The sequence below is a fragment of the Raphanus sativus genome, chromosome 6, assembly GCF_000801105.2.
Source record: "Raphanus sativus cultivar WK10039 chromosome 6, ASM80110v3, whole genome shotgun sequence".
NCBI classification, from domain to species: Eukaryota; Viridiplantae; Streptophyta; class Magnoliopsida; order Brassicales; family Brassicaceae; genus Raphanus; species Raphanus sativus.
Window position 1 is genome coordinate 6,686,048 of NC_079516.1, and position 141,509 is coordinate 6,827,556.

Below are 141,509 nucleotides of genomic sequence, written 5' to 3' on the forward strand. Positions count from 1 at the left end.
CTTTTTTGAGGTTGTTTTGTTAATGATTTTCTGTGGAGATGAAAACCTTTATAACAACTGTACGAGATTGTAAAGAGATCATCGATTCCGTAAATCGAAAGCAAACATATGAATGTACATATGAAGATAACCTTTATAACAACATTCATGATTTAGGTATTATTCATGCAAAAGAAAAACCACGATAGATGTTTTTTTTTTGTTTGCTTAAATTTGACCACGATAGATGTTGGAGCCCAAAATTCCCTACATTAAGAAACTTTCAAGTGTTGGTTTAAAACTTGTTTACAAAATGACTACGTCTGAAACGTAAGCAGGGCCGGATCTTAGTCATATCTAATTGGGGGTGTTCAAATCCGGATTTTAGTTTGGTTTTGATTCAGTTTTTTAGTATTTTGGTTTATAAAAAAGTAGATACCATTTTTTAAAAACTTTAAGTAGATACTATATTAAAACTATATTTATTTTCGTTTGATTCGATTTATGTAACATTAGTTTTTTATTTATTTGGTTTTATACCAAAAAACCATAAATATATTTATTTTTTGTAATATTTTGTGATTTTGCTTTATATGATTAGATATCAACTTTAATAAAATATGAAAATATTTCAGTTTTTAAATAAACAATTTTTTTCTTTTTTCTCTTACTATTTAAATTTGTAAATATATTAAATTAATTATACTAATAAATTTTATAAAATAAAAATAATAAATAAGTATTCCATAATATTATTGAATAACTAGATACTAACACACATATTTTAAAACAAAAATTAATATTTTGCTTAATCTGATAAAAGTGAAAAAAGTTTTACTTAAAACAACATATTAAATTACTAAAATCGACATTTTAAGTATGAAAATAAAGGTATGTATATATTATTAATTATATTATATACTTTACATATAATTATACTACTATATTTTAGTTAATCAGTTTATTCGATTTAACCGATTTATATACCAAACTATATCTATATACCTGTGGTTTCTTAAAAATAATATACATTTGGTATATCCGCTATTACAAATTCTAAATCTCTTTTTCTATTTCAGTTTGGGTAGATTTAGTTGGTTCGGTATTAACTGGTTTGATTTTACCGGATTAAACATCTGGCCATGTTGTAAAACTGTATTTTTTTTATAAAAAAATTCAAACTATGTAACCCTCATTTGTAAAGTTATTTTTCAAAGGATTTGAAGCTACAATCTCTTAGATCTACTAGATAATGTAATAGTTTTACCTATTAATCCTATTGTCGTTAGCTTTCTTTGAAACCTTTTATCTAGAAATTATATAGAAGAAAAAATTTGGTTACGCTGTAAAAATAAAGGTTATGCATATAACTAAAGGATAATACTAAAACAAAATTAATAGTTCTTAAATTACTAATTGTGATAATGTAGAAGCTCTTTTATTTTGAACTGCAATGTAGAAGCTCTAATCATCTCCAAAAGCATTTTTTATTTTGGAGTTTTCTAAACTCTATATTTAAAGTTTTATAGTGTTCTTCTCCAAAGATAAAACTTCAAAATAGCATTAAAATTATTTTTATTTTATTTTACACTATGGTCTTTATATTTTTCATAACTAATATAAATTCATATTTTTTTATAAATAAGTAACACATGTATAAAAATATTACAGATATATTAATTAATAAAAACTTACATCAAAATATAAAACTAGAAAAATATATAATTAAATATTAAACTACAAGCAAAATACCACATTATTCCACAAAATTATTTTCTTAATGCTTTTATATGTGATCAACTAGTGCATTTCGAAGTAAGAAATGACTCTCTTTATTTTTAAATTGTAGATTACGAGTTATAAATTGTTGATTATTAGTATTGTTGTAATATTTAATTTCTATAATAATTATGTTTTTATGTACCTTTTTAAAAGGTTTTTATTGAGTTTGTTTTGTTTCTTGTTGTCTAATTTTACTTTTAAAATAATATAAATCTTGTTTTAATTTTTTATTTAAATTTATGTGTACAACTTAAATATATAGAAATTAATCTGAGATATATGAGATATAAAACTTTTTAAAGATTAAAATGAGAAATAATTAAATATTTAAAAGAATCATAAATATAATGTGTAATTGTATGACCAAAATGCAAATAAAAAGATAAAATTTTAAATTTGAAGTTTTGAAAAAAAATAAGAGCAAAAGACTCTATATTTAAAATTATAGAATGTCTTTTGGAGATACTCTATTTTTTTTTTGTCAAGGTCTTTTGGAGATACTCTAATAATAAGAAAATCTCGTGGTACTATTATATATTGGATTGTATAAGAAGCCAAAATAATAGTCACATTATGCTCTAAGCATGTCGATGTGAGGAATCTGTTCAATCATTATTTCATTACAGAACGAAAGTGTTAACTGTGAATAAAATTACAATAGTTTAATCCGAACATATATAGGAGGAATTGAAGAGTTGCTATCTTTACGCAACTGGCCAATGAAAACACACACAAATGGTTGTTCTGTCTGTCGGATAAAGAAGGAACCTTCTCTTAAGACCTCTTTTGTGTTCCTTTCTCTTGAAGAAACACAGTACTCAAATAATAAAATCCAAACCCTTTAGTCTTGTATTGATATCCGTTCGTCAAAATACAAAAATTCTTAAGTTATCCTATGTGTACATGTAAATTATCAGAATCATTTACTTGATTAGATATGTTCCTTAATTTCCCGTTTGTAACTGATGTACTGTTCAACAGCTGGGGAATATGTAAACTTGTCATGATGCGATTATCCTGATACAAACCAAAGACAGGGAAAACTGAGTTGTTACGGGTTTCGACGTAGTCAAGACAAGAGATTGCAATCGTATTAATTGTACTATTGTATTAACATATTTAATCGAGATCAGCTGTCTATTTTTAGAAGTTAAGATCAATGATCAATTTGATAAAAGATGAAGATCAAGAATTTATCATTCAACTTTATTTCATTAATTCCATTCTATATTTACCACGTGACCGATATTTTTTTTCATCTCACCTCAAATCTCTAGATTGAAGCACATGAAACATGATATTTTTAAAAGTTGAGTTCATAACTATGGAGACTACAAAAAGACTATGGACACTAAACAGTTCATATATCAAGTTACAAAAAATACAAATTCATGTACCAAGCCATAAACAGATACCGACATTTTATATAACAACATTTATAGAAATGTTTCGGAAACAGTACAGATTACAGAAGAATAAATTGGCAAATAATTTTGTTTTCTCTTTTCCTTGTAAAGAAAATGAGAGTACAAATCGAATTTTACGATCCAGGTGAAAAAGTAACAAAATAGTCCCTAATTTACCGCTGCCACTTTCCCCCAAACTTATTTATTTCCACTCTGAAGTTAACGACACTGTCCTCTTTTGTTCCAGTAACTTAACGGAAACCGTTAAAAACACAAGAAATAGATCGTCCACCATCCTTAACGGCGCGAACCTCACAACACTCCTGCGAGTACCGTTAGATCCCATTATTCGCCGCTCATCTCCTTACACGTGTCCGTCATGCGTTGCCAGGTTGGAAAGAAATCAAGGAATATATCCTATTTAGCGTGAACACCAGGGAGCGCGTGTCTTTCCTCAACTGGAAAATCCATAACAACTAGAGGGTAGAATAGTCATTTCAACACACCCGAATATCACACTGTCTTTCTCTCTCGTTTCGCTTTCCTTCTCTCAGTTCATAAACTCTCTTCTTCGCTTCACTGCGAGACTCAGAAGAAAATTAAAAAAAATCAAATCTTTCTCCTCTACAGCTCTTAAGGTGACTCTCTCTGCGAAACCCTTTTATTGTGTAACGTTACGAGGAAGAAGACGAAGTTTTTGGAAATGGAGAAAAAGCCAGGATTCTTCTCTGCTCTCAGAGGTCTCTCGCCGTCGCGTTCCAGGACAAGGTCTCGCTCCGTGAGCCCCGCTCGGTCCAGCTCACCCACGACAGCACTCTCCCGGGAGAAGAAGAACTTCACTAACGGCGGCGCCGCCGCCAGTTACTATGTAACCCAACCGGAGCTTTTAATAGAGAGATCCGGAAGCTTGAGACCCGTTATGGAAGGACCCGATCTAGACGAAGAAGGAGGAGGAGGAGGAGGAGATTCGAAAAGGCTCGGGTCGGGTCTAGGTAACTGGGTCAAAGGACAGCTCTCTCGCGCTCCCTCTGTTGCTGCCACGGCGGCTTACCGGAGAAACGATCTGAGGCTTCTTTTAGGAGTCATGGGAGCTCCTCTCGCTCCCATTCACGTCTCCTCCTCTGATCCTTTGCCTCACCTTTGCATCAAAAACACTCCAATCGTTAGTCTTTCTATAAAGATCTAAACCTTTTTCGATTTTTTTGTTCTTTAAAGTGACGTCGTTTCACCGTTCTTCTAAAGTGACGTCGTTTTACTGTTCTTTGCAGGAGACATCATCTGCGCAGTACATACTTCAACAGTACACCGCAGCTTCCGGCGGACAGAAGCTTCAAAGCTCAATCAAAAACGCTTACGCCATGGGGAAGCTCAAGATGATTACTTCCGAGCTTCAGACCGCGACGAGAACCGTAAGGAACCGGAACCCGTCAAAGGCCGAGACCGGAGGTTTCGTTCTCTGGCAGATGAATCCGGACATGTGGTACGTCGAGCTCGCTGTTGGCGGTAATAAAGTTCGCGCTGGGTGTAACGGAAAGCTCGTGTGGAGACACACTCCTTGGCTTGGTTCTCATACAGCTAAAGGACCCGTCAGGCCTCTCCGCCGTGGACTTCAGGTAATAAAGATCTTTTGATTTAGTTCTAGTTCGAGAGAGAGAGATTCTTAGTGTTTTTTTTCTTGTGGATGATCTTCAGGGTCTTGATCCGAGAACTACTGCTGCGATGTTCGCGGATGCGAAGTGTATCGGAGAGAAGAATGTCAACGGTGAAGATTGCTTCATTCTCAAGCTTTGCACTGACCCTGAAACCCTAAAGGCGAGGAGTGAAGGACCAGCTGAGATCATAAGACACGTCCTCTCGGGGTACTTTAGTCAGAAGACAGGGCTCTTGGTTCACATCGAGGATTCGCATCTGACGAGGATCCAATCCAACGGTGGAGATACTGTTTTCTGGGAGACCACGTACAACTCGTCCTTAGACGATTATCGCCAGGTGGAAGGGGTCATGATCGCTCACTCGGGGCATTCGGTTGTGACCCTTTTCAGATTTGGTGAAGTGGCGATGAGTCACACGAGGACGAAGATGGAAGAGAGCTGGACGATTGAGGAAGTTGCGTTTAACGTTCCTGGTTTGTCTCTCGATTGCTTCATACCGCCGGCGGATCTCAAGATCGGTTCTGTGGCAGACTCATGCGAATACGGACAAGAGGAAAGAGGGAAGAGCAATTTGTCTGCAGCTCACAGGGCTAAAGTTGCAGCCTTGGAGAACTGATGTCTTAACGGTTATGACTAAAACAGCCCTTGAAGGTTTCATTAGGCAATGGAAAAAAAGAAAGTGTTCATATCTCGAGCTAACCCTTTTTAGCAGTTTATTCGGATTAGGAATCAGGTTTGTTAGCATAACCGAAGATTCACCGGTTCAAATCGAATCCAAGTAGATTTTTTTTTTACTCTGATCTCACTAGATGGGATGGAGTTTTGGTTGGTTTACTTAAATGTTTTTTTCAGTTTGGTTTATTTAATTTCTCACCTTCAATGTTTTTGTGCAAGGTGAAGGCAAGAGAAGGAGAATTGCCTGCTGCTTTTACTTTTCTATCATTAAGTATTTGTGTTAAATCAACGATATTAACTACAAATCTAGATATTGTTCATCTTTCTTTTGGGATATGTATGGAGATATGTTTGGTGTTTTTGGTTCATCTAAAGCCTCTGCTTTTTCTACAATGATCTCATCCAATTATCCTCTTCGGCCACTTGTAGAAGAAAGTAAAGAACATAATGTGAACAAAACAAAAAAGATGCCAAAGAGAATATAACCAAATAAAATTTCACATTGATCGAAATAATATGGGAGTTTGATTATGAGTTTAATCAATAAGATGCTTTTAAGTCTGTTCTTTTTATCTATGGGAGTTTGATTATGAGTTTCTATAAAGGAGTGTAGGTATTTAGTTTAAGTTCTTGATGTTAGTATGCAGCCCGGTTGTTTGGGTTCTAGTCTCCCTTTATGGGTATTAGCTCCCGGGGATGTTCCGAATGTTCCGCCGGCTCTGTATTTCACCTTGTATCCTTCAACGTTTTTAATGAAACCAGATGGAAAAAAAAAAATATGGAAAAAGTTGGTGATTTTGGATTGGGGTTAAATTCGTAGTAGTGATAATATGTGAACATAGACTTTGTACCTACTTGTTTGGCAACTAATGAAAGGGAAAGATGACCCCTTGAGAGTCGAGTCCACACACATACACACGACCATATTTATGATAGATCTACACTCTCAACTCTCAAGATCTCATTTTCATGGTTTTTAACAATTTACAAATAAATGTTTGTGCCATTGGTTTTGCATTTTTTAAATATATTTCTGGATACGAAGTTGAATACTGTGTTAGTATGTTTGATGAAAGATCATCTATCTTATTAAAACAGAATCATTATGTTGGACCTAACATTTATTTTGTAAGTTTTTAAATTAAATACACCTTCATACTTTATAGTTAAACCTACATTAAATCACTAATGTTCCTTTCTTTATACTACTATCCATGTTTCAAAACAATATACTTATTTCTTTATACTACTATCAATGTTTCCAAACAATATATTTTTATACTACTATCAATGTTTCCAAACAATACAATAATTAATCTTAGTTATTTTATATATATCATTTTCTCTTTAAAATTTTGTAGAAACGTTATAATTTCATAAATTGTAAAATAATGAACTTTAAAATTTGGATTATAAGATTACAAATTATGAAACTATTACAATTTAAATCCAATTAGATTACATATCGGTCATCCATCAGTTCAATCGGTTAGTCTCGGGTTTTAGTGATTTTTTTAATATGTATATTTTAAAAACCTAAATTGAATTGTCAGATCTCCGGATTAATCGGTATAATCACAATCGGGTTGAATTTAAAAACACTGATTTAAATGCAAAAATATTTTAAATACACACTCTTTAAAAATTACCAAAATATTTGTTAAATTATTAGTGAAATTTTTCATCGTAAAATATTCCGCGCTTCCAAAGCGCGGGTCAAAATCTAGTTTACTTCTTAAACATTAAATGCATTTCAGAATATATATATTTTGGTGTATCTAATTAAATTGGTGTGGGGATATGATTTTATAAATGAAGGTGAGGGGTCCATTTTGACCCTCTTTTTTATGCTTGCTTGGGGTCGATATTTCTGCTTTTGGTTAAATTAATGACTTTTCTTTGTTTTTTCAGATCACAACTGTCTACGTTTTCCTACTTTTTTCCTTTTAATATATCCTTTTTAATATGGTGATTTATGTATCATGTATGTATTTTATATTAAGAAGGATTGTTGAGTTGAATATATTATTCATGATTTTTGTCCTTTTGTAGTGGGGCACCTCATGTTGCAAAATTCGCAGTCCCTTCACTTATAAGATATGCATTTTTTCTTCTCTTTTGATGTAAAAAGTCAGAAATAAAGTTTTATTTTTTTAAAGTGAGGAAAAAGTCTAATATTTTTAGCTTCAATGTGGAATTTCTTTTTTGTTCATTTTAACATTTTATCAGTTTGTAGAAGTCGTGTTAGCATTATTTATTGGAGATTATTTTGAGGACATATTTTTAATACTTATTTATGGATTTTCTAGGAAACTTTAGTCAAATGATTGGGTGTTTGACATAATGTACCATAAACTATAAAATGAATATATTAAGTTATCCAAATAATTAACAATTGAACCATAAATACAAAATTAAAATGAATTATTTGTAAAATTAAAATATAACATTTGTCTAATATCTAATATTGAAATTTCGATTTCCATTCTTTTAATAACTCTTATGTCTATATGTATCAATTGTATTTTACTGTAATACATAAAATTAGTTATACATTAGTTAGATATACAGTAATATGAGTAACACAATGATTTGTGTAATCAAGATTTGATTTTTTTTTTTGCAACTGATTGATTGTTGTTTACTCCGCATATTAAAAGAGTGAGTACAAATCCCTGTTTCTGAACTCAAAATCTTGAATTGGATAGTTTAAAAACAACTACAGTTAAAATACGCAATTATATAATTTATTGACATTCAAAAAGAACAATGATAGCATTTCACTGATCTGGAAAGGAAAGCTTTAAAATATACATTGGATCATATTACTCACTTTTTTATAATCTTCTCTGCTAAAGAAAAATACAATTTTTATCTACCATAAAAAAATATACTAAATTTATTTCATCAACTACATCAATTTTATGATTTACGTTAATCTATTAAACACATAATATTTTTAAAAATCATAATAATTATAAAGTATTAATGAATTTTAATTGTAAATTCAAATTTTATTCTTAGTTATAACAAAATCTGTTAAAAAAATATGAAAAAATTATTAAAAATTTCAAATGCATTCTATAAATTAATGCATTGATTAATTTGTAATTAGTAATATACTGCTAATATAAATTAATATTAAATAAATTTATACATTTATAAAATAAAAAGATACCTACACGAATGTGGGGATCAAAATATGTTTTAAAACGAGCACTTACAAATAGCATCAACCGAATCACAAATAAAGTAATGCATAAATGAATCATAAAGTTTGTTCCATTTTCACTTCGAATACTTGAATAGTGTTAAAAGTTGCCACTCTCGCATTTTGAATTCGAAGCTCTTAAATATAAACGTACTTTGCATTAAACACTAAAAGACCAATAATATATGATTCAAAAGTTTAAAAGACCCAAACTTGGAGATCGTTATATCATATGATTAGACAATATACTACATATTCCAATTCTTACTACAGTTTACAATGAATAAGGTCATAACATAAAGTAGGTTGATCATAACCAACAATATTCGTTACAACGTTCTTAAATCTTGCAAGTTAGTCAAGTAAGCACGGTAATAATTATAAAAAGTTGTCTGCAAACCTAGCGACATAAGTACGAAGGTCAAAGTGACAATTCGTCGATTAAGAAACAATGAATTGTATACATGTATTATGTAAATTGATTTGATTTCAATATGTTCCAGAAGGCTTGAAGAGAATAATCAAACAAACGTTTTGTCAAAAAAATAAAAAACAAACAAACGACCTACATTCTAACGATGAAGGGGGAGGGGGGGAAGAGAAAGAAACAGTAATATAAAGATATGCGCAAACTGTATAGTAATATACAAAAATTGAAATATAGTATACTACCATTGCTAGAGTCAAGTTCAAAATTGGCTAGAGCCTAGAAGATAGTTATCTTGCTTTGTGGAATTGCCTTCATGTGTAATTTTTCTAAATTTGGATTATCGTTTAGAAAATTTATTAAATATATCTTATTAGCACTAATAATATATAGAATCTTTGAACTAATTTAATCTCAATATCTTTTGATATGTTTTCACTTTAAATATAAATATGTTGTTTAAATTAAATATTCTAACAAATATGTTAAAAATATTTTAACAAGATCTTAATATTTTCACTAATTTCAAAATTAGTTTTGAAATATTATTATATATTAATATATTCAGTTATCGTTTATAAAATGAAAATAAAAATTATATCATATTTTTATCTATTATATAATCATAATCAATCATATTAAAAGAAAATGATTGTATTGCCCTAAATATGATAAAACTGTATTAAGTTGATAAATTTATACTTTTTTCAAAAAAATATTTATGTTCAAAAATAAAAATATAATACATTGTTAAGACGTGTTAATATTAACAAACTATAAAAACATGTATAAAATTAAAATATATTTCATTAAAGCTAATAATATAAAATCTTTGTAACTCATTTAATCATCATATCTTTTAATTTTAAATATAAATATATATTTAGATATAGTATTATAAAAAATCTAATAAATCTGTTGAAATTTTTTTTAACAAAATCTTAATTTTCAAAAAGTTGATGTAAATATTTTCACTAATTTCGTAATTAGCAATGAACTATTACTATGCATTAATATATATTGAGTTGTCATTTATAAAAAGAAAAATTAAAAGTATATCCTATTTTATTACTTTATAATCATAATCATTGTTAAAATACAATTATTATATTGAAATAAATATGATCAAAGTATATTAAATTGATGTATTTTCAAATTTTATTTTCATAAATATAAACTATTTATGTTAAAAATTTAATATGTTGACATAATGACTTGAAATTAACAAACTATAGAATACATGCCTAAAAATTAACATATCTTAGATTTTTGTATATACAATAATATATTATCTAAAATAAATAAACATAAAAATATTGATAAAAGGAAATCCAGCTTTGAAGAGCGAGTCAGAATTTAGTACAAATTAAATAAATTTTTTTTTTAAAATATGTTTTTTCATGAATATACAAATTTGTTTAATAACTATATACAAATACAATAAGATAATATATAATAAAAATGACAAATATATGTGAGTTTTAAATAGTTGATTAATCATAACATGTAAATTATAAAATTATTATATTTGAAATAATTATATAAATATTTAAATATATGATTAACATTAAAGTATATACACCATTATTGCTCTAAAACAAATACTTTGTATATAAAATTGAAAACAAATATTCGTGCGGTTGCGTAGATTATATTAAGATTGATTCTAGTCTTGGATCTTATAAAAATATTATAGACAAACCCAACACATTTTCGTTAAAAAGGAGTAAAATACGATACATTACTAGCTCTACACAGAATTATAATAATAATAAAATTAAACATGTAAAAACATGCATGTGAATGAACGTGGTAAGGTTTTTAGAGCATATGATTTGAGACATGGATGTGTGAGAAGCTTTGCTGCACTGTCACTTGCTAAGTCCCTCTGTGTTTTTGACTGGTTTTTACTCCCAGCTCTTATTTGTCTTTTACCCCATTACACACCAACTCTTTGGATTCTATATGTCCGTTTAAGTTTTAACTTTTAACCAACAAATTAATTTAAAATAGTATTTTTATTCGTAGATGTGTTCAAATAATATGTCTGAGTAATTTGTCGACTATCATTCTCTGAGTAATTTATCTACTATCATTTTTTTGTTCAAATCATTTTCATGTTCTAAAATTAGGAATATCACTTGTTGAAGAAGCTGTGATTCTGATATGACTTTAGGAATATATCTTACTTTTCACTTTTATATGAATCTGCGGTTACATATAATCTTTATCATTATATTAGTTAAGTGTTCACTATAAAACCTTATTAAAAATACTTAAAAGATAAATTATTGAAATGATTGAAAACAAAGACTATTGTTGGACAAAAAAAATGTTTTAAGAACAGATACTTCTTCTTATCAAAGATATTGTAGAAAATGAACTTTTGTTTTAATGAAAATTGTAGATTTTCATCTTTAAGAATAAAAGAAAAACTAAAACTTTAACCCTAAACTTAATCTTAAACGAATTTTAATTAAAGCTTACCATGTTTCCATAATAGCTGTTTTTAATTAGTTGGTCTTTTCACAGTTTGCTATATCAATTTCGCAATACATAACTGACTTGTAAACTTATTATGACCATATCTCATGAGTTGTCCAATGTTATTTAGAACTTATAAGTATGCATGATCAATTGATCATATCCTTCTGCTTTATTTTCGTATCTCAAAGAAGAAAATGAAATGTTTGAGATGAAGTTAATTAAGACTTGAGATAAAAACACTACCCTAAACTTGTGAAGCACTTTAAGACTAAAAATGTAATTGTGCTAGCTTTTAACCACAGACTAAAATTAACAATTGTCGGCAAAGATTGGTAAGTGATTGTACATAGAAAATCATTTTAGACGAAATGGGTAGGTTTCAGTCATCCATTTATGTGAATACTGCCATTCTGAGTGTTGACAGTTATGTTCTAGAATTTATTTCCCTGAAGACTTGTATTACCCCCTCTCTGAGGACAACTCAATTCGTTCAATACTTATATAATGGTTATTTATATCATATCATGTAGCAATATTATCCTACACAAGATCAATCATAAATATGCTGGGATTGTTAAAGGCTATATCCGATTATTTATTCTCTTATTAGTACGATATTATCCATTTTAGATTTTAGTGGCAAACCCGTATTTATTTTTGGTTTCCTTCTTAAAAGGCTTCGTACTAATAGAATTATATTTGTTTTTATATATTATACACTCATTGTACAATTATCCAATGTAAGACTTAGTTTATATTTCACATTTTTTCCTTCAAATTAAGGATCACATTCATCTTGTGTCACACAACTGACTTTCATGATCTTCTGACTTAATCTATATCACACATACACTTATGATTCATAACTCATAGGATATACTATTTATCTCTCGAAAGTATTTAGTTCTTCTTTCAGATTTTTGTCAACCAATCTAATACCAATTGTTAAATTGTTAAAGTTCATGTCTAACTCTTTATTCTTTGGTTGTCCACTTTAAGTCTTAATGGCAAGTTTGCATAAATTTACTTTTGATTTCTTTACTAAAATATCTTGTACTAATAGTTTGATTTGGTATCATACAGCACAGAACGACAAAAGTTGGAGCATTTAACGTAAAGGTATTCAAGAATATCAAAGTACAACTAGTGTTATAACTCATAAAAATAAATAGATGTCGATTAGTAACCACCTTTGATTGTAAATAAGTTTCGAATTTAATCCGATTACATAATGGGCTGATGATAGTTGCAAGAAGTATATATTTCAAAATACGTTCACGTGTAGTTGTAGATGTAGTGATGGTTCTATCAAGGAAAGTGTGAATGGTGAAACTAGTTTAGACAGATACTTAAACAATAATCAAGACTTCGAGTGTATAGGAAATTTTGATATTCAAAATAAAACTAAATTGTGCATAAAGTAGCACATTCAAAGTGATAATCACAACGAATATATTAATTAATTAAGTATTGCTATTGAACCATCGTACGTTATACAAAACTTGTCATAATCAAATTAACGTGCGTACACACCATTCCTCGGGATTATTTTTGCTATAGTTACATAGTATAGTCTCATTATGATTTTTACATCACTCAGTCATAGTTACACTTTTTGTTTCAGTTAGGAAAATGATGGTCAGGATCAGGTTTGTCCACACCGTCGACGTTCCTAAGCCAAAACGTCATGTCAAAAGAAGCAGCACCGTCAGGGACACCATCCATCACTGACTCTTCTCGTCCCGGAGGAAAGAATATTCCGGTACGTGGGTGTGGGACCCATTCCTCTGCGCCACCACAATTGATCTCTACTCTGTGATCGGAAATATTTGAGATGACCATCGGCCTTTGTTTTGCAGCTTTGCTGCTTATCCTTGCACGTCCTTGAACATGCTTCCAACTCCTAAATCATCATTATCATAAAAATATATTTACTTTTTTCTTCTCTTTATCCACTAAGGACCTTCAAGTTTTCTATATTCAATTCACACATTTACTTCTAGATTATCTTTTAACACCACCTTAGCTAGTTATATAAAGACAGTTAAGAAATAATGTTTGGTCCAAGATTCCTCGTAAGATTTTTTTTAATAAGGTTGATGTTTAATTTTCTTATTTTACTTTACCAGAAAACAAAACAATGTACCAATTTTTTTTAATGTTTCTACTTTATATTACATGTTTTGTTGTTGACAATATCATTTTATGAGTAAAAACAAAATAAGAATTATAAGAAAACTTGTGTTTAAAAAAAAAAAGAATGATAAGAAAACTTGTGGCGTTTACCTTAATAGCAGCATCGGTACTTTGGCGATCTCACTTCTTCCCATCAGTACTATGTATGTAAGTACGCCCACGAACTCAGACCAAAGACACAAATTGGTCTTTTTATAACTTTGTTATGTTTTATTAAATAGTGTATTAAATAGTGTATTTACCTTAGATATAAGTTGATATTTATATATTTCTATCAATCTATATAACTTGAGGTTGTGCTCTTAAATTTCTTTGGCGTCGTCTCTATATATACCCACACGCGAGAAACTGTACTTAGTGGGGGGAGAATCTGGAGAGTGGGGAGGGAAAAGGAGAGAACAATATGTGTTTTTAAATAATTTCTAGGTTTATTACTTGTTAGTTTTACTTAACAGAATTTAACATGTGATAATATATGTTTTCTTTAATAATTTCTCAGTTGGTTAGTTGTTACTTAACTTACTTTATAAGATTTTAACGTGAGGATAATATATGGTTTCTTTAATACCTTCTCAGTTTGTTACTACTTACTAGTTAGTTTAAAAGAATTTGACGTGCGGATAGACTCCCATTGACCGAGTGGTACAATCAATTAGGAGATTCGGGTTTCAGATTCCAATATTTCCAGAATATGCAAAAGGTATTCATCAGTTGAACAACAAGGTTGTATATGTATGTAAATTTCTATATGTTAACCGTTTGAACCGTGCATCACGTAATCCACGTTCGATATGTTTAAAATATGGTCGTATTGTTTCTATATGTTAACCGTTAGTTTGATATGTTCGTCTTAGACTATTTTTTAGGGTTGATGAAACATAAACATAAAGAAAAAAAACTAGAGAATTTGACCTTATGCATTTCCATTTATTAGTCTCGTCTTTTGCCTTGATTCCGGGTTTGGTTTCTTTAACCAAAACCTCCAGCTTTAGTCTCTGCCTCTCTGGTGTTAGGTATGACAGCCATTTAAGTATTTCGACTATGCATCCTTCAATCATTTAATAAAAACTTACAGGACAAAAAAAGACGTCAAAGTATTCAAAATATTGTTTATTAACATAAATTAATGTCGATTAGTGAGAACCATTGGTTGTAAGAAGTTTTGAATCAAAGTGTTGGTAGTTTAGTGGTAGTATAAAGGAGTTGATTCTTTTGTTCCCGGGGTACAAACCAACTTTGGGACGAGGAGTTATTTTTTAAATCAAAATATCTAAAGGCTGACTATGAGCATGTGGGAGATAACGGGCCTAAAGTTTAGTACTTCGCACCTTCGATCTAAGTGATTCATAGATGAAAACTCTTGATAGATTTTAAACTGGTGGCAGTGAAAAAGACAACTTAAGCCTATATTTTGTATTTAAATTTGAGCTCAATCCATTGGTTAGAAATCTTCCATTTATTGTTAAACTTCTGAAGCACCCGTACAGTTTTGCATTTTCGATTATCTTTCTCATCTCGACAAAATCATATAACTAAAATTGGCAACAAACCAATTACACTATGTCTGCACGATCTCTTTATTAGTTACTCGGATTGTTTACTCCAATGGTTCAAAACCAAAGTATCATCGACCCATCTGCGCTCGAAGCTCCAACTAGTATGAGAAGTTTATCTATAAAGTGAGCACACCCAATCAAATGAATTCACACTGGTGTGTAAATTTTTATAAGAAAAGCATAACGACAGAATTAATGTTTTTGCTTGTTTTAAATCCAGGAACTAAGAAGCACTATTATTAAGACACCCTGTTATAATTTGTGTAAATAATCTCTCAACCTCAGGTAAGAACATACGACAAAAAAAATATGAGAGAAAGTTCTGCATAGTGGATGCATAAACTAGCACATACAAAATGATAATCACAACGAAGATATTAATTAATTAAGCAAGCATTGCTATTGAACCGTCATACATTATTATCATAATAAAACGTGGATACACACCATTCCTCGGGATTATTTTGTTATAATTTCATAGTATAGTCTCACTATGGTTATTAAGTCACTCAGTCATAGTTATACTTTTTTGTTTCATTTAGGAAAACGATGGTCAGGATCAGGTTTGTCCACACCGTCGACGTTCCTAAGCCAAAACGTCATGTCAAAGGAAGCAGCACCGTCAGGGACACCATCCATCACCCACTCTTGTCCCGGCGGAAAGAATATTCCGGTACGTGGGTGTGGGACCCATTCCTCTTCCCCGCCAGAGTTGACGTCTAATTTATGATAGGAGATATCTTCAGAGTAGTCGATGACCATCGGCTTTTGTTTTGCAGCTTTGCTGCTTATCCCTGCACATCCTTGAACTTGCTTCCAACTCCTAAATCATCATTATCATAAAACTATATTTACTTTTTTTTGCTTAGTTCACAAAATACCTCCAAGGTTTTTATATTCGACTTGCACATTTACTTTTAGAGTTTCTGTTAACACCACCCTAGCTAGATATATTAAGACTGTTAAGAAGGAATGCTTGTTAAAAGTTTCTTGTACGGATTTCTTTTAATATGTTTTTGACGAGTGTTTAAATTTTATTATATTATTTTAACAGAGATTTTAAAAATATATATCAAAATTTTTTAGTCTATTAATACCACGAAGATTTGTGTGTTTTTCACTTTCTATTCATGTTTTGTGGTTAATTATATCATTTGATTAGTGAAAATAAAAGAAGAATGATGAGGAAGTTGTGGAGTGGACACCTTAACAGCAGCATTGGTGTTTTGGCGATTCCAGTTCTTCTCATCATGTACTGTGTGTATATGTAAGTAAACCCACGAACTTAGAAAATGACAAAAATAGTCTTTATAATGTTATATGGAATTAGTGTATTTACTTATATATATAATTTGGTATTAGTATGAGTATATATCTCTATCAATCTATATAACCTGAGCTTGTGTTTTGAATTCTCTTTGGCCTCTTCTATATATACACACGAGAAAGGTAGAGAATCTGGTAGTTTCAAAAAAAAAGGTCGAGAATATGGAGAGTGGGGGGAAAAGAGAGGATAAAATAATTTAACGTGAGGATAATATATATTTTCTTTAGTTTCCAGTTTGTTACTCGTTTTTCTTTTCTTTTTGAAACAATTTAATGTGAGGATATAATATGTGTTTTCTACAATACTTTTTCAGTTAGTTAGTTGATACTCTGACATAATTTAACGTGCGGAAAGACTACCATCGACTGAGTCGTACAATGAATTAGGAAATTCGAGTTTCAGATTCGAATATGAAAGGTTTTAATTAATTGCAGAGCTGTCAAAAAAAATTAATTGCAGATAATGGGTGTATATGTATGTAAATTTTAGTATGTTGCCGTTTGAATCATGTATCACGTTCAATATGTTCTAAATATGATCGTTTTGCCAATAGAAAATACGTCATAGTCTCATATACAACTTTAGGGTTAATGAAATATATAAGGATGAAGAAAAAAGATAGAGAATTTGACGTAAAAAGTTTTCAGGAATATCAAAGTACAGAAGGGTTATGGTTTCTTAGGATAAAACTAGTGTCAATTAATGAGAGCCATTAATTGTAAGAAGTTTCGAATTTAATCCGATTATGACATCGGACGGTGCTAATTGCCAGAAGGATATATTTCAACATCAGTCCACGCGTATACAGAGTTTAGATGTAATTATTTTATAAGAGAAACTTAATAATATAAATTTTTTTTTTGATCAAAAAACTTAATAATATAATTAAAAACTAGCTTTTCAGCTTTTTGGTGTCAAACAAATAAAAATAAAATAAAAAACTAGCTGAGAGATAAAACAGTCCAAACTTAAAGTGTTAGGAAAAAACAGGATGATATAGATTTTTTGGTGTAAAAATATGATATGATAGATAATCAACTAATCAAGCATAGTTTTTTTCTTTAAATAATTAGTTCAAAGTTTCAAGAAATAATTAGCTCAAACTCCATAAAATATTTCTAACTAATTTAATTTTATGATAACCCGCGATTGGTGATCAAGTTGCACACTTGAAGTGTCGCATGCCTGGATTGTTATGCTACTTTCTAAATAAAAGGCGTTATGAATGCTCATTGGTAGGCAATATTTTACAGTTTAATTTGTATACGCTTGTCTTTTCTGTAGTGTAACGCATTTTCATAAGTTGTTTTGTTTTTTCTCTCCTTACTTTACTTCCAAAAGTTTCACCATGGAAAAAAAAGTTTCACCATGGAAACTTCTTCGATGAAACTAACTATTAAGTCTTTAACATATTTATGAAAAATGTTCATTCACAACCTTTTCAATAGAAAACTTAGGATATATTCCGTGATGTACATTGTGTAGCTACATATGAAAAAAATGCTAAATCTAATGGAAGATATTTGTTTAAAAAGATAAGACTATTTTACGACAGACAAGTCCATTTCAATATATGGTTCCTTTTGCCTATTTTAATAAAAGCTGTGAAGAAAACTAAACATTAATCTTAATTTATTCGACGTAACTGGTTGTTTTTTGGTGAAAAATGTTAAGACGTAGTCGCCAAAAAAAAATTGGTAAGATGTAATTTGGTTGTTATAATTTTGTAATTTTTTTTCAAAAAAAAAAACTTTGTAATTTTCCTCATTCTTTTCAAAACATGCGTTGAGAAATGTATTTGATAAATATAGACCATGTAAGGACCATCAAAATCATTTATTATTCATCTTATATCTTATACAGTGAGCTAATTCTGATTTTGGGTCTGTATGGATGTCTTAGGAATTTTATCATCAATTGAAATAAACTTATATCTGATACGTTTAGATTCAATATTTCATTTTTACAATGACTCCAATTGTTCGAAACCAAAGTATTATTGACCCAGATACAGTCCAGGCTCGAAGCATCTTGAGAGGTCTTTGAGTCTATTCATAAAGTAAGCACACACCCACCTACAAAAGACCAAGGAAATAGTTAAATTCACATTGAATTTTGCTTCGCCTAGTCTTGTAAGAAAAATCTAAAAGATACAATGTTTTTTTTTTGGTAAAAAAGACACAATGTTTAAGAGAATAATATAAACTATAGAAAGAAGCACTATTAAGATGCTTGTTCTAACGAACCTCTCAACCTCAGGTGGGGCCGTGGGGGAATCTTGAAAACTTTTCTTTTCCTTTCCCATTTTTTTCATTTGGATGTGACAAACATTGTCCTTTAGTTTAGAACCACTGAAGTGCAAATCTAGCTTTAATTTTAAAAGAGAATATACAATTATGTCTGAACCAAAAGAAATTGAACAGAAAAATATAATTATGTTTTACGAAACATAAAATTGAACAAAATAAATGAATGAATAAAAGAGAATTTAATAAGATTTAACCATTATTATTAAAGCATGATTAATTACTATATAAATTGGTACGAGTTTGTTTTACTTTATATTGACTGAACATATATTATAACTCCAAACTAGCTCTAAATTATGATACCCAGGTTTTGGTTTTGATTATAGTATACATTTTAATCATACGGTAATCTTAGACAAATTAATTCAGAAACCTTCATGTTACCACACCTTTTTCGTGTATGTACTAAAAACCAAAACCTGAACAAGACGTAAATAAACTGCATCCATACAAAACTATACAAAGTCCATGTCTCTTTTTAAGACATGCGAATGAATCACAATGTTTTCATTGATCCGTCTTGTGCAGGTGGAGTTCATGGGAGAAGGCTAGCAGAAGACTCATCTCCATGTTCTTCATCATCCACCTGCGACTCAGATGGAACTTCTAAAACTGGTCTTGTTTCCTCTGGGATGAATCTCGCCCATCGTTTCTCCTTCACGAGTTTTAGGAACGGGTGCAAGCAGAACCCAACAGCAATGATCACACCGCTGATTAAAAACGTCTTTGCGGTGGCCAAAACCATCACAAGGATGAGAAGCAGAGAAGGAGGCAGACAAAGCACTAGAGCTCCTAAGGTGTTTAAGGGAACTCTATAAGGTCGGTTAAGTTCCGGTTTCTTGATCCTTAGCTTGACAAAGGCTGCGAATTCAAGAAGCATTCCTAAGGCGTACAAGAAGTTGAGAAACTCTATGATCTCTTGAAAGCTCATCCATGACAAGAATATGACTCCTGTTGCTGAGCACAAGATACTGATCGTTGGTGTCCCATACTTTGACCTGCATCAACACACAAAGAACGTTAAACCGAGTTGTACAAAAGCAGTGTTCTAAAAGTCGGTTTAGGCACCTATACAGAGATAAATCGAACCTAAAAAAAGAAACGATTTCTTTTTAAAGAATCAGTCTGAGCGTTCAAAAAATCAGTTTAAAAAATCAGTTTAGACGTCCGACTAATCAATAGTTCTCTATAAAGAGTCTAATTACCACCTAGCGATTTCTTGAACATCGATCATAACCAAAACACAATCTTATGAACTAAGAATTTTAATAATATATATATATATATATATTATATATATATATTTTAATTTGGGATCTATGTATATCATCTAAAGAGAAGAAAAAAATAGGGGCCTGGGACTAAGTAACTGACCTCTGGGCGAAAAAGGCAGGGAGCATCCCCATCTCACTCATACCAAGAAGCTGAAAAGCATCACTACTCATCTCAGCTTCAAACAATCCAAGATTTGACATAGCAGCAGCAGCTTGTATCCAACCCTTGAGCCAAACACCTCCAATAAGCATTCCAACCTCAGCAAAATACCCATCACTCCACTCACCAGACGCCGACTCGCTTAAAGCTCCAGTCCCCGCCATCAAAGGAATCAAATAAGATCCCATAACCAACAAAACAGCTCCAAACAAAGCCTTCGGAAACGTCTTCCCGGGGGACTCAACCTCTCCAGCAAGAGTACTGGCCTTGTCCCAATAGTTGAGATTCCAAAACATGGTGTTGAAGTAGCCTCTCCAGTTAACTTTCTTGAAATCCACAAACAACCAACGCTTAGGACTGATCCTAGGAACCGCTAGCAGAGCCATCACAACGAAAGGACAGAGGGAGAAAACAGCCAGCAGAACAGCTGAGAAGCCAACGATATGCAAGCCTCTATAGTTCAAGTACGTGAGCGAGAACGTGAGGACTAATAGAGTAGGAACACGAGCAGCTACATGGTCCAAAACAGGGAACGAATGTTTCAAGTAATCAAGAAACAGAACAGGGTAAAGAGCATTGTCCATAACACCACTGAACCATTTCCAAAACCCTTCCTGGAACCCCCAGAAGGGACCAAACGCGGAAGAGATCCAGACCACGTATCCACCGTTCTCAGGGAAGCTTGTGGCGAGCTCGGCTGTGACTAGAGCTTCGGGTATGCTCCAGATGATAGGGAAGATCAAGAAGCCTATAAGGGCTAAGAGAGGACCGCCACCTGATTTGACAGAGTCCTCCACACCAAAAGGGCCACCAGAGACTTCGTAGAAGATGAGGAATACAAGTGGCAAGAGTGTCAGCTTTGGACTTGGTTTCGTCTTTGCGCCGTTTTCATCGTTTGTGATTATCTCTTCACCCATCAAACAAGAGCGAGAGAGAGAGAGTCCTGTGGAAAAAAAAACAAATAAAGATTGAAACTTTGGAGATAAAATCTAAAAAGCAAGAGACTTTAAAGAGACTCTGTTCAAAAGGCAGAGGATTTAGTTACAAACCAGAAGTCAAAGAAACTCGATTGGTTTCTGGGTCTCTGTCTCTCTTTTTCTGTTGAACACAGAGATTGATGAAGAGAAAGAAGATGAAAATGATTAGGGAAGACGGAGGCTTGAACAAATTTTCCTTATCAGATTTAAGATGGGATGGTGACGTCTGATGATTTGAAAAGATCTTGTGGAATCGATTTTGGTGTGTTCATTAGTTTTCTGTAATTAAAGACGCCACATGGCTCCCACTACACTTGCCCTATCGATCCAGGACTTCGTCAAACTTTTGCTTCGGACATGAATCTTTTGCAATGTCAAACTGAATCTAATTTATTGATATAAAACAAAATTCAAATCAGTTTTGTAACTTACTGGATTGGGCCTTATCAGCCCAATGTCAAAAATAAACATAGTTTCTTTTGAGATTCATATCAGTAAAGTTTCGAAGCTGGGTGGTAGATCCAGTAATTAGCTAAGGTTCAGCTACCTCGAGGAGACAAAATCAAAGGATGAGATTACTAGTCATAATTTTTTTGTTTGATTACTAGTCATATTTTACAATACCAAGTTTGGAACTGTGTGCTGATCTTGAGATTCTAATTTAAATGGGTTGCTTTAGCTGCAGCCTCTTCCACGAACCATTGTTTCCATCAATGATTCATAATAAAAACCACATTAAATCAATAGTTGGACCTCATCCATGATGAGTAATAACTAATAAGTAGGCATACCATTACCAACACTCTTGATAAGTGCGCTATGGTTAACACAATTTATGAATCTTAGTTTCGTTTCAAAGGCCCACAAAAGAATTATTACCCACGTAATTTATAGAGTATTTATATTCCTTACCAAACCAATGAAAAAGAAGAAGAACAAACATGATGAAAGACTGCTTTAGTTGTTGAAAGGGTTCTATAGAGTTAACAATATGGAAGACTATTGGATGCGGGTTTCACCCTACTCCAAACATGGTTCAAGAATCTGACACAATAGTTCGAAGGCTTGAGAAGAAATAATAGGTTCATGAAGAATATAGAATCATCTCAAAGATACAAAAAGAGTCGGCGCTGAACTGAGGTTGTAAAACCAAAACCAAAACGTAAAAAACATCAAAACAAAGGCTTTTTCTCCAAAAAAAAAACATCAAAACAATAAATGTGATCTTAAAAGCACATCATATTAGTTGGACATGCATCCCCAACATCTATAAAAAAGACCAAATGTGAAGGAGGAGGTCCAAGTTGTTTACATATCACTAAAAGCTTTCTGTAAACAAACAAACACACTATGAGTATGATTAATTTGACTTCTCTACTTCATTCATATGAACTACACAACAGACTACTACAGTACACTAGCATGATTTAAGTTCATACTGATTTGATAAAAGGAAAAAGAGAATGTTGAAGCAACAAGCAAAATACCAATTGGAAAAAGGTTATTATATCAGACTTTTGTCTTTTATTTTTTTATGAACACTTACTTATACATTGGCTCAACGTGACAAAATTTAGTTACATATAGTTATGGCACACATTAGTGGTAGTCAAGTTATGTAAGGATTTGTTGGCTATGAAACGAAACAATCAGCTATCTTTTTTTTTTTTGTTGTTAACCAATCAGCTATCTACATTTAAGCTTTTTAGCCAATGAATAAACGAACAAGACCCCTTAATAAATAGAGACTCGAAAAGAAGAAGAAAAAGATTGAGCTACTCAAGGCAGAAGTATACTAGTATAAAGTTTGAGAAAACCCCAAATCGAGAAACCCCACCCTCCACTCTCACATCTAGGGGTGGGCATTTTATCCGATACCCGAACCTGTACCCGTACCCGACTGAAAAAACCCGAACCGAAACCGAACCGAAGTAGCAAAATACCCGAACGGGTATTGAATTAGGAGAGATTGGATATTCGAACCCGAACGGGTAATACCCGAACCCGAATAGATATCCGAAGATAACCGAACATATGTATACTTAGGTCTATATTCCTAGTTTACTTCTTTAATTTTATTCAAAATGTTTATTTTTATTATGCACATAGTTCAAAATTAGATAATTTTCATATAATTGGAAAAAGGTGAATTTTTATTCACTTAAAATGCATGTCAAGATTTTTATTTCATGCATTAACAAAAGTTACGTCCAAAATTTAAAAATAATAATCAATTTATTATCTTTTATTTGTAAAATGTTATCTTCAAATTTGTTAATCATTCAATTATTAGAAAATAAAAAATCAGTTAAGTGAAATTTATATTTTTTAAATACAAAAAAACTTGAGAAATGAAAAATTTAATATTTTTTTCCAAAATCTAAATATCCGAAAATCTGACCCGAAATACCCAACCCGGAACTAAAAATACCCGAACCCGACCCGAAGTAAAGAAATACCCGAACAGATATTACACTCCTATACCGAAATACCCGAAAATCCGAAATACCCGATCCGTACCCGAACGGGTACCCGAACGCCCACCCCTACTCACATCTCTCTCTTCACTGCGAAGGCAAGTTAATTGCAAAATCTCATAGAGGATCTTTTGTTTCGCACCCAATCCTCCGGCTAAAGCGTGACAAAATCTCTGTAATGCACTCTAAGGATCACCAAGCCGCCGAACCAGACGACGACGAAGAAAAAGAAAAAGAAGAGGAGAGATAAATGGTTCCTGCGATTCCTCAAGCAGCAGCAGCAGCAGGAATCTCCACCACCACTCGCACTAGTAAACCGCCTCCAGATCCGGAAGATAAACCTCAACCCAACCACAATGGCGGAAGAAGACCTAGACTCAAAAACGTCCCCTCTCGCTACTTATCATCATCCCCTTCTCCTTCTCCTTCCCCTTCTCACTCAACCTCCTCTACCACTTCTTCTTCTTCGTCTGCATTACTCAAGACGAGTAAGCGATATCCTTCCCCACTGCTCCCTCGCGCTTCTAATTTCACTAAAACGCCTTCCTCGCTCCTCAATCGGTCCCAATCCGTAGACCGCCGCCGGCCTCCCGTCACCGAACTGTCGGTGGCCGCGAAGATGCTCATCACTTCCACCAGGAGCTTATCTGTTTCCTTCCAAGGAGAGGCGTTCTCCCTTCCGATTAGCAAGAAGAAGAAGGAGACTACTACTACTAGTACTACTACCACCACGCCGGTTTCTCACCGGAAACCTACTCCCGATCGGCGGAAGCCGACTCCGGTTCGAGATCAGAGGGAGAACTCAAATCCGGTGGACCAGCAGAAACTCTGGCCTGGCGCTTCAAGGAGAGGAACTTCCGAATCTGCGCCGAGTTCACTTTCTAGAAATGTGGATGATGATAGAGGAAAGAAGCTTGGATCTAAGTTTGTGGGAACGTCAATGTTGCAGCATTCTCTGATTGATGAGAGTTATAGGGTTTATACTGATGGGAGGAGACTAGGTTTAGATTTGGGAGAAGTTGATGGAGTTTTGGAATTGAGAGATGAGAGAAAGACAAGTGTCGTCGTCACAAGCACTACTGACTTTACTGCGTCTGATACAGATAGTGTTTCATCTGGTAGCACTAATGGTGCGCAGGAACGTGGTGAAATCTCTAAAAGGAGCTTACAATGTAACAGTATGGCTTCTGCTAAGTTTTGGCAAGAGACTAACACCCGGTTACGACGGTTGCAGGATCCTGGTGGCTCACCTCGGTGCTCTACTCCGAGTTCGAGGATCAGTAGTATGTCAACAAAGCTGACCCAGTCTAAACGGTTCTCTAGTGATAGTCCGTCGTTGGTGTCATCTCCTCGTGGTCATGCTTCTCCGATAAGAGGTGCTGTTACTACTCGGCCTGCTTCACCGAGTAAGGTTTGGGCGACAGGTCAAGCTAGGGCAGTTTCAAGTCCTTCTCGTGTGAGGAATGGAGTTTCTGAGCAGATGAACGCTTATAACCGCATCTTGCCTTCGATTCTTTGTTTCTCTGCTGATATTAGGAGAGGGAAAATTGGGGAGGATCGGGTTGTGGATGCCCACTTGTTGAGGCTTTTGTATAACCGTCATCTTCAGTGGCGGTTTGCCAATGCCAGGGCTGACTCCGCTTTCATGGTGCAGAGACTGAGTGCAGAGGTACCTTTATCGTTTACATTACCGCATTAGTGCTATGTTAGTGAATGTGGATTTATGGTTGTGCCATTTCATGTGTGTGCCTGCTTGGATCGTAAGCAGACTTATGGAATGCATGATTTGTAATCTAGCTAACGGTAGATAAGGTTATGAAGTCTAGCTATTGGTAGCATATGGTATTTTTATAGATAGTTGAGTCATTAACTCGGTCACAAAACTATACACACTCTAGTGAAGGCACAGGTTTTTTGTTTGACAGAAAAACCTGTGGAATGCTTGGGTATCAATCTCGGACTTGCGCCATTCTGTCACTCTGAAACGGATCAGGTTGCTCTTACTGAAGCAGAAATTGAAACTAGCTTCCATCTTGAAGGAGCAGGTAAGGAATATGCACTTCTAGCAATGTCTGTAATTATGTTTGTAACTGCTCTGTTGATGGTAACGGGATCATTGTATTTGGAAATTGTAGATGAGTTACTTAGAAGAATGGTCTCTTCTAGATAGAGATCATTCAAATTCTTTGTTAGGAGCAACTGAAGCCTTGAAAGCCAGCACACTTCGTCTTCCAATAATTGGAAAAGCTGTGGTGAGTGAGGGCCTCTTTGCCTGACCATGATATGTTTGTTTTCGCTTATTTTGTATCATTAGAGTCTGTTTTCTGAATGCGTTTTATGATTTCTGTGTTGTTAGGTAGATGTTCTAGAGCTTAAGCATGCTATTAGTTCAGCTGTTGATGTCATGCACGCTATGGCGTCTTCCATATTCTCGCTCACATCGAAGGTAAATTTCCTTGTCTCAGTGATTATAACATGAATGATAGTTATGTCCAGAACCAATTACTCCGGTCAGAAACTAAAACCCGGTTATTTGTCAATTCATTTGTCTTGAGTGGTTTAACATACGAATTGCTCAGTGTTTTGTGAACCATACTTGTAGTCCCACTAATCTCTGTGCAATTTTCTTTCTATTCTTTGATGTCATTGGTAGGTGGATGAAATGAATTCAGTAATGGCGGAGATGGTGAATATCACTGCACAAGAAAAGGTCTTGCTTGAACAGTGTCAAGGATTCTTATCAATAGTAGCAGCTATGCAGGTTAAAGAATGATTCTCTCTGCTTCTTTTGCATTTTCCTTCCTGATCAAGGTTTCATAAGCAAATCAATGTCTCTTGCTAGGTTAAAGACTGTAGCATGAAGACGCACATAATACAACTAAGCCGGAAACTGACTTCACAACTGTAGAAATTGATGGGTTTATGACTCTACTCTCACACCACTGCCGACATGATTTCTAACCATGCTTACGTTCCCACGACCTTTATCATTTTCAACCGGATTAAGGTGAGACTCTCGAGGGATATCTGTTTCCTTGCGTAAGTTTCTTGTTTTTGGAGATTACATTAGAGAAAGTTAAAAGAATAGAATGTGGTGCTTTTTTTTTAACCTATGAAGTTCAGCGTTAATTGTATACAATGAATCGTTCTCTTTGGTTCTCTAATGAAGAAAAAAGTGTATATAAAAGAAAGGTTCTCTAACGATTGATCGTGTGTTGCTTCTCCTTTTGGATCGACATTCCAGATCTTTCCCATTTAGGCATTTACTTATTTAGGTATTGATTTTCTTACCGATGGTAGACTGCTTGTCGTTTTTATAAATACATATCTTGTCGTTTTTCCTCAAGTGCCAGCATCAAATGCATTTGGACTACGTGTGTTTCAGTGTTTGTGTGCTTAACGAACTAGACAAATGACGTCATTATTCTTATTTGTTCAGTACAATCAACAGAGAAGTGTATATAGATAATAAGAACAAAGAAATAAAAGCTTTATAAGAATTTGTTTGGATAAAGATAATTAATTGGCAACACGTCAAGAACATCATAGTTTATATACAAAACGACCACGAATTGTAATGTATACACAGTTGATCTAGAATTTTCAATATTCTTATCCTCTTAAGTCTTTAATTACAAACTTTTCAAACCTTTTTTGTACTTGTCATTCACACAATATCTTGTACTTCTCATCTATACCGAATTTGAGGCTTCTCTTTATTTAATAAAAAATAGTTTTATGGTGTTCTTTTGGTGTAAGATATCATAGCACCGCCAAACCAAAATGGCTGTCACTGTTGAAAATTAAGAAAATACGTTGCAGAACATATATGTGGTTCTATTGAATTTGCGACGCGTATTAGTAAATGACTTTACACTTAGTAGTAGCGTGTTTGGTTCTCTTTAGTGTGTGATTAGGTGAAACCGTACACGAGCGAATACAGTTTCAGTAGTGTCAAAGCAAAACGAAACAAGTAATATTTGCTGATCTCGCTATCAAACAACCAATTAATCAGATGGTCGGCATGAAACAAATTCAATTATTATCTTGAAACACCGTTATAATAAATTAAATGGTACAAAGAAGTTAGGCTCGAATTAAAGTTTAGTGGCCAGGAATCTTAATCACATACCTAAGAAGTAAAGAACCAATGCACAGATTCGTGGTCACATTTGTATTTATGATTCGATACAATCAACAAAATTAAATAACGATCCATGCTTTGCTAAAAACGCATGTGCAATTAATTACGATTTAAATATTTAATACAAATAAAGAAATACACTCTATAGTTTTAGTGGCCAGAAGGCATGGCAAAGAAAATATTGTTTCAATTATGTACCGAACTGATAATACATGTGCTAATCAAGGAACGAATCCACATGGAAGGATTCGGATTCTCGTTCCCCCAACTATATCTGCTCTGTGTTCACACACAGAATGACACGTCTCTTATATTATACAAACTGAACTGGAGAGATTAGTAAAGCTAAATAACAATCAAAATGAAACTATGATTTATTCGAATCCAAACAATCAAATTTTGTATGTATCCCTAACATAGAATGAATAACCAATCCCATTAAAATAAAAATAATTATAACGAATGAAAATGAAACTAAAGTTTTATGTATAATAATCGAATATTATTATATTCTAAGAGATAAATCTTCTTTCTTGACGATGACTTGGTCACGACCGGTCAACAAAAGCGGTTTCTTCCCGGTCAACGGACTCAGAATCTCATCGTCGACGACTGGGTTGTGATGATGTAGGCTGAGCTCCGGTAAAGCCGGAAGGTTTAGATCGATCAACACGCGGTTGCTTCGTTCTTCCGAAACCGTGCTCGACACGCTTCCACTCTGGCTGATCGATTTGCTTCCTCCGAGGTTTCCTTCGTAGTGACAGCGTTTGTGACCGCCGAGAGCTTGACCCGTCGGAAACACTTTACGGCAGATAGAGCACTCGTGAATCTTCCCGGAAGGTGGGACGGTGGTGGAACTGGGATGCTTCTCTATGCTCGTTGAATCATTTGCTGGAGGTTTGATTCGGTGACTGGCTTTATGTCCGCCTAAAGCCTGATACGAAGGAAACGCTTTCCCGCAAACGCTGCACTTGTACGAAAGCTTTGTCGAATCTTGCGTTGGCGGCGGCGGCGGCGGGGGAGAGTGTTTGTCTTTAGCGAGCTTGAGGAGACAGAGAGCGAGATACTCTTCCTCTGTAGGATCCTCCTGACTCTCGGATTTAGGTCGGCGAGATCGAGGCGGCGAGGAGGAAGAGGATGGAGAAGGGCTGCGAGAACGCTGGCGTTTCGAGCGTTTGCGTTTCAGCCAAGGCTCCATGAAAACGGCGTCGTTCATCGGATCATCTTTACGGACTGTGAACGAAGGAGGATTCATCGCTTCGAGAGCCATAATCAGACGAGTCTTTTTGTGTGTTGTGTCTCTTCTTCTTCGTCGATGTTAGATGAGGAAATGGAGTGAAGTGGTGAGGAAATGTTTGGACTCTGTTTTTTTTATACGCAAAACCACGTGGCGGATGAGTATTAAGTCGGTCTCGTATTTATATACTCTGTTTTGTTACTTATGAGGCCTAACACTATAGTAATAAATATGGAAGATAATGATTTTAAACAGAAATCAAATCATAATCTCAACAATGATTTTATTTTTATTGCATAAAACATGTTAGCTCTTGAATATGTGTCCGACTAGAAATAAAAAGATGATTTAGAAATGCAACCAAATACAAATTACATTAATTATCAAATCAGATGTAAACACCTTAAATTTTAACACGTTCATATCTTGTCTTTGTTTTTTCTTATACAAAAGCCATTCTGATACTAAAGAAACACCCATAATATAGGAAAATCATCGAAGTTATATATAAATAATCAGAGATTTTATACTAAAATTAACCCCCCACCCCCAAATTGGTCAAATAAACTAAGCTAAGTATTGATGTAAACTATTGTAGAAATAACCGAGTTTTTGGGTCACAGCTGACCTAAGAAGGTAGTATTAGTCTAGTCACGAGTGAGAGACCGGTTCAAAGTCAAGAACCAGAAATTTAATAAAATCGGTAAACCCAAAAACAGGTTTTAGTTGATATAAAAAAGAAGCATACCTTTCCCGTGGAGCTGACTTATGTGTTGGCTACGGGCCACGAGCCGTGTGGGGCACGTCTTAAGCCAAACGCGTACACGCTTAATGTACGTTCTTTTGGGTACTAATCTTTCAAAGATTTATCAGAAATTCTGGATTATTTCCATTATCTAATCATCATGATCTCAGTTTAGTTATCTTTACCGCATGGTAAGAATCAGTAAAGTAAGTTTACAAAAAAAAAGAATCAGTAAAGTAAATCATTAATGAAATTGAAAAAAAAAATGAGATAACTCGTTAATCATTAATGAAATCGAAAAACAAAACAACACTTTCGGAAGTTAAGAAAATGTTGAGCTAACTTCAGTGGAGTTGAGTGTAGGTGAGAACAAGATTAGGTATGTCGTGGCGTACCGTATTAGCAATTTGAACGGGGTGTGTTTATAGGACACGTGGGTGTTCCGTTACCACTTGAACGCCGATGTCAATTTGTTGTTTATACCCAACAAGCAAAGAAAGGTGGACGTGATTTCTCCAAACGCGTTCGCGACGTTTACACGTGTTAATTTGATTGAGAGACAGTCGAAGACGCTTTCTATCATTCTCATCTTCTTCTTATTTGCTTGCTTGCAAAAAGGTGCAGAATATGGGCCTTGTTATTAAGGCCATTTCAGACCCATGCTCCAGATCTGTGAAGCTATATCAACAGTTTAATGGTCCAGCTTTGACCCTGACATTTGGTTTTCAATTTTTAACAAAAATAAACTACTGAAATAAAAACAAAATATAATTAAATTTGATCACCGTTTGGCATGGTTATAGTTTTAGTTGACTTTATACATTTCTTTTGTTTTAAAATATTAAATTAAAAATTATTTTTAGTCCTACTCTTAATAAAAATTTAGTTTAAATTTAGGCAAAATAATTTTATTGGTATCAAAGCAGACATAAAGTTATTAAATAAATAGAAATATACGATATATATCAAAAAGTGAATTTCACAATTTAAAAATATTGATTTTTTATATTCATAAGGAAAGTAAAAAGATAATTTCAAAATAAAATATAATTGTATTTTATTGTTAGATTGAATATTTTTAGAATTCGGATCTCCCACTCATTCATTTTAAAATCCATGATTTCTTGACCAAAAAAATTCTAATTTTTCTTTGTCAAAAAAAAAATTCTAATTTTCTGAAGATAAAAAAAAAACCCTAAATTAAATAAAGTCAGCATCAAAAAGTAAAAGAGAGTCCACACTTAACACTTGCACACTCTACTATATCGAACGATCGACCACCACTTCGAAGTTCGAATCACAGATTTGAAATTCAAACAGAGAACAGACCAACAAAAATTAAAAAAAAAAGTTGATTTTCTTTTTTATTTTTAAAATAAAGTTGAGAAATAGATCTTATCGAGATTTGTTCCTTTCGCAAAGGTAATAGTTACTCCCATTTCAAAACTCAAAAACCCCTCTCTCTCACTCCCCTGAAACCCTAGAATTTGTGATCTTCAACGGGAGTAGGAATTGGAAAAATGAGTCAGCCTCCTCCTCCGTCCGCCGGCCGCGAGCTCGCGAACCCACCGTCCGACGGCATTTCGAATCTCAGATTCTCCAACACAAGTGACCATCTCCTCGTCTCTTCATGGGATAAGGTTAGAAAACAACACAAAGCCCCCTTCTCTTTTCCTTCTTTATCTGAATCGTTTCTTCTTCTTCTTCTTCTTATGTTGCTCTAAGAGTGTGAGGTTGTACGATGTGAGCACCAATTCGTTGAAAGGAGAGTTCCTACACGGCGGCGCAGTACTCGATTGCTGTTTCCACGACGATTCCTCTGGTTTCAGCGTTGGCAGCGACAACAAAGTCAGACGGTATTTTATCTCCTTTTTTTAGAAAAAAACCACTCTTGTGAATCTTAACTTTGTGAAGATTAACATAAGAAAGCCACTTTAAACATATGTTCAGGATTGTATTCAATGTTGGCAAAGAGGATGTTTTGGGGACGCATGAAAAGCCTGTGCGGTGTGTTGAGTATTCTTATGCTGCAGGTATGTTATATAGTGTTGATCATCATGCTCTTTGATACTAGTTTTAAACAGTGACGTTGACTATTTCTTGTAGTTAAGCAATTTATGTTAATATAAAGCTGATGCTACTTATTTTGCAATGTTTTATTCAGTACCATCAGGATAGTGAAACTTTGATTGTTAATCCCGCTCTTTGATGCTAGCTTTGAACAGTCACATTGTCCGTTGTGCTTCTCATGTCTAGGAAACTCTTAGTTAAGCAATTACTATAACTTTGGTTATTGAAGTTAAGTAACGATTTCTTTTGTTAAGTAACTAATTTGAAACTTAGATTTATTTTTTTTCCACCATTTTTGGTTTCTTTCTTACTGCTCCAAGCCTTCAAAGTAGTGCTGACATATTATGTTTTGTTCTTCTTGTGTGATTTTACAGGGCAAGTTATTACTGGATCTTGGGATAAAACAGTTAAGTGTTGGGATCCGAGAGGTGCAAGTGGGCCGGAACGGACTCAGGTGGGAACATACGTGCAACCAGAGCGTGTTTACTCTCTATCTCTCGTTGGGAACCGTCTCGTTGTCGCAACAGCAGGAAGGCATGTCAACATCTACGATCTCAGGAATATGTCTCAGCCTGAGCAAAGAAGGGAGTCTTCACTAAAGTACCAGACGAGATGTGTTCGTAGTTATCCTAATGGAACAGGTTATCTGACTCACATATATTGCTTTCTGTGGTTGCTAGTTACTTTTTCTTTTTCAGTTCCCAAGTATACATCTTGCCTCAATTTTGAAACTTTGATATTGAAAATTTTACAGGGTATGCTCTTAGCTCTGTTGAAGGAAGAGTTGCGATGGAGTTCTTTGATCTGTCAGAGGCTGCTCAAGCTAAGAAGTACTGCTGGCCTCAAGTGTTTTTTTATTCTACTTGTCTCTTCTCCACTACTTTGAATGACTTATAAATATATGTAAACTTGTTCTCAGATATGCTTTTAAGTGTCATCGGAAATCAGAGGCTGGAAGAGACATTGTTTACCCTGTTAATGCCATTGCTTTCCATCCAATGTGAGTTCCTATCTCACCAAGATTCCAACTGTTTCTTAGATTTCTAGATTTATTACATTTTTACACAACACGAGAAGATTTTTAAGATAATAGTCATACTAAAATTCTTTACTGTAAAGTTGAAGGCTAGTTCAAAGTTGCTGGGATGCTAATTTGCTATGTTCGGATGTTATATACTATGTATGTTTTTGAGTCTAACATCTTAAATACATCTAGACAAAAGGTTTTCTTATGCTTCGTGTGATAACAATTATAAACCACCGCGTAATCATCTGGGTTTTTGTAACTGCAGTTATGGCACTTTTGCAACCGGAGGCTGTGACGGGTTCGTCAACATCTGGGATGGGAACAACAAGAAGAGGCTGTATCAGGTTTAGTAAATGACTTGAGAGCTTTTTGTTTTCATTTTTCTGATAATGTTCCCTAGTGTGATACAGAAACGTTATTGCTATTTGGTTCTTGTTTCTTTTGCAGTATTCAAAGTACCCATCAAGTATAGCAGCATTGTCATTCAGTCGAGATGGGCAGCTACTAGCTGTTGCGTCAAGTTACACTTTTGAAGAGGGGGAGAAATCGTAAGTATCTTTCCCCCTTTCTAGTTCTCTGAAGTTTAGAATAGCTTTGTGCCTGTCTTTGAATTATTGATTGGATACACTTAATTGTTTGGGCACTGTTTTGATTAAAATGCTTTTAGAGATAACTGTACGTTGGATTTATAGGAACTCTGTTCCCTAGTCTTACAGGTTAACACAATTACACAAACAAAGAATGCGTATACTGAACACTTGAGTATAATTATCTTGAAATACTAGTTGTATATTTGTATTTGGTTTCAGGTTAGAATTCTCTTTTAACTGGGTCTGTGTGTGTGTGTTGTTTTTTTAGGCACGAGCCAGAAGCCATCTTTGTAAGAAACGTTAACGAAATCGAAGTGAAACCCAAACCCAAAGCATATCCAACTCCTGCGGCATGATAAGGAAGAAAGCTGTCCTCAACAGAAGTTGGTCTTTTGTTTTTACTAAGAGTTCCCCATAGATACTGAAAGTATGTCTGAGCTTTTAATTTTTTTTTGTCTTGAGTGTATAAAGTAGAAGTAAAGACAATGATTTGTAGTTCGTTTGGCTTTGAGGACATATTATTACCCAAGAGATATTAGATTAATTCCAGAGAAATATAGTAAAAATACATCATGAAATATGCTTCAAATGTTTTTAATCAAATTAACTTTTGCAAATATACACACATTACATATGAACGAGAGATCACACAGATGCTTTTATAATGTTTCTACAGAACTAAACGATTCTTTGTCGGCATGATTAAATTCTAGCTCTTGTAGCAGCAGCCTCACGTCTTTAGACTCCAGCTCTTTCTCTTCAACGACTCTAAAGAATCCACAGTGAACGTCTTTTAGTAGCTTCAAAACATTGGCCAAACCACCATTGTTTTCACTTTCATCAGTTTTCTCCTCAGAGAATGGCTTCGACTGGTTGCTCTTGTTCATCCTAAAATAGTTGTATTTGCTAATTTCAACCAAGTTGCTCTTGTGATCTGGCCACACATCACGTGTATCATCCACGATCACCACTCCTCGCTCATGAGCCAAAACCAAATCAAGCGTCTTCATGTAAGGACTCTCGTCTCTCGTTATCACTCTCTCCCCGAAATAGATTCGCTTAGGATCAATCATGCTCATGATGTATTTAGCGTATTCGCGATTACCCTTTGTGTAAACATACATTGTGAACATCTTGTTGGCTTCTTCCAAGAAATCTCGAACGAAAGGTCTTAGCTTTGTCAAGAACGCCATGGTATCTTCTCCTCCTTGGACTTGCCACTTGTATAGATCGTCTCTTTTATTCGAACCCGCTTCTTCGATTAGATACTTCTCTGCTTCGGTGAGACCTGATACACGAGTGGTGTGGAGAAGCGTGTGATCCAAGTCAAGTACTAGGTGGAGTTTTTTCTCGTTGGAACAAGAGACTAATGTAATAAGGTGCTTCGTCACGGCTACAGCCTCGTCGCTTAGCTGAAAACCCTTGAGAATGTTCTCAACCACAGACATGTTTCTTTGATTAATTGAAAAAACCCTAGGTCGATCGGAAACCTAGAGAAAGTGATGATTGTAGACTTTGTAGTTAGTTACGAAAGTATTGGTAATGAAGAGGTGGAATCTCACTCTCTTATATAGACCTAGAAAGTGAGAGACTCGCTGATAAAAAAGGAAATAGTTGGTATCCTAATTGACCATTATACCCTTTTATCTATTTCTTTTCTGCGTTTTTCCTTTTTCAAGACGTATTCGTCGTCCGTGTTTTTCCTTTTTCTCAGCAGCTCTTTTTTCTGATTTCGTCGTTTAGGAATGACTACTATAACCGTGCTTACTTGTATTCTCATGTATCCAATTAATATGGGCCAGATATTTATATTTAAATGGGCTTTCAGTAAAAAAACTCAAGTTTCCAAACTAGAAAACAACTGAACAAAAGAATATAAAAGATGAGTTTCTTATGGAAATAACAAATGTTTATATATGTCACAACTGTATCACTTCCGTTTCTACGTCGCAATTGTATCACTGCAAACTAAAGTAACGATAACTGTATCTTTATTAATAGAATACAAATTTGAACTTACTGTTTTTACATCACAGCAAGAGCTTAAATAGAAAGTAAAACATTATAAAGTTAACACTTACATCTCTTCAATGTATGTTTTCAATAAAAAAATGTGTTATAACAAATGAAGAATTGTGTCTGACTCTTTAAAAGTCTTAGACAAAACTAGTTAACCAAAAGCCACAACTCTTAACACATCTACCCCTTCGCTAAACTCAGTTACAACAACACTTTCTACTTCGTATTATGCAGTTTAGTTTAAACACAAATTGTGATTTGTGTTTCTACTTTCTAGCGACGGTTGAGAAGTGAAAGTAATACTAATACTAATGTATCAAGTAAGATTCAGATTTCAGTATCAAGTAAGATTCAGATTTCAGACTAATATAATCTTGTAGATGCAAATCCAATAGTACATCATAAACCACTTAAAGAGACTGCTTTGGAGATATTCATATTTCTTATACAGATAGTTCGTCGATGCGATTGAATTCTATCTCTACTCCAACTCTTGCTCGACTCTGAAGAATCCACTGTAAATTTCCTTGAGCAATTTCAAAACATTCGCCAATTCGCCCTCGTTTTCACTTTTCTCAGAGTGAGGCTCAAGAAAAAAAAAACCTTTGTTTGGCCATAACTGATCTGTGATCAATGTCTCTTGGCTCTTTCCCCACACGCATTTCCTCTAGAAGCTTGAAAATAGAATTTGATCTTAATTCAGCCATTGCCACTAGTAACAATGACTCTTGTGAGGTTTGTATCAGAAACAACAGAGACAGATAAAAAGAAAGAAGGCTATGTTTCTCGACCTATGGCATCCAGAGAAGAAGAAAACTGGTAGAATCTAATGTGTTTTAAGTTTTGGTAACGTTCAAAATGAAGATAGCCTTCAGTTCTCTTGTGATAAAATTCCCTAATATGTTTGTCTTTCATCCTTGAGTGCCAAGCAAGCAACAGATCTTTCCTCTGCTATTACTCATTGTTTTGTTTTGACAGTTCTCTTTACTATTCTTGGTCATTCTTTTTTGTTGGTTGAATACAATAAGTTATTTAAACCAAATCCAACAGTTTTTATTGTATTTGATTCATACAATACATTATTATAATAAATAAAAAAATAAATAAAAACAAATTCATATAACTGGTATCCAAGACTTAATACAGTTTGATTTCAGATTTGTAAATTTTTTTCTTTCTCACAGAAGCTCATCGTCTATCTGCATGCTGAAGCTTTGTTGCTATATTCTGTGAAGAAAGATCTTCATTCCCAGAGCCTTGACCAAAACCTCCTGATGATGTCTGATCAAACATATCCATGATAACAGGTGGCTTGTACTCTGATCTTGTTCGACGGTGAGAAGATCCCTGAAATGAAGAAGAACCTTCTTGTCCCATCATTAGTGGTCTGCAGCCTCGGCTAGATCCTACAGACAACGATCGATACCCCTGATGTTGAGGCTTATGGTCTTTCTTGATAGCATGAATCAGATATGGAATCAACCCCTCCATTTAAAATTCTCTGTTTCTATATGAAATAATAATATTCCGGCAACCCAATATTTATATCATGTGGCATAAGAAGATAAAATCAAACTTGTCTTTGTATTGAATTGACAACTATTGGATCAAATCTGTGGATAAGTATTGACCCTGTTGGTGGTATTTTACCAACTTTGTGTTTAGGATATAGTCATGATTGATGATAAGCATTACAGAATTGACTTTGGCAATAAGAATTTTAATAGAACTCTAATAGAAAACGTGTGTTTTATGTGTCTGGTCCTAAAGTTAGAGATGGAGATCTTCAATGTCTCTAAGTGGTTCCAGGAGCTCTCTTGTTGTCCGGTTGGTTCACGACTAGCTGACAGCAAGCTCCACTGATGTCCTGACCCATTTCTTTACGAAAAGTGGTTCGAATTTCGTAGGTCTCCCTCAGGATTTTCTAGAAACTCGAGACGCTTTGTTTACTGCTGGTTTTGAACTGGCTTGTGGGCCCAATAGGGTTGAATGGTATCAAATTTATCACCTGTTTTTGAGAAAACAGGCATAGTTTCCATCAGATAATCTCAGAAACTTTAAGATTATCAAGAAAATCAAAGATTTTACCACTTGAAATGTATTTAGCAACTCGCCGAGATGATGAGCGTTCTCCTCTTGATCAATCACCCCATCAAGCATGATGTACTCAATGAAGATCTTTTGATTACTGTTAGATCCAAGGACACGATGTGGGGCCCCCAGTACGTTATGATCATTAATTGTTTCAGGAATGATGGTTTTTTCACATTCAATAGCAAAGAACCTGTTGGTTGGGAGCTACCTGACTTTCTGGAAAGCAGAGGAAAGGCTCTAGCTGCAGGCCTGATCTGACAGGGGATTTCTTGAACTGGTGCATGAAGAGATACCGCCAAACTTACACCTGGTAGATCATTGTGAAGCTTGTTAATCGCATGAACAACTCCGACCTATATATGTAAACGAAGGTAGAATAAGGGTTACTGGAACCATCAAACTGAAAGGTAGCTTTGTCAGTACTTACAGTTGAAATGGTAATTCTTTTGGGCGAGAGCTGAAAGGTTGTTTTAACATGGCATGGACAGCTTCAACAACAGCATTTTATATATCAGATGCTCTTAGCACACCACAGTCATTCAATGAAACAAGATGGCACAACCAATAATACCTGGGATGAAATGCATAACGTAGACCAAACACCACCTGGACGTGGCTTCCCTCTCCACACAACCCCAACCGAGTATCGTACCAGCATTATCACAGCTTCCACAAAAGCTCCATTCTTTAAATTCCAAAAACCAAAGAATCAAGAATCGAAAACATCAGAATCCATAAAGCAATGTGTTTGTAATCACAAAAGTGGAACCTGGAGCTTGATGAGTAGTCTAGAGATGGTGCCATAGGAGGAGTGGAAGTCTTGAACTTTGAGAAGAAAAATACACTAGGAGAAGAAAAATCGAGAACACACAAATTTCTACAACTTATAATTTCTACAAAATACACTAGGAGAAGAAAAATCGAGAACACACAAATTTCAAGCAAAACTAAAGTTTGAATAGAGAGGTAAGAGTCTCATTGTTGTTTGGGCTACTCTACTCCTATCTATAATCTTACTGAAAGACAATGAATCATTGATAGGAGTAGAGTCGCCACAGTGTCGGTTCAACATTTTCAAAAAAAAAATTATGCCCTTATTATTAATGTAAAATTTTATGATGCTTTACATACAACTAAAATTATCAGTTAAAATCATGATGCTCTAAGCGGTGGCTTACCTTTCCTATGTTACGTACCGCCCAAACAACATCTGACAATTCATTCAACAAAAAAAAAAGAACAGCATCTGACAGTCGAAGCACAAGTCTGTGCAAAATTAACGTATATTATAACAGGACACAGTGGAAAAGAAGAAAAACAAGACCTGATACTTCCATTAGATATACATTAGAAAACTTGATAAACTAAACCTTTACACATGAAGATAAGAAGCGGGTTTTGGTAGCTTCGTCCTCCCATTCCACACCTTCAATCCATTTTTTTTCTCTGTATCTTATGATAAGTCCATTTTCACCTTCCCAGCCACTTTTGGAATTGAGAGGAAGTCTCTTCAGCTTTGGACATCCGATTGCAATGATTGTCTTTAGACATGGGAATGGTAGAGAACTCCAATATATGTTCTTCAGCTCTGGTACATTAGACAATCGTAAGAATTTCAGCTTTAGAAAAGGAACCATCCCTGATTCTTCACCTACAGTAGCTTTCTCTTTGCTTATTATATATTCTAGCTGTTCTGAAGACTCAACATCAATATATGTAAGATTTGGTGCAAACATTAGCCACGTCAACTCCCTTAGGCTTTTACAACCTTGTACATACACATCAGAGAGACTCAGGAAGCATGGACTTGTAAAATTCCGCAGAGGAGAATATGTCATATCAATCTTTATCTCGGAGATAGTGCAGCCAAGAAAGTCGAGATACTGGAGGTTGTTCATAGTTGTTGAAAACGATATTCCAGATGATTCTAGTTGAAGACCGCTGATCTCTAAGTCTCGTGTACAGCTCATCAGCCTGTGAGAGGTTAGAAACTGAACCAAACCTGAATCATAACCTATTCCCAAGGTTAAAATTTCCAATTGTTCCAAGACTTGCAACTCCTCCACCGTGCTGACATCCAATGATACACCAGAACCCCGCAATCCAATACTTTCAAATCCAGTAGACTTGATACCCCAACAATACTCGAAAGGTTCCATGTGAACTCCAAGTTCAAGTAACGTAACTTTTTCAACTCTCGTAATCCTAGAGGCAGACACTGTATATTTGTTTTCGACATGTTGAGGTACTGCAAGGAGACCAAAGCTGATATTTCTTCTGGCAACTCCGAGAGATTTTTGTTATACGATAGATCCAAAACAACTAGCTTTGACATGAACCGGAAGAACCCATTTGAGATATTTGACAATGCCTCGTTTTTCTGCATGAGCAGCGTTGTAAGATGAAGGCATTCAGGGATGCCAGAGAGATTTGCAATCTTATTACTCATCAGTGACATCCTTCTCACAACATTCCAGTTTTCAACCTTGGGTGTTTCACATAACCCTGCACGTGCGCGGACAATGAAGTTGTCTTTTTGTTTCCCAAAATCAGAAGCTATCCACAGAGCCATCTCACGTACAACATCATGCATATACACTTGATATAACGCTTCTCTTTCGTCTTCAACTAACAAAGATGCACGGATAAGTGTACCGATGATCTCATAGCCTTGGTTCTCAGCTTTTTCTATACCTCGATCTCCGTCTATCACCCCTTCAAATATCAAATAGTTTACCAGTTCATCTTTATAAATTCTCTCATCTTCCGGAAACAGAGAGCAATATTGTAAACACAACTTGACCTTCTCGTCCTTTAAATTGTCGTAACTATACTTCAAAATCGGAAGAATCTCATCTTCCATGCCAGAAAACTCAGCAGCATATGAAGTTAAAACATGAACTGCATGCTGCCATTCTTGAATAGTTCTTTTGCATGACATAGTCTCGCCAATGACATTAAGCGCAAGAGGTAGGCCATAACACTTTCTAGCAATCACGTTTGCAAGATAGGGTATGTCTGGATGACTTTGTAATGTGACCTCTCCAATTTTTTTAGGAACAAATCCAATGCATCGTTTGGTGCCAGACATTGGACTTCCATCTCAACATCAACACCCATGCGCCTGCACACTTCTTGAGAACGAGTGGTGAAAATCACTTTACATCCATTTTCTGTATTTGGGAAAGGGATTCCAATCTCAGATAGATTAACTTTTTCCCATATGTCATCCAACAACAACACAAATGTTTTCCTTTTAAGGACATTGTGTATATCACACGCCTTTTGATTTTTATCTTTTTTGTTCCAGTCATCTCCAACCATGCCTAGTTTGTTTGCAATTTCTTCCTGAATCTTTTGGGTATGTGAATCTTTAGAGACCACAATCCAAATCACAATACCAAAACCGACATATCCATCATGTCGAAATTTGTTGTTGATTTGCGTGAGGAGTGTAGTTTTGCCTACTCCTCCCATGCCATACAAACCCATAATACAAACACCATCTTCAGTGAGATAGTCCCATGCTTTTTTGAGCATCGTTTCCCGACCAACAATTCCCGGTTGGATAGGCCGCTCCTCTACCTCAGATGATTGAGCTTGCTCGGCAACGACTTGAAAGTCTCTAATAGAGTTTAGATTCTCAACCTCCTTCAACATCAGAAAAACCCTTTTCCCGTGACGATATCTAGATTTTAAATTCGTAGAGCAAAACCCACAGAGAGACAACCTTTGACTTTCAACAGGTATCATACTAAAAATAGCATTCACTTGGGTTTTGATTGTGTCGACTTTTGTAAGCCATACCTGGATTTGAGAAAGCCTTTTTAGTCCTTTACCCTCCTCTCTCTCCACCCTTCTTGACAAATCATCCTGCTTTGCCTGAAGCTCCTCCATGGTTGTCTCCAAAGCCTTGAGATTCTTCTCCAGATTGTTAATATAACCCCTTCTGATGCATAACCACTGAAAGATTTGATTCGTACACTGATCACATGATAGCGAGAAAGAGATACAACTTCCCATATTACAGAGAAAGTGATAACTATTGGAAGGAATTTACTGATTTGAATAAACAGAGAGATGAGAGAGCAACGATACACAGAGGAAAATAAGTAATAATCAAATTAAAATCTTGGAAGCCTTCCCATCCCTCTGACTTTGGGGGTGGATAAGTTTACTTCAGATTATTTCTTGATTAAAAAAGTCATGCAAGAATAAAATAACTTATTCTGTGCATTCAATTTGATGATCTATATATTATCAATGACGTTTTTCCCGTTAAGAATTAATAAGAAACTATTCCAATACCAAAAGATCATCAGTTTGTATGAAATAAGTTATTTTTAGAGATAATTTGCTGTATATACACAAAAACAACTAAAATTAGGAAACTACCCTAAATACATAGAAATCCCCAATCTCTGTAGTAATATACACACAAAATGAATGGAAGAACAAGAGATTGCAATGCAAATTACATAGATAACTATTAAGTAAGAACGATAACCTATTTTGTAACATCTAACAAACTATGTATCAGTTAAGGCAATTATTTCTGAATATTTAATCACCCATTTTCAAAAATGTCTAATATGTTTGATAGCAGCTAACTACACATGTATATGCTAAAGATTAAGTTATCATGTTAATCTATAATGAAACACCTAACAAACTATGTATCATATGAATACAACTATATTGTACAAAGGAAGTTTAACACTAACTTTAACTCAATATTTTATATAAATTATTAGCAGATAATCTGTTTATTACAAAATAATACTTATCATATAACAAAAGCAATGATCTTAATGTACTATGTTATTTAGCACTTAAACTTATGGTTGATGTAACTTATTAGTTTACATATGATACAATAATGATTAACCGTAAAAAAATATAAATTAACAGATAAAAATTAAGTTAGCATGATAATCTGTTTTGTAGCATTTAACAAATCATATATATAGCTAACACAAGCTACTTCAATGTTTTTACCCATAAATTTCAAAAATCATCAACATATTTTGTAACGGTTAAAAAAACATGTATCAGTTAATAACAATACACTATATAAAAATTTGCAAACCACATCTTTTGTTAACATCTATTGACATTTGATTTATCAACACGTAAATTGAAAAGATCTCTCTTGTAGTGTTATGTACTCACCTGAAACCTTCAAAATCGTGATCAACATCAAACAAATTGACATGAAGACTAGTGTAGATGAACTCCTCAAGAAGATAATATTTTTTGGATCCACAATAATGGAAATAAAAAAAAAGAAGAAGAATCCATTTGTTTTGTGCAAGAGATTAGAAATAACACAAAAAGAGAATAAATAATATTATTTGGGTAAGAGATAAAGTTATAAAGAAATAGAGAGAGAAGGAAGAAGGGTTGTTCAAAAAAAAAGAGAGAAAGAAGAAGAGAGTTTGGGCAGGCAGGGCATGGACAGGGACAAGAGCAAGGATAGGGACAATATTGGGGTTTAGAAATATCAATAGTGCTTAGGATATTTACTTAAATATGGATTTTTTGGTGTATATGGAGCCTAATATCTCTTATTTTTATTCTTAAATATTCTATTGACGTGTAGAGATGAACTTAGAGATCATCGCTTGGTTCTCAACGTATTTCTTTGCACACATATTATATTAATTATGATATTTTAGCAAGTCGCACATTCGAACCAACTACAATTTAGGATTAGAATTGAAAAACACAACTCTTCATGTTAATTAGGATTACTATTATTAATAGATAACATTATATTTTTCACATAATTTCAGTCCAAATTCTGTATAAATACACCTACAAAAACTCAAAAGATAAAAATTAAAAGTTTTAGTAATTATTCAAAATTTAAATAAATAATTCAAATAATTAATATCTAGTATAAATATTTAAAATATCTAAATCCATGATATTATATTGTTAACAGAATTCGAGATAATAATCGAACTTGCAATAATTACGAATCTAGAACGAATCAAAACTATAAAATTTAACGAATCAGAATTATCTAAAATCTGGAACAGGTCGAATAGGTTGAATTTGAAAACTCAAAAACCAGATATGTAGATTGAACTTGTATTCGAACAACTATGCAATTGTGGAGAACGCTAAACCCGATTTAATTTTGTGTGAAACTCTAAAACCCGGTTTAATTTTGGGGGGAACGCTTAACCGATTTATACCTGTTTTGCCTATAAATACTCAATTTCGTGATGATGGAACTTTCACTGCTCAATCTACCTGATCACATCAAACGTACTACTACGCAGCCATGAGAGGCCCTAGACCCGAAGATTTCGACTCCAGCGCTAGCCACCCGACGCCCACGTTTCCCGCCGGCGGTAGCCGGAAGAAAGGCATGGGCGTGAGGACGTGGCTGGTGCTCTGCTCGTCGGGGAAAGAGCAGGCGACGGAAGCCGGGAAACACACCATCATGCGTCGGACGGGCTTACCGGCGCGCGATCTCCGGATCCTCGATCCTCTGCTGTCGTATCCGTCTACCGTTCTAGGCCGCGAGAGAGCGATCGTCATCAATCTGGAGCATATCAAGGCGATCATCACGGCTCAGGAGGTTTTGATTCTGAATTCGAAGGATCCTTCGGTGGTGCCGTTTATTGAGGAGCTGCAGAGGAGGATTAGGTGTCACCATCACGCCACTAAACCTCAGGTGGTTTTAGAAATTAGGGTTTTGCTTTTCACTGTTAGTTTAGAAACGTATGGCTGATTGTATTGTTTGGTATATGATATGTTGTATTGAACCAGCCTAGAGGTACTTGAGGGCGAAACCTAATGCTGTAATCACTAGCAATAAAAAAATATAGGTGGCCACCGGACACTGTGGTTAATTAAAAAAAAATGTTGTATTGAGTGATGAAATGGTGATGTGATTGTCTATTTTTAGATACAACCTCAGGTAGTTGTAGAAATTAGGGTTTTTTTTTTTTGGAATTATCAGGAAGTTCCAAAGCCCTAATCCACAGACTCGAAACCACATCATCTAATGTGATTGTCTATTTATAGATACTAACCACTCTCTGGTTTCTTTGTATGCGTTGTGTAAAGGAGGGAGAGAACACTGAGGGAGCTGCACAGGGAGAAGCTGGAACGTCACAGTTGTCTAGGGATCAAGGGGAGGAAGCTAAGAAGGATAAGATGCAAAGTCTTGGGAATCAAGATGGATCCAAGGTTCTTCCTTTTGAGTTTGTTGCTCTTGAAGCTTGTCTTGAGGCTGCGTCCACCAGTTTGGAAAGTGAGGTATTATTATTATTATTATACTTATGGTTTTGTTTCTATTTTTGTGTGGTGTATTTTCAATTTGTTATTTTATCTGATGTAGGCCGTGAGATTGGAGTTGGAGGCCCATCCAGCTATGGATAAGCTTACTATCAAGATCAGTACCCTCAACTTGGAGCGTGTTCGACAGATTAAAAGCAGGCTGGTTGCAATCACTGGGCGTGTTCAGAAGGTGTTGTGATGATGATGACTCCTGTGATCTTTTTTTCTTTTATGAAGACAAATCTTGTTGTAATCTAACCTTATTTGTCTTCACTTGCGTAGGTTAGGGACGCACTAGAACATCTCCTAGACGATGATGAAGACATGGCTGAGATGTATCTTACTGATAAGTTAGCTCTTCCTGAAGGAGACGAGGATGACAGGCATGCACCAGACTTTTTTTAGAACATACTAGCTTTGGGTTGCTCTGATATTAGTTTTTTTTTTTTTTATACCATGACCTGCCACAGGTTTCGTGCCGAAGTTTCTCCTGAAAGCTGCCATCGAGGAAGTGACGCTCACAACCTTCTAATGAGAGCTCATAGCGCACTTAGCAGAAACAGCCGTGGGACGAGCTCAAGCCAGAGTGGTATGACCAACAAACTCAATGTGCAAGAGCTTGAAATGCTTTTGGAAGCATATTTCGTGCAGATCGATGGTACACTGAACAAACTATCAACAGTAAGTGGTGTGATGCTTTATTAGTAAATATCACTCTTGTCAGATAGTCATGTTGTTACTTCTTCTTATACAATATCGTGTGATGTTTGAATGGAAAAAGCTAAGGGAATACGTGGATGACACGGAGGACTACATCAACATAATGCTAGATGGCAAACAGAATAATCTTCTGCAGATGGGTGTACAGCTAACAACGGCAACTCTGGTGATGAGTCTCTTTATAGCTGTTGCAGGAGTGTTCGGGATGAACATAACCATAGAGCTGTTCAACGATAATGTAGCTGGTCCGGGGAGATTCATGTGGACAGTGATTGGAGGTACGGCAGGAAGTTTATTCCTCTATTTTGGTGCCATCGGATGGTATAAGCAGAAGCGTTTGCTTGAATGAGTCAACCAAAACATAGTGGGATAATAATGTCTCTTGCCAAAACTTAGGAGAGTCCTTTTTTTTTTTTAGTTTTTCTTTTCTTATTTATTGTTCTAGAGGATCTTACACTTGAAAACCTTTTAGTCTCACTATTTTCACAATAAAGCCAGAGCAAATTGGAAATTACATGATTAATCTTTGCTAAATTTTGATAATACATCTAGGTACGTTTCCTTGTCCGTGTTTCGCTTTAACAGGTTGTGGAAAAGGATATTAAAACAGACTTATCCAGTCCGTTTATGTATGGGTCCAGCCCGTTTAAATTAAATCCGTTTTGAATTTGTCTATGTGAAACCTGTTTAACTTGAAGCTTATTTAAAGTTTGTTTGGAAAAGAATAAACATAACATTTTATATTATAACTAGTGCTATGTCCGCGCGGAGCGATTATCTTTAGTTGTAATTTTAATTTACATGTGTTGTTATTTTTTAATTGTAATATATATTTTGTTTCATTATATTAAAATTAACTTGAAATTAAATTATAAATTATTCTAAATCTGTTTTTTAGTTAATAGTAGTTGATTTATGAATTGTCGTGTAATTAGAGATTTGATTTAGGTATGAATTGGTTTTTATGGTTATTTTATTAAGGAATAACAATATTGTGTGTTATGAGTTTTGGTTTTTGATATCAGTAGATTGTGTTGTACTTATTAAAAAACATTTAAAACCATTAAATTATGTCATTCGTAACGGTTCCATATAGTTTGATTTTGGGGCTCTTGACGTTGTAAAAGTCACTATTCTTAATGTTGTAGTTGTACTACAATATTTTTGTTTTTTGGTTCTTCTCTTCTTTAGTGTTTGTCTTCTTCTATTTTTGTTTTCACTCTTTTCCGGTGTTAAAATTTTATGTTTTACTAAACCAATGTCTAACCCATATTGCTTCGTAGACAGCGTTATGGTTTCAACATACTTCTTCTCAAGTGAGTAAATATCTTGATTGATGAGAGACAAAGGACATGTAATTTGGTGGAACGGAGGAATCATTTACAGTGACGTTCGCTTGATTGTCAAGCTATGCTAAGCTGTGAGCTATGCAGACGAAGAAAATTTACAGGACCGAGAAAAAAATCTTATATCTTTGTTGCTGCAGCTGACTTGGAGAGGATTCATGAATTTCTCAAGCTATGATTAATTTTCATATCATGCACACAATTGCTGAGTTTGAAAAATGTTATCTATAAGTTTCTGTTTGAATTATCTAGCGATATGTAGATAATCATTTAAAAGAAATCTATTAAAGTATCAGTGTTTTAAACTCTCTCAGTTTATAAAGGATATTATACTAAAATTGAAGCTTGTGTTTTTTTACTACAATAACATGTGAGAATGAAAACTTGTATACTTTGTGTTGTTTTCTTCTGAACGAAGATGTCAATAAAACGAATTTGCTCTTTTTGAAAACTGAGAATAAACTTGCAGTGAGTGGTCATTAGATTCACACACGAATTTAGCTCTCTGTTATTTCTTAACCTCGTGATGACTCTGAGTTGTTGTGTTCTTTAAGGCGAAACACTGGACTGTATTAATTTGGGTTGATAATCACACACATACATCAGAAAATTAATTAAAGCACACATTAATATTATAATACATGGTTAGTATTATAATAATTGGTTAGCAAAAATATTTAAACTAAGATGGTATAGTCTGAAGTTAGTCATGAGATTTTGAATTTTGGTTTTCTATCATTGATAAATTTGGTTAAACTGAGATAACTGTGCTTCAGTTAGTTGAAAGTTTACATAATTCTATAAATATAAAATTTAGTTAATCACGGAAAAAGATAATATAAATTTAAGCAGAATATAAGTTTTAATATCCAATGTATAATTTCAAAAGTTAATCCATTATAAAAAAGAAAGGGAACAAATTGCATTCATAGTTTAAATAAATGAGATGTAGTGCGAGAAGAAGTGAGGTGAGATTTAATGATTGAATTAAAACCATCTTTTAAACAGGAGAGAAACGTTATTCGTCGGAGAAGATGAGGAAAAATAGTCACAGTGGGAATTGAAGAAGATGGCTGAGATATAACTCTAAGATTCAGGCGGGCCAGATAGATGAAAATAGTGAATTCCAATGAATTCACAAATCCCATTGTATAACTCCTATTTTAATCATAAGAAACAATTTCCAAAACCTCAATGAACGAATGCACATTTCAACCGAAAGAAACAACCGAAACAAAAAAACTCTCTATAAAAACTTGACATGTGTCACATTTTGGAATTCCCTTCGTTAATGTGGCATATTGTAAAGAGTTTCTCTTCTACTTTATTATTATAGATATTTCTCTCTTCTGAAGCAATCTGTCAAATGTACTAAAATACAAAAATCCATAGAAATAATACCGAAAAATAAAAATTGCTTAGTTTAACTAAAATGCAAAGTCCACAACAAAACTAAAATTAAAAAGTCCATAAATGTGATACCATTCTCCTCCATCTTGCACTACAAAGGCCTACCCATAATCAAGATATAACCAACTATTACATATTTTCATCAATCAAATTATAAAATAATGTAAAATCATAACCAAAACACCATATATATATATATATATATATATATATATATCATTGTTCTATCAAACATTTATCTTCAATACTCCAATCCTGAACTACTTATTTGTCTCCAAGATCATCATTTTCATCAAAATTGTCTTTAAGTATTACTTAAAAATTATAATAAAAATTAGTTAAAAACATATTTATATATGTTTTTTTTTTCACAAAACTGCACAATCAAGTGAATGTGTCCCCTAAAATTCAGATCATATAACTCCATGCTAGCAAATGAATCTCTAAACTATAGAGTTCTAAAAATATCTCATATGTAAGGTTCCAACGAGTAAAAACATCAAATGACAACCATCTCCACTTTTATTCTCTCTATACATGATGCAAATACTCTTTTTCCCTGTGTTAATATTTTCACATATGTGAAAATAATTTCTCGAAATGTTAAGACTCTAAGCTCTTTTGATTATGAGGTTCAAAATATTAACCATAACACTCTCATCCACAATATACATCCATCACTTCCACTTATCATCTTAAGCTTGCCCTTCAGAATTTTCAACATACTATTGTTGCTGGTAACATTGTCCAAAGTCATCGAGAAAACTTTCTTTTCTGAACTCCATTTATTCAAGGACTCAAAAATCTCATTAGCAATTCCACCGTGGAGACTTTATCAATGTGATATACCCCAAACATTGAGGATGAGATACTCATAAATCAGAAGTGAAACATATTCTGTCATGATGTTTCATAAACAATCCTTTTACGTTTTCTTTATTTATTTCATATTCTCTTTTTGTCTACAAATATGTTGAAAATTATGTCTTTACGTAAAATGGCATAAAATTACACGACTTTTGCATAATGAACCCACAATTTAAAAAATTCTCAATAACATTATGTTTGATTAAAAACTTCAAAATGTGAATGTTTCTGACTATGTAAGCGTATATGTTTTTTCTTCTTTGAATAAATTATTATCTCTTCAAAAACATTTGAATTGTTTGATAAAAATGTATAAATTTGGTTGATTTTATGTCAGTTGGACAAAGAATTGATTGAAAAACCTGAATTTTCAACAATGTAAATTGGGGTTATGAATTCATGAAAAAATTAGTATTTTGTAACTAACTTGTGAAGTTTAAATGAAGTTTTGAGAATATGAGGGTCAACCGTATTTTAATGAAAATTAACAATTCACAATGTTGCAGGAGAAGTGTATAAACCTTGAAAGGTGAAAACAATAATCTTACCTTAATTTCTTTGATTGGTAGTATTAAAAACGTAAAATGTTTTTTTTTTCTGAGTGTGTAGACATATAAACTGATTGAAAAATGTATAAATTGGGCTGATTTTATGTCGGTTAGGAAAAACTTGATTGGAGAACCGGAATGTCTGGTAAATTAAAATATATATATAAGAATTAAAAATCCCAGAAAGATACCCAATATAAATTCAATTCGAGAAATATTTTAAATGAGAACATGTATTGTCTTTTCCACCCTCTATTTAAAAGTATAGATATACCCTAACATTAGTTATTTTAAATCTAATTTATTTTTGAAAAGACATAAAAAAATCATTTTCAAGAAGGTATAATATATATCTTTTATCTGAAATGCATGCATCTCACAGATTTTGATGCAATGTAACAGATGAAATAACAGCGCTATATTAAAATTATACACTGCATACTAATTTTGATATTTTATCAAAATTATAATTGCAGTTTCTAAAATGGTAAAACTAATTTCAATAGAAAATATAATTAAAAAAATTGAGTTAGTTTAGAACCATTCGATGGTAACGGTTGGTATTTTATGTTTGACTATAAATAAGCGATGATCTTCCGTTTGTTAACACCAGTTCATATCTTTAAAAATCCATAAAAATGATGAGAAAAAATAAAGGTCGTCAAAAAATAAAGATGGCGAAAATGAAAAATGAAAGTAATCTCCAAGTTACTTTCTCAAAACGAAAATCTGGTCTTTTCAAAAAAGCTAGTGAGCTTTGCACACTTTGTGGCACAGAAATTGTTGTTATTGTATTTTCACCTGGCCGAAAAGTTTTTTCTTTTGGCCATCCAAATGTTGATGTTGTAATTGATCGCTTCTTAAATATTAATCCACGGCATCCTCACCAAAACATCAATTTGCAACTTAATGAAGCCCGTCAAAATTATGTTGTACAAGATCTCAACGATCATCTTGCTCAGGTAAATTTTACATCTCAGTTTTTATTCATAAATTTATTATTGTAAGCTATTTGTTAGAGTTTAAATCATTTACTGGACTATACTCAAATTGTTTTGTTGAAGTATTATATAATTTACATAATATTTTTACTTAAACAATAATCTATCAACAAGAGAAAATTTCTGTTTATTAGAATAAGTGTTCTCAAATATGGTTTATATGCGCCCACCTTGCCGGGGTATAGGCGATACACGGTAATCAACCCGTTCTTTTATGTTATACAATGCTTTATGCGGATTTATATAATTTAGATGCATAACAGAGTTTAAGTGTTTATTATGTGATCTATGTAGATGCTGAGGTGGATTTAAAGTGTTTATATTAAAAAGAAGAAAATATTAGTATTATTATATATTTGATTAATGTTATTATTATTTCTATCAATTGTTACTTATTTCATATATTTATTAGATTAACTGTTAAAAAAATAAACATAAATTTATAAATTTATCATCTTTATATATTTAAACACATTTTAATTTTAATTTAAAAGTTCATACATAGAAATTAGATTTGAAGTATACTTTATGTTCGTTTTATAAAATAATTTGTAAATATTAATTTATACTGATATTCTATGTAGAATTAAATATTCATTTAGGTTTCATTTAACGAGCACCTAGCGCGTTTTAAAATACTGAAAATTAGAATAGTGTCCATGATCTCTCCTTTGTAAAATTTTGTGCCTATTCGAATTTCGGATCTTCTTAAGTAAATCTCATTTTGTAGACCCACAATAAGGCTGAATAGTTTAAAATCCTTCAAAACAATGGATTCTTTTTTTTACAACAAACCATGGAAATTTTGTTTTATTAAAAAAATCTTAATATATCGCCTATTTGATATATAGTAAATGTAATTTGAAAATTTATTATATAGACTTACAAGATATAACGAAAACAGGTAACAGAGCAATTGGAAGTAGAAAAAAAGAGAAATGAAGACTTGAAGCAAAAGAGAAAAGATGATAAGAGGTCCAAGAATTGGTGGGAAGACCCTGTAGAAGGATTCAACTTACGTCAACTCACTGAATTCAAATCTGGTTTGAAAATTTTGAAAAAGAAAGTAACAACTGAAGCCTCCAAGTATCTTCAAGCAACTGGTCATAACTTCTATTTTGGAAGTTCTAGTAATGCTGGTTTTGGAACTTTTGATGATGATGAGGGTAATAACAACAGTGACTTGGACCTATTTAATCATCGAAGATTGGTGGGTATGAAAACGTTCTCGTGCAATCATCAAAACATGATCATTCCTCATCCTTCTACAACACCGTATGGGAATGCTGTCATCGAAAGGTTTGCTCCAGAACACAACCAAAACAAGAACCAATATTGTCTTAAGCAAGAACGTTGCGAATGTGACCATCAACCTGATCCTCCTCCTCACTTTCGACATCATTACTATTAATCTTTATTTTTTTTCCATAAAACACATCGTTTCACTGTTTTCTAATTATCTTTTGTTTTGTTTTTATTTTATACATTTGAGATGTCACTCTGGACAACTATTTCTATTTCTATTTTTTTTTTTTGCCGAGCTTGGTAAACACTTTTTAACGTTTCAGAATTCAGATGTTTTATAATCCATAATGAACTCTCTTTTTTCAACTTTTATAGTGAATCAAGTTATCTATATCCTCTTAACACTTCTCTGCAAATTTTTATGTTTGCATCTGTTCAACTTGGATTTGTTCAAAGAAACATAAATATGAAATCATGACTAGTGACTCTAATGCTCAAAATATTACATAAATATAGGGAGCCCGATACTTATTATTGTTTGAAGTGTCTAATGGACTAGCATAAATACGAAAAGTTGTCTTCATAGTGACATAAACATATTTAGTGTGTTTTATCATGTAAATCAGTCTAAAATGTTTTGACCCTACAAAAAGTGTTCTAAATAATTAGGTGTTAAATAGTTGAAACAAAGCCACAACCCTCTCCCCCCTACTTTTTCCAACTGCGACTTGAAATGCATAAATTTGTATGATTTATAATAATATTGGAACCCTCTATCCGTCTTTCTAAGGTGCTTACAACATTCATTCTAAGTTTGTGGATCACTCATGTCTAGTGGTCATCGGGAGGTTTAAAATATTTGTTTGTGTACATTGAAATCAACACATGATCTTTTAGTTTTTTAGTTTCACTCGCAATATTGTGTATCACTTCTCGACGTACCATTTATTTTTTTATTGCTCCAACTCAATCATACTTCATTATGAAGTTTTTTTTGTAGATAAATGATAAAAAGATAAATTTAATCTTTTTAACATACACAAGCTATTTACTAAAAGATGATGCTACAAATATATGACAAAATTGTAAAAGGAGGCGAGGTTCTTGAACAAATTCCAAAAATAAAATACTATTGCTTGTTCAGAGTTGAAAAAAAAACTATTAGAGAGTATATTCAATTGAGAGTTTTAGGTGATTTGTATTAAAATGACAAATCATTTATTATTCAAATATGAATGTTAAAATTCATTATTATTAAACTTGACATGTTATAAAATACTGTGAAATCTACTTTTATTGAAACTATTCTATGTTGTTGAATTTTAAGGTATGTATTCAACTAAAAATTTGAGATTATTTGTATTAACATGACATCCACTGTTATTCAAACATATAACACTTTAAAATCTAGTGTTATTGAACTTTTAATTTCATAAAACACTTTGAAATTAACTGAAATTTAACAAACTTAAAGTTGGAAATTTTAGAGTGATTTAATTGTTTTTAGAATGTTAGAGAGTGGTTTTTTTAGTTATAAAAATTAAAATGCAAATCCCATGATTTTAAATGAGATTCTAAAGCTGTTTAATAAAAATCACACTAAATTCTCAGATTTGTTCGTAATCATCTAGACACTCATTAAAAATCAAACCACCTTAAATTCTAAATTCAATACACCTTTTAAAGTTTTAAGTGATTTTAAAGTGTTTGAATGAAGTTTTCTAGTTTTTAAAAAAATCAAATCTCATGGGCTTAACTGATATTCTACCGTGATTTAACAAAAATCACATTAAACTCTACAACTAATTGAAATAACTTAAAATCTCAGTAAAAATCAAATCAACTCAAATTTTTATATTCAATACACCCACTTTGTGCTATTAGGTTTTCAATTATAACTACGAAACATGATTATGCTACTATATATCCCAATTTGATTTGACATTGAACATGATGGTATATAATTATGTATAGATAAAAGAAAAATATTTAGGTACATAAATAATTTAAATTGAATTAGGTTTTCTAATGTTGAACGCAGTTATAATCTGCATGTCTTTTTGTTTAATTTTGAATGCTATCTTGGTTTCGATTTTTTTTTTTATAGATAAGCTATGTATATATAGTACTAATAGAAATACCATACTAAAACTTCCGGAGGATTTCTATGAGTAGATAAATGATGGAAAAACAAGACTTAATACAACATTGGGTGAGGTGTATACTTATCTCAAAGGTCCTAAGCCTCTCGTTCCTTGGGCGAAGCTTGTTTGGCTCTCCTTTAGGATTCCGAGACATAGCTTCTTGACTTGGTTGATACTACTTGATTGGTGCTTTACAAGAGATAGGTTAATTAATCAGTTGGGGAATGGATGTGGATCCTAAGTGTTTGCTTTGCAATACAAACTCTGTGAGTAGGAATTACATATTATTTGAATGTCTTTACAGTCGAACCATATGGTGAGAGATTGCATGTCGATGTTGATTACGTTTCAACTTAGAAGACGACATTGCTATATCTTCTCTCACTCGGTAGCAACAAAGACCTAAATCGTTTCATCCTCCTAGAAACTCAAGCAACAATCTATGGATCTGATCTGAGCGTAATACTAGGTTTCACCGACAGATCTTTAAACCGCCTGAAACGATCATCTCAACCATCGATAAGCAAATCCGCAAGCGTCTTTTGAGTTTCCAACAAACAAATCCCCGGGCCTCATCAGCAATGATGCAGCTCCGGCTGCTCCGATCGTAATTGTGGCGGAGGAATCAAAGCTGATCTGCATGTTCTGTGTTCTCTAACTCTAACTCTTCTTCTCAACACTGATATATATTTTTAATATTCTAAACACTGGATAAAACCTATAACAATCTATGGCTTTTTGAGTTTGTAATATTTTTTTAATGCTTTATCTAGAATGAATGCCAGTTTATAAAAAGAAAAGAAAAGAAAAAACTTCCTTTTGTCTAGAGTAAATGTATTAGCATAGTCATTGGTTTTATAAAAAGGATGTAAGAAAACAAGGTAACTTGTATGAAAATAGTTCTTTTCACAGGAGTCTAGTGATTCAACCTTGATTCAACCTCTACGCGCATGTGTCATTGATGTATCCAGACATAGGAAGTTGGATTAATATATTCATAGCTGCAATATGAATCTGATGATCTCGATAATAAGGTACGTTCTGATCTTCATAAAGAAAAATATATTACCATATATTATGGGCATACAGCTGCGGCTCGACAGTCTCCTCAGGTCTTCTCTGTAGTACTCACTTATTTTATATCTGTCTAACTTATAATTATTTTCTAATAATTATCACTCAAAAGTCAAAAGTTTATAAAACCCCCAAAATATAGAAAAATACATATGATAGCTCTAAAATGTTTTTTTGTCACAAATATATCATTTTAGAATCAAAATAACCAAAATATTTCATTAAAAAAATAAATATTAATTTATACCTTGTTACTTATCTAGATCTTAGGGTTTCTAATTAAATAACGGAGTTTTGAGATTTTTGGTCTAAAATTTTATAAAAATAAAAAATAAATATTAAAATTGAAAATAAATTTTAAAAATAGTTAAAAACATTTTTGAATTTCAAAAGGAAGACTAAAAAAATTCGAAAAAATTGAAAGTTTTTTATTTCAAAATTTTGAATTTGAAAGCATATAATTCAAAAATATATAATTTTTTATGAAGTATTATTTTTAACTTCTATTTTTTTAATTTGCATTTATATATCTAGAGTATAAAAAAATTTAGCTACTAAATGAAATATTTTGGTCATTTTTATGTTTAAGAAATTTATTTTGTGACAATAATTTGAAAATAATCTATTTAGAAGAATTGACCCATAATATATGAAAACATGGCCGTCTTTTAGCACGTGCAAGTGGAGCGGTCGAACAGGGTCCAAAATTTTAGAGGGTCCATATTTTTGTTTGTTTTACTAATAGTTATAAATTTAAAATCATATTTTTATAAAAATCAGAATGACTATATAATTTAGTTTTCGTATTTATAACCAATAATTGTAAGTTACAATTTTTCATTTTGTTTATGTAACCAACTAAAAAGGCAATAAATTAGGCAGTAATTAGTATTTATATCAATTATATATTTTGGGAAGTAATAATTAGTTGTTGATGTGTGTTAGAATATTCAATGGTGGTATAAAAGTAATATTCTAATTGATTATGTTTAGGAAACAGTTATCAATTAGTGATTATATATACGGAGAAAAAAATATACTTTCCTCACCATTTTTAATTAAGAATAGCAAACACAAAGAAAATAAAACTAACATACAACTTCTGTTGACAAGAAAAAATAATGAATTGTCCAATCAAAAGTATATAGTTTACTATCCAGATTTTTTTTTACTCTATTATATTTATAGATTATGATTTCTGATCGTGGATATAATAAACGTAAAAAACTGAAAAAATTAAAATGATCAAATTTGATGATTTGATCGATGATTTTGTATTGAAAAATGCTAAATAATCAAGTTCAGTGTTTGATCAATGATTTTGCATTAATAACAAGAAAATTGGTGCTATTTAGGTTATAAAGAATTAAATTAATGTATTTATTTTATATTATAATGGTATTTTGTAAAAAAAATCAAAATTATTTCAGATTATTAAAAGAGATCTTATTTTCTTTTTTTGAACAGGGTCCGTGAAAAGTTTGAGACGGCCCTGTATGAAAACATAGCAAAACGACAGAGAGGTAAGGAACTAAACGACAATGGTAGGAAATCATTTTCACTTCTTTTTTTTCTGTTGAAAGTTGTCTTCACTTAATTATCTAAGTTGAAACTAAAAAGAAATAATATAATGAATGATTTTATATTAGCCACTGAAGAAGATGCCAACTAAATACCTACGTGCTCCACTTTGGGGCCAGCTCATCTCGAAGTGGTGCACAGAGAGACAGATAAAGATCGCGTAAGAGAGGGTCCACGGTAGCTTATCTTAGACCCCACCTGGTATCCAATGGCAGCGATTAGCCTCTTGCGTCCACGGTGTGTTTCATAATTATCATTTTTGTAAATTAATGAAAACAATACCATACCGGTTCAAAATCATATCAAATCAACACATATATCTGATCCTTGTCCCATATCTACCGACTATAAATGTTAGAGACATTAATTGTAATTTTGTTTCAATAAATAAACCTAATTTTGTTATTAATCTACTAGTAATGGTTTTTAAGTACTTGTTTTGATCAGAATCTGGATATATGTTTTATTATAGTGTTAAGATAAACTTTTGATAATTTATTCCTTACCATTGGTTCAATTCTCAGTAAAATATTTTTTTTTAATGCTGATTTATTATGATATTATAATTATTATAAACATTACATAGACGATTCGACAACCGACAATACTACCTATCTTATGAAGATCTACGCCTAATTGCATCATCTGAGTCGTCTTATGAAGATCTACGCCTGACCAGATTTTATTTGCATCATGTTGAAGATCTCTTGTAATCATTCCTTCTATAATTGCATAGTTGCATGTAATCTTTCCTTCCATAATCTGCATAGTTGTCTAATAAATCGCGTTTTGTCCGGGACTTAAAATCTGGATTTGAAAAAATCTGCAATAAATTATATAGTGTAGAAGTCGAACCCCAGATCTAGATGTAAAAACTTTTAGACCTTAACAATTAGAGTAGGTGTTTCCACCGGTAAAATAATTTATGTTTGCACCGGTTATATAACGATTGTATCAATCACAGCGCTTAGTAGCCTATAAAGTTTCTAGAAAACATAAACAAATTTACGAAAAAGGAAATTGAAAAGAAAAGATTTGAAAAGTATTTGAAAGGAAAACTGCTTGTAAAAAACGTTTGAAAAGTTTCGCAAACAAAAATAACGCTGCCTATCTGGAATATGATAGGCGAGAGAGAGAGGGGTAAGCTCACTGTTTCACTTTGACCCCACAGGATCTGTATTTTTGTAAACAAAATATTTACAGTATATATTTATTTGACTCTAAAATATTTTAGATACATTCCCCAGCTGTTTGCCAGGCTGTTTCTCTTTCTCCATTTTTATACCTTCTTCTCCTTCCCTTCTTCACTCATTCAACCCATTCCTCTCTCAAACCTTAGCTTCATCTCTCTCTCTCGCCAATCTCGAATTCGATCAAATCATTGTGAATCCAATCTCAAAAATCAAATGGATCCGTGCTCTTTCGTACGGATCATAGTCGGTAACTTGACCGTTAGGTTTCCCTCGTCGTCGTCTTCTTCATCGGAGCCGTCTGTTTCCGGAATCAACCCTTCGACTCCTAACTGCCACTGCAAAATCAAACTCAAGAACTTCCCTCGCCAGATCGCCACCGTTCCGGCTACCTTCCGAACCGAATCCGAATCCGAGACTCGTTCCTCCGGTAACATCTCAACCGTCGCCGCTTGCTTCAGTCTCAGCAAAGCTCAGATCGAGGCGTCGCTCAAGAAGCCTAAGTGGAGCGTCCTCTCCATCGAGACTTACTCGCGCCACGGCGATAACTTCAGCGGCGCGTCGTGCGGACTCGCTTCGGCGGGGGAGAAGCTGCTCGGAAGATTCGAGGTTTCTCTGGATTTGAAATCCGCGGAGACGAAGACGTGTTTGGCGCACAACGGATGGATTACTCTGAGGGGGTCTAAAAAGTTCAGATCCGATCCGGAGCTCCACGCGACCGTACGGGTCGAACCCGACCCGAGATTCGTGTTTCGGTTCGACGGAGAGCCGGAGTGCAGCCCTCAGGTATTCCAAGTGCAAGGGAACACGAAACAAGCCGTTTTCACTTGTAAATTTGGCGCGAGGAATTCTAACTCGTGCGATCGGAATCAGTTGTTATGCAGCTCCTCGATGCGATCGGAGAAAGAGCAAGAGAGGAAAGGCTGGTCCGTAACGGTCCACGATCTATCCGGTTCTCCCGTGGCGATGGCCTCTATGGTCACGCCTTTCGTACCGTCTCCCGGTTCGAATCGAGTGAACCGGACGAGTCCCGGCGCGTGGTTAATTCTCAGACCCGACGGTTGCACGTGGAAGCCGTGGGGGAGATTGGAGGCGTGGCGCGAAGCTGGTTACTCCTCCGACGCGCTCGGTTACCGTTTCGAGCTCTTCCAAGACGGAATCGCAACCGCGGTTTCCGCGTCATCGTCTATCAGTTTGAAAAATGGCGGGAGTTTTGTTATTGATGTTACTGGCGGGAACGCCACGGCGGCTTCTACGCCTGTGACGAGTCCTCAGGGAAGCTGGGATCTTGGGTCTGGATCCAGCGCCGGGTCGAGACCCGCGTCGAGGCCGGGATCGGGATCCGGGTCTGATTTTGGGTATCTGCTGCCGCAGCATCCGGCGCAGAGCAGAGGGTTCGTGATGTCGGCTTCAGTGGAAGGAGTGGGGAAACGGAGTAAACCCGAGGTGGAAGTGGGTGTGATGCACGTGACGTGCACGGAGGATGCAGCAGCGCACGTGGCGTTGGCTGCGGCGGTGGATCTGAGTTTGGACGCTTGCAGGCTCTTCTCTCAGAAGCTAAGGAAAGAGCTGAGACAGCAAAGCCAGCTTGGTGTCGTTTGATGTGTATTGCTTTGTCGTTTTACCAATTCATGAGTTGTCTTCCACTCACAAATTTTTTTCTTAAAAATGTTTGAATTTTATTTTTGTATGGTAGTAGCGTTAGGAATTAGCCCAACTTTATATCTTCATGTACAGCTAATGAATGACAGAAACTTCTTATATCTATCTCATTATCCTTTTCATTAACAATAAATCATTTTATATCATTCAAAAATATTAATATGAATTTTCTCCACCGGAGGATCGCAAGTTTTATGTAAAAAGAGTAGCACCACTGCCACACACCACCTTTAGCACAAACGAATCGCAGTGTTTTCTAGTTTCAAACTACTTGTGTGTCATGTAGCCACCGTGTGGGTCGTTTCACGTGTTGCTATTGTAGTTGTAGTACTTTACTACTCTTTCTCCTCGATCCACATCTGAAGCATCTTCAGCCGACATATTTCCTTTACTCCACGCTATGTCTGTCCAAACGGTTCATTCGAATGGACCGTGGCACAGTCACTAACTCTCTGTGTTGGGTCCAAATCTCGAGTCGATTCGAAAGATACGTGAAGTCAATGTTGATGATTGATCTAACTAGTTTTACCTGTGCATAAAGGGATTTCGAACAGGATATCGAGATAGTTAATGTAGCTTAATTAAAATAGATCAACAAATCGTCTAAGATTATCCTAATATTTGCGGGATCGGACTAAGTGGAGAAGGAAGTATCGGAGACAGCACAAGTATAGAAAGATGTGAAGACTAGAAACAGAAAACATTTCCATGCGCATACATCGACTTAGGAAAGACTTAGACATCGTTCTCTCATAAACACATTGATTCCTCTTAGTTCATTGTTCTTAATGATATTTTTGATTCTTGTTGTTAACTTTTGATCTTGTTATCTGATTATTATTAATACAATTCATTTTTGTCAACTCAAATTAGTTACATTGTTGTATTGTTCTAAAAAAATTATATCCTAAAACTTTTTTAATACAAACACTCTAAATACTTAATCGTGGATTTAGGATCCACAATCTAGTTTGCATAGCTCAAGGCATAAGCAACGATCTCATCGTCCCAAACAATGGGTCTAGCCAACCTAATTCCGGGCATCGTTTTGGGCCTTCTCTTGCTTCAAATCTTCGGCTAAATATGAAAGAAAGCAAATTATAGGAACTAGGGGACTGGTTGATTCAAAAAAAAAAGGAACTAGGGGACTGAAAGATAAATAAGATGTTGATTTTGAGATATATTCACTAGAGTTGACTACGTGATGGTGATGAAGCTTAGGAGTTAATAGGATTATATTATAATTCAAAATTTGGAATAGTTACAACTCTGAATTGAAACATAAGAAGGCCGTGTTAACTTCTTTTTTTTTTCTTTTGTCAGAAAGAAGGCCGTGTTAAGTCATACATAAAAAATACGTAGGAGTTAATACGCGTACTTAATACGGTATTTTACCCAAATTAAAAAGAAGACCGTACTAAGATAACAAGTCAACCTTTTTCGTATTCATTGCATTTTGCTATTATCGGGGTTTGAATGTTTGTACGCGCATCTCTTAATAACGACTGCAAATTTTAAAATCTTCTTATTTTGGAATGTGATCACAAGTTAAAATTTACTTGTCAGTTAGAAAATCATTTTGGCTCTATCAAAAATAAAGAAGCTTAGGAAAAAGTATATATTTACAAATGATTTATGATTAGTGAATTTTTTTTTTATAAAAATTACTAAACTACCAACAGAACAAATCATATCAAATTTTGATCACATAGGTGCTAAAATACTCATATATCTAAGTAAATTTAAACTTTTTTATCTTAGTCAATAATTAATCTGATTTAAATACAAAATAAAAATCAAGTGAAGAAAATACAAAGAGGGAAAGCTTTTGACATAATACACCTTCCAAATATAGAACTTTCCATTTCAAACGTTTTCCACATTTTATAAACAAGAGTTACAAAGTGCAAGCAAACCTCATGCCATTACAAGTTTCTTTCTTCACTTGTAGGTTATTTGGAATAACAACAACAACAACAACCAGTCAACGCCTTTTGTCCTTCCGACAAGAACACCAATGTTCCGACAACTACTTATCGTCCGCCTTCTCTTTCTACTTCCCCTCGCTTTATCGAGAACCGACCATAAACGAGAACTCAAGAATCTCCTCAAACTGAAATCCACATTTCATGAACCAGAATCAAAGAGCGTCTTCGCCACCTGGACTCACCTGAACTCAGCTTGTGAATTCTCCGGAATCACCTGCAACTCCGGCCGAAACGTCATCGAGATCAACCTCGAAAGCCAGAGTCTGACCAACGGAGGTAATAACACTAGTCCCCATCTTCCTTTTGATTCAATCTGCGACTTGAAGTTTCTCGAAAAGCTTCTTCTTGGAAACAACTCCTTGCGCGGCAAGATTCTCAAGAATCTCAGGAGATGTAAGCGTCTTAGATACTTAGACCTAGGAATCAACAACTTCTCAGGCGAGTTTCCGGCGATTGATTCTTTAAGGTTACTAGAGTTTTTAAGCTTAAACGCCTCAGGAATCTCCGGGAGGTTCCCTTGGAAGTCTCTGAAACGCTTGAAGAGGTTGAGTTTCTTGAGCGTCGGAGATAACCGGTTCGACCCTCATCAATTTCCAGGGGAGATTCTAAAACTCAGAGTTTTGAGTTGGCTTTACATGAGCAACATCAGCATCACCGGTGAGATTCCAGAGAGAATCAAGAACCTTGTTCTCTTACAAAACCTTGAGCTCTCAGATAACAAAATCTCCGGTGAGATTCCAAAGGGAATAGTTCAGCTTAGAAACCTTAAGCAGCTTGTGATTTACAGCAATTTCTTGACTGGCAAGTTACCATTAGGGTTTGGAAATTTGACGAATCTGAAGTACTTTGATGCATCTAACAACTCGCTAGAAGGTGATTTGTCAGAGCTAAGGTCGTTAAAGAACCTCGTATCTCTCGGCTTATTCGAAAACCGATTCACCGGTATGATCCCTAAAGAGTTTGGAGATTTCAAGAGTTTAGCTGCTTTGTCTCTTTACAGAAACAATCTCACTGGGAAGCTTCCGGAGAAACTCGGATCTTGGACAGGTTTTAAATACATAGACGTGTCTGAGAACTTTTTAGAAGGTCAGATTCCTCTTGATATGTGCAAGAAAGGCGCAATGACGCATCTTCTGATGTTGCAGAACAGGTTCACAGGACAGTTTCCAGAGAGCTATGCTGAATGCAAGACTCTGATACGTATCCGTGTAAGCAAGAACTCTCTCTCTGGTGTGGTTCCTTATGGGATTTGGGGTTTGCCTAATCTCCAGCTTCTTGATCTTGCTTCTAACCGTTTTGAAGGACCTTTCACTGAGGATATTGGTAATGCCAAGTCTCTTGGCTCTTTAGACTTGAGCAGCAATAGATTCTCAGGTTCTATACCGTCTCAGATCTCAGGAGCTAGCTCGCTAGTGTCGGTGAATATTCGCATGAACAAGTTTTCCGGGATAGTACCTGACTCTTTGGGAAAGCTTAAGGAGCTTTCAAGTCTCATTCTTGACAAGAACAGCCTCTCTGGTGCTATACCAGAGTCATTAGGTTTGTGTGCATCTTTGGTTGATCTAAACCTAGCTGGAAACTCACTCTCTGGGAGAATCCCTGAATGTTTAGGATCTTTACGGTTATTAAAATCTCTTAATCTGTCAGGAAACAGACTAACTGGGTTGATTCCGGTTGGTTTGTCGTCTCTTAAGCTGAGCTTACTTGACTTATCCAACAACGAGTTGTCTGGTTCTGTTCCTGAATCACTCATAAGTGGAGCCTTTGTAGGAAACTCAGGTTTATGCAGCTCAAAGATATCATATCTTCAGCCATGTGTAGGACCTCGAGGTTACAATGGGACAGGAAAACACTTGTCTAAACTGGAGATATGTTTTATCATTGCTGCAGCACTTGTTCTGTTTCTTTTATTCTGTTACGTGATCTACAAGGTAAATAAAGATAGGTTTAATCCCACGGCTCAGAAGAAGAATGACTGGTTAGTGAGCTCATTCCGGTTACTTAACTTGAATGAAATGGAAGTCATCGATGAGATCAAGCCAGAGAATCTCATAGGCAGAGGTGGTCACGGGGATGTCTACAAAGTAACCTTAAGAAACGGTGAAACCCTAGCTGTTAAGCACATCTTGAGAAGAGATACTTGCAACGAAAGTTTCAGAAGCTCAACGGGAATTTTGTGTAACCGAGAATTTGAGGCAGAAATTGCAATATTGAGCAATATAAAACACATAAACGTTGTGAAGTTGTTCTGCAGCATAACGAGTGAGGACAGTAAGTTACTTGTCTATGAGTTTATGACTAATGGAAGTTTGTGGGAGCAGTTGCACGAGCGCCGTGGTGAGCAAGAAATTGGATGGCGTGTGAGAAAAGCAATAGCTTTAGGAGCTGCTAAAGGGTTGGAGTATCTGCACCATGGATTAGATAGGCCTGTGATACATCGTGACGTGAAGTCTAGTAATATATTGCTTGATGAGGAGTGGAGACCGAGGATTGCTGATTTTGGATTGGCTAAAATCATTCAGTCTGATTCGGTTCAACGAGATGTCTCTGCTTCTCTCATTGTAGGAACCCTCGGCTACATGGCCCCTGGTAGGTCCAACCATTAGGTCAACTTATTTACAATTATCTTGCTTATCAAGCTACAGACATTTTGCATTATATTTATAATCTACAGTTTTGTTACCTTTTTCACCTGGAAATAATTTCATTTTTGGGAACAGAATATGCATACACAACTAAAGTGAACGAGAAGAGCGACGTTTACAGCTTTGGAGTCGTGCTAATGGAGTTGGTAACGGGGAAGAGGCCAGTAGAGGTTGAATTCGGTGAGAACAGAGACATCGTCGCGTGGGTTTGGAGCAGGAGCAAGGAGATGAACAAAGAGAAGATGATGGTGTTAATCGACCCGGTCATAGAAAATGAATACAAGGAGGATGCTCTTAAAGTATTGACTATTGCTTTGTTATGTACGGACAAGTCTCCTCAGATTAGACCGTTTATGAAATCAGTGGTTCGTATGCTGGAGACAACAGGGACTTCTTATAATAAAAGCCACGGAGAAGCAAGTCACGGTGTGAGTGATAGTGTTGAGATTACTGAAGGTTTTTAGCTTATAATTTGTTAATTTTATACACAATTCTGAGAAGAAACTCATATTTCTATTTAACATTTTACAAAAAAAAAAACTCATATTTCTAAGATCAAATAAGAGTTCAATGTTCAGATACACAATATTCATTTTCCCCGGAGGAGGAATCTTGTATATACAAAGATTAATATATATCATTACATATCTCACAAATAAATATTGATTATTTTTTAAGATTTATGATTTATCATCCTGTATATGAAAAGATCATACATGCACATCTGATTTTACGACATCCTTTACAAAATTTAAGACATTTTCTTGCATGCACCATGCATCTATCTCTAAACAACATACAGTATAACCTCTATAAATTAATAATCTATAAATTAATATCTTTATAAATTAATATAATTTCATAGTCTCAGATTGATTTTTTGGTTCAATTAGAATCTCGATAAATTAATAAGCTCTATAAATTAATAAAAAATTATAGATTTGCTGTAGTCCCAACATTATTAATTTATAGAGGTTTCACTGTATATGTATGTTTTTCTGTTAGTGTATATTTTTGTATGCTCAACTTCTAGTTTTGAATTTTGAATACATATTATTATTATTATTTTTTTAGTACATATTATTAAACGACTACTAATTGTTATTTTTCTCAAATCGTAAAGATACTTTTGTCTTTTTTCTTAGGGACATCCAACGTTGAAAAAGGCAGATGTTCCCTCGTGAAGTACACTCTCATATTGTTTCTTAACATAACAAAATCTATACTATTAAAGCATAATTCTATTAGAGATTCTGCCTCTATTTTTAAAATTATTTACAATGTCATGCCATTGACATTTAATTTGAATATTAAACATTATTTATTTCAACTAACAAATAAATATTCCATATATCTATGGTAATTAATATTTTTCATATTTTATGAATGATAATAATTTTAATCTTATGCAGATTATACTTTCCATTTAACTAAATATCATTTTATGTATATTATTATTTAACAATCGGATATGAATATACACATCTAATTTTTTAAAAAAATATTATTACTATATCGTTTTGTACATAATAATGATATGCCAATTTTGAGTGTTCAATTTTTTTTTAAAACTTATCTTAAAATTAATTTTTAGATCTAAAATAAATAAAAATACAAACTTATTACAGTTTATTAGTAACCAAAAAAGAAAATAATAATTTCATATCAATAATTTTTTTCCTTTTACCATTTTCTTCAAATATGATAATACAAGTTTCATTAAAGTCTAAAAAAGTAAACGTTTTTTTTCAATTTTACAAATATTAAAAGTATAAGTTATTTTAAAAAAATTTCAAAAATATTACTATATGTTTTAGTTTCAACAGATCATCTGATAGGAGATCATAGGTTAATAACGCGTTTTTTGGATTTTTACCCAGTTTTCTAAGATTTTTAGTTACAATTCTTTTTATTAAATTGAACCGCTATTACATATGTCATAGAATCTATCAGTTTAACCATGTGTGGGTCGGATATGAAAACACTGCTTGAAAATCAAGTATCATAATATAACATTTTTTTAAACACAAATAGAATAACTTTAAAATATTTATTTTCTATAAAAATTATAAATTCAATCAAAGTTTATTAAAATGATAAAAAATACCTGCATTCAATTATAAATTTAATCAAATTTTATTAAAATGATAAAAATATATCCGCGATTTAAAAACGCCGATCAAAATATGGTACATCAATACTATACTAAAAGCTAAATAAACTTCATAGATAGAGTGTCCACGTCACTCTTTTAATTCCAACCAATGGGAGCTCAGCATACATCCACGTCACAACTTATCTGCCTCTGATGGGCTTGAACCGAACTCGGTCTCTGGGCTTCGAAACCGTGGTGTGGCTGCCAGCCCGTAAGCCCAAAGTAATGCTCACATCACTTTCCTTGCGTAAACCCTAAGGGCCGAATGGGATTGTCGAGACCGCTCCTGTTCATCTTCCTCTTCCTTCTGTTTGCGATGCAGACTTCCGTGTAATCAATTTTCCCCCACGTCTTCGCACTCTTCAATCCCCCATTAACCCCATTAATGGGGTCCGTTGGCTTCCTCTTCGGGTCTTCTATAAAACCTGCACTTCACGACAATGGATTTACATCCAAACTTCATTTTCCTCTCTCCAATCTCAATCGCTCCTTTTCCTCTCTCCAATCTCAATCGCGATGAAGATTACCGGTTCAAGCGACCCTGTGAACTCGAAATGCGAAGCGGCGGCCCTCTCTGCTCCGGTCAAAACCGGTGACCAATCCGGCGTCGTCCCCTCGGTGAAGCAAGCGATCTCGGCGGTTGTCTCCGCCGGTCCGGTAAACCCAGCCGTCAACTCCGGTGGCGGTTCCGGCGATGTGAATTCGGTGAAGCCAAACAAAGGTGCGCCGGTCTCTTCCAGTCCAGGCAAACAGGTCGTGAAGACCGGAGCTTCTTCGGGTGTAAGAATCGGCGTGAGGCACAAAACATCTGTCTCCGTCGGTGATAAGACTGGTATGTAGAGACAACAGTGTTGACTTTGTCAATTCCAAATAATGTTCTATTCAGACTTTATTGAGTGAACCTGACAAATCTTTTGTTTTGTAATTTGTCTCAGGTTGAGTTCTAACCAAGAGATTTCTAAGCGGGTTAATGCAGATGATGTTACAAAGGCTGAGACAATTACAATTGGGCAAATATTTTACAACATCAAGCATGAATATGCTTTAGATAACTCTGTAAAATCCATGTCTATGTAAGTCACTAGCTTTTAAACTATTGCAGGAAGCTTCTTTTGAGTACATAGTCACAATTTGTTATGTTGGGCGTGACAGTGCATGGTATTATATTGCCTGCAACAGTTGTCAAAGTAAGGCCACCAAAGGCCCTTTTCTGTTGATGTGCGCCAAGTGTGGCAACGCTAACCTTGCTGGTGTAGCAAAGTCTGAACTCTAACCTCGCAACTTTATGTTTAATTTTTCTAGAGATTTATTTGTGTTTTTTTTTTAATTTTCAGATAGCTACGATAGTAGTGACCAGGCTGTTTTCTTCCTACTTGGTGAACCAGGACCTGAGTTGACTGAGAAGAATGCTGCGGAATTGTTTGACCACTACTTTGAGGTAACCCATCAACTTAAAACCCTGTGGCCTCTCCCAGGTCACTAAAACTCACTTTTTTCTTCCTTGAATTTTTTTAGGCTAATTTGGTGCTGGCCATGAGATGTCTCGCCCCCCCCCCCCCCCCCCCCCACCCAAGCTTTTGATCGACACTTGGACAAACAGACCTCAACTCAACAGGCAAGATAACTGTTACTAAGATTGTCTCACAAGAAGTTCTATCACCTGTACCAACTCCAACTGAAATCCCACTTGATGAAGATGATGAAGTTGATGTGCCTTCTGCAAATGTCGTTGCTGGCTCTGGATCTATTGATGATTAGGAAAATGAAAGTACAAGTAACAGGGATGATTCACAGAAGGCTGACCGTCCTAAACATGGAAACTAGAGGTTAAACAACTCATTCCATACGATGCAGGGTCATGGTCTTTTTATTTCCTTTGCAGCCACAATTAAGCTTTTTTAATTATAAACTTCCGATCTTGCTTTGATTTAATATTTGCAGCTTTGTTTTAATATTTGCAAACAGTATGCTTATTTATTTAGTCTTCGATTCCATTAAAATACATAAAGAATTTTCAGAAGAAACACTTATTATTTAACTTGGGATTGTGGTAGCTCAAATGAGTGTAGTACTGAGACTGTGAGAGACATACGTATTGATTGCTATTAGGTACCTCTTATACGTCGATAAGTAATACACTCCATCAAAACAGTTTTTCAAAAATCAGCTACGATCACATTTAAATTCAGGAACAACTCCGAACAAAAAAGTAACCAAAGCTAAGTAATGAAACTTTTTTCCAGATATCGATTTAATTAGAAGAATATATATTGGCATATTCTCAACGACAAAGGGAAGTAAAACTTTACCAAACGAATAAACATTTTCTTTAATAATAATAGAAAAAAGTTTTCTGACTACACGATGTTTACACTAATGTGGTAGAAACTATCTGATGTATTAGAATGTGTCAATAACTACACAAAGTTTATATTAATACATATCATATTTACGAAGTTTATGTTAATACGGTGGTAACATCACAGTCGGATTTAATTATTTTAACTATAAGTTAATAGGTCAATCCGTAATTTATTAAACTTAATATATTTACTGACTTTTTTTCAAAAAACTGATTTAGTAAGATTAATAAACCTAATTGATTTTATTAATGAACTTAATAAACTTAATACTTAATTGAATTTAATAAATTAGTTAAAATTAATAATTTACTAAACTTAACAAATTTAATAAATTTATAAATCTTACTAAATTATTAAAATTAGTACATATATTAATAAAATTATAATAATTATTAAACTTATTACATCTATTAATAAAACTAATAAACTTAATAAAATTAATAATTTATAAAACTTAAAAATAATAATCTTAATAATCTTAATAAAATAATTTACTAAAGTTAATAAAATTATTACTTATTAAATTTAATAAAATTAATAAAATTAAGAATTTATGAAACTTAATAAATTAATTAAACTTCATAAATTTATTAAACTTAACTTAATAAACTTAATAAATTATTAAAATATATAAATTTATTGGTTTTATTAATTTTATTAATTTTTAAGTTTAATAAGTGTAATAAGTTTAATAAGTTTATTAAATTTATAAATTTTAGAAAATTATTTAGTTTAATAAATTTATTAAATTCAATAAATTATTAATTTTACTAAGTTTATTAATAAAATCAACTAGATTTATTAATCTTAATAAATCAGCTTTTTAAAAAAACCATTAAACTTATTAAGTTTAATAAATTACAGATTGATCCTATTAACTTAGATTTAAATCAATTAAACTCGATCATGATGTTGCCACCATATAATAATTTACTTTGCATATTTGACATGTATTAACATAAATTTGGTGTAGTTATTAATAATTTTCATACATCGGATGGTTTTTACCACATTAGTGTAAACTTTGTGTAGGTAGGAAACTTTTTTCCGAAAAAATTCTCTTCAACAAATAAGAAGACCATCACCAATAAACCACAACTAAGAAAAGCATCTCATCATCTTCCCGTCAATCTATGCAGTATGAAGCCAATCTTACTATTTTCCTAAGCAAATAAGACAATATATATTTCAAAACAATAGGAGTAGATAAAACTACACACAATATTCAAACAACATAAATCAATGCATCTACCTCCTCTTATACTGCATTTTACACTTCTAATACTTTTAAGACGTATATATTTTTATAATATTTTTCGTTCACACAACAAAATCAGAACTAACATATTAAACACAATTTTTCGCGCGTAGCGCGGACAAAAGATCTAGTATATTGAAAAGAGAGATATCGTGCTGACTCACTACTGCAACGAAGGCGGGTTTAGATTCTGAGTTTTTTTGGGCATACAAATATTAGGGCCTCTGATTATTATGTATATAATCCCTAATTGGGCTGTGCCCAAATATAGTCATGAGATGAATTGGCTTTGCCACTAAAAGAAAACCGTTATCCTCTAATGCATCTTCACATAAATCGTCGGGTAAAGTTGTGACTTCATCATTGATACTCAACATAATTTCTTGCAATTTTGTGTAATTTGTCTGCCATGAGTTACAAAAACACATGAATCTATTTGTTGAAACTCTGATCACGTCAGAAAATCAAAGGCACATAGCAGACTATATTTAACCACTTCTCAATAACTGCCAAACATTTATTATGGTCTGAGAAAACTACCGTTGATCGGCCACGAAACACTCCAGGAGAAAAGAGGAATGAGGGATCATGAATGACGAGATGTGTGTTGTTCACGTGATTGTCTTTTTTTTCGCACATGTGTACTTCAATGTTTTTATTATGATTTTTCACAGGAAGTCATGTAAGAAATTAATTAAATGGCAATATGATTTTTTTTTAAAAAAATATGTTTCACATTCATTAATTTTGTTTATTGATTTTAAATGAAGCATATAATTGTATAGAAAAATACTTATTATTTATTAAATTTTATTTTTAACCAATCATAACTAACAAATATTAGATTAGAATGATGGAAAAGTGTGCAATTATTAATTTATCAAAATTTTATAATTTTCATCAACTAAAAGGCTGGCGGGGTAGGTGGAGATGTTTGATTGTTTGGACCTCTTGGAACCCGTCTCTTCATTTCAATATTTGTCGGTGGGGTAGGTGGAGATGTCTGATTGTTTGGACCTCTTGGAACTAGTCTCTTCATTGCAAATCTTTTCATTTCAATATTTGTTGGTGGGGTAGGTGGAGACGTCTGATTGTTTGGACCTCTTGGAACTCTTCTTTTCATTTCAATATTTGCTGTTGAAGGAGGCGGGGTAGGTGGAGATGTCTGATTGTTTGGACCTCTTGGAACCAGTCTCTTCATTGCCAATTTCTTCATTTCGATATTTGCTATTGAAGGAGGTGGGGTTGGTGGAGATGTCTGATTGTTTGGACCTCTTGGAACCAATCTCTTCATTTCAATATTTGCTATTGAAGAAGGTGGGGTAGGTGAAGATGTCTGATTGTTTGGACCTCTTGGAACCAATCTCTTCATTTCGATATTTGCTATTGAAGGAGGCGGAGTAGGTGGAGATGTCTGATTGTTTGGACCTCGTGGAACCAATCTCTTCATTTCAATGTCAGTTACAAACCCTGGTGGATTAGATGGAGATGTTGCATTGTCTGAACCTCCTGGAACTAGTCTCTTCGATGTAATATTTGTTAAACTTTCGCGACTCCCTAAAGATACCGTAACAAATAAGAACAGAAACACCACAACTCCAGAGAAACCTTTCATATTTTTTTTTTGTGTTCCTTTGTTACTTACTGGATTAAGTGAATATGTGATTGTATGAACTATTTCAATTGAGATATTTATAATATCTGTAAACCAAGGTAAATATTTAGTATTTACCTACTTATGGTACACAATATGACCATTCTAACAAATAACTCTTTTAATAGAATAGATATTCTAAAGAAAAAATCAAATCTAGAAAATAAATCTTTGAATAGAAAGATAGGATTTTTTGTCCTTTTCACCTTATCAATATTAAAAATAAATATCTAAATTGATTAAATGCATGAAATTTGTTTACAAAAATACTTTTAGTACATTTGAACTCAAATCTAATAAATATAGATAAAAATATGTATGGAAGTTGAAACCTTTTTGCAAAAAAAATCTACAACTCATACCTAATCATGTTATTTATGAATTTTAACATTAAAATTTCTAGATTTTTAGACATTTATTGAAGCTAATGTTATCAAATCAATTTTTAGATAATTAATTGAAAAATTAAATAATTTATAATATATCATTATATTTTTTTGATGAAATGTGAAATATTCTACCATTAAAATTTATAGATTTTTAGACATTAACTGAAGCTAACGTTATCAAATCAATTTTTGACTAGCTAGTTTTAAAAACTTAAATAATTTATAATGTACTAATATATTCTTAATTTAATTATTGATATATATATATATATATATATATATATATATATTTTACCTTATTATAACAAAATCTTAAACAAATATCTATTCTATTAATTCTGCAGTATGACCAATTGATGCAAGGTTATGTCCAACTATTTATTTATTTTAGTTAAAGAAATAATATTGAATAGATTAATAATATTGAATTTTGTAACTTTCCCTTTAGTGCCGATATTCTCGCAACCGCTTTCATATTATACACATATAGTACTCGACAGTTATAAAATGTATTGAGCATCTGATGATAAATATCTACACATGGTCGACTAATATGTACATAAAAATTTGGTTATTTTAAATAATTATTTTATCAACAAATAATAGCTTGCCTGTTCAGTGCAAATGTAAGAATTTTGTGTGTTCAAAAATATTTTAAAATTAAAATTTAAATCTTAAAAAATATAAATATATAATAAGTTATTAATAAAAAAGTAAATTAGTACTTCTATTTAATATTATTACTAGATTATGACCCGCCCTTTCAAAAGGTGGATATGTTTTTTGTTTAAAATTTTTCTGAAAATTTTAATTTTATGTTTCAGAACTTTTATAATCATATTATAATTTTAATTTTTAATAGATATAGGTGTGGTCCAACTATTTTAATAGAATAGATTAAAACCTCTTATTAATAATTTAAGGGAAATAGTATACCAAAAAAATCACAAATATGACTAAAAACAAAAATATAAAAATTAAATTTCTAAAAAAATGTAAAACAAAAAATATACCCGCCATTTAAGAATGGATCAGAATCTAATCTATTCTATTAAAACATAAGTATGACCGATTGATATATGTTGTATCCACCATTTTTATATACATATTTTTGTATTATGATAACTGCTAAAATCAAAACCATTAATCACGTAACTGCATTAATATATATTTTTAATTAATCAAGTATTAAATAGAAATTAAATAAAGATGCGAATATATAGGGGACATCTAAAAATATTATTGATTTAAAAAAATATCCAGCAAAACAAATAAACGTCTCTTTGTGTATTAAAAATAAAAACTACATAACAGAAAAAGCTCTTACGATCCTAATTTCATTTCTATATAACTTTCAATCAACAAATTTTTTTGTTTTTGTTTTCCCTGTTTCTATTGTTTCATCTTCTTTTTAAATTTACTTTTTGGGTTTGGAATGTAGCAAAAGAAATCGAGTGCATGTTTATTCATTTCATCCAGATTAAATGTTTTATTCTTCTCAACTTGATAATCTTTTTCTCTCATGGTTAAAATGTTTAAAATATATTATAAATATATTTTTATATTTTTTATAATAATTTAGTTAGATAATTATTTTTAAAAATTTATAATTCGCTGATAACCGCAAAACTAAATGGGGCGGGTGCTGGTACAAATTATATATTTGCGGGTTGTGCGAATCATATTTTTTGACCAAAACAAAATTGAAACTCGCGGGTTGGCGGGTTCGACCGACAACCCAGCCCTAACTAGCGTATATTGGATCAATTTTTATAATTGCTATTATTTAATAAAATATATTTTGATTAAAATTTACATATATATAATTACAAAAAATACAAATATAATCACAAAAAACACAAATATGAGAATTAAATTAAAACAAAAAATATACCCGCCCTTTAAAGGGCGGATTAGAATCTAGTCAATACTATTAAAATTGAAGTATGTCCTATTGATATTAGTTGGTTCAACAATTATTTTTCATAATACCTACCTTTTGATATGATAACTGCATACATATAACGAAAATACATACTAACCAACACATCACTTCGCCTAGTAACCACCATATCAGTTCCCCTAATTAATAACCACCTATAACTACGGACTAATAACCACCACCGATACTAACATAGGCTATTTCTTCTTCTACTATGAATCTAAATGATCAATTGTGGGCGGATCATAAATTTGGTTCAACTATTTGAAAAAATTAATTTGTGGATGCGGGCTATGAGTATTTTATTTGGAGTGGATGCGGGTTGGCAGATTTGGATTGCGGGTATCCTCTGACTCGAAAAATATTTTAAAAAATAAAAAGAAAAAGAAAAGTAAACACTTTTTTAAAAGTATGGTAATTTAAAAAACCATTTTTAAATTTTTTAAAAATATATTTTAAATTACATATATTTTTATATTTTTTATAATAGTTAAATAAAATAATTATTTTAAAAAATTTATAGCCCACGGATAACTGCAAAATTAAATGGACGGGTATCAGTACAAATTATTTGTTTGCGGGTTGTGCGGGTCGTATTTGACCAAAAAAAACTGAAACCCGCTGGTTGGCGAGTTCGACCGGTAACCCAGCCCTAACCGAGCGTATACCGAATCAATTTTTAAATTGTTATTGTTTAGTAAACTATATTTTGATTAATATATAAACACAAATATGATTATAAAGAAAAATAAAAATATAATCACAAAAAGACACAAATATGAAAATTAAATTAAAACAAAAAAATATACCCGCCCTTTAAAAGGCGGGTCAAAATCTAGTATTCTATTAAAACATGAACATGACTAATTGATAAATGTTAGGTCCATCTATGTATTTCATTTATCTTAGAGACTATTTTTCCAAATTAAATTAGTATTAAACACAAATATGATTACAAAAAAACAAAAATATGAAAATTAAATTTTGTAAAAACAAATTAAACAAAAAATAGATCCGCCATTTGAAAGGACGAGTCATAATCTATTTTGATTTGAATATAAGTTTGTTATAGATTTTTATTGATTTGGTTATAGATAACTAATTATTCATTACAATTCAAACCATTTTCACCTAATTCACTAAGTTCATTAACTCATCTATCTTATTAAAAGAGAAGTACACATTTAAAAATACCCTTAGTTTTCACTTTTATTTACACTTCATGCCACTGTAGTATTAATTAAGCTTCCTATTTTTATGCTTGTCTTTTCACTTCAGTTAATGAGTTTTCCAAAATTAAATACACAATTAAATAATACTTCATATTTTAATATTTTGTCTTTTCCACTTAGATTAATGTGTTTTCCAAAATTAAATTTGAATTAAATACACTTCATTAACTTCTCCATTAAATCAATGTCAAATTCAAAAAAATTTACATTTTTATTGGACAAACAATTCATATAAATTATAATATAAACTTTTCATTTAACGAATCTAAACGAAAAAAATATTACCAAATTTGAACAGAAACTAGATAATATCCAACGAATTTACCATTTTGGTATCTAAAGAACCATAACCAAACCTGATCCAAACGAAATATTTCGGATATTCAAATGTATTTAAATCATATTTACATACTTCAATATGTTAGCTATTTTTAGAGTTAATATCCAAGATATAAGCTATTTTAAAGTTGTTTAAAATATTTGAAATATAAAAAATAGTCAAAAGTAAACATCTAAAGTAGATAAACAATAATCAAAACACCAAAAATACTTAAAATATATATTTATTCTCCATCCAAATATTCAAGTTAAACCTATTTTAAATTTTTAATTTAGGTACTTTGGCTTACATTACTCAAATTTACATGTTATATTATTTTTATTTTTAGATTTAGGGATATTTAAAGATATATAAACTTTGAAAATTTAAAATAGTTTAAACGGGTTATCAAACCCGCAAAGATCCATATCAAACCGGAACCAAAATTTATAAATACACGAATAGAGTTATAATCTTTAAACTCGAAAAATCTCAAACCCGAATAGATTTTAACCGAATTCGAATAGGTACCCAAATATTCACCCCTAACTTAGTCAATATAAAACGATCAACTATTATAATTATTCAATTTAGTATAAATAAATAAAAACTAAAAGTGAAAATTAATACCCGTGCGGTCGCGCGGGTCAAGATCTAGTTTATCCATTAATCCATTTGTATCCAATTTTTTATTCATTAAGATATATGGTTTGGATTGGTTTGCATCGATTTATTAGTTTTTATCTATTTTGACATCTCTAGCCGTTCTCCTCTGATGCATCTTCACATAAATCGCCGGGTAAAAGTAATGACTTCATCATTGATACTAAACGTAATTTCTTACAATTGTTTTCTAATTTGTCTGCCAGGAGTAACAAAAACAAATGAATGTATTTGTTGAAACTTTGATCACAAGAGAAAAAGGACAAAGTAGACTATATTTAACCACTCCTTGATAACTGCCAAACATTTATTATGGTCTAAGAAAACTGCCGTTGATAGGCGATGTGAACACTCCAGGAGAAATGAGGGATCATGAATGAAGAGATGTGTCTGTTCATGTGATTTCTTGTCTTTTTCGCACTGAAAACATGTTTCAAGTGGTGTGTACTTCAGTGTTTTTAATATTATGATTTTTACAGAAAGTCAGGTAAGAAATTAATCAAATGCTATTAGGATTTTTTTCAAAAGAAAATGGTATTAGGATGTTTCAAAATTATGTATTTCACATTCAGCATTTTTGTTTATTGATTTTAAAATGAACCATATAGCTGTATAGAAAAAATACTTATTATTTATTATTTATTATTTTTTTGAACTCATAACTAAGAAAATATCAGATTGGATTGATGGAAAGTTTGCGATTATTAATTTATTACTTTTAAAATACATATCCACTAAAAAATGGTGGGTTAGGTGGAGATGTCTGATTGTTCGGACTTCCTGGAACTTTTCTTTTCATTTTAATATTTGTTACAGAAGCTGGTGGATTAGATGGAGATGTCGCATTGTCTGGACCTCCTGGAACTAGTCACTTTATTTCAATATCAATTACAAACCCTGGTGGATTAGATGGAGATGTCGCATTGTCTGGACCTCCTGGAATTAGTCTCTTCGATCCAATACTTGTTAAACTCTCGCGACTGGCTAAAGACACCGTAATAAATAAGAACAGAAACACCACAACTCCAGAAAAACCTTTCATATTTTTTTTTGTGTCCTTTTCCTACTTACTTTATGTAAATATGTGATCATATGAACTGCTTGAAATGAGATAATTTATAGTGTCTGTAAATGAAGATGAATATTTTGTATGCACCCACTTATGGTACAATAAGACCATTCTATCAAATAACTCTTTTAATAGAATAGATATCTAAAAGGAAAAAACTAAATCTAACAAATAAATCATTGAATAAAAAGACAAGTATTTCTTTTTTCCTTGTCACCTTATCAATACTAAAATTGGATATCTAAACTGATTAAATGCATGAACAGAGAAATTTGTTGACAAAACACTTTTAGTACATTTGAACTCAAATTAATAAATATAGATAAAATATGTAAAGAAGTTGTAACTTTTTTGCAAAAAGATCTACTACTCATACCTAATCTAAATATTAAATCAATAATTATATATTTATATATATAATCTATTCTACTTAAACAAAAACTATATAGAATCAAATTTTAACCTGACGTGTTATTTATGAATTCTACCATAAAAGTTCTAGAGTTTTAGACATCAATTGAAGCTAACGTTATCAAATAATTTTTTGACTAGTTAGTTTTAAAAACTTAACTAATTTATAATATACTATCATATTCTTAATTTTTATGATTAATATATATTTTACCTTATTATAACAAAATCTTAAACAAAACTACTCTTTATTTTAAAAATATTATTTAAATTTATAACTATTGTAAAAAATATAATAACAAATAATATTGTATGCACAATTTTATTTAAAAATAGAATGATTAAGATTTAACAATATATTTACATATTACATATGAATAACTACATTCTATCAGAATAATTTTGAGGTTTTAAATCACCTGCAAAAATTAGTTTTGAATCAAAGTGTTAGTTGACAATTTTATATAACTTAGTAATTTTTGTTCAGTAATCACAATCTGAGTTGAAATATTATTAAAATTAACAATGTTAATCTAATATATAACACATAAAATAAATCTGAATAAAAAATAGGCGTCAGCCAACATGAAGATATAAATCATTCATTGGTTTATATTAGGCGATTATATGAGCCACTTTGTTTGCATCACGTTTAACAAATTTGAAACCCAACTGCTGCAACATAGTACTCCTGCAGAAAAACAAATTCGTCAATAACACTGTAAATTTGTATACTGGTTGACCCAACTTTAGTGGTCCGGATTACTGGGTTAGTAATAGAGTCTCCTTCAAAATAGAATTATGGTAATTTCTAATCCGTATCTTTTTTATATACCTTATCAGCTGTACGGTTGGCTCCAAGAAGAACTTAGTGCTATAGAATGGATACCTCAAAAGCGTATAACACTGTTTGATCCAAGTTTGAATATCTTTCGACTATTGCCAGGGTGAAACGATCGTATATTGCGGTCAACCATATAACCCACATGGGCCGAACCCAAGGCTAAAATAGTTAAGTAGTGATATTTTAGTTTCCACGAGAAATCGAACTCATGTTGGCTAGTGAGCTTATTCTGGTTACTAAATTTAAACGAAATGGAAGTGATACAAGCCTAAGCTGACAAAGGCTTATAAAACTCTTGGTGGACAGAATCTCTTCAGAAGCGGATGGATAGATAAGGGGGATGATAGTGATTGACTCTCTCAATCAGTGATGAACTAGAATTGCTTGAATTTCACAAACAATTCTAATCCATAAATGTTTAGGACCAGATAAATCTCTCAAATGAATCTAATGACAAGAACACCTCAAAGACATATTACTTTGAAAGAAAACAATACTTTCTGATTAATACTTAGATAAAAATGTGCCTTACAAATGGTGATGCTAATGAGCTTATATAATGCTCAGAATAATAGAAATAAACAGAAAACTTGCAAAACTAAAAAACTAGCTGTTGGAATAGTTTGGAGGATTTGGCTGAATGGGTGGAATTGTTTGAGTCTTGATAGCTTAGGTATGAATTGATGATGCCTGGGGATGTCCTGATTCACTGAATGTTTCTTCAAAGCTCCACAAAATGATGGAAAGAGCCGTCGGAGATCTTTGACAGAAATGCTTCTTGAATCCAAATAAGGTAAACTGTTCTATATTCTTCTCCTCTTGATCCTCTGCGTTTTGAATGCTTTCATTATGTCTTCAGGCTCCTCTGGTAATTTTAAAATGTCTCATGGTCGCCATATCTTGGTTTGATAATAATCAAACCAAATAATTGTCCAACTTTCCATATTTAGCTCCGGTGTGATTTGGTTCTAATCTTCAAGGATCCACCTGATCCAGTGTGTGCTGGTGCTTCTTAAAGAGTTGTGGAGTGATTCTAGAAGTAGCACAAAGTTAGAATAGTTATTTGAGAAAATTTAGAAGATCTTTTAGATAAAAACTTAGAAATAGTTATTTGAGAAAATTGCTGTGACATTTAAAACCTACTCGCAGAAAAGAAAATTTAACCCCTCCCCGGTCGCTGCAACTCCTGCACGGAAATATTTTGTCGATAGTTCTGTAAATTTGTATATTGGTTGACCTATTTTTAATGGTACGGATTACTGGATTAGTAGAGCCTCCTTCGAAATAGAATTATGGTGATTTCTAATCCGCATCTGTTGGCTAGTGAGCTCATTCCGGTTACTAAACTTGAACGAAATGGAAGTCATCGATGAGATCAAGCCGGAGAATTTCATAGGAAGAGGTGGTCATGGCAATGTCTACATAGTGTTGAGATTACTGGAGTTTGGTAGCTAATAGATTGTATAAACTAATTAAAGAAGGGTTGCTTCTTGTAAATCGAGTTCCTGTCCAAGAACACTAAAATCTTCTAAGTTAGTTTAGTCTCATACATAAATCATACAAGAGTTCAATTTCTGGTATACAATAGTCACTTTCCCCAGAGGACAAATCTGTTTATACAAAGTTAACATAAATAATTACATATCTCAAAAAAGAAAAAAAAAAAAAAATATATATATATATATATATATATATAATATATATATATATATATATATATCTAATCTATTAAAACTGAAGTACACTTAGAATTTAGCCCTAAGTTTTCCTTAAAAATTACATCATAATGCTACTGCCATCAAAACACTGTAGTTTTACCATTTTTTCTTCTTAAAATCGTGGCCTTTAAACATGATTACACATCCTTAATATTTTTTGGGTTTACAATTTAACACATGACCCACTGTATTTGTTATATTTTGTAATGCTTGAGATATATCCTTAAATATCGTATTTGCTTAACTCAAGCTCATAAAGTGGTACCTAATTAAAGTACTTTCTTTCCACAATACAAAATATTCCAAAAACCACTCCTAAAAGTATGGCAATTTAAAAACAAATCTACATCCTATCAAATTTCCTAATTTTACGCAGTCATAAATTTGTTACTATGGCCTTGATTGGTAGAGCATTAGCATTAGCATTATGCTACACATTATCCAATCAACATTTGTTTGAAAAGCATTTAGAAAAGCATTTACTAAATGCTAATGCTCTCTAGCAAATGCTTTCATATGAAGCTTTTGGAAGAGCATTTACATTTACAATTTATAAATTTAAGAAATAAATATAATTAGTTTATTTATTTGATTTAATATATCATAAAATTATTTTTATATCCAGAAAATAAAAATTTGATTTCTAAAATAAATTTACAATATAAATATTTTTTTAAATAGTATTTCACATTAAAAATATAATTTAATTATATAAATTATATTATATTTTAAATGCAATATATTATTTTTAAAAATAAATATTTTAATTGTAAATTTTTTTTAAATAAAATTTCGATATAAACATAATTTTTGAAATTAGTATATAAAAAATAAATTATATCTCTTTTATATATTAATATATAAAATAAAAAGATATATATAATGATTATTTATTTATTTTTTAATATATTCAAATTATTTTATATCCAAAAGTAAATTTATATTTTATTTATTTTATTTAATAATATTCAAAATTATTTTATATCCAAAAATAATTTTTTTTTTTTAAAATACATTCTAAAATAATAATGTTTCACATTTAAAATTTAATTTATGTTATTAATTAAGATTCATTATTTTAATAACAAATATATTATTAATATACATATATATAAATTTAATATATATAATTTTAAAATAAATATATTATAAACTAACTTCTATAAAAAAAAACTTAAAATTGTATACTGCTACTGCTTTACCAATCATCTTATTAAAAGTTTTAATAAGAGCATACAGCTTCTGCAGTATACTGCAGTATACTGCTTCTACAGCATACTGCTACTGGTTCTTCATCAGCTGTACCAATCAAGACCTATATATTTTAATCGTCTGTACATTAAATAATAGTGAAGCGATTTTGCATTAAGAATTTAATATTATTCGATAAAGAAAAAGGGATCAAATATGTAACATAATCACGAAAATTCTCTTTTAAAAACTTGACCACCAAGTACTACTTTTCTCTACAGATCGAATATTCTCTTTTCCCTATTATATAATAAATAATTAATGTACATTAAATTATTTTAAGAGATTTTGCCATTGATTCTGCATTTAAATTATAACTATGAAAATATACTATCTACTTATTGTGATTTAACCTAATGGGATCCCATTTTCCACCACCAGTATATATATATTTTTTGGGTACATTTCCATTAGTTTTTATTATTTAAACTTCCTATAATTAAAATTTTAAAATATACACTACATAACCAAGTTTAATATAATTGAATAAAAAACCTACAATAATATCTTCATACTAAAATAAAATTATAAGTTGTACAACATCATACTTTATAATTACACACTAAACAAACTAAACAAAATACACCAATTTCAAAAGTATAAAAATATTAAACTGTAATTTTTATTTAATATATAATAATTTCAAACATAAACCCGCGCGGACGCGCAGATCCAAAATCTAGTTTATTTATTAAGAGTCATCATCCTGTATTATGCATATAATGAAAAGATTGTTATGTACCAGATTGTGATCGACATAACCGGACCGACCAGGACCGTACCGACCGCAGGAAATAATGCTAATCGACTGTTGTACTTATCCACTTAGGATAAACACGACCTGATGTATATATATATGTAAGACCCCTGGTCGAGATTAATAATAGAAACACGTTTCCTCACTTAGTTTCACAACACGTTATTAGCACGAGACTCTAAAACCCTAAGCTAAACCCGGCGACCACAAAACCCTAATTTCCGACACAACCTCAAACTGTTCGTTCTCTCAAACCGTAAGGATCCAGACGACGAGTAATATACCAAATTGAAGCTCTGGACGAGACGAATCCATTGCCGCAAACCTCGTATCAATCCGATCTCAAACGCGCCCTCACGCTCCGTTCCAACCGGCGCCATCAACTGCCCTAAAATCCTAATCTCTTCTTTTGTTTTACAATTTGTGTTTGATCATTATTCTAACTTGTTTTGACTCTTGTGTTTAAGGTTTAACCAAGATCAAATCCTTGATTCATAAATTCCATTCAACCCAATTGGAGGTTAAGAAGAGGCGACCAACTCCTGATCCGTTCCGGTCATGCAGTTCGCGACCCGATTCATTCCTGCTCTCGGTGGTCCGGTTCTACAAACATCCAAGTTTAGGTAATTAAAATTCTGAAACCTAAAAGAGAACATACTGAATTTAGTTGATTGATAAAGGTTTAAGACCACTAAAATTTGCAAAACCCCAAACCCTAAGATAATAGATCTCAAAACCCTTTGAGTAAGTTGGAGCTTTTAAGTTCAACAGAGATTGTTTCTAACAATTAAACTCGAAACCATAATGGTTTTGAATCTCATAGCCTGATCTATTGATCTATAAAGTAACTAAAACCCTAAATATGACCTATTATGTATTATGGTCTAAAAATTAATTAAAATTCATGATAATCTCCTAAAAATACCCAAAGTTAGTTTTCCATCATCAGAATCCGATCCATTGGTCTGGAACTATGTGGAAAACGATTTTTCGGTTTCTGCGGTTTCTGGTCAGAAATTGACCTCTTCAAATAAATTCCGAAAATTAATTAAAATTCACCAAAACTCATGAAAAAATCCTAACTAAAAAACCCTGTAATTAGTTTAATCAAATTCGTTTTTAATCACAGTCATAGTGTAAATTTTTCATACCGAATAAACTGCATAAAAAGTGTGTGATTGTTTGAAGTGTTTGAATCACCTAGAAACGATTGTTAGGATCTCATTCTAATTCTGGTTGAATCATTGGAGATTGCTAGAAAAATTTCGGATTTTCTAGGTTGCTAAATTGCAAATTTTACTTTTTCTAAAACTTTCCGGTTTTGTGAAAATTGACTTTTATGGTTTCTGAAAATTTTCATATTAGTTTTAGAATAATGGAAGATTGCTAAAACTTGTTTAAAACCATAATTGAATGTTTCCAGATTGCTAGAATGCAAAATTAAATTTTCTAAAAACTTCCACATTAGAGTAAAACATCACTCTATTTTGGAGTTGCAATATTTTGAAGTAAAATTTAGAGTAATACATTGGAGATGCTCTTGGACTCTGAGCAAACTCGTGAGAGTTCAGCTTCTCATTCATCACTCTGAATTTCTCTTTGATCCTCTTTATCTTCTGTCCAGATAAACATAAAATACACAATCAAGCATGAACATAAAGATTCAGAATTCAAGTTCGGCTTTACCCCTCTATGTTCGATCTCAGTGCTCCGTTTAATTTGATTAAGTGACTGCCGAAGGTTCGTGATGTTGAAAGATACTATCAAATGCATTCTCCAACTCTTCACGGAGAAGAGAAAGTAACTTACCCACAATAGGTATCAGAAGAAAACAGTTGAACTGCAGAGTAAAACAGTTCAAAAGGAAAGCCAATCTAACTCAGCAGAGGCTAGAAAATATTCTTGTATGCCTTGTAATATCTGTTGGACCAATGCGTAGACAATTCTCTCAGAGGAAGAAGATAGCTTTTGGTTCCAGAGTGTGCTGTATGTCTAGAAGACCAGCTAGCCAACCGCGTTTCAGTTGTCTGAAGACTGGAACCTAAGTCGATGTTTGAGGCGAGGTTGTTTAGCTTTACATCTGATCTTGTCTTTGTGTTTGTTGCGCCGCCTGGTGTATCTTGGGGGGAAGACTAAAACCCAAGGGATTACCTGATGTAGCAACTTGCTCGACGAGTCCAAGAATTGACATAGACCGGCTTGGTTCTACATAACATAAAAAAAAAAATACTGAATTAGAAGTGGATGCCAAATTTTGATATTTCATAATATTTAATTGGAGCCGGATAATTTTTGGGGCATAAAAAATTTAGGACCTCTGACTATGTATATATTCCCTAAGGCTGTGCCCAAATACAGTCATGAGATGACAAAAACACATGAATCTATTTGTAAAGTTATGACTTCATCATTGATACTCAACGTAATTTCTTGCAATTTTTTTTTGTAATTTGTCTGCCATGAGTAACAAAAACACATGAATCTATTTGTCGAAACTCTGATCACAAGAGAAATTCAAAGGCACATAGTAAACTATATTTAACCACTCCTCAACAACTGCCAAACATTTATTATGGTTTGAGAAAACTGCCGTTGATCGGCGACGGAGCACTCCAGTAGAAAGGAGAAATGAGGGATCATGAATGACGAGATGCGTTTGTTCACATGATGGTCTCTTTTCGCACAGATTTAGTAGTGTGCACTTCAGTGTTGTTAATATTATGATTTTTCACAGGAAGTCATGTAAGAAATTAATCAAATGCTATTAGGATTTTTTTTAAAAAATATATATTTCACATTCAGTACTTTTGTTTTTGATTTCAAAATGAACCATATAATTGTATAGAAAAATACTTATTATTTATTAAATTTTATTTTTAACCAATCATAACTAAACAAATATTTGATCAGAATGATGGAAAAGTTTGTAATTATTAATTTATCAAATTTTTAAAATCTTCATCCACTAAAAAGCTGGCGGAGTAGGTGGAGATGTCTGTTTGTTTGGACCTCCTGGACTCAATCTCTTCGTTTCAATATTTCTTATAAAAAGTGATTGAGTAGGTGGAGATGTCTGATTGTTTGAACCTCCTGGAACTAGTCTCTTCGTTTCAATATTTGCTATTGAAGGAGGGTGAGTAGGTGGAGATGTCTGATTGTTTGGACCTCCTGGACTTAATCTCTTCATTTCAATATTTGTTAAACTTTCGCGACTGGCTAAAGCTATCGTAATAAATAAGATTTGAAACACCACAACTCCAAAGAAACATTTCATTTTTTTTGTGTTCCTTTGTTACTTACTGGATTAAGTGAATATGTGACTAATGAACTATTTCAATTGAGATATTTTATAGTATCTCAAAATGAAGGTTTATGTTTAGTATTTACCTACTTATGGAACACAATATGACCATTCTAACAAATAACTCTTTTAATAGAATAGATATCCCAAAGAAAAAACCAAATCTAAAAAAGTAAATCTTTGAATAGAAAAACATAATATTTTTGTTCTTATTACCATACCAATATTAAAATTGAATATCCAAATTGATTAAATGCATGAAATTTGTTTTAAAATATACCTTTATTACATTTGAACTCAAATCTAATAAATATAGATAAAAATATGTATGGAAGTTGAAACCTTTTTGAAAAAGATCTACTACTTATACCTAATATAAATATGAAATCAATAATTATCTATATATAATCTATTCTATTTAAACCAAAAACACTATATAGAATCAACTTCACCTGGCGTGTTATTTATGAATTGTACCATTAAAATTCTAGATTCTTAAACATTTATTCAAGCTAATTTTATCAAATTAATTTTAACTAATTAATTTAAAAAACTTAACTAATTTTTTAACAATTATTAACTATTTTTAAAGTAAAAATGGAATAATACATTAGAGTAAAACATCACTCTATTTTGGAGTTGCACTATTTTGAAGTAAAATTTAGAGTAATACATTGGAGATGCTCTTGGACTCTGAGCAAACTCGTGAGAGTTCAGCTTCTCATTCATCACTCTGAATTTCTCTTTGATCCTCTTTATCTTCTGTCCAGATAAACATAAAATACACAATCAAGCATGAACATAAAGATTCAGAATTCAAGTTCGGCTTTACCCCTCTATGTTCGATCTCAGTGCTCCGTTTATTTTGATTAAGTGACTGCCGAAGGTTCGTGATGTTGAAAGATACTATCAAATGCATTCTCCAACTCTTCACGGAGAAGAGAAAGTAACTTACCCACAATAGGTATCAGAAGAAAACAGTTGAACTGCAGAGTAAAACAGTTCAAAAGGAAAGCCAATCTAACTCAGCAGAGGCTAGAAAATATTCTTGTATGCCTTGTAATATCTGTTGGACCAATGCGTAGACAATTCTCTCAGAGGAAGAATATAGCTTTTGGTTCCAGAGTGTGCTGTATGTCTAGAAGACCAGCTAGCCAACCGCGTTTCAGTTGTCTGAAGACTGGAACCTGAGTCGATGTTTGAGGCGAGGTTGTTTAGCTTTACATCTGATCTTGTCTTTGTGTTTGTTACGCCGCCTGGTGTATCTTGGGGGGAAGACTAAAACCCAAGGGATTACCTGATGTAGAAACTTGCTCGACGAGTCCAAGAATTGACATAGACCGGCTCTGTTCTACATAACATAAAAAAAAAAATACTGAATTAGAAGTGGATGCCAAATTTTGATATTTCATAATATTTAATTGGAGCCGGATAATTTTTGGGGCATAAAAAATTTAGGACCTCTGACTATGTATATATTCCCTAAGGCTGTGCCCAAATACAGTCATGAGATGACAAAAACACATGAATCTATTTGTAAAGTTATGACTTCATCATTGATACTCAACGTAATTTCTTGCAATTTTTTTTTGTAATTTGTCTGCCATGAGTAACAAAAACACATGAATCTATTTGTCGAAACTCTGATCACAAGAGAAATTCAAAGGCACATAGTAAACTATATTTAACCACTCCTCAACAACTGCCAAACATTTATTATGGTTTGAGAAAACTGCCGTTGATCGGCGACGGAGCACTCCAGTAGAAAGGAGAAATGAGGGATCATGAATGACGAGATGCGTTTGTTCACATGATGGTCTCTTTTCGCACAGATTTAGTAGTGTGCACTTCAGTGTTGTTAATATTATGATTTTTCACAGGAAGTCATGTAAGAAATTAATCAAATGCTATTAGGATTTTTTTTAAAAAATATATATTTCACATTCAGTACTTTTGTTTTTGATTTCAAAATGAACCATATAATTGTATAGAAAAATACTTATTATTTATTAAATTTTATTTTTAACCAATCATAACTAAACAAATATTTGATCAGAATGATGGAAAAGTTTGTAATTATTAATTTATCAAATTTTTAAAATCTTCATCCACTAAAAAGCTGGCGGAGTAGGTGGAGATGTCTGTTTGTTTGGACCTCCTGGACTCAATCTCTTCGTTTCAATATTTCTTATAAAAAGTGATTGAGTAGGTGGAGATGTCTGATTGTTTGAACCTCCTGGAACTAGTCTCTTTGTTTCAATATTTGCTATTGAAGGAGGGTGAGTAGGTGGAGATGTCTGATTGTTTGGACCTCCTGGACTTAATCTCTTCATTTCAATATTTGTTAAACTTTCGCGACTGGCTAAAGCTATCGTAATAAATAAGATTTGAAACACCACAACTCCAAAGAAACATTTCATTTTTTTTGTGTTCCTTTGTTACTTACTGGATTAAGTGAATATGTGACTAATGAACTATTTCAATTGAGATATTTTATAGTATCTCAAAATGAAGGTTTATGTTTAGTATTTACCTACTTATGGAACACAATATGACCATTCTAACAAATAACTCTTTTAATAGAATAGATATCCCAAAGAAAAAACCAAATCTAAAAAAGTAAATCTTTGAATAGAAAAACATAATATTTTTGTTCTTATTACCATACCAATATTAAAATTTAATATCTAAATTGATTAAATGCATGAAATTTGTTTTAAAATATACCTTTATTACATTTGAACTCAAATCTAATAAATATAGATAAAAATATGTATGGAAGTTGAAACCTTTTTGAAAAAGATCTACTACTTATACCTAATATAAATATGAAATCAATAATTATCTATATATAATCTATTCTATTTAAACCAAAAACACTATATAGAATCAACTTCACCTGGCGTGTTATTTATGAATTGTACCATTAAAATTCTAGATTCTTAAACATTTATTCAAGCTAATTTTATCAAATTAATTTTAACTAATTAATTTAAAAAACTTAACTAATTTTTTAACAATTATTAACTATTTTTAAAGTAAAAATGGAATAATACATTAGAGTAAAACATCACTCTATTTTGGAGTTGCACTATTTTGAAGTAAAATTTAGAGTAATACATTGGAGATGCTCTTGGACTCTGAGCAAACTCGTGAGAGTTCAGCTTCTCATTCATCACTCTGAATTTCTCTTTGATCCTCTTTATCTTCTGTCCAGATAAACATAAAATACACAATCAAGCATGAACATAAAGATTCAGAATTCAAGTTCGGCTTTACCCCTCTATGTTCGATCTCAGTGCTCCGTTTATTTTGATTAAGTGACTGCCGAAGGTTCGTGATGTTGAAAGATACTATCAAATGCATTCTCCAACTCTTCACGGAGAAGAGAAAGTAACTTACCCACAATAGGTATCAGAAGAAAACAGTTGAACTGCAGAGTAAAACAGTTCAAAAGGAAAGCCAATCTAACTCAGCAGAGGCTAGAAAATATTCTTGTATGCCTTGTAATATCTGTTGGACCAATGCGTAGACAATTCTCTCAGAGGAAGAAGATAGCTTTTGGTTCCAGAGTGTGCTGTATGTCTAGAAGACCAGCTAGCCAACCGCGTTTCAGTTGTCTGAAGACTGGAACCTGAGTCGATGTTTGAGGCGAGGTTGTTTAGCTTTACATCTGATCTTGTCTTTGTGTTTGTTGCGCCGCCTGGTGTATCTTGGGGGGAAGACTAAAACCCAAGGGATTACCTGATGTAGCAACTTGCTCGACGAGTCCAAGAATTGACATAGACCGGCTTGGTTCTACAAAACATTAAAAATAAAAAAAATACTGTATTAGAAGTGGATGCCAAATTTTGATATTTCATAATATTTAATTGGAGCCGGATAATTTTTGGGGCATAAAAATTTTAGGACCTCTGACTATGTATATATTCCCTAAGGCTGTGCCCAAATACAGTCATGAGATGACAAAAACACATGAATCTATTTGTAAAGTTATGACTTCATCATTGATACTCAACGTAATTTCTTGCAATTTTTTTTTGTAATTTGTCTGCCATGAGTAACAAAAACACATGAATCTATTTGTCGAAACTCTGATCACAAGAGAAATTCAAAGGCACATAGTAAACTATATTTAACCACTCCTCAACAACTGCCAAACATTTATTATGGTTTGAGAAAACTGCCGTTGATCGGCGACGGAGCACTCCAGTAGAAAGGAGAAATGAGGGATCATGAATGACGAGATGCGTTTGTTCACATGATGTCTCTTTTCGCACAGATTTAGTAGTGTGCACTTCAGTGTTGTTAATATTATGATTTTTCACAGGAAGTCATGTAAGAAATTAATCAAATGCTATTAGGATTTTTTTTAAAAAATATATATTTCACATTCAGTACTTTTGTTTTTGATTTCAAAATGAACCATATAATTGTATAGAAAAATACTTATTATTTATTAAATTTTATTTCTAACCAATCATAACTAAACAAATATTTGATCAGAATGATGGAAAAGTTTGTAATTATTAATTTATCAAATTTTTAAAATCTTCATCCACTAAAAAGCTGGCGGAGTAGGTGGAGATGTCTGTTTGTTTGGACCTCCTGGACTCAATCTCTTCGTTTCAATATTTCTTATAAAAAGTGATTGAGTAGGTGGAGATGTCTGATTGTTTGAACCTCCTGGAACTAGTCTCTTCGTTTCAATATTTGCTATTGAAGGAGGGTGAGTAGGTGGAGATGTCTGATTGTTTGGACCTCCTGGACTCAATCTCTTCATTTCAATATTTGTTAAACTTTCGCGACTGGCTAAAGCTATCGTAATAAATAAGATTTGAAACACCACAACTCCAAAGAAACATTTCATTTTTTTGTGTTCCTTTGTTACTTACTGGATTAAGTGAATATGTGACTAATGAACTATTTCAATTGAGATATTTTATAGTATCTCAAAATGAAGGTTTATGTTTAGTATTTACCTACTTATGGAACACAATATGACCATTCTAACAAATAACTCTTTTAATAGAATAGATATCCCAAAGAAAAAACCAAATCTATAAAATAAATCTTTGAATAGAAAAACATAATATTTTTGTTCTTATTGCCTAACAAATATTAAAATTTAATATCTAAATTGATTAAATGCATGAAATTTGTTTAAAAATATACCTTTATTACATTTGAACTCAAATCTAATAAATATAGATAAAAATATGTATGGAAGTTGAAACCTTTTTGAAAAAGATCTACTACTTATACCTAATATAAATATTAAATCAATAATTATCTATATATAATCTATTCTATTTAAACTAAAAACACTATATAGAATCAACTTCACCTGGCGTGTTATTTATGAATTGTACCATTAAAATTCTAGATTCTTAAACATTTTTCAAGCTAATTTTATCAAATTAATTTTAACTAATTTTTAACAATTATTAACTATTGTTAAAGTAAAAATGGAATAATACATTAGAGTAAAACATCACTCTATTTTGGAGTTGCACTATTTTGAAGTAAAATTTAGAGTAATACATTGGAGATGCTCTTGGACTCTGAGCAAACTCGTGAGAGTTCAGCTTCTCATTCATCACTCTGAATTTCTCTTTGATCCTCTTTATCTTCTGTCCAGATAAACATAAAATACACAATCAAGCATGAACATAAAGATTCAGAATTCAAGTTCGGCTTTACCCCTCTATGTTCGATCTCAGTGCTCCGTTTATTTTGATTAAGTGACTGCCGAAGGTTCGTGATGTTGAAAGATACTATCAAATGCATTCTCCAACTCTTCACGGAGAAGAGAAAGTAACTTACCCACAATAGGTATCAGAAGAAAACAGTTGAACTGCAGAGTAAAACAGTTCAAAAGGAAAGCCAATCTAACTTAGCAGAGGCTAGAAAATATTCTTGTATGCCTTGTAATATCTGTTGGACCAATGCGTAGACAATTCTCTCAGAGGAAGAAGATAGCTTTTGGTTCCAGAGTGTGCTGTATGTCTAGAAGACCAGCTAGCCAACCGGGTTTCAGTTGTCTGAAGACTGGAACCTGAGTCGATGTTTGAGGCGAGGTTGTTTAGCTTTACATCTGATCTTGTCTTTGTGTTTGTTGCGCCGCCTGGTGTATCTTGGGGGGAAGACTAAAACCCAAGGGATTACCTGATGTAGCAACTTGCTCGACGAGTCCAAGAATTGACATAGACCGGCTTGGTTCTACAAAACATTAAAAATAAAAAAATACTGTATTAGAAGTGGATGCCAAATTTTGATATTTCATAATATTTAATTGGAGCCGGATAATTTTTGGGGCATAAAAATTTTAGGACCTCTGACTATGTATATAATCCCTAAGGCTGTGCCCAAATACAGTCATGAGATGACAAAAACACATGAATCTATTTGTAAAGTTATGACTTCATCATTGATACTCAACGTAATTTCTTGCAATTTTTTTTTGTAATTTGTCTGCCATGAGTAACAAAAACACATGAATCTATTTGTCGAAACTCTGATCACAAGAGAAATTCAAAGGCACATAGTAAACTATATTTAACCACTCCTCAACAACTGCCAAACATTTATTATGGTTTGAGAAAACTGCCGTTGATCGGCGACGGAGCACTCCAGTAGAAAGGAGAAAAGAGGGATCATGAATGACGAGATGCGTTTGTTCACATGATTGTCTCTTTTCGCACAGATTTAGTAGTGTGTACTTCAGTGTTGTTAATATTATGATTTTTCACAGGATGTCATGTAAGAAATTAATCAAATGCTATTAGGATTTTTTAAAAAATATATATATATTTCACATTCAGTACTTTTGTTTTTGATTTCAAAATGAACCATATAATTGTATAGAAAAATACTTATTATTTATTAAATTTTATTTTTAACCAATCATAACTAAACAAATATTTGATCAGAATGATGGAAAAGTTTGTAATTATTAACTTATCAAATTTTTAAAATCTTCATCCACTAAAAAGCTGGCGGAGTAGGTGGAGATGTCTGTTTGTTTGGACCTCCTGGACTCAATCTCTTCGTTTCAATATTTCTTATAAAAAGTGATTGAATAGGTGGAGATGTCTGATTGTTTGAACCTCCTGGAACTAGTCTCTTCGTTTCAATATTTGCTATTGAAGGAGGGTGAGTAGGTGGAGATGTCTGATTGTTTGGACCTCCTGGACTCAATCTCTTCATTTCAATATTTGTTAAACTTTCGCGACTGGCTAAAGCTATCGTAATAAATAAGATTTGAAACACCACAACTCCAAAGAAACATTTCATTTTTTTTGTGTTCCTTTGTTACTTACTGGATTAAGTGAATATGTGACTAATGAACTATTTCAATTGAGATATTTTATAGTATCTCAAAATGAAGGTTTATGTTTAGTATTTACCTACTTATGGAACACAATATGACCATTCTAACAAATAACTCTTTTAATAGAATAGATATCCCAATGAAAAAACTAAATCTAAAAAAAAAAATCTTTGAATAGAAAAACATAATATTTTTGTTCTAATTACCATACCAATATTAAAATTGAATATCTAAATTGATTAAATGCATGAAATTTGTTTACAAATATACCTTTATTACATTTGAACTCAAATCTAATAAATATAGATAAAAATATGTATGGAAGTTGAAACCTTTTTGAAAAAGATCTACTACTTATACCTAATATAAATATTAAATCAATAATTATCTATATATAATCTATTCTATTTAAACCAAAAACACTATATAGAATCAACTTCACCTGGCGTGTTATTTATGAATTGTACCATTAAAATTCTAGATTCTTAAACATTTATTCAAGCTAATTTTATCAAATTAATTTTAACTAATTAATTTAAAAAACTTAACTAATTTATAGTATATTATCATATTTTAATTTAATGATAAATATATATATTTACCTTACTATAACAAAAAAAATCTAAACAAATTTTTTACTCTTTATTTTAAAATATTTATCTAAATTTGTAACTATTTTAAATATATAACAATAAATAATTTGTGTTGAAGTTATTTTAGAAAGAAAATGATTAAGATTTAATAATATCTTTACATATTACATATGAATAACTATAATCTATCAGAATAATACTGTGGTTTTAAGTCACCTGTAAGAATCTAGTTTTGAATTGAAGTGTTAGTTGACAATGTTATATAACCTAGTAGTTTTTGTTCAGTAATCACAATCTGAGTTAAAATATTACTACAGTTAGCAATGTTAATCTAATATATAATGTATGTTTTCTTTGACCAAAAAAACAAATAAAATAAAATCTGAATACAAAATAAACGTCAACCAAACATAAAAATATATACGGGAAACTCATATTTTAAACCTTTAAATTAGTAAAAGTTTGCATTTTAAACTTTGAAGTTCAACAAATAACACTTTAAACAATCACAATAGTTTTAGTAACATCGTAAACACTGGAACTAACTTGGTGTTCAGAAGAAAAAAAACACTGAAACTAACTTTTTTCTTCGCCACATCAAAATCATGACCGGTGGAGTTCATTATCAGGTCAAAATGATGACGTGCCGGTAAATGTTTTCTTAAAAATATTTTAATTAACAAAAATGATTAAAATAAATAAAATAGATAAAAATAATATAAAATTATCATATAATAAATGAAAATTATTGAAATTTAGAAACTTATATAAAATAAAATGAATAAAATTACCTAAAATAAGAAAAAACTATTACAAATTAGAGACTTATAAGAAAACTTAGAAAAACAAAAGAATATTTTATCAAAAAGATAACAATTAAAATTCAAAAATTTCAAAGTTTCAAAATTCCAAAATTCCAAAATTTCAAAATTTCAAAATTTCAAAATTTCAAAATTTCAAAATTTCAAAATTTCAAAATTTTCAAAATTTCAAAATTTCAAAATTTCAATATTTCAAAATTTCAAAATTTCAAAATTTCAAAATTTCAAAAAATTCAGAAAATATAAAATTTTAAAATTTAATATACTTTGATTTTTATAAATTTTAAAATTCTAAATTTCTTTATTATTTTATATGCTTAAAACTAAAAATTCAGACATATCATCGAGGGTGAACCAAATCAAGAAGACAAATTTTGACATATTCATCAAAAACCTAAATTTTAAATCAAAACATGAATACCAATGTTTTCCAATAGTGTTCAGGTTTTATATGAGTTGTATCTATATCATCATTAGTAATATCCATTGTTGGAAATGCCATCAACCCCGAAAGGGAACGGGAAAACAAAAACGACCTCTAATAAAAGAGGTTGAGAAGCCGAAAATGAATCACCAAATTCACCTCCACCGGCACCCAAGAAAAGATTCGACATGATCTCATCGGGAAACGAACGCGAGAACTCCAATCGAACCGCACCTCAGACAAAAGAGACGACATGTGTCAACATCATAATAGCGATCTAGAGCTCTGAGGATTACGATGAACCTGCCCAACCTTACTCATCGAAAGAAAACCAACAATTCAGAAAATAAAACCAGACCAAACTAGCAAACAAGGTCCGCAGATTCCGGGAACGTTTGAAAAAAACGATAAGCCAAAAACTTCAAAACCAGAATCAAGACAGCATGCAGTCGTCCCGCCACAACCTGTCTGGGGGGGCAAAGGCGCTACAAACAAGTGCTAACAAGAAATGATACTTTCCAGCAATCGACAAAAACCAATCCGAATGACGCATTAATTTCATTTATGGAGGGCAAAGTTTTGTAGCTCGTTGAACTCGATTAAAGCCTATCAGCGAAGAGCTGATAACAATATCGGGATCCGAGAACCATTATCAAGTCCCAACTACGAAATCACCTTCGACGTAAACGAGACCGCCGACCTCGATAAACCTCACAACAACCCTCGTCATACGACTCGACATCGGAGGATGCGAATTATCGCGAGTCATGATAGATACCGGTAGCTCCACCGATGTGTCCTCTTCTATGACGCCTTCCTCAAGGAAGAATGAACCCCACTTATTGGATTCGCCGGAGAAACAACTTACTCCCTAATGTCGATTGAACTCGCGGTTACCGCCGAAGACGTAAGAAAAATCGTCGAATTCATCGTGATAGATCGCCAGCTCCATTCAACGCCATCCTCGGAAAATCTTGGCTGTACAAAATGAAAGCAGTGTCATCAACCTACCACCAATGCCTAAAATTCCTAACCCCTAAAGGAATCAAAACCATCCAAGAAAGTCAGAAAATCTCAAGAACCTGCTACCTCACAAGTTTCAAAGACATCGAAACAAGCCCCTAGGGCAAGGTCCGATCCGAAATAAAGCCCCAAGGTGGTATGATGGCACGTACACGCACAACAGAATACCCGACCCTTCACTAGGAGAAACTAACCGAACTACGATCTGACTTGATTAGTATGCTCATTTCTAAGTTCTAGTGTTCTACTGAACTTTAGGAAACTGTGTTTTTTCCTTTAGTATTTCAGTATTTGATTGATGTTATAGTTTATATTTATAATTTCTGTAATTTCTGTTAGAAACTAAAATTGGTATAAAATTTAGAAAAATATTCTAGGATTGTTTCTTTTATTTACTTTCCCTAAAAGAGCATTATAAGAAATAAAATGATCAAAATAAGTTTCATTAAAGAGTAAATATATAGTTATACACCTATGGTTAATTAATCTAAATTTAGTGTTTAGAGTTAAGAGAGAGAGGTTTTTAGAGGTGGTGTCTGAAATTTTAAAGTATTAAAATTTCAAAACAAAATTTTTTAAATAGTTTCAAAAATAATTTTCAGATTTAGAAAAATATTTTGAGAAAAAAAATGTCGAAAATTATAAAAGGTTGAGTTTAACAACATATAATTTTAAACAAAAAAATATTTTATTATTATTATTTATATCTATAAAGCAAAATTTAGAAGGGTTAATAAAACATTTTTTTAGTCATTTTACATTTTGAAGCTCTTTTAGATAAAAACTTAAAATAGTTATTTGAGAACATTTCCCTAACATTTAACATCTAGTCACAAAAAAAAAGAATTAAAACCCCCTGATCGTTGCAACTTAGAACTCCTGCATGAAAATATTTCGTCAATAATTCTGTAAATTTGTGTATTGGTTGACCTATTTATAATGGTTCGGATTACTGGATTAGTAATAGAGTCTCCTTCAAAATAGAATTATGGTAATTTTTAATGGTACGGATTACTGAAGTTTGGTAGCTTATAGATTGTATCTATCTAAACTATTAAAATAGAAATCCCCTATAAAGGAGAAACATTTTGAAAATAATTACCTCAATTTTGTAGTATTTAAAAAAAAAACTCAATGTCCACGTATCACTCAATTATGATATTAATTTATCGTATGTGTCATGTTTAGATTGAAATTGAAAAAGTGAATGATCCAATTTAATTTATTTCTTTTATTTCCTTAAATAAAACCTATGGAATTACCATAAATGACTAATATATATATATATATATATATATATATATATATATATATATATATATATATATATATATATATATATATATATATATGACAATTAATGATTCTAATAATAAAGATTTGATAAAAAAATTATCTCCTCCATCATTTTTTGTCTAATTTTATATTATTAAAATAAATTAAACAATTAAATTAGCTACAAAATTAAAATTTAGATTTTTCGAATATGTTATGTTTTGAATTTAAAAAAATGACAATAAATGACTAAAACTATTAAAATTATTATGTTAAAATTAATGATCAAAGGTTAAACATTTTTATTATAAAAAGATACACATGATTTTAAAATCATATGAGTAAAAAGTATCATTTAATAACAAAAACAAATATATATAGATTAAAATATATACCATATAAGATTACATAAATATTTTAATATTAAAAATTTCAATGAATTTTCAAGAATATTTATAAATTATAAACTTATTATATAAGCGCTGATCATAGAACCATATGATTATGAAGTCTCATTTAATAAATAACTATATAAAATATACTATTCTTAGAAAAATATGTTGATCCATCTTAACTTATATTACACTTTTTATTAAACTAACTATCGAATTGATAAATAATGTACAAGAAAACAATCTCGCACTTTCTTTAAATAAAAGTTACGAAATTACCTAATATGATTAAATTATATATGAAAATTAATTATTATGAATAATAAATATTTGATAAAAATTGTATCTTAGTTCTTTATTTATTTATTTTATATTATTAAAGATATTAAACAATCACATTAACTATATAATAAAAACATTTAGATTTTCTCTTATGTGTTATATTTTGAATTTTTGAAAACGTCTATAAATCATTAGAAATTTGAAAATCCAACTTTGAAAATTTTATGATCAATAACTTAATTTGTTTGGTTATAATAAGATATAAATGACCATAAAATTGTATTAATATGAATTTTTATTAAATAAATATTCAAATTAAATAACTTTTCTTAAATAAAAGCTACGAAGTTACCTAATATGATTAACGTATATATGAAAATTAATGATTATGAATAATAAATATTTGATAACAATTTTTGTATATTAGTTCTTTTTGTATAATTTTATATTATTAAAAGATATTAAATAATCACATTAACTATATAATTAAAACATTTAGATTTTTTCTTATATGTTATATTTTGAATTTTTCAACACGTCTATAAATTTTTAAAAATTTGAATATCCCACTTTGAAAATTTTGTGATCAATAGCTTAATTAGTTTTGTTATAATAAGATACAAATGATCATAAAATTATATTAATATGAATTTTTATTTAATAAATACTCGAATTAAATATATATATATATATAACGATTTAAAACAACAAGATTGGCTGCATCAATTTAGTCATCCAGTTGAAACCTTTCAAAATTATGTGGAAGACTAAAGTCAAAGTAATTCGATTTTAGAAATAATAAGGTGGTGGTTCTAAAATCATTAAAATGGTTCTCAATGATGTGAAAGTTAAATATTAAAAAAAATTGTAGAACCTGTTTTTGGAATAAAAATAACTTATTGACCACATTACAGTTTTTATAGATATAAATAGAGTGTAAAAAATTTAAGACCAAATCGATCAAACTTATCATAAATTCAAAATAGATTTCGATCCACAATTACAATTACAAATACTCAGTCCAACATATCCCCTATATATTAAATCACTTGAATCACTTGAACTATAATTAAGTAATAATTTACTACAACTGAGGCTTCTTATTTTCTTAGTTTTTCTTTTTTGATCTTTTTGCTTTATTTTAACAGTAACTAAATTGAAGTAAAAAATATAAAAATTTGATGGAAAACAATTAGTTGAAATTCTTTACAACTTTTTTTTTATCTTTAAACAAACAGAATTGTGTTCAATTGAAGACATATTAATTTGATGAATACTAAATATGGAAGAATAATAAAACTTTTCTTTCATGCTTCTGTTTTGGTTTTTATTTTTATTTTTAAATTTAGAGCTTTGATATTAATTTTAGATTTAATTATTTTATTAGATGATAGAAGCACTTTTTGTTTTTATTCTTTTATTTAAATATATAATATTTTGTAATAAATGACTTTTTGACAACATGACTCTAAAATTCGTATAATATATAATATGATCTCAAACTAAATAATTTTGTTTTTTGGTATAAAACCGAATAAAATGCAAACTGACGGTATATAAACCAAATCGAACCGAAGTAAATATGGATTTAGAATATTAGTTATATTTTACAAACCGAAATACCGAAAAAACCGAACCGAACTGAAACTAACCCGATATTCGGATTGAACACCCCTAATCCAAATAAAATCGAACTATTATTTCATTCTTCAAACCATAATAAAATAACAACTTCATCCTGCGCAAGACGCAGATCTTATCCTAGTACACTTAGTATTTAACTCTAAGTTTTCCCTAATAATTAGAATCAAATGCCACAAACATCTATCTAAAATATTAAACCAGAAATACACTACTACTTTAGACATCATCTTCTCTATTAAAAGAGAAGTACCATTTTCATCTACCATAAAAAATTCATAATAGGTCTATTTCATCAATTACATAATATGACATAGTAATCAATAATAATATTAATAATAAACAAATTTTAACTATAAATTTGAATTTTATTTTTAATCATAACAAAATCTATTGAAAAAAAATCTAACAAAAACTTGTTCAAAGTTTTAAATACTTTTTATTATATAATATATTAATTAATTTCATAATTAATAATATAATATTAATTAAATTTTATTATAAAACAAAAAAGTTATATGCTATTTTACTAAATTTATAATTATAGTCTGTATTATATTAAAATATAAGTATTGGCAAGATTATTATTTAAATTGGAAAATTAACCTATTTAAAAATTTTAAAATTCTTTCATTTAAATAAATTATCATTTATCATTAAACGGGTTAATATTTGTTAACTATGTAATATTTTTATACAAAAATAAAGTTCATAACATATGTTGAATTTTTATTTTTACAGCTATATAATTTTCAAAAATCATATGTTGAAGAAGATTTTTAATTTGATTATTTCAAAGTATATATTAAAAGTACCAAACTCAAAATTGTAATAACAATTAATAGAAAGGTAAAATACATAAAACAAATCACTATATAGTAATAATAATAGAAAACCTAAACAATAAAATTTTAATAGTTATACAATACCCAACACTAAAATATAAATCATATATTCAAAAAAATTATGATAATATCAAAATTTATAAAATGAAAAAAATATTCGTGCGGTTTAAACTCTATAAACTAATTAAAGAAGGGTTGCTTCTTGTAAATCGAGTTCCTGTCCAAGAACCTCAAAATCTTCTAAGTTAGTTTTCATTTTATACATAAATCATACAAGAGTTCAATGTTCTGGTACACAATATTCATTTTCCCCAGAGGAGAAATCTGTTTATACAAAGTTAACATAAATCATTACATATCTCAATATATATTATACATATATATATATATATATATTTATTAAGAGTCATCATCCTGTATTATGCATATAATGAAAAGATCATGCATCTCCACATCTGGTTTTGAGACACCCTCCACAATTTTTCAGGAGAATCCCTAGCTGCACCATCCATCTATCTTTCGTAAGAACATATATGTATATGTTTCTGTAAGTGTATTTTTTTTTTCCTCAACTTCTAGTTTTGAATTTTGATTACATAGTATTTCTCAACTACTAATTGTTATTTCTTCAAATTGTAAAGACACTTCTGTTTTTTTCTTTGGGACATCCATACAAAGGCGTAAGATGTTCCCTAATGAAAACACACTCTTGAACAGTGAGATTCATGATGACTTTTGAGTCACTACTGCAACGAAGGCGGGCTTAGACTCTGAGCAAACTCGTGAGAGTTCAGCTTCTCATTCATCACTCTGAATTTCTCTTTGATCCTCTTTATCTGTCCAACGTGAAAACAAAATCAAATTACCATAAAGTCAAGCATGATGAACATAAAGATTGAGAGAGTTCAAGTTTGGCTTTTACCCTTCTCAGTTCGATCTCAGTGCTCCGTTTCTTCTGATCAAGTGATTGCCTGAGGTTTGTAATGTCGAAAATACTATCGAGGTCGTCTTCAAATGCATTCTCCAACTCTTCCCGGAGAAGAGCAGGTAATTTATCCACAATAGGCATCAGAAGAAAACAGTTGAACTGGAGAACAAAAGTTCTTTCAGAAGGAAAGCCAAATCTAAATAAGTAAGAATCTGGGTAAAACCTAAGTTTGGAGCAAACCTTTAACTCAGCAGAGGCGAGAAAGTATTCTCGTATGCCCTGGAATATCTGTTGGACCAATGCGTAGACAATTCTCTCAGATGAAGGAGCTAGCTTGCGGTTCCATAGCGTGCTGTCTAGAAGATCAGCCAACCGCGTTTCTGTTGTCTGAATGCCGGAACCTGAATCGATGTTTGAGGCGAGTTGGCTTAGCTTTACATCTGATTTTGATTTTGTGTCTGTTGCGCCGCTTGGTGCATCTTGGGGAAGACTAAAACCCAATGGATTACCTGATGTAGCAACTTGCTCTGTTCCGCCAAACGAGTCCAAGAATTGACGTAGACCAGCTCGGTTCTACATAACATTGAGAAGAGAAGGCCAAATTTAGATGAGTTATTTCATCCTTAACTAGATATGAGCGTAAACATGGCTATAAAGCTGTAGTAGTGACCTTGTTGTGAAGAGACCATGTAACATAACGAGTTGTGCTGGCTAGATCCTCCATACATCTGCAATCAATATAAAAAAAACAAAGGAGATTGACCACTAAAACTCACTACAACTCAAGTTGAAGGCATTGGAAAATTGAATTACTTGTCACGACATGATTTTTCTGTGGACTCCACAAAGGTGTTGAAAGCTGAAGCAACCCGCTTGAGAAACACCTCATGCCCACTTAAGTATTCACCTTCTTTCTATTCAAAATTTAGCAAAACATACATTAAAAATTTTGCTGGGAAGGAAAAATACATAGGACCATCAAACCAAAGAAAACAGTGCCTACCTGAAGAAGATACACAGAAATTGGAAGCAATCTCTTAAGAATGTGTAGCAGCCTGGCTCCTAACTAAACCAACACAAAAACAAACAAAAAATGAAAATTGAAAAGAACACTTTTCTGTACGGAATGATGAACGTGTGAATAACAGAGTTTCAGACAAAAGTATCACCAAGCATAGTTTCTGAAACCAGAACATGAGACAATAACTCTTAAGCACAGATATAATTCTAGTATAACTAAACTAATTAGTAATATTTGTTTTCATTATCCACAAAAGACGAAGAAAATAGTAGATATAGCTTTGTCACCTGATGAAGGAAAGGTTCAAACGTGTCACGAGCCTTTGCAACTGCTATAACACACGCTGTCCTACAAAAATCAAGTAAGGGAAAAGAGAATAAGAGGCCCCATGACAAACATTGCAGGTCAGATTAGATACTGAAAATTGTGTTGCATTTCAGTCGATGGTATGAAACCTCGAATAGTTTGTTCCATCATGAATATCCTCAACTCCACATGCGTTTACAATTTCCTCCCGTGTTATTGGGGGACATTTGATAGCACCAACTAGAAAACGGAACTCAGCCATGGCACGATGATATTGTGCACCCCCATATAGACGCATCCCTGCATTCTGTAATTGAAGAAAAATAACAATTTGGTTAACCTCCCTCATAGTTCTTGAAGGTTCAATAGATGATCTCTTTACTTCGTTCTCCTTTATATATATCATAAATGCTTACTGGTATTAGCTTATGTGGGAACTGGAGACCATCAGTACCAACAAAAGATCCTCCTTGCGTCCTTTCGTCTTGCAATGTTTCACCTGAAATAAAACATCATGATGAATTATAAATTATCAAAGAACCCAACATAAAGAGAACATCGTCATACTAATGACCAAATTACTGATTGATTAGCATACATCATATTATGTGCAATCATCGCAGTCTGGTGATCAAATATGCATTTAACGAAACTGATATTGCAGAATCCAAATCAACAAGAAACAAGAAATATAATTACTAAAGACAGTTGGGTAGTAGAGAACAGACAGTAACATTACCAAATTTATCTGGAGGGGCCACAACTGTTCCTTTCAGTAACAGAGATAACTGGTCAAGAAAATAAAAAGAAAACAGGTGAGAAAACCCAACAAGGATCAATATTAACAAAGGAACTTCTATGTTAATCGTAGAACGTGCCATAGATATTTCAACACGAAAAACTTCCCATCCAGTCATTCTAAACTAGTACTAAGTCCTAGATATCATATACTGTCGTGAAATCTTTTTAGTGTCAATAGTCAATTAACAAGAAATGCAGTAGACTACCAAATGAACGTTCTTGCAACTACACAAAAGCATATTATTCCTTGAGTCACATGACGTTAAAGCATAAAAAGAAATCTTAAAAATCCAAATACGCTCTACAAACTACAAAGACCTTGGTTAAGAAGAGGTCATGGAAAGTCCTGCCTCTTTCTTTGAGCTTGGCTTCATCTAAAGAGCTGTAAAAGATAAAAAAAAATTCGACCATCAATAAGTTATATTTCTTAACAGATGAGGACACCTTACTTTACTAAAATGAATAAGAAATTTTCAGACGAAAAAAGTTCCCACCTAAGTTCCTTGCTAACGATATCCAGCTTTCTGACTGTACTGCGGTACTCTTTTCCTAAGAGGGGAATGATCAGTGGAACACTCTCTTTGTACCTGCAAATAGAAACTGGCATCAGAGACTATAACGAGAAGAAGTAAACCATAGAGGAAACAGAAGCTGGAAAGTGACAGAGAACAAAAAGCAGCTCTACCTTTTCCAGAGTAGTTCTTCAAGAAACAACCTTAGTTTACTGACACCAATCCTATTCTTCTCCTGCTTTGTCAGCACACGGCCCAACTTCTTCTCTAAAGATGCAATGTCTTCAATTTCTCTAAGTGACACAGCCTGCAATAAAAACACACACACACACACACAGTTTTTTAGAAACAATGAAAAGATCAAGAAATCAGGCAACAGAGCACAGACCTGTTTGAATTCGTCATTAGACTTATACACTGAATCATGTCCATAACCGACTCTTCCAGAAGGCACAGACGTGAAAAAAGGAGAATCCCCCAGTAAGGAGCTGTCGAGTGCGCTTGCAGGAGGTGAGAGGAAGACTTCCACGTCGGATGAACATGAGAACTGAGGGATTTTGGTATCAAGCTTTGTGGAAACAACAATTGTCCTAGAGAGCTCAGGATCAACCTAACATAAGCAAACAAAAAACTCTTTAAGACAAAAAACAAGGTTAGACGCAATGTGGGCTAAGGTCAACAAGTCTCATACTTGCATCACTATCCTTCGAGTAGTTGCAATGCTCCAGTCACTACTGTCCTCAAGGCAGAGAATGATAAACTCTTTATGCTGCATCTTTGCTCGGACTAAAGCTTCCACAGCCCGTGCTTGAACCTAGCAAAAAAAAACAAGTAAACACGCCCAAATCAAGCAAAACCAAAACATTACATCAGCCAAATAATTTAAAAAAAAAGTGAAAAGTCCTTGGAAGCTACACGAACAAACAAGACACCACCACATCTAACAATAATAATGTATTGTAAGATATGAAACAAATTATCAAGTGTTTTGTTGATAACATCATTCAAATAACCACAAAAGTGTGTTGGAGAATACGTTATTTTTTATATTTTTTTATCTAGAAGTATGACCATGTGATGAAGTCAAATTCGTGTAACTGATAATCATTTATTAAAATAATTAAAAAAAAAAGAAAACCTGAAGAGCTCGGTTTTTGAGTCCTGGTGCAGGAGCAATAAGTCCAGGTGTGTCAATGATGGTAAGGTTAGGGCAATACTTATACTGAACTTTCACAATGATCTCCTTAGCAGAGAACGGCGACGGCTCCTGCTCTAGCCTCATATTCTCCGCTTCAATATACGCCTAAAAATCCAATTCCAAATCATATAAGAACTCGTCATAACATTAGAGCTTTCATACAAGTGAGCGTATCTCACCTGAATCTGCGAGAGAGATTTGGGGAGAGCGACGGAAGGATCGTCATCGGATCCGAGGTGGCAGAGAGGGAACTGACACTGAGGATCGTACTTCATGTGAAGAGTGATCGGGCGGCGAGTCTTGGTCCCGCCGCCGACGTGGTTGAACTGAAACCCCATGAGAGCCTCCACCAGCGCGCTCTTGCCGTCGGTCTGCTGTCCGACCACGAGCACCGCCGGAGCTTCGAACGGAGTCTCCAGCTCCTGCGCTAGAGCGTGTAGCTCGTTGTACGCCTCGTAGAGGCTGTACCGCTCCTCAATCGCCGATTCCTCCTCCTCCCCCGCCGCCGCCGACATTTCCTCGACCGTAACGGATTTTGGCGCTGAGGAATCCGACGACATCGTTTTGTTCGAAGATTGAGGAGAGGAAGAAGAGTGCGTGAGAGTGTTTTCTACTTTTCCTCGGCCGTTCCTTTCCGCCATTGATTGAAATTTAGCAGATACGGCTTATTTTCAATTTTTCAAAATTATTTTTTATTTCAGAATAAATACAGTTATTTACGTACTTCCACACGCGCATTTATAGCGCGTCGATTAAACGCTGGAATCTGTCTCCGCTAGACAAGAAAAATGTGCGCGTGAGAAGGAATCAGATCATTTAATTCAGTTTAAAGAAAAGGATATATTTGTTGCTGCTGTGTTCCCATTTTCTTTTTGGTTTTTACCAATAGAATCTTTAAATAAAAATTGTTTATTATATTTGTGAATATTATCAAAAAATGTTTGTTTATTACTTTTTGTGTGACTAAAATCAACTGTGTAGTACAAAATTGTGATTGCTGGATGAGGTACAAGATAGGGACTGTGAATGGTTCTTTTCCCCATTTATATAGCTAATTTGCTTTATTTTATGAAATGAAACAACGTATTTTATTGTTATGACATGAGAACATTAGTTGAACATTAGTTGAGTTTCTATTGTTGTAAGTGTCACTGAATAAATCTAACAAAATTATAAACCAAAAATAATATATGAAAAATAAAAATATCCATCATTAAATAAAAAAATAGATCACTAACTAAACTCAGATATAATATATTTTTGTATAATTTTTTATTTATTATCTATCTATTTTGAATTTTCATTTTATTTAGTTATGAATGTGAATATATTTTACTTTTTACTATTTAATGAATACTAGATTTTGATCCGCCTTAAAAGAACGGGTATTTTTTTGTTTTAAATTTAATTTTTGATATTTTTTTCTTCCTCACTATATTTGTATTTTTTATAATCATATTTGTGTATAAATTTTAATCAAAATATATTTATTAAATAACAGCAATTTAAAAATTGATCCGGTATATACATACGGTTAAGGCTGGGTTACGGGTCAAATTCGTCCCGCTGATCTGCCAACCCGCGGTTTTTTAATTTTGTTTTAGTTAAAAAGTACGACTCGCACAATCCGCAAACAAATAATTTTGTACCCGCACCCACTCCACTTAATTTTGTGGTTATCCGCGGATTATATATATATTTTAAAAATCATTATATAATTTAACTATTATAAAAAATATATTTATATTAAAAAAATTTATACATGATTTAAATTTTAAATTATTATTTTCAAACTCATGTATTTAAAAAGATTTTACTTTTTTAAATACTTTACGGATCGATGGGTAGCCGCGATCTAAAATCCACCAACCCACATTTACCCCGCATAAAATACTCATAACATGCACCCGCAAATCAATCTTGTAAATATGATCTCAATAAGAAATACTATTAGAATTTAGTATGATAGATTTGGTTTTGTGAAAATAGGATGTTATGTACGTATACTTAAAAATAGGATATTAGTGGTTATGAAAATATTTTTGTTATTTATATGCGTGTGTATATAAAAGAGTTGTATATTTTTTTTTAGATTTTACCAAAAAAGTAGGAATGATAGAACCTAGAATCAGTTATAAAAATTGTTAGTTATTGTATCTTACGTTACAAACCGTGAACAATTATTTTTTTTCCAGATAACTATATATACATATATAAGCAGTTATATATAGCAATGATATTTTTAAATTAAACCCAACTAGTATCAATTGGTCATGCTTCCACTTTAATAGTATTGATAAAAGCTATTTTGTGATTTTAATCTATTTAGAAGCAAAAAGTGATTCTGATACTATTTGAAGATATTCTTTTCTTTTTTTAGTTACCTTTAGGGAATGAAAAACTAGGATTAAATTTCAAATAGTGACATTTATTGTCTGTGAAATTGGAAAAATTATTGTTGAAGAAACATTGAATATTTGATGAATCTAACAAAACTGTATTAGAAGCCGAAAGGAGACTTGGTCCGGCTACCACCCTCACCGTACTGCTCGTTCCATTTTCTCAGTTCGTTCATGGTCGTTGCATCATATGACACAGACGGACTTACCTGCAATTGCATTAAAAATTGATGCAATATCAACATTTGATAAAGAACATCCAACAAAAAGAAGAAGAAAAGAAGCATAAACACATATGATGATCCAATCAACCAGTCCCGTCTTAAATTTTTTTTTTGCCTTAGGCAAAATATAAAATAAAGACCCTTTTATAAAAAAAATTCAACTTTTATTTATTGTATTTCTTTTAACTAAAACAAAAAAATTGTGGTGTTCAAATATTTTTTGAAAAATGAGTTTTTGTGTGTAAATTAGGTTTTGTTAATGAAAAAATGAGAAAAGTGAAAGGTAATTTTTTTTGGTTTTTATTGTATTTCAGTTAGATTTAGTTAATCATAGACCTTTTAATTATAATTTTACCAATTCATAGATAATTTAACAAACAAAATAGACCTACTAAAATAACCCCAAAAAAATTTGGACCCATGGACCCATGGCAATTGCCCATGTTGCCATGGGGTAGAGCCGGGCCTGCAATCAACTACCTTAGCTTTAGATTGAATGAAGTCGTCCAAACTCAGAGGCCGTAGATCAGGAGCTCCACCATTTGCTACCGAACCCTGAGGAGTCAAACATTGCAAAAAGCATCGAGTGGTTACAAAACTGTGTTCATGCAATCAAGTAAAAGATATGTTCATGTCTTTTTTACCTTGTTTTCTTCCTGTAACAATTCTTGAACTGGTCTGTACGCAGCAGCGATGCATAGATTCTGCGGTTTTAAAAACATATCATTTAAAATTACTACAGATCACACTAATACTCAAAACTTGTCAAGTAAATGAACCAAAACCTTTAGATCGCTTCCTGAGTATCCTTCGGTCTCTTTTGCAAGTTTCTCAAATTCAAAACCAGTTTCAAGATTTTCTGGAGTCAGAAAGATCTTTAAGATCTTCAACCGGTTCTCAGCATCTGGTAAATCCACATATATTCTATAAACAGAAATCAGAACAACAGAAACTTCAGTAAGTGAGACAAAATGTTCTGTAAGGAGACAATTGGATTATGGTTTTTTTTAATTACCTTCTTGGTAGACGGCGAATGACAGCGTCATCAAGATCAAAAGGTCGGTTAGTGGCACCAAGTATGAGTATTCTTTGGCTATCTTTCGACCTCAACCCATCCCATGCTGCCATGAACTCATTTCTCATTCTTCGTGTTGCCTCATGCTCGTGAGAACCACCACGAGCGCCTAACAAACTGTCAACCTACTCATCCGACAAAACCAAAAAAAAAAACTTCAGTCCCCCTTAGAAAGCAATCACTGAAACAGAGACGTGGTATCAATGGAAGATAAAACGATCCTCTAACCTCATCGACAAAAATAATCACAGGCGCAAGTTTGCTTGCAAAGGAGAAGAGAGCTTTCGTGAGCTTCTCTGCATCTCCAAACCACTGTACCAAAAACAATGGACCAAGTTAATATATTGACATGTAAAAATGGAAAGAGATCAATTGTGTACAAGTGACACACAACAACGTTTCATGTACCTTTGAGGTAAGCGATGAGCCAGTTATGCTAATGAAGTTTGCTCCAGCTTCTGTAGCAAGCGCCTTGGCAAGTAGCGTTTTGCCAGTACCAGGAGGACCAAAAAGCAATATGCCTTTACAAGGCTGGAGAAGAACCAAAAAATAAAACTCAGACAATCAGGAGAAACCATCTCTTGAGGAAAAAAATAAAACAATAAGAGAAATAGAATACCCGCAAGAGATTGCCACGAGTGAAGAGCTCTGGCCTTCGCATGGGAAGAATAACCAACTCATTCAGTGTCTTCTTCACATGCTCGAGAGCACCAACATCGTCAAACTTGACACCTATTTCTTCAGGAGCAACTACAGCTGAGACAAAATTGCTTTCGAACTCATCCTTTGCTATGTTCTGCAAGAAAAAAAAAGATCTCTGCTGATTTACTAGGACTAGTAATCAAACTTCCAAAACACCACCAGATGGGGAAGAAACTAAAACCTTCAAGCTATGTGAAGGCTTTCGAGAAATGTCTTCTTGTGCTTTCAACCTTTTAACCGAAATCTCAATGCTACAAAAGAGGAAGACAACAGTAAGACAAAATCAAATTTAAAGATAAAAGGCAGAACTATGTCATTACCTTTCACGAGGCAGAATCAGGCGGTCTTCTTTAATCAACGGTTTAGAACAAGAAGATAAATAGTGGTTTCTGGCCCAGCCAACAACTTTCTCTGCCCCTGTATAATCAATATAAACAAATTTCTAAGCTCTTGGTCACACCATAAGTGAATGGGACAAATAAGAGACAGTGGCAGAGATCAACATCAATAACAAGGAACTGCATCCTATTTTAAATTAATATATAATCACAACATCAACTATAACTATTTCAAAACAGGACAATCATATCATGGGAATGTTATAGATCTTAAAAGCCTTATCATATCCGTCTCCTAACAGCCGGATTCTTGCCATTATAGCAACAAATGGCATAAATATCATATAGTAAAAAGGCAAGGTTGATATCCTCAATAAACAACTTTATCCATACACAACCTGTTAAGATATATAACAACATTGCTAAGACTACAAGCAAACACATACACAATAAAACAGGTGTTTCAAAGGAGTTACACACTTTGTTTTGTCAATATCACGTCGTCAGTGTTCACTTGGTACAAGTCTGTGCATAATAACTCGTTTTCCTCAAGGGCCTGGAAAAGAAATGTTCTCAAAGTCAATTGATTATGAAAAAAAACATCACATATTGACTCCACTGAGAATCAAAATCTAGATCTGTGTACCTTAAGTATCTCATTTAAATTGCTCCGTGATACCACAATTCTTCTATCTTCTACAAGTTGTTTGTTAAATACTGCAAGGATATCTTCCTCCTGCAAAAGGTTTTCAATTAACTTGCCTACATTATTCTCATGTCCGTGACCTAAGAGGAATTAGCATAGATTTTTCTCAATAGAACATGATCTTATTCTGACAAGTCTATGCAGTCTCTCACTTTGTGAAAAACACAAAGGCATACCTTAGGAGGAAGTAGGTTCATAACATTAGTGAACAGTTTGTATATCTCATTATCATCTGAACTTTTACTTCCGCCGAGTCCCTCAGTAAGATGCTTCAAAGGAAGGGGCTGCAAGACACATATGAATCAGTAACTTGATATGAGACCAAACTAAGATTATGTCATCAAATATACTTTTATGTTTTAGCCAACGTACCAGCCTTGCAATGCGGCCAAAGTTTGGGAGTATCATCGTCTGTTCACAAACAAAATAGGTAAAGAAAAAAAACAATTAATTTATCATCAATAACAAAAGAAAAGCCAACGAACAGTGACACGTGAGAAAGGCTTACGAATTTCTCTCTCCCTTTGGAGGCTGTCTCGATCTTGTTCCGTCCGCAGATCATTACAACAGGACCTGACACTTTATCGAACATTTCCTCAACTTTCTCTACAAACTCATTTCGTTTTTCCTTAGGTACAGCTCTAGACAACCACCGGGACGAGTCTGGGAAATACACAATAAGTGGTTGTGTGGATTGCAGAACCTACAAACGCAGGAAACAAATGGATAAAAGAGTGCATAAGCTGAACCATCCATATGTATTAAGTTCCAATACAATTTAAACTTAAGAGCACTCGTTGGATACATAGTCAGATCTGATCTATCAACAATACCTGAAAAGAAACAAGAAAACATCACGTAACTTCCAAACATACCTCATTTAAAGCCTTCAGGGCAATGTAACCATCTTCTGCCTGCATATCCAAATCATGCTTCAGGTCTTTCACTGCGCAGAAAACATAGAGGTTAGCTAGTAACACTTACGTATGAAGTCTATTGTCAACACAGAAGATCATTTTCCAAATAAATAACGACCACACATCAACGATATATGGCTATAAACAAGTAAATATACCATCTATCCAGTGTATATGTGGCTTCTGGGACTGCTTTTTTGGTTTCTTCTCGCTTCCCTCTGATGATGTATCACCTTCCTTGTCAAATACGACCGCAACTCGGTTCCCATTCACCTCAAAGATCTCTCCACGCTGTCCGGTAGTTAATGGGCTGCAGGTACATAAATTTTGGTTGAAGACAAATATAGGGTCCGGTAGTCAACCACAATTAATGTCTCGCAGTTGACAAGAGAAGTAAAACTGACATAGATAGGCAGAGCAAGCAGCACTACCAGTTATGGACATTCTACACGACCACATGTTAACGCAACTAGACAGGTAAAATAGCCTAGAATTAGCATGCATTCATGTAGTAATAGAACTGACCAAGATTCTAAAACCTTTCAATGAACTCATTACTAAAATGTGTTCGAACAGTTTAAATCTAAATAGCATGGCTAGACGATAAATTTTCTGGAGAAGTAAATCAGTAAACTACCTGTGCTTTGCATCACCCTTCTTAGAAGGCCCAACATATTTGACTCGATCTCCTGCAAATTATGTAACCACAAATAGACATAAGGAAAAACCAAAACATCAACACAGAGAATAACTAAAAGTCTGACAAATTAATCATGAGAAAGTGAAAAGATAATGAGAGAAAGACCACACCAAGAAAAAAAATCTGATTAGACAGGAAAGTAGTACTAAATCAACTCTACCTAGCACTTATAATGATGAATATGCCTACTGGATGGTTACCTTTCCTTGCCGGGCGCCTAGCTTTATCAGAATGCTCAACAGCTGGTGCTTCGCAAGCTCCACCAGCTCCATGTAGTTCTTCCGCTACTAACTGCCACAATTTAGAGCAGGTAAGCAAATACTTACTCAGCAATTTCTGAAACTCAATTTATTAGAAATTCAAGAGGGAACAATGCATAGAGTCATTATGTAGAACTAAAGAACCAGCATTCAAACGGGTAATAACTCCAATAACATCTTCATAAATTAAAAAACAATATAGAATCAGAAATTTTATATGACAGGGTCCAAGAGATCACACTGTCCACAGGTACAGCAATATATATAGGAAAAGAGCAATTAGTACATACTAAATATATGAACCTCATATAACACAATCATACCTCTCCGAGCTCCTCAAGTTTTGGCACAATTTTCTTGATATCTTCCTCGGTAACCTCGAGACGAGCTTCCTCATTGTCACTCCCATCTGCTTTTGCTTCAGAATCCTCCTCGCTATTCGCTCCAGAATCTTCCTCACCTTCAGACTCTGTTGTGCCCTCATCTGCTTCCGCTTCTGCGTTCTCACCATCAGATTCAGAGTCTTCATTGTACTCATCAGCAAAATCCTGATTCAGAACCGAACACATTAAAAACAGAACGATAACCCGGTGGTTTGTTTATAGGGCAAATTACTCATAAGAATCTCACATAAGGGGCAAGAACGCTGCTGTCAAGAACCAACAGGGGAACTTGTACATCTCGAGCAAGTGCTCGTACCAGCCTCTCCTGGTAAAGTTCAGTGCCTGAATAAACATAAGGTTTCTTATTTATTGGTCATCATCTTATGTTTCCTCGATAAATATACTTTGATAATAGAAGAGTAACATCACAAACCTGGAAGACCCTGGAGCAGTATTCTTCCACTTGAAGAATCTAAACGGGAACCATAAACCGAAGCGGCATCCTTTTGTCTTATATGTGAAGTAACACATTCCACCAAAATATTCTTAGTGTGGTCGCTGTGAAATGAGCATCAGCAGAATCAATAACCAGAAATGTAGAGAGAGAAACACAATAACAGAGAAAGAAAAAGAGTATGTTGTAGATTGTTACTGGATATAGTAAGGGAAGGTCTCCCACGAAAGCTGTATCTTCTCCCAAGGTTGGACTCTCCTTAAGAACTCGTCTCTGAATCTTTCTCTTCTAGAAAGCAGAGGTGACTCCTTCTTTTTGCATTCACTGGCAAGCTTCTCGCTATTGAGCCACTCTATTTGGTCCTGCTCTCCGAGCTGAGCATGCGAATCTAAATGCCCAACACCGCTCTCCTTCGCGGCTTTTCCATCGCCTAAGTCACTCCCTTTGTTCAAAGAGACATGTTTATCCTCACCACTAGCGTTCCTTCCATCACCTTCAGAGCTGAAACTACGCAGCTGGATGTTCTTCGAGAGTCTTAAACTATTTCTCGAGGCAACACTAGGAGAAAACGAACGGAACAGAGAACCTCTTGTCAGATTTGTACTATTGGTTGTGAGTCCATAAGATCTAGATACTGTGTAGTCACGAATGGTTGGCCTAACTAAGTAGTATTTGGCTTGCTGCAATACCAAACCCCATCTCTGGTTCCTCTTTATTACTCTAGTATACATCACAAAGCACCTTCTCTCTCAAAATCCAATATCACTGCCAAAAAAAATACAGAACACACAAATTCAAAATCACTTACACAGTCGATATCTTGCACTATCCAAACTTTATGCATTGCACAAATTAAAACAGCCCAAAACAGAAATAAAGATCAATGCAAATCAAAAGGAACGGTTTTGCCACATAATATGATATTCCATTTAAAGAAAGGAAACAAAGGATGTGAATAAACATACAGCTATTCTCGACCATATCATATATGTTACAAAGCACGAACCTTTAACAGGAGATGAACAGAACAAGTTTTATTTCATTCCCCGAAAGCTATGCGAAAACATTCCAATCAGGCTCTGAATAAAGAAGAGAGGATAGAATTAGGAGCGAGATAGGGTCCGTGAAGGAGAAAGATAAAATCCCGACAGAGATACCGATCTAACTAGGTTCTTCTGAAGCTGTGTGTTCGCGAGTTTGTCTTCGTGATGAAACGCCGTCGTTTTGAGGGAATACTGTGCGTTTTTTATATATAATACGGCCCTTTAATATGGCCCATATGGTACGGCTCGTATGTAAAACCACAAAGAAGTAGTCGATATTTACAATCGTGTCCACTTCATATATGGGCCTCGATACGACACGTTGCATCATGAAGCGCGGATCGAAGTTGCTACTTTCTTCATATTAACATATACCTCTTAATATGGGCCATTTGCTACAGGCCCATATATAGAGCCGGTATTCTATTATTGTGAAATAAAAGCCCACAAAACTTGTCGCTATTTACAATTGTGTCCACATCGAGCCGCGCTTATCCCAGACAGCTCATAGAGAGAGAGAGAGGACCTTCACCGATCGGAAACCCTAGGAGAGAGAAAAGTTAGTTAGAGAGCAATGGCGGAAGCGAATCCTAGCCGTGGCAACGGTAGAAGAGGCGGTGGACCAATGGACGACGACAAACTAGTCTTCGAAACAACCGAAGGGATCGAGCCCATCACCAATTTCAACGACATGGGGATCAAGGAAGACGTGCTCCGCGGCGTCTACGAGTACGGCTTCGAGAAACCCTCCGCGATCCAGCAGAGAGCCGTCATGCCGATTCTCCAAGGCCGCGACGTCATCGCCCAGGCTCAGTCCGGTACCGGGAAAACCTCGATGATTGCTCTCTCCGTCTGCCAAATCGTCGACACTTCGTCTAGAGAGTATGGTTTGCCCTAATTTGAATTTTTGTAACTTTGATTGTTGTTTTCTTATGATTTGATTTTTTCGTTATGGTTTTTGATTTGTAGAGTTCAGGCGTTGATATTGTCTCCAACGAGAGAGCTGGCTTCGCAGACGGAGAAGACTATTCAAGCGATTGGGTTGCACGCGAATATTCAGGCGCATGCGTGTATTGGTGGGAAGAGCGTTGGGGAAGATATTAGGAAGCTGGAGAACGGTGTCCATGTTGTGTCTGGGACGCCTGGGCGTGTTTGTGATATGATTAAGAGGAGAAGTTTGCGTACCAGGGGTATTAAGCTTTTGATTCTTGATGAATCTGATGAGATGCTGAGCAGAGGGTTCAAGGACCAGATTTATGATGTTTACAGATATCTTCCACCTGATCTTCAGGTGAAGTTTCACTTCCTCTTAACACTTTTTGTTGCCTATTGACTGTAATTATTAGATTTGCTTATTGTTAAAGAACATTGTTGAGTTGCTTGATTGATCCTTGTGAGAATTTGGTAGCTATTAACTGTAGGATGTAAAGCTAGATTCCGTTATTTGACATCTCTCTAACTTAATTACTTATGTTATTAATAGGTTTGCTTAGTTTCTGCAACTCTTCCTCACGAGATTTTGGAGATGACATCAAAGTTTATGACGGAGCCAGTAAAGATACTTGTGAAGCGTGATGAGTTGACTCTTGAAGTACGTTTTTTTCTTCTGTAATCTGTATGCTTGTTTATTTTTTTAGTCTAACGCTAGGGTCACGCTCGTAGGCTTCACTGGCTAACTTTCCTGTAAAACCTTTTCAGGGCATTAAACAATTTTTCGTTGCTGTTGAGAAGGAAGAATGGAAATTTGATACACTTTGTGATCTTTATGACACACTTACTATTACTCAAGCTGTTATCTTCTGCAACACTAAACGAAAGGTAATCTGATCTATACTCTATTTTAATTTTTGTAGGTGATTAGGTGTTTAATATTGTTAGCATTGTTATCTTAACTTGATACGGAAGCTTGTAAGGTCCTTGAAATCTGTACTCGTTTTTGACAATCTGTATTCTGTAGTTTTCCACTGCTCAATATTTCTTACAATCTCTAGCCACCTGCAGATTTTTAGTAAATTGCATTGGTTTCTTAATTTTATTCTGTGATGCTCTGTAATCCTGATGGTTTCTAATTTTGCGTCCAATGTTGGATCTGAGACTTGTTTTATTCTTTCCAATGTCTCGCTCAACTCTACTCTGCATTTGTGATAGGTGGATTGGCTAAGTGAGAAAATGAGGACTAACAACTTCACAGTTTCATCAATGCACGGTGACATGCCTCAGAAGGAAAGAGACGAAATCATGAATCAGTTCCGGTCAGGCGACAGTCGTGTTTTGATCACGACGGATGTATGGGCACGTGGTATTGATGTGCAGCAAGTAAGTCATAACTTATCCGCTATATGTTGTGTAGATATGCAGGATAATGTTTAGTCTCCTCTGTTATTTAGGTCTCAGATTGTGAAGGTTGAATTGACATGAGCAACTTTCTTTCTCAGGTTTCTCTTGTCATCAATTATGATCTTCCTAACAACCGTGAGCTCTACATCCATCGTATTGGAAGATCTGGTCGTTTCGGGCGTAAGGTAATAGATTCATTATACATTATTTCTCGTTGATTGATCTTTCAAAGCTGTAAAACTTTAACCTGGGAATACTGAATGATATCTCTTTTTAACCAACTTTTACGGTCATGATTCCAGGGTGTTGCGATCAACTTTGTTAAAAGCGACGACATCAAGATCCTCAGGGACATTGAGCAGTACTACAGTACCCAGATTGACGAGATGCCAATGAATGTAGCTGATCTTATCTAAAAAGACCTTGTCTGGCATTTTTGTGATGGTCTTTTTGCTTTCAATGTGAAGTGTCTGGATGATGGTCTTTTTGCTTTCAATGGGAAGTGTCGGATGATAAAGTATTGTTCGGAGCTTGCGTAAGATTATTGTTTTATCTTTTGATGCTTCACTGAATACCTCTACCCGCTTTGATGTTTCTTTGGGTTCTTTCGAACACTCGTGTGGTAAATGTTTAATGACTTGTGAAGCGATTTCGGTAGAGTTTAGTCTTCTCTCCCTTGTAATTTGTTTTGCTTTGTTGCTCAAATCTCCAACTTTCATTACTTTGTAAGGCTACGATCAACAGTTGAAAAAGGTTCAGTGTTTTCTTATTGTCGCCCAACTTTGTTAAAAGCGACGACATCAACAGTTGAAAAAGGTTCAGTGTTTCAAGTATGAAAAGCGTCCAAAAAGATATGTTAATTTTTGTATATGAGAAAATTACACGTCAAGCACCTAAGACTTGTGGCGGTGAGAGTGTCTAATATATAGTGGATAAGGATTGGTGACATTTTTGCATGGTTTCAGACCACCAGAGAGCTTCTGTCTGGAGAATCATCATCATCATCCATGGCGGAATCATCATCTCTACGTTGTTTGGTCTCACCAAACCTCCTGAACACTAAGAAAAAAGTTTCTCAACGCCCTCATCTACTTCCGGTTTCTTCTCTCTCAAAGAAACAAGAAGCTTCTTCTTCGGTATAGTATATATTATTATTTCTTCTCTACCTTCTATTGTTCTGTTTTTGATGCTCATTTTTGTAATCCAAAGCCTTAAAACGAATACAGGCAGCAATCAATGGAGGAGTGAACTCAAGAACAGTGAAGCGTCTGATAACTTTATCTCCTTCTGAAGGAAAATGGAATGGTAGCTGGAACACTCACTACAATGTCTCTCTCCGTGATCTTCACCTCCAAGATCTTGTTGAAGATGATGGCCCTACTAACCCCCGTGTTGCCATCGATCTCTCTGTCCAAAGGGTAGCTTTATGAACGTGTTACATTGATAGTTTTTGAGCATTAGAGCCTGCATGACTATCCTGTCTCTTACCCAAACCAAAGTCATTTTAGGTTTTGATAGTGTTGTTTCTTGTGTAGCACGCAAGCATGGGACTTTCAGTAGATGGAAGAATTATAACGTCTTTCTCAAGAAAGTGCAGCATTTGCTCCTCTGCTTATCCTCGACTGGTAATGCATATAACTGTTTGATTCTGAAAAAAAAAGTGAAGGCCTCTGAGAAAGAAAACATATGTTTTGATGAAATATATGTGACCAGATTGACACAACTTTCACTGTTTGGATCTTGCCATCAAGTAGGGAGAATCGAGCTTCAACACTTCCAGATATTGGTGGTGATGATCCTTCTGTAAGCACTCTTGGAACAAACATCATAGGCTATTTTACATATGGTTTCTGTATTTCAATACAGAATGAAATAAAGTAAAGTCTTTGTTTTGGTGTAGGTTATATATGTGAGACCTGGATATGAAGCTAATCTTGATTCCCTTGTACAAGACACTATCAGGCTCACAACCTACGCTCAAGTAAGAGGATTCAGCTAAAACTACATATATTGAAGTTTCATGATATCCATATGATTTAACTGACAAGAACAAAACTGACTCTAGGATATATGCTCGGATTCCTGCAAAAAATCGGAACCTACATTGCATTGTAAGTAACATTGTGTTGGCTTTTGTTTCTCTACCTTCACATGACATGTTTGTTAGCTGTTCATAACGGATTTTGATCAAAGAGGTTTGGTTTGTAAATTGTTTTCTTTTTGCAGATGTTGGAGAGACAAATACAGCTTCTGTTCAGAAAAGATGGTCAAGACTACTTGAGCTTAAGAAGAAGTAGAAACCTTTGAATCACTGAATCTTGTTTTATCAGTTTGTTTTTCAAAGTCTCATAAAGATTTGAAACTGTTCATATTTAAACATATACCAAAGCATAAGAAGCGAAGCAAGAAAATGTCGTTGTGTTTATTATATAGATGTTATACACTTATGGGTTGTTCAAATGAGTAACTAAACTCTAAACCTGTGACTTCCAAGATCCATGAAAACTTCAAAAAAGAAGGGCTGAGTTTAGAAATGTCTTTCTGTTGCTGTTGCTTCCTCAGGTTTCCAAGAGACCCGTATCCTTTATCCTTCTCTTCACTGCCACATCATGATCTCAACTTGCTGGCTCACAGCATCTCCAAACACATAAGATAAAACCGGTAACTAACAAAGTGGATGCACCAGATTAAGTAAAGAAGCTCTGTTGAGTTCATAAGAAAGTACCCGTTGCAGCCAAGTCTAATAACAGTCCTGACAACCCCATCAAGTCTCGGTGTCTTCTTCTTCTTCATGACATGGTGCAAAACTTGAACACTGTGCCGTCCGGATAATCCTTGACATAATAAGAAAGCACCTGATGCAGCCTAGTCTGATAACAATCCTGACAATCCCATCAAATCTCAGTGTCTTCTTGTTTATGACGTCATCCTAAACTTGAACCGTGTGCCGTCCAGATAATCCTTGGCATCTTTTTCAATCTTAGTCCCATTGCAGATGCTCTCGGATTAGGGACCTCAATGTGACATCTTTCCTGGTTCACTCTAACCAAACCAGATTAAGTGACAAATTCATATGAAACTTAGTTCATCTCTAACAAAAGTGTCATAAGCAAATCCAAATCTCAAAATCTAACATTTATTCAAACCATAAGTCCAAACAACCAACAAGGATAGTCATCATCAAGACACTACACTGAAAACAGGAAACACACATAACAGACAAATTGAAAAAGAAACAACATACTACCACCCATAGCAATCATAATCTCAAACCCACATTTTCGTTACTTAATCTGCTTCTGCATAAGCTGTTTCAAGATGAGCTTGCTCTGCTTCTTTAACTTCTTTCTCAGTCTTCCTCCCTTTCTTAGACTTATAGTAAACACTCATGAACGTTCCAACAGCTCTGTACTTCTTACGGCAATGCTCATACAAGTCAGCATCAAACATCCTCCAGAAACTCTTCTCGTCCAGCTCAGACACAGCATACTGAGGCTGGAACCCGTGGTTCTCAATCAGCCACTTCTCCAGCTTACGCACAGCTTCTGCTCCATCAAACTCCTCACCTCTTAGGACAGGACCTGGTGCGTAGTATACTCCAACGTCAGTGTACATCTGTGCATCATCTGTGTCTCCTTGTCTCTTCTCATACTCAAACCCTGGTTCTGGATAAATCTGTTGTTTGATTGGTGTCTTGTAAAGTTTGTGTGGGCAAAGCCAAATGGGATAAACCTGAAAAAGGATACAACCAATTTGAGTTACTAATATATATTTGTGTTTTTATAAATCTGATCTCTAACCATATAATCTAAAATATAAAAGATAAATATAGTTATGATTTTTGTATAAAGCCGAGTAAACCGAACCAAACCAAATTAGATAAGGTTCGAATGTGACAGTTAATTTTTATAAACCGAAATACCAAAAAATCGAACCGAAACCGTAAGAGTCTTTATCTATAGCTTTTACTTTACCTCCATTTCTTGGTGAACCCATTCGAGAGCATCACCAACCTTGTAGAGGGGAACAAGCATGTCCTGAATCACATGCATATCATGGTAATAGTTTCTAATAGCTTCACCTTGAGTAGCCTTGAGAAGAGACACCTTCGGAGGCATCAACCAACCAAAGAGGAACCTAAACCAAAACTGATCGCCAAAAGGAAGAATCAGCTTCCCTTCCCAGTACAAGCACCTCGTGTGTCTGTGATAGTACTCACGAGTCGGGATGTACTCAACAAACTGTCCTTTCGTCAGCGCGGTCTGCGCGTGCTGGTAGAACCACGGCTTGAACCACCACCCCACGTTGTTGATCTTATTCCCTTTCTTCTTGGCTTCTTGCTTAGACGCGTAAGTACCAACCATCATCACACCTTCTGTCGGATTGTAAACCATGCCTTCCACGAAGTCAGGGATCTTGGACTCGTCTCCATCTCTGGGAGCGAAAGAGTCCATGTACCCTTGCGCTAACGTCTGAAGATCTCCCTTGACCGGTATGTAAGTGAGCCTCATGTACTCCTTAACCGGTATAAGCCTGATCTCAGCAGCCACAAGTAGTCCAAGCGTCCCTTGAGACCAAGGGATCGCGTAGTAAAGATCTGAATATTCGTTATCTCTAGTGGCGCGTACAAGCTCCCCACCAGCTAGAACGATCTCGTAAGCCTCGACGGTGTCCGCAAAAAGACCGTAGAGGTGAGAGCTTCCTTCGATGCCGTATCCGTTGATGAGTCCACCAACGGTGAGGTCATCAAGCTCAGCGACAACAGCTAAGGAGAGGTTCATGGGGACGGTGGCGCGTGAGATCTGTCCCATGTTGACGAGAGGCTCGACTCTGGCGATCATCTTCTCCTTGTTGATCTCGAGGATGTTGCGGAACTCTCCCAGGTCGACCTCGAAGTGGCGAGCTCGCTTGTAGTCCACGTTTCTCATCCCCACGGCGATCCAGGGCTTGCGCGCGGTGCAGACGAGACCGTCCTTGGCTGCGTTCCTCTGCTTGAGGCGTTTGATGACTTTCAGAACGTTCTCGTCGTGCTCCTTGCGGCGCTGCTCGTAGGATTTGGACTCTGAGTACATGTCGCCGAGGTAGATGAGGAAGTAGAGGGTGGCTGAGATTGGGAGGACGACGAAGATGACGATGATCCATCTGAACTTGACGAAGTAGTCCACCCATGTCCTCTTTCTCTTTGGCCTCACAAGCGGTGCCTTGAGATCCGCCATTACTTTTGAGATTCCCTCTCCACACTGCACTAAGCACCACAAGAAACAAAAAAAAAAACAAGTCCTTGTAAGTTCTAAAAAAGTGGTCTAGGTCGCCTAATCAATAATAATCCTCTATAAAGCATCCTCAAAACAAATCAACCAAATGATTGTGTGTGTCTAATCAATCAGTAAGCAGTGAAGTGTAAACTTCATGGAAAGTGTAATCTACTGAACAGACAAAGAGACATTTTCTTTTTTTGAACAGACAAAGAGACATGCAATCTATGTTCTATAAATATCAACGGTCGGACCAAAACTGATAAAACACATGTGGAAATGACGAGGAGACAGAAAGTTTTAGTTTTGGTTCTAAGTCTTTAGATCTGCACATCTAGAGTTCCTACAAAGCCAATCAATGTCTAGTTTCTACCACCAAACAGAACAAAATGTTCTGCAATTTTGTTAAAATTTGAAGACAGAACCGACATGGTTCACCTGTGGAATGTCAACAAAGTTGGAGAGGTTTAAGAAGCTAAAAGATAAGACCAGCGACTGAGAGAGAGAAAGAGATTACCCGAAGAACCCAAAGAGTTAGAGAATGAAGATGAGAGGTGAAAGTGTATGGAGAGACACTGAGAGGATTGCCTTTATAAAAAAAATTGGAGACAAGCCTGATCCTCTTGTATTTATTGAGCAAAACAAGGTAAATTTTAACTTTTCATTGTTTTATAATTTATCATTTCTAAAATAGAAATAAATACATATATATATAGTTCCTTTTTAATTTTTTACTTTTCACAATTATAAAACACATGTGTTAAAATGATTAATATAATGAAATAAAATTTAATATTATTCTTCAATTATTAACTAATCAAAAAATTCAATCAATTTTAAAAAAATTAATTATCTAAATTATTATAAATTTCAGATATATTTTTTTGAAAAAGGATTTTAGATATTTCAGATATATAAAAAACTTACTTATTGTCATCATATCGTGGGAAGTCATCTAGTTACTAATGTTTCATAAAATTATAAATTTATGGTGACTAAAAAATTTACGAATAGATTTGGTCAATATTAATATTATTTAAATTCATTTAGTTTAATAGAGAACAAAACCGCGTAGGTTTTAAAGTATTTGTGTTTTAGTTGGTAAAACATACAGGTCTAGTATTTTAGCAATCATTACAATTGATTTTTTTAATCTATATTTTTTAAACGATATTTTTTTATTTCCTTATAAATTAAACAGTTCTTAAATGTGAATATGTTTTACTAAAATATTTGGGGTTTTCGGTCAAACAGTGTAAATTTAATATTTTGTTGCTAATTTTCAAAACAATAACAAAACGTAATCAAATAAACAAATTTAATTATGCCAAAAATACTCATAAACTACTTTAAAATATGTCGAAGTTTTACAGCTCTAAACTATATTTCAATGCAACATAACTATGGAATAACTGGTGGTGGTGGTGGTCTAGTGACGTTTGAGAGAATTACAACTCTAATACGGCAAACCCGGGTTCAAACCCCACCGACCACACAAATATGAGTTATTGCTTTCGGCTCATTTGAATGTTCAGGAGAGAATCTATCCGTGGACTGTACCTCTATCCGAAGGTTAGGTCTGTGTCTTTAATAGACCGGGGTTTAGCCATTTTTCAGTTAAAAAAAAAAAACATAACTATGGGAAATGTTGGACTTTATCCTCCCTGATATTTGATTCACGCTTTGAGAAGTTCTGTTTCCTCTTTTAAAAACGTATTTTGAATGAAAATATACGCATAGACAAGTTAAGAAAATGAATTTTGGTTGGTTGCTGGTTATAATATATGGAAACACCAAACCCTTTTTGTTTATTTGCAACAATTGAAATGTCATACTTTAAAAGGTTGGTATATGGCAAAACGTACAAGAAAATGGGGACACTAATGTTTAAATAATAATGCCAGTTTTTGTTATTGACAGCTCCAAATTTGTAGTTATACTATATACATCCAATACATGACGTTACTGCTTGGTCCAATGCAACGCAAATAGACCCATTCCTTCGACTCATGCGTTCTACTGACTAGGCCTACTACTGACTACATCAACAAAAACATTAACTTAATTCTATGTAGGGCCGAGCACGATGCGGTTTTTGGAGGTATCTGTGAATTATTTCGTATGTTACGAATATCAATTTGTTCAATTTGTTTTACCTTAAAAATATATGGATATCCGGAAAATCAGATATCAATATATAAATATTTTTGGATAGCTACGAATAGTTACGGATATATCCTTCCATTTTACTAAATACAAATAATCTAAAAATTAAGATAAATTTGTCCTATAAAATAATTTTACATGATATATAAAATAAAAATAAAAGGAGTGAAATTATATCGTTGTAAAATTTAAAATTAGTTATAAGAAAACAAACTTAAGAAAAAGTTATAGATATCATAAAAGATGTTTTATTTTTTTATTTATTTAATACTTTTAAAAGTAATAATATGAATAGAATTTATTAAATAATACTTTAAAATAACAATTATATAAACTCATATATTTAAAGATTTACATTTAGTCAATATATATATATGTATTTATATATCTGTCACAGCAGAGTGGATATCCTCTTCTTAAAATTTTTGTATTTGTAATTTGCTTCGTTTTTAACGGATATTAGTTGTTAATATTTGCTTTGCTCCAAAACATTACAGATATCCAGATTTTTTTGGATCGAACCGAAGCAAATAACAGACCTAATCAAATTTAAAAGATAAAATGCCAAGCCCTAATTCTATGTTCTAAATCGACGTTGTTGTTACATTAACAAATTAACTTGACAGAAGTAAGGGTATTTAATCAGGATATCAGTTTAGTTTTTTGGTTTCTAGGTCTACCATATTTAACCGTATTTACTTTGGTTTGTTTTATATACCATTGTTTTAGTTTATTCGGTTTTATACAAAAAACCATAAATTTATTTATCTTTTAAAATATTTTATTTTATATGATTAGATATCTGTTTTTATATAACATGAAAATAATTTAGTTTTTAAATAGCCTATAGTTTACTATTTAAAATAATTAGTAAACATGTTAAATTAATAATTATAATAGTTTTTATAGAATAAAATGATAAAAGTTAATAATTCATAATATTATAATAGTTAATATTAGCACACATATTTATTAATGAAAAGGGTAAAACTTATGCTCTATTTAATTTGATAAAAATAATATATTACTTTTAACTTAAAATAAAATATTAAATTACTAAAACCAACATTATAAATATGAAAATCATATCAGTAAAATAAATGATATTATATCATTTATATATAACTATACTAGTTGATCGATTTGATCGATATATATATACCCAACCATATTTACATACTGCGGTTTATTATAAATGACATTCATTCGGTGTATTTGGTATTACCAAATTCAAACCACTTTCTCTATTTCTGTTCGGTTTTAATTAGTTTGATGAGTTTCTGTAAATATGGTTTTAATATTAAAATTAAAATATTAATATTTAGAATATGTTTATTATGTAACTAAAATTTAATAGTGAAAAGAAGTCTATTAATCATTAAAAATAAGTAGTGTGGAAGTTTATCACCATTTTGAAAAAGAATCAAAAAAAAATTGTTAAAGTTTTCCCATTTTTTAATTTTTTATTATTATTATTTTTGGTGCTAAAGATTTGCAAGATTATAAATACGGATGCTCTTACGTGTTACTGTATTAGAGAAATATTGTAGTAAAGGGAGTGAAGTAACTTGAAACAAGAGAAAGAAGATGACAAAAGAGAACGGAGAAACCGAAGACAAGTTGGTGAAAACAAACAAGCACTGTCCACACATGTCCCGACGTTGTGGTCTCAACGCCTTCACGTGATGTTACTTCCTCTCTTTTTTTATTCTGTAATATAATCCTCTGTAATCTCCAATTTACTCACTTGTTAATTACTTTCTTTATCATCGATTACTGTTTAGTTTACTGACACTTAAGATTTTATTTAATGCACCCACGATCTCCTTGTTATTTTACTTTAGTTTGATTGCATGTATTCTTTACAGAAAGCGTAGATCTAACCGTGCAATTAACAATTGCATTTAAACACGATTTACATAGTACGAAACATTATATAACCATGATTCTAGCAGTAACAATCAATCATTCCAACAACAGGACCTTTTATTATTTTGTGTGTTTTTCATAGACGGTGGCATGTTACGACTCACCCTACTTGAATTTAAATCGAGTTGTAACTAGGCCTGGGCACGGATCGGATATCCGGGTTTTTGAAGGTATTTATGATTTGCTTCGAATGTTACGGATATCTAATTTTCCGATTTGCTTTGATTCGGAAAAATACGGATATTCGGAAAAACGGATATCCGGAAAATAAATAGATATTTGCGGATATTTGCGGATACTTACGGATATCTCATTTGTTTTGATTAATACAAATAATCTTAAAAATTTGATACAAATTTTTTTTGGAAAATATTTTTTTTTGCATGATATAAAGGATAAAAATTAAAAGATACAATGAATCTACATATTTTGTAAAATTTTAAACTTAATTAACAATTATAATAACACAAAACTGAAGAAAAAAATTATAATTGTCATAAATGTTTTTTTCCTTTTATGTAATATTTTTATATAAGTAATAATATGAATAGAATCTGTCAAATCATATGTTAGAATAATAATTTTATACAATTAAAATTTTAAATATAATCAAAATATACATGTATTTATATATTGACGGATCGGATCGGATATTCGCTTCCCAAAATTTTAGTATTTGTGATTTGCTTCGATATTAACGGATATTGAATTTTAGTATTTGCTTTGCTTCGAAAGCTTACGGATATTCGGAATTTTCGGATCGAATAGTAACGGATAACGAATCGAATCAAATTTCACGGATAAAATGCCCACCCCTAGTTGTAACGTAAATATGACCATGATTTCCTCATTGTGGAAACTTTCGTGCGCCTCTTGATTGGTTTTAGACCTGAAAAAATAACCATAGTCCATCAATGTGTAGCAGCAACAAAATTGCTAATATAGCCTACAGAGAAACGCGATAGACCTTTACAAGTTTGTGTTTTTATTTACATTTACAATTAACGCAAACACTACAAGAAAGCATAGCTTATTCTGACCAAATTCCTGACCATATAAGTTGTCAAAATTATTTCCGACCACAAACTAACCGTTTTATGATGATTAAATAAAGTGGATAAAAAGTGGTCAGAAATTACTGACGAACTGAATTGGCAACAAAAATTGTCAGTAATTTGTGACCAAGTCTTGACTACTTTAACAAGGTCAAAAAAATGATCAGAAATTGATCAAAAATGGTCAGAGTTTTAATAAAATTTAACTATTTTTTCTATTTTGTGTAGTGGTCAGAAAATGGTCAAAAAACTGTGTTATACCTTAGTTAATAAAGCTAGATACCTTTAACCTAATATACATTTTTTTAACGTCTTCTTCTTACCTCCAGCGGCGCATAACTTTTTCTTCACACTGATTCTTAGAGGAGACCACTCTAGCGCTACAGGTAATGTTTCTTTTATATAATTGGTTGATTTGCAATGACTTATAGGTTTAACCGTTTAAGTATTATAAAGAATTTTCTTAAGTAAATTTTCATTGAGTTTTAATTGATTTCTTTCTTACCCAGGCAGAGATCAACACTCTAGTTTTCATGGTAAGTTAATTTTTCATATTTATCAAATAAATTATTGTTTCTTATATGTTTTTTATTTTACAGGAAAACAATGTGATTAAAGGTTACCGTTTTAGATTGGAACAATACCAGATTCATGACAAGTACTTTCAGCTGGTTTTATGGAACAGTGCTTAAGACCAAGAAGCACGATTATGGATTACAAACAGAAGACAGTAGTAGATGAGAAGATATTATTATTCTTGCTTTTTGTAGCTTTATTTGTTGTTTTTAAATTTTATGTAAATACTATGTTAAAACTATTTCAATGTTAATTGTTTAGGTTTCAACTCTAAACTATATTTAATTTAGTCATTTGTATTTTAAATACAGTTTCATTGATTAATAAATCTAATTGAAATAATTAGATAATTTATTAATAAGTGGTTAGAAATATCATAAATTGGTCAGGAAATGGTTAAGAAAATTGTGACCACTTTTTGATAACATTTCTGAAGATTTTCCTGACCATTTATGTGGTGTAGAAATTATTGACCACTTTCCGACCAAAACAAATTTCTGACGGAGTTTTTTTCACGACATAAATGGTCAGAAATTGAACAATATAGAGTATTTCTGACTATTTTATGTCGGATATAGTGGTCAAAATTTTAACTATTTCTTGTAGTGAAACTGTTAACCGGAAAAAAAGAGAAGCAATCATAGATTTTTATATATATATATATAGTGTACCACGTTATTTCTTTTCGTTGCGGGTTTTAAAATGCTATTTGAAACAAAATAAAAGCAAAGAGTTTTTAAGTTATAGTTGTATCTTGAATGATAACAAGTTAGAGACTGGGAAGAAAAGAGTCCTTAATAAAAGAGATTAGCTTATTTGAGAACCATGAAAGAACATAAAAATCATATTTAACATGATCTAGCAAGACAGTTAAAAAGAGCCAAGAAACAATTCAAGAAAGGAAAGAAAAAACACAGAACGTACCTTCTTTAAAGTCTTGCTCCTCTAGAAAAGCACATCCATGACAGAGTATTACAATTGTTGTATCTGAAAAAGGGACAAATCTAAACTGAACAGCATTAGTTAAACTACCCCCAACAAATTCCCAAAAGAACATTTTCCTCAAAGCCTATGTGGTACGTGTTATGGTCAGCAGAATCGTATCCTTGCAGAAAAAGTAAACTTTATTTGAATGGAGAATAATTTTACTATAACAAACCACCGGTATACACGTTGATTCATAGCTGTAAGAGACTGGTGAAACTAAATCATAAAACTATCTGCCGCCAACAAGTGCTCCTCCTCTTCTAGTGACATGCATACACAAAACTGAGACCTCGGCCAGAGAAGATAAAACTAACCAACCTGCCATAATATAAGAGGAGTTGGTCAATCAATCAACAATGGAACACTAGCACATGCAAACAGCAGAACTGGAAATATTTAGACCGGACTATGCCATATTAAACAGAAAGAAGACTCCACCAGCCATTGAGTAAATAGCACAATCTTTTTGTACAAAACATACGTTTTCTAGTTTCGTGTCGTTGAAAATACTTCGGTTCTTCATTTTCAACTTCCATTCATAGTTTTATGGAACTAACAACTCTTTTTCGAGTGTCATTAACTAATATGAAAAACCAAAACAAAAACTACGACGGAAATAATATGGTAGCAAAAATCCAAAGAAAAACGGTAGCGTGACTCCAAAAGAGATTGCAAGACTGCTTCTTATCTATATATTGCAGAGATTCTATCTATCTATTCAAGTGAATTCAACTGATATTGATTGCTATAGACAGAACGTCCATTTCTAGGCTGAGAGACTTACTTCGGCAAAAGAAGTCGCTAGTGATCCATCATACAACACCATGTTACGGGTTAAAGAAACTCGAGCCGGCCATGTTGATAGAAACGAGCACCAATACGTAATTACACCGAACCACAATAATGCTAATCCTGAAATTAGGAAGCTTAATAGTTTTAGACGCAACCATGGAAGCAGAATAATTATAAGACAGGACAGTCTCAACATACCTCCTTCATCAGCAGAACTTCTATCAGAATTCGCATTTTTTCACTTCCAAATTTGATATTCCCTTATTGTCAGAATCATCCGGTTGAGATTTTGAGTCCTCCCCAGACTTTGAAGGTACTGGTGTCACGCTTGATTCACCTTCATATAGTTTCTCCCCAGCCTCTAATGAAACTATGCCTTGAAAATTGCTCGCTCAAAATTAATGCAGACAGCACGTTCTTAAACGACTTTTGACTAAGGCCATCAGAAGGAATCTTGTCATTTTGCACGAATGAGCTAGGTTCTTCGGAATCAGACATTTCATCATCGGATGCATATGCAATAGTGGCTTTTGCATTGCGTCTCTCATCTTCTTCATCCTCCAAGTATGCTTTGTATGTAAGCCGCAATAGTAATTCTCCAGCAGATCCCTTACCAAACAAACTCCAACCGCCTCGCAAAACAACTATTCTGTCATTTGGAACCGTATCTGGCAGTGATCCAAGGTCAACCTGCATGTATTATCTAGTAATAAGGGTTACGCGCGCAACCAGAACGTTTGATATTCAGCACTGTTTTCCTGGTGATTAATGCAGAGATTCTAAGACTTATAGGTGAGCAACCAATCAATCGACTGACAGTGACAATTTATCAGAGCATAGGGGACTACTCAAGCTGCAGAATCAATAAATAATTATATGTATTTTATAATCTATGTTGATATTAAGGGTAAGCAGAGTTATAGAGAAGGAGACACTTAACAAACATGAAAAAGCTTGACACGGAAGTAGACAATCATCATCTAGAGATCCGTTTTACGACATATCAAGCTAGTCTTGTGCAGCTTACAAACAAGATTAAAAACAAAAAAAAAGATAATTTACCTCTCCGGTACCAATATAGTCATATCAGCGAATCCAAGATAGTCGTTGACTTCAATTTGTAGTACTTGCTCTCTAGGATTTTTGAAACAAGGAATTGGAAGTCCCTGACAATAATTATGATGCAGAAAATCTTACTGCATTAACAAGAACCTATTCACCAACAGAATCTGAACAAACCATTGAGAAGCAGTTCACCTGGTTCCAGATTGGCTGGACCATGAGCTTCTTACTGCGGATAACTTGACCACCCATTCTTAAAATGACATATGGATCCGTTCTGCCTGTTATAAATAATCCAACAAAATGTACTGAACGGAGGAACAAGTAAATATAGGCTTTTCTATAGGAATTCCTGTTCTATCAATGTCCTGATGTTATCATCCGAAGCATTCATGCAAAACAAAGAAAAAGACTACAACATAAGCAATCTTGAACTGAGGCGTGAATAGACTATTTGAAGTAAACTCAATGAAGCAAGACCTATATCGTACTGCATCCATAGGATTCATGCCTATTGTTTAATTTTCACTACCTTAAACTCAGTATTGAAAAACGTAGATGAATGCTTCCTTGTATGACAAAACAATAGCAACTGAAACCAAATCAGAACAGTCCCACTCTTTGATTCACTTCAACATGTGAGAGAGCAATAGCATGATAATTCCCTTGCCAAGAGATATCAATGTTGATCTAGAAACATGAACACAAAAGAACACACACAACAACACACGTTTTCTTTTGGGTAGAAAGTCTACCTCTTTTTAGGTTTTTCATTAGTTTAAATAGAGAAACGATTACAAAGAAGCAAATAACTGAAACAAGAACTGGAGTCATTAACTCCTACAAAACAGGGATGTGGAAAGTGGATAACTATGTCCTAGAAGCTAGGATGACTAGTTATCTTATTGATGAAACATAAAAACAGAGAAAAGGAAGTCGTGTGACTTCTCACTTTGATTTGGTCTACGTGATGACTTCTTTGTTGCCACCTCATATTTGTCACCGATTCTTCCTGGTCTTGTATCCTATCAATACTCCCGCTCTCCAACAGAACCTTGTCCTCAAGGTTCACTTGAAACTGAGGAACTTAAAACCAAGACCAAGCTATTTCGATGTTTCATTATTGAAAAACGTTTCTTTCTTTTTTTTGTTTTTTTTTATAAACAAAACAAACGAGATATTTTATGTTTGTTGATTCGAAGAATAGCCAAACAAAAAATCATATTCGACTTGTTCTATCGAAAAGCCAAATTCTTTTTTTTTCTAGAAAACTGAAAAACAATGGAAGAATTACAGATTTTAATCCATACAAAAGAAAGGATGTTGAACTTGATCAACAAACCCGAAAAGAAAAAATGGTGAAAAGAAAAAATCGCTGGATAGACTCGATGACCGTTGATTCTGAAGAATGGCCGTTCGTCGAGGATTCTTGATAACCGTTGATTCATGAAGAATACCGATAACAAGAAAGATGAAAAATATAAAGTTTTTGATACCACAAAGTGGTCCGGATCAAAAACAAAACATGCTCTGATACTACTGATAGGTCCCTTGCCAAAAGATATCAATGTTGATCTAGAAATATGAACACAAGAGAACACACACAACAACACACGTTTTCTTTTGGGTAGAAAGTCTACCTCTTTTTAGGTTTTTCATTAGTTTAAATAGAGAAACGATTACAAGGAAGCAAATAACTGAAACAAGAACTGGAGTCATTAACTCCTACAAAACAGGGATGTGGAAAGTGGACAACTATGTCCTAGAAGCTAGGATGACTAGTTATCTTATTGATGAAACATAAAAACAGAGAAAAGGAAGTCGTGTGACTTCTCACTTTGATTTGGTCTACGTGATGACTTCTTTGTTGCCACCTCATATCTGTCACCGATTCTTCCTGGTCTTGTATCCTATCATAGCACCAAAGGTATGATGAACGAGTCTTGATGTCCTCAGATCCTCTCAACATTTCTAACAGACAAAAGGCTCGTCATCCCCAAGAGAGAAGTGCTTTTATCTCAACTCTCCTAACATAACCAGGCTTCTTCAAGTCATCATCAATCACAGGCTGCACCTAGCTGAGTCCTGAGCTTATCCAACTATCTGGATCTTCTCTGAAACGTAACTAGTGAAATTGTTTCCGTTCAGAGTCTTCTTGTACGTATCTCCGCCGCTGATAGAGGTAAGAACACAAACAATAGCGCTCACAGTCACAGCAACACGAACTGTGAACACATCACGGCGGCGACTGAAACCTTTTTAGGGAAGAAATTCAAAAAAAAATTGAGAAGGTTCGCAATGGATAGGCAAAGTGATCGGTTTGTTTGTTCTGCGAACCAGAAAATGCGACTATTAAGGACCATCTTCTTTATACGCCGTTATGATTTATTTGTACGCTTTGCGCAGGATCAAATTAGAAAACAAACAAACCTAGTAAAATCAATTAATTTTTAGGCAAAAGTTGTAATGTATAACTTTCTTTTCAAGTTTTCAATCCAAATATATTTTTAAAAGCAATCATACGAAGAATTCTACAAATAACCTAGTAATTCTATTAATGAACAATTCATCATAAACCCTAAAATCATAAATCTAACAATAGATCTATTCATACATGACATCGATAACACAAATCATGGTCTGAATAAACTGCATAAATAATATTCTCTTTGTTCTTTTGTGATGTTTTTGCATAAACATACAAATTAAGAAAAAAATATGTTAAAAAACACTCGATTATAACAAAAGTAACCAAAAATAATTAGTTAATGCTATTCTGAACAAATAAGACAAAAACTACACATTTGATTTTTAATATTTCAATCAACTATTTTAATAGTTTAAGATAAAAAGTTTCAAAACATGGTATAAATTGAAAATTATTACGTAAAACATCACACAGAAAAAATTAGAAGAAATATTCAACAAGAGTTCCAATTGATTCTCTGAATGAGATTTGACCCTCCCTCCAAAACTGAAATAAAGCTTATAATAAACAATGGCTTAGTAATAACAATGGCTTAGTAATATACTCCCTCCGTTTTATATTAAGTGTCGTTGTAGAGAATTTTTTTCGTTACAAAATAAATGTCGTTTTAAGTTTTCAATGCAAAATTTATTAATTTTATTATGCATTTTATTTTTCTATTGGTTGAGATGTATGGGTAATGATGTTTTTGTATGGAAAATATGTAAAATTTAATGATTTCTTAATCCGTGTGCCTAACTCTAAAATGACACTTATTAAGAAACGGAGGGAGTATATATTATATACTAGGTAGTAATCCGCGCCTTGCGCGGAATGAGATGGTTAGATCAGCAATTTTTCGAAAATATTAGAAAGTATATATATATATAGTTTGGAATTTGGGTTTTGTGTGTTTATCTTACTCTCGAACTCATTTTGTTTATCTCTCTCTCTCTCTCTCTCTCTCTCTATGGCTCTCTCTCTCTCTATGGCTCTCTCTCTCTCTATGGCTCTTTGTCTCTCTATGGCTCTCTCTCTCTCTCTCTCTCTCTCTCTCTCTCTCTCTCTCTCTCTCTCTCTCTCTCTCTCTCTCTCTCTCTCTTCTCTCTCTCTCTCTCTCTCTCTCTCTCTCTCTCTCTCTCTCTCTCTCTCTCTCTCTCTCTCTCTCTCTCTCTCTCTCTCTCTCTCTCTCTCTCTCTCTCTCTCTCAGATTTTATCAGTATTGATGAGTGTTTTAAAAAATAAGATTAAGATTTTAACATATTTTTATTTTAAACATACGAATCGTATTAATGCCCGCACACGGGCATTAATACGATTCTTATGTTTTATGTATAAATATTATTAATATATAATCAAATGTTTTATGTATTATTAAAACTAAATTTGTTCTTCAGATGTTTTATGTATTATTAATATAAATATGTATTATTCAAATACAATTCATATGTTTTATGTATTACTAAAACTAAATTTGTTCTCCATTCAGTTTTTGTGGTTCAAAACTATAAGCATTTTAGATATTACTTAATTCAATATACTTTGAGGTTTAAATTATTATCATATACTTTGAAACATGAAATAATAAATCATGCATGTGCGGGCATCGATATGATTTATATATTGCATGTATAGCTATTATTATTAGTGCATAAGTGGATCGTAATTATATTTCACTCTCGTTGTATCTTTGTATCTTACTCATTTAGGTTTATCCACATATAAGTCTCTCTCTCTCTCTCTCATCATAAACATTTTAGTTTTTTGAAAAGGATAAAAAGGTAATTACGATCATATCATGCGTGCGGGCATTCATATGATTCATATATTACCCGTCTAGCTATTAGTATAAATATAAGTAGATTGTAATTCTTTCTCAATCTCTATGTATCATTATGTCTAATTCATATACTACATGTTATGTTATTATTATAAGTGCATAAGTGGATCGTAGTTATCTCTCTCTCTCTCTCTCTCTCTCTCTCTCTCTCTCTCTCTCTCTCTCTCTCTCTCTCTCTCTCTCTCTCTCTCTCTCTCTCTCTCTCTCTCTCTCTCTCTCTCTCTCTCTCTCGGTATCCCCTCATCGTAAACCTTTTTTTTTTGAGAAATATAAAAATGTAAACATTCTTTTTATTCATCGATTATCTTTTAACTACCACAATTTTGTTTTATATGGGAATGTTTCCTAGTTTAATATTTATCATGAATTTTTCTTGGATGAATTACCAACTAATCATAGTTTGCCAATTAATGTACAGTTTTATAAAATATAATAAATAAAATAATAATAATTTGTGTTAAGTTTTTAAAATAAATGAAAAATATTAGTAGCTGCCAAAAGATGAATTTTTTTTAACAATTTTAAAATTGTCACAAAAGAGTAAATCATAAACATTAAACACTATACCCTAAACCCTTGGGTAAATCCTAAACACTAAACTGTAAACTCTTGGGTATACCCTAAACACTAAATCTCTCTCTCTCTCTCTCTCTCTCTCTCTCTCTCTCTCTCTCTCTCTCTCTCTCTCTCTCTCTCTCTCTCTCTCTCTCTCTCTCTTTCTCTCTCTCTCGGTATCCCCTTCATCGTAAACCTTTTTTTTTGAGAAAAATAAAATGTAAACATTATTTTAATTCATTGATTATCTTTTAGCTACCACAATTTTGATTTATATGGGATCTAGTTTAATATTTTATCATGAATTTTTCTTGGGTGATTTACCAACTAATCATAGTTTGCCAATTAATGTACAGTTTTTTTAAATATAATAAATAAAATAATAATAATTTGTGAAGTTTTTAAAATAAATGAAAAATATTAGTAGCTGCCAAAAGATGAAATTTTTTTAACAATTTTAAAACCGTCAGAAAAAATTAAATCATAAACACTAAACACTATACCCTAAACCTTTTGACAAAGCTTAAACCCTTGGGTAAAAATCCAAACACTAAACCCTAAATTCTTGGATATACCCTAAACCCTTGGGTAAATCCTAAACACTAAACTGTAACCTTTGGGTATACCCTAAACACCAAATCTCTCTCTCTCTCTCTCTCTCTCTCTCTCTCTCTCTCTCTCTCTCTCTCTCTCTCTCTCTCTCTCTCTCTCTCTCTCTCTCTCTCTCTCTTGATATCCCCTTAATCGTAAACCTTTTTTTTGAAAAATATAAAAATGTAAACATTCTTTTAATTCATCGATTATCTTTTAACTACCACAATTTTTATTTATATGGAAATATTTCCTAGTTTAATATTTTATCATGAATTTTTCTTGGGTGAATTACCAACTAATCATAGTTTGCCAATTAATGTACAATTTTTTTAAATATAATAAATAAAATAATAATAATTTGTGTTAAGATTTTAAAATACAAGAAAAATATTATTAGCTGCAAAAAGATTAATTTTTTTAACAATTTTAAATCCGTCACAAAAAATTAAATCATAAACACTAAACACTATATCCTAAATCCATGGACAAAGTTTAAACCCATGGGTAAAAATCCAAACACTAAACCCTAAATTCTTGGATAATACCCTAAACTCTCTCTCTCTCTCTCTCTATAATTTTTATTTGTGTTTTTAATAAAGTAATTATAGTGTTTTAGTTATATAGTTGCAATATTATTGCTAATAAGAAAGGCAATACGAAAGTAAATGCAAAATTAGATTATGTTAAATAGATATCTTATAAGTTCGAAGTTTAGATATTTAACATTTTTTTTTACTGATTTGAGACTTGGTAAGTAAGAAAAATATTTAGTTTGTAAATATGGTAAGCAAGAAAAAAATTTATATTTTTTTAACTGATTCTGCAAAAAACTTAACATGCACAACGTCCTCGTATGTATTAAACAAAACATATGTGTTTTACAGAATCTGATCGATATTATTATCATGCAATGTTATCTAAGCCAATGAAGTAGTTAAACAAATGTGTTTTCTTGCACTGTACGTCTATTTAGTTTCTTTCTATAACCTTACTTGACAAAAAAGAGAAGAGAACCCTTTTATTAGTTGAAGCTGTTGTTTTGGTTATTAAACTTCCGCGAAGAAGACACACATAGTTCTTTTTTTTTTGCTTCAAAGAATTCATACAACATATAACTTACATACATGAAACATCAGTGTGTACAAATAACCAAACTATAGCATACAAAAAAATACATGACAGTCTATCAAACTTGACTATAATGTTACTGGTTCGTTCAATCCAATTTTGGCTATGCAGAGAAGCAAATGACTCCGAATATTACTTAAATAAAAACTATGGTTATACCATAGCAGCAAATGTTTAATCACAATGCAAGACTTCCTTTGAATGCAAGACTTCCTTTGAATAGCAGCAAATCACCATAGAAGCAATTGTTTCACCTACTTGCCTTGTCAAAATACACGACTTACTAACGTAATGCTTGCGAGAAACATAGAAATAAACATCAGCTCCACGAGCAGCTCGGTTCTACAAAAACATGAAAATTATAGATAACTATGGTCGACCTATAAAACCACAAAAAATCAATGTAGAGACTATGAAAAACATAAAGTTTAGTCTTCGTAAACGTATCAAATCTTTTCCTTCTCTCTCTCAATCTTCCATAGTTACTCGGGACTGAAGTTTGCTCGTCCCTTAGCTCGCCCTTAGCTCTTCGTGTTTGCTCGTCCCTTAGCTCTCCCTGTTTGCAAACGGAAAACTCATCCGATTTGGCCTTCGCAACTGAAGTTCAAACTCATCCGCTTTGGCCTTCGTCCCTTAGCTCTCCCTAACTTTTGTCCTCCTCGTCTACACTAAGGGCTGGCTCATCGATCTCGGGGTCAAGAATCCGCAACAGAAGACAGTAAGACTCGAAGGGAGAGAACGATGACGTGATGTTTCAAAGTGTTTCTGCTTCGTGGTGGTGAGTTTCGTACGCTCTTTATCAACATGCTGAGATGGGGATTCAAACCATAAGTTAGAAATCTAGTTGTTTCTACACGTTTAACGTCAACGCAGTTCGCGCATGAATGAAAAAAAAACTGGATTCGTTTCTTGTAATGGAAGCAAATAAGGAAACAAAGCAAATAATTAAATGCTCCGTTTTTCTTAAACTCGCTCACAGAGTGACACGTGGATCCGAGCCTTCTCATGCATTCTCACAAAAATCGTTTAAGGAAAGCCTTAAAAATGTTTCTCCTTTAATATATAGGGGATATCGAGACTGGTTTATTTCGTGTGGTCATCTAATATCATGTTTCTTATGTGTTTTTTTTCTTTCTTAAACTTTGCAGGCAACGCTCAAGAAAAGGGGAATAGCACCATTTTCCAAATGGGAGAAGGAATTGCCAAGAATTATATTTGACCCTATCTTTAAGGTTCGTCAAGCCTAAATATCTTGATATTTCATCTTTTTAATGTAAGAAATCTTCTTTTGTAAAATTATAGGAGTTATTTACCTTAGTTGAGAGTATAAAGGAACTCTGAGATTATCCATAAGAAGCGGGAAAAGCAAAATCAAAGTCCGATAATCACCATAATAAAGAATACTGTACCTTAGAAAATCGTAATTTAGAACTAGGTTTTTAGTAAGCGTTAAAGCGTAGAGATTTACTTTTGAGAATTGTAAACAATTAACACTAATTAGATTTACAGATATGCCAAATTGAACAGTTTTTCAATACACTTGCTACGAAAATTGTGAATAGACTCAATTACCTGAAGACTCCATAAAAGAGAATAAGTGTATATTGTGAAGAAAGAACAATTGGTGAGATTTATTACTACCTTCATAAAGTATTGAGACATGATTTATGCAAACATTATTTTCATTATATAAATATTCTGGCACAATTTTTCAAATACCAAAATTAAACAAAAAATAAGCAAAATCTGAGGAAAATTGGTCACATTTCTTTTATGTAAATACTTTGTGGAATCATTTTAAACCTCAATTTAACACCAGTGCCGGCTTTGGGCAAGTGTCAATAGTGAAAATATGTGTTAGGTCCTACCTGCTTTTTCAAAAATTTAGTTGTGTTTTAGGGTCCTAAATACGTATTTGGTTCTTTTATAAAACAAAAGGTCCAAATTTTATGTTTGATAAAGACATCTTTATAATCTATATTATTGAAATAGAAGTATAAAATAGAAATACCTCTAATTTATCATTTATTTACACTAAAAATACTACTAAAGTATTTATAAAAAACCTATCTTTTAAATATTTTTGTCTTTTCCTGAATTAAATAATAGATTTAATAATTTATTGTCTTTTTCTAATTAAAATAATAGATTTTCTTAATTGAATCTTAACCGATATAGGTTTCCAAATAGAATTTGTATTGACATATTAAATATTTTTGGATATCTATTAGTAATAAACAATAAAGTAAAAAACAACACATCATAAGTCTACTATCTATATGGCAGGGGTTTCTGAGAGTGATAAAAGCAGAATGTTGATGAATTTTCCGTTTGCAGTAGGGAAGTTACCAGTAAGATATTTAGGACTTCCTCTTATGACGAAGGGTATGAGGAATCAAGATTATTTACCGCTTGTGGAGAAAATTCGATGCAAGATAAACACTTGGACTTACAGATTCCTCTCTTATGCTGGTAGAGTTCAGTTGATAAAGACTGTGTTGATGAGTATAGCAAATTTATGGGCGTCGGTGTTCAGACTCCCGAGCAAATGCATTCATGAGGTGGAGCAGCTTTGTGCTTTTTTTCTCTGGACAGGCCCGGAACTAAAAATTTCAGGTGCAAAAGTCGCATGGAGAGACATTTGTAAACCAAAAGGTGAGGGTGGTTTGGGGCTCAGAACACTAAAAGAAGTGAATTTAGTGTATGTTCTGAAGCTAATATGGAGGTTGCTTTCGGGGGACTCGTTATGGGGAGAGTGGATTAAGAAAAATCTTCTCAATAGAAAGAATTTCTGGCAGGTAAAAGAGATTACTCAGGCTGGTTCATGGATGTGGAGGAAAATGATAAAGCTTAGAGGTATTGCAAAGAATTTTTATAAAAGGGATTTGGGAACGGTCAAGATACTTCATTTTGGTATGATAACTGGTCATCTAAAGACACTCTGATTGATATCTTAGGGGAGGGAGGTACCATAGATTTGGGAATCAGCAAAGATGCAACGGTTGCAGAAGCAGTACTAAGGGTTAGAAGAAGGAGAAGATACAGAACTGTTATGTTAAATGCTATTGTAACAGAGCTAATTGATTTGGAAGAGAAGCTGTGTGGTAATGTGGAAGATAGCAGTTTATGGAGAGGGAAATCAGGGTATAAAGGTAGGTTTTCAACTCAGGAAACTTGGATGCTAGTAAGGGAAGCTTATGAGCCAAATAATTGGGCAAAGGGCATTTGGTTTTCAGAAGCTACTCCTAAATTTGCTTTTATAACTTGGTTAGCAATGCTTGATAGACTTTTGACAATGGACAAAGTGGTGAGATGGCGCCAGGGTGTTGATGTCACTTGTGTTCTCTCTAGAAGTGGAGCAGAATCTCGCAGTCACTTTTTCTTTGAGTGTTCCTATACTTCACAAATATGGAAACATCTCATGAAAGGAGATTAGGAAGCTTTTATTCGACAGTATGGTCTGAGATTGTGCCACTTCTTGTCAGAACAGACTGGGATAAGAAACGGTTATTCTGTGTAAGATATGTTTTTTCAGGCTGCTATTCATATATTATGGAGAGAAAGAAACAAGATCAAGCATGGAGAGAAACCTTTGCCATTGGATGTCGTTAAGAAGCTTTTAGATAAAGGAATTAGAAACAAATTGAGTATTTTGAGGCTTAAGGCAGGGAAGGGGATGGAGTGTGCTCTTCAATACTGGTTTAGTACAAGAGTGTAATTTTTGGAGGTGTGTAGGAAGGAATGGTGGGAGTGGTTTTTTGTTTGGTTCAGCACAAGAGTGATTTGTCCCCTAGCTATGAGTTTCTTACTCTTTTTCCTATTAGAGTTTTGTCCCATTTGGGTTTTCTCTAATGTGGGTTTTAATGAGGAGAATCTTATAGCATTTCCAAATTTGACTTGTGTCACATGGTCAAATTTGACTTGTGTCACATGGTCAAATTTGAGAGGGATTTGGGAATTTGGAGAAGTGAAATATGAAGAAGGTTTTAGCAATGTGTTGTTAAAGTTTTTTCTCTTTGAGTTGGTTTGTTTTTCGCTTGTTGCACAAGTAATCAGTATACATTAGTTGTAAAAAAGCTTTTTGATGAATAAAATTTAACATTCATTCAAAAAAACACATCATAAAAATTAATATAATATATAAATAAAATATAAAATAATATATTCATAAATTATTGGTATAATGTTTATATATATATAAGTCGAATTAGTTATAAATACTCAATCTATTTATATGATACACTGTGATATAATAGACTATTAAATTGCAAAATAAATATTCAAAGTAATAAATAAATTTGTTATG

The 141,509-nt window shown here is 33.0% G+C and overlaps 20 protein-coding genes, 1 long non-coding RNA gene and 1 pseudogene across 27 annotated transcripts; 11 read left to right on the plus strand and 11 right to left on the minus strand.

Moving 5' to 3' along the window:
• Positions 1-3,657: 3,657 nt before the first annotated feature.
• On the plus strand, positions 3,658-5,853 carry LOC108812911 (uncharacterized). 2 transcript variants are annotated; one of them, XR_001943512.2, is made up of 4 exons: positions 3,658-4,329; positions 4,436-4,780; positions 4,860-5,552; positions 5,714-5,853. XR_001943512.2 is itself a non-coding variant. In XM_018585307.2 (3 exons), the coding sequence occupies exons 1-3, from the start codon at positions 3,871-3,873 to the stop codon at positions 5,433-5,435; spliced, it is 1,380 nt and encodes a 459-aa protein (XP_018440809.2). In that variant the 5' UTR covers positions 3,658-3,870; the 3' UTR covers positions 5,436-5,853. The 2 variants fall into 2 exon arrangements, 1 of the variants encoding a protein (XP_018440809.2); XM_018585307.2 differs by having other exon boundaries at positions 4,860-5,853.
• A 7,234-nt stretch (positions 5,854-13,087) lies between these two features.
• LOC108810742 (uncharacterized) lies at positions 13,088-14,093 on the minus strand. The gene is made up of 2 exons (XM_018582825.2): positions 13,906-14,093; positions 13,088-13,522 (listed from the first exon to the last, which is right to left on the minus strand). Exons 1-2 carry the CDS (start codon positions 13,947-13,949, stop codon positions 13,240-13,242), a joined length of 327 nt encoding a protein of 108 aa, XP_018438327.1. The 5' UTR covers positions 13,950-14,093; the 3' UTR covers positions 13,088-13,239.
• Positions 14,094-15,752: 1,659 nt separating this feature from the next.
• On the minus strand, positions 15,753-16,773 carry LOC108810370 (uncharacterized). Its single transcript, XM_018582486.2, has 2 exons — positions 16,577-16,773; positions 15,753-16,194 (listed from the first exon to the last, which is right to left on the minus strand). The coding sequence occupies exons 1-2, from the start codon at positions 16,621-16,623 to the stop codon at positions 15,906-15,908; spliced, it is 336 nt and encodes a 111-aa protein (XP_018437988.1). The 5' UTR covers positions 16,624-16,773; the 3' UTR covers positions 15,753-15,905.
• Positions 16,774-19,348: 2,575 nt separating this feature from the next.
• LOC108805773 (probable polyamine transporter At3g19553) lies at positions 19,349-21,705 on the minus strand. Its single transcript, XM_018577710.2, is given in 4 exon segments — positions 19,349-20,005; positions 20,382-21,384; positions 21,491-21,675; positions 21,677-21,705. Coding segments are annotated over 4 exon segments (1,665 nt in total). The 5' UTR covers positions 21,691-21,705; the 3' UTR covers positions 19,349-19,542.
• Positions 21,706-23,979: 2,274 nt separating this feature from the next.
• Positions 23,980-27,099, plus strand: LOC108810484 (protein SNOWY COTYLEDON 3). 2 transcript variants are annotated; one of them, XM_018582595.2, is made up of 6 exons: positions 23,980-25,564; positions 25,821-25,940; positions 26,031-26,147; positions 26,252-26,341; positions 26,549-26,656; positions 26,738-27,099. In XM_018582595.2, the coding sequence occupies exons 1-6, from the start codon at positions 24,146-24,148 to the stop codon at positions 26,801-26,803; spliced, it is 1,920 nt and encodes a 639-aa protein (XP_018438097.1). In that variant the 5' UTR covers positions 23,980-24,145; the 3' UTR covers positions 26,804-27,099. The 2 variants fall into 2 exon arrangements, 1 of the variants encoding a protein (XP_018438097.1); XR_008934738.1 differs by lacking the exon at positions 26,738-27,099 and having other exon boundaries at positions 26,256-26,341; positions 26,549-26,612.
• Positions 27,100-28,395: 1,296 nt separating this feature from the next.
• On the minus strand, positions 28,396-29,784 carry LOC108806196 (zinc finger protein AZF2). Its single transcript, XM_018578244.2, has one exon. It carries the CDS (start codon positions 29,307-29,309, stop codon positions 28,545-28,547), a length of 765 nt encoding a protein of 254 aa, XP_018433746.2. The 5' UTR covers positions 29,310-29,784; the 3' UTR covers positions 28,396-28,544.
• A 1,639-nt stretch (positions 29,785-31,423) lies between these two features.
• LOC108806921 (mitotic checkpoint protein BUB3.1) lies at positions 31,424-34,286 on the plus strand. Its single transcript, XM_018579134.2, has 9 exons — positions 31,424-31,661; positions 31,747-31,877; positions 31,972-32,054; positions 32,466-32,732; positions 32,846-32,921; positions 33,011-33,091; positions 33,384-33,462; positions 33,566-33,666; positions 33,977-34,286. Exons 1-9 carry the CDS (start codon positions 31,542-31,544, stop codon positions 34,062-34,064), a joined length of 1,026 nt encoding a protein of 341 aa, XP_018434636.1. The 5' UTR covers positions 31,424-31,541; the 3' UTR covers positions 34,065-34,286.
• A 34-nt stretch (positions 34,287-34,320) lies between these two features.
• Positions 34,321-35,234, minus strand: LOC108810283 (RNA polymerase II C-terminal domain phosphatase-like 5). The gene has a single exon (XM_018582404.2). The coding sequence runs from the start codon at positions 35,154-35,156 to the stop codon at positions 34,368-34,370; it is 789 nt and encodes a 262-aa protein (XP_018437906.1). The 5' UTR covers positions 35,157-35,234; the 3' UTR covers positions 34,321-34,367.
• A 1,511-nt stretch (positions 35,235-36,745) lies between these two features.
• LOC108810308 (uncharacterized) lies at positions 36,746-37,258 on the minus strand. The gene has a single exon (XM_018582428.2). It carries the CDS (start codon positions 37,216-37,218, stop codon positions 36,916-36,918), a length of 303 nt encoding a protein of 100 aa, XP_018437930.1. The 5' UTR covers positions 37,219-37,258; the 3' UTR covers positions 36,746-36,915.
• A 1,772-nt stretch (positions 37,259-39,030) lies between these two features.
• Positions 39,031-43,268, minus strand: LOC108807709 (putative disease resistance protein At1g63350; annotated as a pseudogene).
• A 702-nt stretch (positions 43,269-43,970) lies between these two features.
• Positions 43,971-46,351, plus strand: LOC108807134 (magnesium transporter MRS2-3). The gene is made up of 6 exons (XM_018579387.2): positions 43,971-44,509; positions 44,905-45,096; positions 45,179-45,307; positions 45,400-45,500; positions 45,588-45,798; positions 45,899-46,351. Exons 1-6 carry the CDS (start codon positions 44,114-44,116, stop codon positions 46,184-46,186), a joined length of 1,317 nt encoding a protein of 438 aa, XP_018434889.1. The 5' UTR covers positions 43,971-44,113; the 3' UTR covers positions 46,187-46,351.
• Positions 46,352-50,646: 4,295 nt separating this feature from the next.
• LOC108807711 (agamous-like MADS-box protein AGL62) lies at positions 50,647-52,420 on the plus strand. Its single transcript, XM_018579960.1, has 2 exons — positions 50,647-50,970; positions 51,914-52,420. The coding sequence occupies exons 1-2, from the start codon at positions 50,647-50,649 to the stop codon at positions 52,418-52,420; spliced, it is 831 nt and encodes a 276-aa protein (XP_018435462.1).
• Positions 52,421-58,304: 5,884 nt separating this feature from the next.
• Positions 58,305-60,010, plus strand: LOC108813468 (uncharacterized). Its single transcript, XM_018586033.2, has one exon. It carries the CDS (start codon positions 58,460-58,462, stop codon positions 59,843-59,845), a length of 1,386 nt encoding a protein of 461 aa, XP_018441535.2. The 5' UTR covers positions 58,305-58,459; the 3' UTR covers positions 59,846-60,010.
• A 1,912-nt stretch (positions 60,011-61,922) lies between these two features.
• On the plus strand, positions 61,923-65,002 carry LOC108807712 (receptor-like protein kinase HAIKU2). The gene is made up of 2 exons (XM_018579961.1): positions 61,923-64,482; positions 64,614-65,002. Exons 1-2 carry the CDS (start codon positions 61,923-61,925, stop codon positions 65,000-65,002), a joined length of 2,949 nt encoding a protein of 982 aa, XP_018435463.1.
• A 1,734-nt stretch (positions 65,003-66,736) lies between these two features.
• Positions 66,737-68,625, plus strand: LOC108811787 (uncharacterized). 3 transcript variants are annotated; one of them, XR_001943377.2, is made up of 5 exons: positions 66,737-67,525; positions 67,629-67,766; positions 67,846-67,953; positions 68,028-68,131; positions 68,209-68,625. XR_001943377.2 is itself a non-coding variant. In XM_056988708.1 (3 exons), the coding sequence occupies exons 1-2, from the start codon at positions 67,210-67,212 to the stop codon at positions 67,631-67,633; spliced, it is 321 nt and encodes a 106-aa protein (XP_056844688.1). In that variant the 5' UTR covers positions 66,737-67,209; the 3' UTR covers positions 67,634-68,131; positions 68,209-68,625. The 3 variants fall into 3 exon arrangements, 1 of the variants encoding a protein (XP_056844688.1); XR_001943378.2 differs by having other exon boundaries at positions 67,873-67,953; XM_056988708.1 differs by having other exon boundaries at positions 67,629-68,131.
• Positions 68,626-71,218: 2,593 nt separating this feature from the next.
• LOC108807713 (actin-binding protein wsp1-like) lies at positions 71,219-71,929 on the minus strand. The gene has a single exon (XM_018579962.1). The coding sequence runs from the start codon at positions 71,927-71,929 to the stop codon at positions 71,219-71,221; it is 711 nt and encodes a 236-aa protein (XP_018435464.1).
• Positions 71,930-101,033: 29,104 nt separating this feature from the next.
• On the minus strand, positions 101,034-105,917 carry LOC108812826 (dynamin-like protein ARC5). Of its 2 annotated transcripts, XM_018585194.2 has the most exons (18): positions 105,439-105,917; positions 105,200-105,364; positions 104,753-104,875; positions 104,450-104,671; positions 104,235-104,368; positions 104,044-104,136; positions 103,868-103,931; positions 103,488-103,536; positions 103,165-103,247; positions 102,898-103,055; positions 102,730-102,790; positions 102,425-102,487; positions 102,235-102,335; positions 102,092-102,149; positions 101,931-101,994; positions 101,662-101,822; positions 101,416-101,580; positions 101,034-101,329 (listed from the first exon to the last, which is right to left on the minus strand). In XM_018585194.2, exons 1-18 carry the CDS (start codon positions 105,898-105,900, stop codon positions 101,237-101,239), a joined length of 2,319 nt encoding a protein of 772 aa, XP_018440696.1. In that variant the 5' UTR covers positions 105,901-105,917; the 3' UTR covers positions 101,034-101,236. The 2 variants fall into 2 exon arrangements, with proteins under 2 accessions (XP_018440696.1, XP_018440695.1); XM_018585193.2 differs by having other exon boundaries at positions 101,662-101,994; positions 105,439-105,916.
• A 1,727-nt stretch (positions 105,918-107,644) lies between these two features.
• Positions 107,645-114,600, minus strand: LOC108813425 (uncharacterized). Its single transcript, XM_056989071.1, has 25 exons — positions 114,575-114,600; positions 114,424-114,496; positions 113,616-114,182; positions 113,397-113,521; positions 113,211-113,305; positions 112,904-113,128; positions 112,521-112,611; positions 112,258-112,309; positions 111,779-111,930; positions 111,579-111,649; positions 111,212-111,406; positions 111,076-111,114; positions 110,880-110,987; positions 110,644-110,733; positions 110,478-110,553; positions 109,980-110,076; positions 109,841-109,910; positions 109,577-109,753; positions 109,366-109,488; positions 109,186-109,269; positions 108,898-109,082; positions 108,668-108,806; positions 108,527-108,586; positions 108,363-108,437; positions 107,645-107,867 (listed from the first exon to the last, which is right to left on the minus strand). The coding sequence occupies exons 3-25, from the start codon at positions 114,146-114,148 to the stop codon at positions 107,760-107,762; spliced, it is 2,970 nt and encodes a 989-aa protein (XP_056845051.1). The 5' UTR covers positions 114,149-114,182; positions 114,424-114,496; positions 114,575-114,600; the 3' UTR covers positions 107,645-107,759.
• A 350-nt stretch (positions 114,601-114,950) lies between these two features.
• On the plus strand, positions 114,951-117,566 carry LOC108812034 (eukaryotic initiation factor 4A-III homolog). Its single transcript, XM_018584174.2, has 7 exons — positions 114,951-115,342; positions 115,430-115,751; positions 115,944-116,051; positions 116,159-116,278; positions 116,609-116,776; positions 116,896-116,982; positions 117,100-117,566. Exons 1-7 carry the CDS (start codon positions 115,035-115,037, stop codon positions 117,211-117,213), a joined length of 1,227 nt encoding a protein of 408 aa, XP_018439676.1. The 5' UTR covers positions 114,951-115,034; the 3' UTR covers positions 117,214-117,566.
• Positions 117,567-117,740: 174 nt separating this feature from the next.
• LOC108812036 (large ribosomal RNA subunit accumulation protein YCED homolog 2, chloroplastic) lies at positions 117,741-119,240 on the plus strand. Its single transcript, XM_018584175.2, has 7 exons — positions 117,741-117,933; positions 118,024-118,215; positions 118,333-118,422; positions 118,511-118,600; positions 118,698-118,778; positions 118,863-118,908; positions 119,024-119,240. The coding sequence occupies exons 1-7, from the start codon at positions 117,805-117,807 to the stop codon at positions 119,092-119,094; spliced, it is 699 nt and encodes a 232-aa protein (XP_018439677.1). The 5' UTR covers positions 117,741-117,804; the 3' UTR covers positions 119,095-119,240.
• Positions 119,241-119,917: 677 nt separating this feature from the next.
• Positions 119,918-122,676, minus strand: LOC108812033 (delta(24)-sterol reductase-like). 2 transcript variants are annotated; one of them, XM_018584171.2, is made up of 3 exons: positions 122,570-122,676; positions 120,772-122,042; positions 119,918-120,529 (listed from the first exon to the last, which is right to left on the minus strand). In XM_018584171.2, exons 2-3 carry the CDS (start codon positions 122,011-122,013, stop codon positions 120,086-120,088), a joined length of 1,686 nt encoding a protein of 561 aa, XP_018439673.1. In that variant the 5' UTR covers positions 122,014-122,042; positions 122,570-122,676; the 3' UTR covers positions 119,918-120,085. The 2 variants fall into 2 exon arrangements, with proteins under 2 accessions (XP_018439673.1, XP_018439674.1); XM_018584172.2 differs by having other exon boundaries at positions 120,772-122,037; positions 122,570-122,671.
• A 4,816-nt stretch (positions 122,677-127,492) lies between these two features.
• Positions 127,493-128,038, plus strand: LOC130496153 (uncharacterized). Its single transcript, XR_008935208.1, has 3 exons — positions 127,493-127,588; positions 127,712-127,738; positions 127,802-128,038. It is a non-coding gene; the product is annotated as an uncharacterized LOC130496153 (long non-coding RNA).
• Positions 128,039-141,509: the final 13,471 nt, after the last annotated feature.

Coding starts and splice junctions, on each gene's coding strand:
- LOC108812911 (XM_018585307.2), top strand. CDS start 3,871: ATGGAGAAAAAGCCAGGATTCTTCTCTGCTCTCAGAGGTCTCTCGCCG. Junction 4,330..4,435: donor GCATCAAAAACACTCCAATC/GTTAGTCTTTCT, acceptor TGTTCTTTGCAG/GAGACATCATCTGCGCAGTA. Junction 4,781..4,859: donor CTCTCCGCCGTGGACTTCAG/GTAATAAAGATC, acceptor GATGATCTTCAG/GGTCTTGATCCGAGAACTAC.
- LOC108810742 (XM_018582825.2), bottom strand. CDS start 13,949: ATGGGAAGAAGTGAGATCGCCAAAGTACCGATGCTGCTATTAAG. Junction 13,523..13,905: donor GTACCGATGCTGCTATTAAG/GTAAACGCCACA, acceptor ATGATGATTTAG/GAGTTGGAAGCATGTTCAAG.
- LOC108810370 (XM_018582486.2), bottom strand. CDS start 16,623: ATGATGAGAAGAACTGGAATCGCCAAAACACCAATGCTGCTGTTAAG. Junction 16,195..16,576: donor ACACCAATGCTGCTGTTAAG/GTGTCCACTCCA, acceptor ATGATGATTTAG/GAGTTGGAAGCAAGTTCAAG.
- LOC108810484 (XM_018582595.2), top strand. CDS start 24,146: ATGGTTCCTGCGATTCCTCAAGCAGCAGCAGCAGCAGGAATCTCCACC. Junction 26,148..26,251: donor CAATAATTGGAAAAGCTGTG/GTGAGTGAGGGC, acceptor CTGTGTTGTTAG/GTAGATGTTCTAGAGCTTAA. Junction 26,657..26,737: donor CAATAGTAGCAGCTATGCAG/GTTAAAGAATGA, acceptor GTCTCTTGCTAG/GTTAAAGACTGTAGCATGAA.
- LOC108806196 (XM_018578244.2), bottom strand. CDS start 29,309: ATGGCTCTCGAAGCGATGAATCCTCCTTCGTTCACAGTCCGTAAAGAT.
- LOC108806921 (XM_018579134.2), top strand. CDS start 31,542: ATGAGTCAGCCTCCTCCTCCGTCCGCCGGCCGCGAGCTCGCGAACCCA. Junction 32,922..33,010: donor GAGGCTGCTCAAGCTAAGAA/GTACTGCTGGCC, acceptor ACTTGTTCTCAG/ATATGCTTTTAAGTGTCATC. Junction 33,463..33,565: donor ACAAGAAGAGGCTGTATCAG/GTTTAGTAAATG, acceptor TTTCTTTTGCAG/TATTCAAAGTACCCATCAAG.
- LOC108810283 (XM_018582404.2), bottom strand. CDS start 35,156: ATGTCTGTGGTTGAGAACATTCTCAAGGGTTTTCAGCTAAGCGACGAG.
- LOC108810308 (XM_018582428.2), bottom strand. CDS start 37,218: ATGGAGGGGTTGATTCCATATCTGATTCATGCTATCAAGAAAGACCAT.
- LOC108807134 (XM_018579387.2), top strand. CDS start 44,114: ATGAGAGGCCCTAGACCCGAAGATTTCGACTCCAGCGCTAGCCACCCG. Junction 45,308..45,399: donor TCACTGGGCGTGTTCAGAAG/GTGTTGTGATGA, acceptor TCACTTGCGTAG/GTTAGGGACGCACTAGAACA. Junction 45,501..45,587: donor GAAGGAGACGAGGATGACAG/GCATGCACCAGA, acceptor GACCTGCCACAG/GTTTCGTGCCGAAGTTTCTC.
- LOC108807711 (XM_018579960.1), top strand. CDS start 50,647: ATGATGAGAAAAAATAAAGGTCGTCAAAAAATAAAGATGGCGAAAATG. Junction 50,971..51,913: donor TCAACGATCATCTTGCTCAG/GTAAATTTTACA, acceptor TAACGAAAACAG/GTAACAGAGCAATTGGAAGT.
- LOC108813468 (XM_018586033.2), top strand. CDS start 58,460: ATGGATCCGTGCTCTTTCGTACGGATCATAGTCGGTAACTTGACCGTT.
- LOC108807712 (XM_018579961.1), top strand. CDS start 61,923: ATGTTCCGACAACTACTTATCGTCCGCCTTCTCTTTCTACTTCCCCTC. Junction 64,483..64,613: donor CCTCGGCTACATGGCCCCTG/GTAGGTCCAACC, acceptor TTTTGGGAACAG/AATATGCATACACAACTAAA.
- LOC108811787 (XM_056988708.1), top strand. CDS start 67,210: ATGAAGATTACCGGTTCAAGCGACCCTGTGAACTCGAAATGCGAAGCG.
- LOC108807713 (XM_018579962.1), bottom strand. CDS start 71,929: ATGAAAGGTTTCTCTGGAGTTGTGGTGTTTCTGTTCTTATTTGTTACG.
- LOC108812826 (XM_018585193.2), bottom strand. CDS start 105,900: ATGGCGGAAAGGAACGGCCGAGGAAAAGTAGAAAACACTCTCACGCAC. Junction 104,369..104,449: donor CTAATGACGAATTCAAACAG/GTCTGTGCTCTG, acceptor TTTTTATTGCAG/GCTGTGTCACTTAGAGAAAT. Junction 102,488..102,729: donor TTGAACCTTTCCTTCATCAG/GTGACAAAGCTA, acceptor GTGTTGGTTTAG/TTAGGAGCCAGGCTGCTACA.
- LOC108813425 (XM_056989071.1), bottom strand. CDS start 114,148: ATGTATACTAGAGTAATAAAGAGGAACCAGAGATGGGGTTTGGTATTG. Junction 113,129..113,210: donor GCAGCGTTCTTGCCCCTTAT/GTGAGATTCTTA, acceptor GTTCTGAATCAG/GATTTTGCTGATGAGTACAA. Junction 111,407..111,578: donor CCCTGAAGGCTTTAAATGAG/GTATGTTTGGAA, acceptor CTGCGTTTGTAG/GTTCTGCAATCCACACAACC.
- LOC108812034 (XM_018584174.2), top strand. CDS start 115,035: ATGGCGGAAGCGAATCCTAGCCGTGGCAACGGTAGAAGAGGCGGTGGA. Junction 115,343..115,429: donor GTCGACACTTCGTCTAGAGA/GTATGGTTTGCC, acceptor TTTGATTTGTAG/AGTTCAGGCGTTGATATTGT. Junction 116,279..116,608: donor TCTGCAACACTAAACGAAAG/GTAATCTGATCT, acceptor CATTTGTGATAG/GTGGATTGGCTAAGTGAGAA.
- LOC108812036 (XM_018584175.2), top strand. CDS start 117,805: ATGGCGGAATCATCATCTCTACGTTGTTTGGTCTCACCAAACCTCCTG. Junction 117,934..118,023: donor AACAAGAAGCTTCTTCTTCG/GTATAGTATATA, acceptor AAACGAATACAG/GCAGCAATCAATGGAGGAGT. Junction 118,216..118,332: donor TCGATCTCTCTGTCCAAAGG/GTAGCTTTATGA, acceptor TTTCTTGTGTAG/CACGCAAGCATGGGACTTTC.
- LOC108812033 (XM_018584171.2), bottom strand. CDS start 122,013: ATGGCGGATCTCAAGGCACCGCTTGTGAGGCCAAAGAGAAAGAGGACA. Junction 120,530..120,771: donor GGGTTCACCAAGAAATGGAG/GTAAAGTAAAAG, acceptor ATCCTTTTTCAG/GTTTATCCCATTTGGCTTTG.